We start from the raw sequence: 139,000 nt of genomic DNA on the forward strand, positions 1-139,000 counted from the left end.
TGTTGTTCATATTATTTATGGATCACATGTTGAAAACAATAGAATGGCTGGGTGAGATTAAGAAATGTGAACACAAAGTAAGCAGTCTCGTATATGTGGATGACTTAGTTGTGATGGCAGATTCGATTGAAAGTTTGCAAAATAATATTTCAGAGCTAGATCAGAAATGTAAGGACTATGGTATGAAGATTGGCATTTCCAAAACGAAAGTAATGTCAGTGGGAAAGAGATATAAACGGATTGAGTGCTAAATAGGAGGAACAAAGTTAGAACAGGTGGATGGTTTCAAGTATTTAAGATGCATATTCTCACAGGATGGCAACATAGTGAAAGAACTGGAAGCGAGGTGTAGCAAAGCTAATGCAGTGAGCGCTCAGCTACGATCTACTCTCCTCTGCAAGAAGGAAGCCAGTACCAAGACTAAGTTATCAGTGCACTGTTCAATCTTTCTACCAACTTTGTTGTATGGGAGCGAAAGCTGGGTGGATTCAGGTTACCTTATCAATAAGGTTGAGGTTACAGATATGAAAGTAGCTAGGATGACTGCAGGTACTAGTAGATGGGAACAATGGCAGGTGGGTGTCCACAATGAGGAAATCAAAGAAAAACTGGGAATGAACTCTATAGATGTAGGAGTCAGGGCGAACAGACTTAGATGGTGGGGTCATGTTACATGCATGGTAGTAGCAAGGTTACCCAAGAGACTCATGGGTTCAGCAGTAGAGGGTAGGAGGAGTCGGGGTAGACGAAGGAGAAGGTACCTGGATTCGGTTAAGAATGATTTTGAAGTAATAGGCTTAACATCAGAAGATGTACCAATGTTAGCACTGAATTTTATAAGGCGGACTATGCTCCAGACTGAACGCTGAAAGGCATAATCAGTCTTAAATGATGATGATGATGATATTAAATCTTACTGTTTTTATCCATTGTTTTAGGGTATCTTGCGAGGAAACTGTGAGTTGGAATTTGTATGATCAATGTTTTCAAGATCCGTACAGACTGGCATGGATGAGGTCAGTTGTTTGGGGATACTCATCCCATTAGTACATGAAACCAAGATAAATCTGTAGTAGCACTCCTAGTGACATTCCAGCAGCACATAATATATACAAAACCTGAATTATCTGCAGATAACTCTAAAATATGTTTGCAATAAAATCTCCTTATTCATGGTCGAACTTGGGACATGTGACTATATGGAAGACATAAGTTATACACCATCTAGATACTGAAGTCTGAGGCACTCATTGTCTGCAGCTGATTTTGCTTGGAGCTGCATTCGACACCATGCTTTATACAAAAAATGAGAACAAAAATTCTGCTTTAGCATTCTGCGAAAGTGTGGGCAAGTCTATAACTGTGATTAATAAATGTATCGACCTTTCAATTAATTAATGAATCAATAAATTAATTTGAATTATGTATTCGATTTATGGGCCAAAGTAGAGAATTTTATTTCAATTACTTTAATTACAACCGTAATTGCATCCTTCTGGCTGATGTGTGTGTCCAGCATTGTGAACTATGTGTTGCTGCCTTGTGTTCATAGTTGGCAGTCTGCCTTCTGTCTGAAGTCCAACTTCAGTTCTTTTGACGGTTGTACTTTGATGTCGCAAAATTGACGGGATAACATCAAGAAAACACTCATTTTATTTTTCACATACGCCATCATTCATTCATGACTGTATTAGTGCATCTGGGCGCTCCTTCATCTTTCCTTACTCTAAACCAAATTTATCTGTTGTTCTTATTTAATTGAATGTAACTTGGTTTCTGATAGTCTCAAAGAGTATTGTATTACATGGCCATTATATCGAAGCTTGTTAGCTACTAACTGGCAGTCTCTGGCAGTCCTCTGTTTGAGAACTGAGTCTGTTGACTGTAATCTTCTACTGTCTGTTTTGGCAGAAGGTAAACAAATACCTCTCTATCTTTGCAGCCATATTTTAAATATAATGAGCAGTTTCGGGTTTTACCCCTTGAGAGTGGAGTGGCATTCACGCACTATCTGACATGTTAAATTTTCTGACAGAATTCCCTATACAAATTTCTCATTCAGTTGTACACTTCCTGCAGACCATAGTTGGGCAGACAGATGCCTGAGGCAGTGGAGATGCTTCCGGCAGGGGCGGCTGTCTGGCCAGACTGCTGTGCAGCTGGTAGCAGGGCGGCCCCTGCAGACGCGTTGTAGACGTAGTGACTGACAGAGGAAAATGCACTGAAGATGGGCAGAAGGAAAGTGTGGGAAAAAGGGAAAAATTTCTGTAACTTTCTGTAATTTGATAGTGGAGATCAATGTTACATGATACATGCTAATACATCTCCCAAGCAGAGTATTACTGCTCTGTGTTCTACTTGTGATTATATTTCTACAATTCTTTCTTCATTAAAATAAGCTGTTACACTTTTCAAATGATTAGCACTTAACCTCGTTTGATTATTGCTACAGATGGCACACTGCAGTTATACAGATTAATCACTGAGCTATCTGTTACGCACATACATGAGTCAATTAGTTCCAGTGTAAAGTCAAGTGCCGGGTCGCCAGTCGGGAACTTTAGAGCAGAGAGGGCTGTGAAGAAGACGTCTGCAAATAGCGCGCTGACTGACACCTCTCTAAGACGACAACGCGACAGCAGCGGCCTCTGGGCGAAGAGAACTTAAGGGTAGGTCCCGACTGGTCGCGGCCACAGCGTCAAGATTAGGCACTTCAAGACCAGCGACTTAGGAATTGTATATACTGAAGAGATTTTTTTGTTTGCGAGTCGCCCTTTCCTTGCAATACTTCTGTGTTATTGTCAAAGTTAAGTATTGCCATTGGTTCATTTCGTAGTAAAATACTTTAATACTATTTGCTTGAACTGCTGACTAGCGATCCGAGAAGCAGGTTCCCTAGGCACAATATATTGGGCATCTAGGCATGATACAACATTGGCGATGAGTATTAAGAAGAACTCAGTCCCTGACGGCCACGGATTTCCTTTTCTATTTTACTAGCGCCTTAATTCTGTGTTGGCTTTTCTTTGCAAGGGCGTGTTTACTTGCTTTAACCCTGTGAAGCATAGCGTCCTCTACAGTGGACAGCTGTTAATGGTCGCTTCTTTGGCATTGTCAATCAGTCCTGAGGCTGCTAATGCATCCAGTTCACTGTAGTCGGCAGTCCCTACTGGTGTTGTGCGCTGCATGCATTTGCAGCCGCATGACTGATTGAAAATGCCAGAAAATTGACCATTATAAGTTGTCCACTGCAGTGAAATTCATGCACCACAGGGTTAATAGTTTCTCTCATATTGTTTTCGCTAATCAGAGTTTCCAGGTGGGCATTGCAGAGAATTTCTTTGCTTCTGCACTTATTTTTATTGCCTGCCTTGTCTGTTTATTGCAGTTCTCTCTTTCAAATCGAACAACCCACTTCTCTCACCCCTTGATCCAGCGGCACAGCTGCTAGCGATATCTGCAACGCAGCTGACACAGATGTTTCAGTTTCGGATTCAGCAAATTGCAATTCTACTGAGTACAGTACAGCAGCTATTCACCGCTCAAGCCACTAATGAAGCGCAAAATACCACACCTCTAGCTCCGAGGGCCGTACTGCCTTTCGCCCGCATCTCGTGGTCGTGTGGTAGCGTTCTCGCTTCCCACGCCCGGGTTCGATTCCCGGCGGGGTCAGGGATTTTCTCTGCCTCGTGATGGCTGGGTGTTGTGTGCTGTCCTTAGGTTAGTTAGGTTTAAGTAGTTCTAAGTTCTAGGGGACTGATGACCATAGATGTTAAGTCCCATAGTGCTCAGAGCCATTTGAGCTGTACTGCCTTTCCGCCAGTTTAATTAGCTAGAGGAATGGCTTGAGTGGTTGCAACAGTTTGAAGCCCACATAATTGGTCACAACATACCAGGTACTCTGCAACCTCATTATTTCTTATCAACAGTAGGAAGTGCAGTCTTTTGCCTCATTCAGAGATTATTCCCTACCGCAACTCGAGTGAGCTTTCCCATGGTAAGGTTGTAGATTCGCCAATTAACTCTTATGACCAACAAGTGAATGTGGTAGTAGCTAGGTATCAACTCTTTCATTGCAGGAAACGGTCAGAACAAACTTATCATGAGTGGATAAGGGATTAGCAGGGTGTGACGAGGAAATGCAAATTCAAATGTGTATGTGGTGCTTTATATTCAGATGTTATGTTGCCTGATGCGATTGTGTACAATGTAACTGATGTCATATTTAGAGAACAGATTTTGAAACAGTCTGATCCAACATTTCGCGAAGTAGTGCAAATACTAGATTAGGGAAATTCAGGTGCCATGTCGGCTGATAAATTTAAGCAACCACCAGTCTGTCAGGTAGAGTCCCTTGCTCTCGACAGGCAGCATCCACTTGCGAGCGCCATGCCAAATAAACAGTTCTCTATGCAGCGTAACCAGCTCTCCACAGAAGCAAACAGAGTTAAGTCATGCACAAACGCCAAGACTGCTTGTCTAGACAAGCACAGTGTTATGCTTGTGGACAGAAAGGCCACATACAAAACGTATGTATGCAACAGAAATAACATAAACCAAATTGTAGTCACAAGGCCCATGTGATCAATGCAGTGTACTAAAGCCTGCTGCAGGCATCAGGATAACTAGCAAGCGAAACAGTTTGTGGGCAAATTTATTGTTCATTTGCACATAAGTGGAAAACATGTGAAATTTCAGTTGTACACAGGTGCCTTAGTTACATCGCTGAATCGTAACTTTTAGGTTCCCCAAGCCTGTATATACCTAGCATGTACCTGATGGCTTATAATAGACAAGAGATTCCCGTTCTCAGAAAATGTACTTTGCCTACCATGTATCGCTCACATATGTGAACTTTAACTTTCACTGTGGTACAATCATGCGATTGTGAGAACTTATTTGGCCTTGATTCATTTGATTTGTTTGGCTTTCAAATTCAGTACAATGTGTTGGCAGTCAAAGCACTCAATGCTAAAGACAGTGTAGCTAGTTTGCTAAAAGAATTCCCTTAACTCTTTTCTGAACGTTTAGGCAAGGCTAACAGTTTAGTTCCACATATTGGTCTACTATGAATGACAATGGTAAACCAAAATTTTATCGTGCTAGTACTGTTCCTATTGCATTACTGGACGAAATAGCCGCTGAAAATAAAGAATTGCAAGCTAGTGGAGCTATTCTACCCATTGGTTTTTCTTCCAAACTTTCAGGTCGCATTCGCCTCTGCTTCGACTTCAAGTGCATGGTCAACCCACAAACTGTGATTGATACATACTCCTTAACTCGCTCAGAGGATCTCTTGGATGGATTAGGCGCTGGTCGCTACTCTTCAAAAATTGATTTGTGCGATGTGTGTCTTCAAAAACACTCGATGAAGAATCTCGAAAAGTGTGTATAGTGAATACTCATTAGGGCTTGTTTAAATATTTGCTTCCACACATGATGTTTTCCAATGCTATTAGGAACAGCTGACTGCTCAAGTGCCAAACTGTTCAAACTATTTAGACGATACTGTTGTAGCAGGTCGTACACCTGAAGAACACACTGCAAATTTGCGTGCTTTGTGTGTTACCTGATGCAGGACTGAAGTGTAGACGGGACTAGTGTGATTTTTTTAATATCAGAGTTACAGTATGTTGGTCATGTCATAAACAGTCAAGGTTTACATCCTCTTCAGTAGCATTTGTTAGTCATACGAGACCTGCCAGTTCCTCGAAATTTCACGGAATTGCAGTCAGTTTTAGGGAAAAATGAACTATTATTTTCGGTTAATACCGAATGCTGCAGAAATTGGAGCTCTATTCGACCACTTGCGTAGCAAGAATGTCCCCTTTGTATGAACAGATGAGTGCCAAGTAGCTTTTCGAGAACTTAAAGATGCGTTGCTCAGTGATCGATGCTTAGTTCACTTTGATCCTGACAAATCAACTGTGTTGCCAGTTGACTCTTCCTCTTATGGACTCAGTGCAGTTCTTTCACATAGATTTGGTGATAAAGACAGGCCTGTTGCACTCGCATCAAAAGTGTTTTCCAAAGCTCAGTGTAATTTTTCACAAATAGAGAGAGGGGCACCGGCTATTGTGCATGGTGTCATCAAATTCCACCACTATTTGTATGGCATGAAATTCTACTTAGTAACGTATCACAAGCCTTTGCAGTCGTTGTAACTACTGGTCGAAAATTTCAATGACGGGCTTTGTTGTTGTCTCAATATCAGTACGAGATTGTAAATTTTATGACAGTTCAACATGGTAATGGGGACGCACTTTCACGTCTTCTGATTGACCCTGATACAGACTTTGACGCTTCTGCAGGATCTCTTTGTGACATCGATGGTCAGGATTCTGAATTGCTTCAACCTTTTCCTCTGAACAACAGGAAAATTGCACAGCCCACGGAAGCTGATTCAGATTTGGACATTCTGCTAAACTACATTCGCACAATTTAGCCTCGCTCATAGTATAGCATTAAGAACTTCGTAGTGCGCCAATACTTTGCACGTTGACATACCCTCGCTATAAAGCGAGGGGTGATTCTTGTTCAAACTGACAGTGGACTGACACTGGGTGATTATTACGAAACAGTTAGCGCATCGTGACTGTACTTGGAAGGGTACGGACAGCCAAATAGAACAGCGTCATGCATGTGGGGAAATTCGGTCCGCTCCACCATAAAAATTCTCTTCTTGGCCTAAGTCCCAAACACCATGGCAACGTGTGCACATAGATTTTGTGGGATCTTTTTGGTTGCTTGTGGTATACGCTTATAGCAACGGTTTCTCACCTCCTATCGTTCGCATCCACAAGATGGACCATCGCTGGAGGACACTGCTCCACCTACTACACCCTCCTCAATATCCGGCGTCGAAGTATGGACGCAGACGGTGGGCGCGAGACGAGATCGTTCGTCGACTTGGTGCTTGCGTGTATCTCATTTCAGGCCCAGACGGATTGCAGTGCCGACATCAGGATCAAATTCGCCACTGTAATGTGCACAGTGATACTTGTGTATCTCTTCGCCCAGATTCACAGATCCAGGGGGCGGTGTGGCCACAACAGCTGTCAAAGGGTGTCGTCACGACACCACAGGACGACCCTGTGGAGACGGAGGCGTCGCCTCCTCCTCTCGTCCTACCCAAGGAGCTGGACCCGCCAACGCCGCAGCAGCTTGCGGCTTCTCCACCTGGTTATGGGTCTCAGGAGTTGGATGCGTGCCCTTCTGTGCGTTTTCCGGGGCACCTGAGCGCAGGCCAGATGGCGGGCTACAACTGGAAGCCTGACGTCCGCTGCAGCCACAGTTTCCAGTCCACCGCTGCCTCCACACTCCTGCCTTCCCTCCCGTTGTCGCGCTCCTTATACGACGACGGTCCGTCGTTTTGGGGGGGAGGAATGTTATGGCGTAAAGTCGAGCGCCGGCACCCAGTCGGGAACGATAGAGCAGACAGGGCTGTGAAGAAGACGTCACCCAATAGCACGCTGACCGACCTCTGTCTAGGACGACAACGCGACAGCTGCGGCCTTCAGGGGAAGAGAACATGCGCGCCACTCCCAGCTTGTCGCGGCCACTTCTACATTAGAGATTAGTCACATCAAGACCAGTGACTTAGGAATTGTGTATACTGAAGAGATTTCTTTCTTGCATGTCGCCCTTTGCTTGCAGCACTTCTTTGTTATGTCAGAGTTAAGTAATGTCATTGATTCATTTCGTAATAAAACTCTTTATTACGATTTGCTAGAAGTATTGTCTAGTGATCCGAGAAGGAGGTTTCCTAGGCCGCCGGTATTCGAGAGCTTGACAGTATACAACAAAATTCGGTCTCGAATCGGAACTAATGTGTCGTAAGTACTAGTAATAATACCAATTTTTAACTGCAGACACAAGTTGCTCGACTGTCAGCACATTCGGTACAGAAGTAAATTCAGTGAAAGATCTCAAATAAAGATGTATTTTAAGTACAGAGGTTATGTGTCGGCAATCTACATATAAGGAAATTCATCAGAGTTTTATATAAGTTCCACATAGCACCAAACATGCGTCTAAAAAGTATTTTTCAGTAAGAAAATATTGTAGAAAACTGGTGTTTATTAGTAATAGAGAATTATTCAGTTTGTTTTGAATTTTCAGCAAAAGGAGAGTCCCTCCTTGAACTTATGGTAGTCCATAAACACTCTTGGTGTTATGGTACTTGCGTCGTTGTATGTACTATGTAAATTAGTGTGCAAACCAAGACTGGAGGATAAACTTTTCTGTATTCTTTATTTTATAAGTAACAAAGATCACATAGAAGGCTTTTTTTATTTTACTCCAGAGTCGTTTGCACTATATTTAGCTTGATTCTAGGATGTCTATGAGCCACTCGTGGTTGTTCCACTCGGCTAGGTCCAGCGGCGTGTCCCCATCGTAATTCCTGAGTTCCCTGTCGGCCCCTGCCTCCAGTAGCGCAGTCGCCGCGTCTGCTTGTCCACGCCGTGCCGCATCGTGCAGTGGTGTGTTCCCAGTGTGATCCCTGGCGTTGCAGTCGGCAGAGTATGCCGCCAGCAGCCGCACCACAGTCGCATTGTCATTCCATGCAGCCTGATGCAGAGGCGTGTTCCGCCAGCGGTCCCTGGCGTTGACATCAGCTCCTTCCTCCAGCAGACGCCTCACCACCTCCGTGTGTCCCTCGACTGCTGCCAAGTGCAGTGCGTTCTGCTGGTTCTCGTCCATCGCCTCCACGTCCGCCCCCACTGCCAGTAACGTTCTCACCTTGCTCACTGACCCATCCTTAGCTGCCGCAATCAGCATCTTGCCCTTCTCTTCTCCAGAAAGATCCCTGCAACAAAAGGAGAATACTTACAAATATCTCCAAACACGCACGTCTGAGGATGAAACGCTATGGCAGAAGCAGAACTGTGATGAGTCCCTAAAAGTCAAGAAGGTTACCACAATGCACTGGTGTCCAAAATTAAAGCAGCTAACTGCGATTTCCCGTCCTAATTCACGATGTAATCATGCAAACTGTCAACAGATGTCTGCATAACCGTGTTCTACACGGAAGTTAGCATTCCAGTCAACGGACAACCACGCCCACGACGAAGTCAGTGCAGCTAGCAATGGGGTAGTGTTTGCTGGGTACTTCCACATTCGCAATCGCTGTAGACACAGTCACAGATGGTGCAGTATAGTACAGAGTAGACGCATACCAGGCTCTCCGCAGTGGAGGGCCATTGGAAGAGTGGGAGGAGGACAGTCACAACCTGATGTGGCCCTATGGGTTAATGTGAATCGCACTGTTGTTTATCAGGTGTGGCGACTGTTTGTAGAGACGGAAACTGTATCTCGAAGACGAGGGCAGACCACGTATGATACGAGAAAGGGAGGACCATTATTTGGTTAAAAGGGCATCACAGTACTGCCTTACTACTGCACGGCAACTGGCACCTCACCTCGCAGGTGTATCTAGGCAAACGTTATACAGAAGATCTCACCAGAGTGCCACTTATTGTCAGGGGCCCGTTGTCTATGTACCTCTGACACTTCACAGAAATAAATGTGTAGAGTGAAGTCGTCAACATCCCACCGGATGGCCGAACAGTGTGCCAACGTTATTTTCACACGTGAGTCCCAAAATGGTCTGGAGCGTGTTTCTCGACGGATTTTCACATAGTGCTAACGTGGAACAGGATTTCGTTACCCAAATATCGTGCAAAAGAGACTGATATCAGGGAGTTTCTTTAATGGTGTGCTCAGCGATTACTTGGGCTACCTGAACATCTCTTCATGACATTGTATGGGTGAATTGGCAAGGCTTAACTCCTGTAAGGTATCGTGACGAGATCTTGGAACCTCATATGCCGTCGTTGCGAGGTGCTGTGGCGTACACTTCGTATTGATGGACGATAAAGGTACGCCTCATAGAGATCAGCTGATTGAAGGTTTCTTGGAAATTGAAGATATTGAACGCCTGGGATGGTATGCTTGACCTCCCAATTTGAATCCCATAGAGCAAGTCGCGGATACACACCTCTACCAGAAAACTTCAGTGAGTTTGTTTTTACTCTGCACGCAGAGTATACGAGAGGATGTGGAAAATCGTACATTCAAGGCAACAGCGAAGAGACAAAAGAGAAATACGAAACGTATTGTGGTCTCTATGACGCCAACCCATTCTCCCCATGAACAATGGAGAAGAAGTCATAACAACAATGATTGAAAATAGAAGACAGAAGTGGTAACACACTGTAGAAAGCGTTAACATAACTCACAGTAGTCGGAAAGTGTGGAGACTGCTCAAAAATTAGATGGTATACCTACAGGTACACCAGGCTTTGTTGACAGTACAGCAAACCAAATAGCCTTCCAGTAGCTGAAAAACGGTAAAGCGAAACACAGACTGAAGAAAGGGCATGCGAGTAGACTAGATGCTTTCCATGAAGAAAATAATGACACACTCGATCATACATTTACAATATCAGAAGTGAAAGAAGCAGTCAAAAGTTTAACGACTGGGAAGGCCGCAAGCCTAGATGATATTAAAAATGAACAGATGATACGTCTTGGTGTCGGCTCTAAATTGTGGCTGTGGGAGTTTATGAACTGCTGTTGGGCAACTGGATGAATTCCTGAAATCTGCAGACAGGCAAAAATAACTGCAATTCTTAAGCCTGGTAAGGACCCAGAAGATCCTAAGAGTGATCGGCCAATCTCTCTGTTGTGTACAATATACAAACTGTTTGATACTAAACAGATTCAAAGAGCTGATTGAGGGCACCCTAATAAAAGAGCAAGCAGGATTTTGGCCTGACAAATCTTGTACCAGTCAAACTCTAAGCCTAACCCACTATACTGGAGATGGGTTTGAGAAAAGACGAACTACAGGAATGGTGTTTATAGATTTTATGGAAGCATATGATACCATCAGTCTCAGAAATCTCATTGCAAAAGTGCAAAAAACAACAAAAAACCCTCAATTCACTTCTGTACTCAAATCAGTTCTATTTAACACAAGGTATTTTGTTGAGTTCCAAGGTAACAAGAGCAGTTGGTGACTACAAAAAGATGAGCTACTGCAGGGCAGTGTTCTTGCCCCCAGGTTATTCAATATTTATACAAATGACCAGCATATTAGTTCCTGGTCAAGATCTTTTATTTATGCTGATGATAGGGCAATAGCAGCTCAGGCATAAAACTACATGGATATTGAGGAAATACTAGCTGAGAACCTGGAAAATCTTACCAACTATTACAAAGAAAACCAGTTGAAACCCAATCCAAGTAGGACCAAAACTTGCATATTCCATCTTAACAACAGAGAGACGAAGCAAGAACTGAATGTTTGGTGGAATGACACAAGATTAAACACTGTCCTCTCCCAGTGTACGTGGGAGTTACTCTTGATAGGACACTGTCATTCAAGAGGCACATTGAGAAGAGCAAGGCAGAAATCCAATCGCGGAATAACTTACTTGGCAAGCTAACATCAAAATGTCGAGCTAATCCAAAAGTCTTACGCACCACCGCAATGGCACTCTGTTACTCTGCTGCTTAGTTTTCAAGTACTATTTGGGAGCAATGATGCCACACAAACAAGCAGGACACTGTCCTGAACCAGATGTGTAGACATATTACTGGATGTCTTAAGACAACAAGAGTAGAACACCTACAATCCTTGTCAGGAATTGCTCTGCCAAATGTCCGACGTTCAATACAGAGCAGAACTGAACGAACAAAACAGGTTCAAAATCAACGTCATCCGCTCCATGGGTACCAAATGTTACCTAAATGCCTTACGTCAAGAAGTAGTTTTCTCCACTCAACCCAACCACTCACAGGTTCACCAAACCTTCTAGAAAAAGATTGTGGCAGGAACAACAAGAATATTCACACGATTCTGAGGAAGTGCTGCCATCAGGTGCGGAACTTGAGTGGGAGAGATGGAAAACCGTGAACAGGCTACGTTCAGAAATGGACAGATGTAACAGAAATCTGCACAAGTGGGGAATTAGTGAAAGTGCTTTGTGTCCGTGTGGGAGCATCCAGACGATGTTCGTTAATAAACCACCCAAGAGCTTGCATGGCCCAAGACCTGATGGCGTGCACGAAGTAGCGAGGGCATATGTGGACTTCTGGAAGAATGACATGTGAAACAAAGACTGTAAAAATTTTATTATCTGTATATAGGTTTCCATGAATTTTATTTTATAAATTAGAATTGTAATATTGTAAATTTTATAGAGGACAAATTATTCTATAACGTGTGGATTTATTGTAAATTGTTTATAGTATGCATACAAAATATATGTAGTAGTGAGACGGGTTGCATCACTCAAGCATCCACCAACAATTCCATAAGACTTGCGAGTAGCTCTGCGGGAGAAATGGTGTTATTGCCTCCACATGAGATTGATGACATCATTTACAGCTTGCCTTGTCGATGTCGGGGGTTGTATGAGCCAGAGGTGGTCACAGCCTATGCTGAGCACATTATCCAGTTGTTGGATTGTGTTTGCAAATCTATTAACTTCGAAAAAATGAAGAACATTTTTTTCTACCTTTATGCATATTGTAGTTGTTTATGTTCTTTGTTCTTAACATTTTTCCTACTTCACTATCACCTGTTTGTACTTTTTTATGGCAAAATAAACGCAACCTCGCTAAATTTCCGTTTGTTGCTTTAATTTTGGACACCAGTGTACTTCGAATTTCATGCGCTTTCCGTACCATTCAAATTTCTAGGAAATCTGGATCTAGGCTTCGTGAACACACTAAAGACCTGACAGCATTTATGTACACTGTTGAGGTTCTTACGATCTTCAGTCCAGAGACAGCTTTGATGCAACTCTCCATGCTACTCTAATGTGTGCAAGTTTCTTCGTCTCCAAGTAACCACTGCAAACTACATCCTTCTGAATCTGTTCTGTGTATTCATTTCTTGCTCTCTGACTACGATTTTTAGCCTCCACACTGCAATCCAGTACTATATTGGTTATCCCTTGATTCCTCAGAACATGTCCTAGCAACCGATCCCTGCTTCAAGTTGTGTCACAAATTCCTCTTCTCCCCAATTCTGTTCGGTACTTTCTCATCAGTTATATTATCTACCCACCTAATCCTCTGCAGTGTTCTGTAGCACCACATTTCGAAAGCTTCTATTCCCTTCTTGTGTAGACTATTTATCGCCCAAGTTTCACTTCCATTCATGGCTACACTGCATACAAATACTTTCAGAAACGACCTCCAGACACTTAAATCTGTACTCATCGTTACCAAATTTCTCTTCTTCAGAAACTCTTTCCTTGTGATTGCCATTCTACAGTTTATATCATCTCTGTTTCGTACATCAGTTATTTTGCTCCCCAAATAGCAAAATTAATTTACTACTCTAAGCGTTTCATTTCGTAATGTAATTCCCTCAGCATGAACTAATTTAACTTGGCTCTATTCCATTACCCTCGTTTTGCTTTTGTTGATGTTCATCTTATATCCTCCTTGCAAGACACTGTCCATTTTATTCAGCTGCTCTTCTAGGTCCTTTTCTGTCCCTGACAAAATTACAATGTCATCAGACAACGTCAATCTTTTTATTTCTTTGAATTCCTACTGCAAATATTTCTTTTGTTTCCTTTACCGCTTGCTCAATATACGGATTGAATAACATTGGGGACAAGCTACACAATCGGATCAAAACTATCTAGACACCTTTATCTAATGTGTGACTGACCAACAAATGTAATGAAAGGACGATCCGCCAGTATAAAAGGAGGCAGAGACACATGTGTTGTCAGCAGAGAACCAGAAATAGAAGAATGGGTTCATCAGGGAGGTTCAGTAATTTCGAATGTGCACTAGACACTGGATGTCACCTCAGTAACAAATGTACCAGGAATGTTTCGACCATGGATGAGTGGAAACGAATGGTCCGGACATGTGAATCACCGATGGAAGGTTCTGTTTTTGGTTAATGACTGTTACCTGCCAGTTTGTGTAATGCCAGAAGTGAAGGAGTGAGGAGATGGCGTCACATTATGGGGATATATCCATGGTTATGTTGTCATTCCCCTATTGAGCTTAACACTAAATTCGATAGCATGTAAATCACGTTTTACAGCTTTATGTACTGCATACAATACAGTAACATTGTTTGTATTAGCAAGACATTGCTCCTTGTAATAAATCATTATCTGTTACGCGAGAGTTTGTGGACAACATTCCAAGACTGTACTATTCTGCCCTGAATTCCGAGCTGAATCCAATGTAACTGCTTTGGGATGAGTTAGAAGCTGACTTCGCTGCAGATTAAAGAGTCCAACGTTGAGGACTAATGGGTTCTCATTTCTCCACTGAAGTTCAGACGCATTACTGAAAGTTTCCTCAGCAGAGTCAAAGCCTTCATAGAGATGAAACTTTGACACATCCCTTATTAATGTTCACTAATGGGTGTCCAGATACTGTCGATGTAACTGAATGTCTACTGAGAAACGGGCCATGTTATTTGCGTGTGACAGCAACACCTACATTTTGATGTTACAAACTGTGTGTTGCAGCCTCGGAAATAATATGTAAAACTTTCTTTGTGAACTAAAGGCAATTAAGTACAAATATAATCTATTAATCTGTCAAATGAGATTATTTTAACCAGTACTTTTCTAATTGGTTTGATGTGGCCTGACACGAATTCCTCTCTTGCACCACCCTTCATCTCAAATAGCACTTACACACTACATCCTCAATTAACTCCTCGACGTATTCCAACTGTCTTCCGTCTGAAGAGAAAGACACTCTTCAGTCTTTACACTCTACATCTCCTTCGTCTTGTCAGTATTTCCCCATGTCACTGATTCTGCAGAGTAACCCCCTCATTCCATATCCAACATGTCCACCTAGTTTTCAACACTTTTCTCTAGCACCACATCTCAGACGCTCGTAGTCTCCTTAGTCACGGTGTTTTGCCACTGTCTACGATTCAGTAACATACAAAGTAGTTCTCCAAACATAGATTCTCATAAATTTCTTCCTCAAATTATGACCTATGTTTCATAGCAGTAGAATTATGTTGGCTAGTTGTACCAATTTTGCCTTTGCTAGTATGCTTTTTATGTCCTTCTTGTTATGTATATCATGGGTTATTTTGCTTACAGATTTCCTTAATATTGTCTACTTCATGACCACCAATTTAAGTGCAAATAATTCCGATATCTGCTGCTTATAATTAGAAATTTATTTCCGTGGTTCATTCTCAATTCATATTCCTTACTCATCAGACTCTCCATTCAATTCTACAGATCCCATAATTCTTCACTTTCTCTGAGGACAGCAATGTCATCAACAAAATTTTCATTGGCATTCTTTCACCGTGAATTTGAATCCCATCCTTGAATCTTTATTACATTTCCATCATAGCTTCTTCGATTAATAGATTGAATAGCAGGGGCAAAAGACTGCACCCTGTCTTACACACTTTTAATCTGAGTACTTTATCTTTATTTTCGAGTCTTATTCTTCAATCTTGGTTCTTGTACATGTTGTAACCCACCTGTCTTTCCCTGTAACTTACTTATATTTATGTAAGACTTTCGAAGCTCCTGCAGAATTTTATATTGTCGAACGCTTTTTCTAGGTAAAAAACTTTTGACTGTATTTTGACTTTTCGTCAGACTTGGTTCCATTATCAAGTACAACTTACGAACTGCCTCTCTGGCGCCTTTACCTCTCCTAAAGCCAAACTGACCGTCATCTGACAGTTGTTCAGTTTTCTCTTCCATTCTTATTTACACCATTCTCATCAGCAGCTCGGATGTATGACTTCCAAAGATGATTGTGCTGTTGTTTTCACAGTTATCTGCCCTTGCTTCCTTTGGAAATATGTGGATGATATTTTTTCTGAAAGTGTGACAGTACATTGCCAGTCTCATAGATTCTACACTCGAACTTGGATAGTCGTTGGGGTGCCACTTTCCCCTATGAACTCAGTAGTCATGATGAAATTTTATGTATCCTTTTAGCTTTATTTGTTATAAAATAGACCAGAGCTCTATTAAATATTGCCTCTAATAGTATATCTTCTATATCTTCCACGCCAACACAGATTGCTTCCTCTACCATGTCATCAGAAAAGTTCCTCCATCATAGAGGCTGTCAATGTAATCTTTCCATTTATTTGCTCTCTCTTCTGGCGTTGGGGATGGAATTCCCATGGTAATTATTGTTTTCACTTTTCTATATTCTGTGTCAGTCCTTCCTACGACTGTTTGTTTACAGTTTTGTCTTAAGTTTTCTACAGTTTTCTACAGCCTTGGCTATCTAGAACATCGTACATATGTCATTCCTAAATGATTCACATCGAGGTGACAAGTTGAGCAAAAGTGATGTGCACATACACAGATAGCGGTAGTAATGTGTACACAAGATATAAAAGGGCAGTGCATTGGCGGAGCTATCATATGTAATCAGGTGATTCATGTGAAAAGTTTCCGACACACAGCGAGAATTAACACTTTTCACATCGAACTGTAGTTAGAGCTAGAAGCATGAGACATTACATTTCGGATATCGTTAAGGAATTCAATATTCCAAGAGCCATAGTAGCAAGAGTGTGCCGAGAATACAAAATTTGAGGCATTACCTTTCACCACGGTCAGTGCTGTGGCTGACAGCCTTCACATAACGACCTAAAGCAGTGGCGCCTGCATAAATGGGTCAGTGCTAAGACAGAAGCAAAACTGCGTGAAACAACCGCAGAAATCAATGCAGAATGTACTATCGACGTATCTGTTTGGAAGTGCGGTGAAATTTGCGTCAATGGGCTGCGGGAAAAGATTACCAGTGCAAGTGCATTTACTAACAGTATGTTATCATCAGCAAAAGGCCTCTGAGCACTATGCGACTTAACTTCTGAGGTGATCAGTCGCCTAGAACTCAGTACTAATTAAATCTAACTAACCTAAGGACATCACACACATACATGCCCGAGGCAGGATTCGAACCTGCGACCGTAGCGGTCGCTCGGTTCCAGACAGTAGCGCCTAGAACCGCACGGCCACTCCGGCCGGCTATCACCTGCAGCTTCTGGTCTCATAACCATATTGGTTGAATCCTAGGCGAATGCAAAATGGTGGCCTCGTCAGATAAATCTCGGATTGAGTTAGTGAGAGCTGATGGTAGTGTTCGAGTGTGGTATTGACCGCAAGAAGCTACAGACTCGAATTGCCAACAAGGCTCTGTGCAAAATGGTGTTGGCTCGATCACGGCGTGGGTTTTGTTTACACGGAATGGGCAGGGTCCTCTGGTCCAACTGAGCCTATCATTGAATGCAGACAGTTATCTTTAGCTACTTGGATACCATTTTCAGCCATTTGTGGACTTCATGTTCTCAAATAACGATATCATGTCAATGGGCCAGAACTGTTCATGAGTCGTTTGGTGAACATTGTGGACTACTCGAATAAATGATTTGATCACCCAGATAGCGCAACATAAATCCCATGGAACATTTGTGGGACATAATCGAGAGGTCAGTTCCTGCACAAAATCCTGCACCAGCAACACTTTAGCAGTTGTGGGTGGCTATAGGGGCAGCATGGCATATTATTTGTACAGGGGACTTCCAACAACTTCTTGGGTCCCCACCACCTCGCTTTCGTGCTCTAGGTTGGGCACAAGGAGGTCTGACATGATATCAGCAGGTATCCCACGACTCTGGCCACGTCAGTGAATGTAGCTGTCTTCCTGTCTTTCGCTGAACACTTTTATACTTTCTTCTTTCATCGATCAGTTGTATTTTTTTTTGTTTGTTACCTAAAGTTTCTTTGAAGTTGGCTTCCCTTTATCTGTGTTCGTCTGTCCACCGTCTGTGATTTTACGTTCTAGAGATGTCCTCTCCTCCTGAACTGAACAGTCCACTGTGATATTCCTTACCGCAATATCCATATCGTTGGTAAACTTTAAGTTTCATTTCTCAGTACTGCAGTATGCTACATCCTTCTACACTGATTCTTCTGGTCGACTCTCTTAAACCTCACTCTACTCTTCATAATTACTAAATCTATGTTTACATCTGGGTACACCTTACATTCCAATATCTGATTTCGGAATCTCTGTCTCACTATGATGTAATCCAGCTGGAATCTTCCAGTGTCTCTGGGTCTTTTCCAAGCTTATTTTTTCCTCACATGATTGATGAACAGAGTATTTGTTATTACCATCTCAATTTCAATGCAGAAATCAATTAGACTTTCACCCCTCTCATTCCTATGCCAAGCCCTTATACCCCATGATCCTATCTTATTTTCTTTCCCCTGCAACTGCATTTCAATTGCATACTTCCTCTTTTCTCGTTTTGCTTGTGTCGTTACCATGTGTACCTGAAATATCGTTGTTGGCGTTCGTTTGATTTCGAATCTGGTGAGAGAAACTCTGCCATAGAGCTGTTGACAGTAGCCCACTCTCTCTCCTACTTCCTATACATAATGAATCCTACTCCCATTACAGCATTTTCTGCTGCTGTTGATTTTACCCCAATGTGTCTTATAACAAATCCTTAGCCTTCTTCGGTTTCACTTCAATGACCCCCACCGTATCTAGCCTGGGGCCTCTGCACTTCCGTTTTTAGACTCCCTAGCTTTCTAATTACGATCAAACTTCTGAATTCAAAGCTCCAAGTCGTAGAAGGTTAGCCCTTCCTAAATTATTCCGTCTCTTTTCCATTGTCACTTCGACCTTGGTAGTCCACTCCCAGAGACCCAAAAGGGTAACTTGTCCGGAACCTTTTCTCAGTGCAGATTGCATCAAGACAGTTTCCCTGTTAACGACGTATGTCCTATGGATACACGTGATGTGGTTTTAATTTATTCGATTCCATTGCCTTCTGCATCCTCGCGTCATTGATCATTACTGACTCTTCTCCCTTTTAAGGGCAGTTTCCCACCCCAAGGGAAGGGGAGTGCCATGAAGGTCTGTCGTTCCTCCACCCTATTTGGCAAGGCATTTGTCAGGAAAATGGCGACTTCTTATGCTGGACGTCTTTGCTGACACTGCTGTTAATTTTTGTTCAGAGGTTAAGCAGTGCCTGTGCTGGAACCTGGGACACAGAAAATTTTGACAACTAGACAATGGCGCACTCCCAAGCCATTGGTATATAAAAGCAGACACTGTCCCAACGTTTATTAGAGTAACGTATAAAAATGTGAAGTATGTCGTTCAAGAACTTTTTGAGATTTTGGTAACATTGTTAACAACGTCTTTTACTTTCAAAATAGTACAGCACCAAGAAGAAGCAGTGCGACATAAACGAAAGTTGGTGGGTGTGTTTTTAAATCTGGAATATTATGTTTTTTCAAATTTCTATGCAGTTGCTCAAGAGTGGCGTTTGTAGCACCACTACGAGGAAGCCAATCAGGCTTGCTTTAAAAAGACGCTGTAACGGGCTTGAGCATTAGTTACCTTTGAGTTTGGACGCAGTGAGTTGATGTAGGGCAAAAATGCCTCTGAGACGAGAAAGACGCTCTTAATAACATCTCATAGAGACTAAGCGAAGTCTGTACTAGGGCTACGAGATTCTCGTTGTTCCTTCCGTGATGTAGAAATATTTCACAGTAATGTACCCACTATACATGCCTGTTGGCAGAGGTGATTAGAAGAATATCCGGTCGCAAGAAGACTGGGTTCCAGACGGCCACGTGGCACTACTGAGAGGGAAGACCATCCTGTACGGCGTATTACTCTGGCGGATTGTAATACATCTCCAGCAGCAGTTTGAGCAGCAGTTATCACCAAGTAACACAATGAACTCTTACAAATCGGTTACTTTAAAGACAGCTCCGAACGAGATGCCCTGTAGCATGCGTTTCGCTGATCGCAAACCACCAGCCTCGGTGCCAGTAATGGCCATGTTTTGATTAGGCCAGTTTGGGGCCTACAACCAGCCTTTCTGTGTGTTAACACACTGGACCTACACCTGGAGTTATGCTCTGTGGTGCGATTTCGTATGACAGCAGGAACATTCCCATGGTTATCCCACACACCTTGTCTGTTTCAATCTGGTGATTCGACCCGTTCTGCTGCCTTTAACGAACAGGATTCCAGGGTTGATTTTCAACAGGATAACGCTCGCTCACTTACCGTTCTTGTAACCCAACATGTTCTATAGTGTGTTGACAAGTCTCTTGTCATTCTCAATCATCAGGTCTGTTTCCAGTCGAGCAGATATGGGACATCATCATACAGTAACTCCAGCATCATTCACCAACAGCATTAACAGTCCCTGTACTGACCAACCAGCTGCATCAGGCATCGAACTCCATTTCAAATACTGATATCTGATACTTGAGCAACACAATCCATACATGTTTGCATGCCTGCATTCGACCTTTTGGAAGTGCTCCAGCATCTCACGTGTCCAGTGGCTTATCTCGCACTTACATTAACTTGCGATCCTGCAATGTTAATAAGTTAAATATGTTACCCTGGCAAATCTATTCCCGACGTTTCACTGTTCTATATTAACAAATTTTTGGTTTTGTAATTCTTATAAATCCGTGTATTTATGACTGTAAGCTACACTCCTGGAAATGGAAAAAAGAACACATTGACACCGGTGTGTCAGACCCACCATACTTGCTCCGGACACTGCGAGAGGGCTGTACAAGCAATGATCACACGCACGGCACAGCGGACACACCAGGAACCGCGGTGTTGGCCGTTGAATGGCGCTAGCTGCGCAGCATTTGTGCACCGCCGCCGTCAGTGTCAGCCAGTTTGCCGTGGCATACGGAGCTCCATCGCAGTCTTTAACACTGGTAGCATGCCGCGACAGCGTGGACGTGAACCGTATGTGCAGTTGACGGACTTTGAGCGAGGGCGTATAGTGGGCATGCGGGAGGCCGGGTGGACGTACCGCCGAATTGCTCAACACGTGGGGCGTGAGGTCTCCACAGTACATCGATGTTGTCGCCAGTGGTCGGCGGAAGGTGCACGTGCCCGTCGACCTGGGACCGGACCGCAGCGACGCACGGATGCACGCCAAGACCGTAGGATCCTACGCAGTGCCGTAGGGGACCGCACCGCCACTTCCCAGCAAATTAGGCACACTGTTGCTCCTGGGGTATCGGCGAGGACCATTCGCAACCGTCTCCATGAAGCTGGGCTACGGTCCCGCACACCGTTAGGCAGTCTTCCGCTCACGCCCCAACATCGTGCAGCCCGCCTCCAGTGGTGTCGCGACAGGCGTGAATGGAGGGACGAATGGAGACGTATCGTCTTCAGCGATGAGAGTCGCTTCTGCCTTGGTGCCAATGATGGTCGTATGCGTGTTTGGCGCCGTGCAGGTGAGCGCCACAATCAGGACTGCATACGACCGAGGCACACAGGGCCAACACCCAGCATCATGGTGTGGGGAGCGATCTCCTACACTGGCCGTACACCACTGGTGATCGTCGAGGGGACACTGAATAGTGCACGGTACATCCAAACCGTAATCGAACCCATCGTTCTACCATTCCTAGACCGGCAAGGGAACTTGCTGTTCCAACAGGACAATGCACGTCCGCATGTATCCCGTGCCACCCAACGTGCTCTAGAAGGTGTAAGTCAACTACCCTGGCCAGCAAGATCTCCGGATCTGTCCCCCATTGATCATGTTTGGGACTGGATGAAGCGTCGTCTCACGCGGTCTGCACGTCCAGCACGAACGCTGGTCCAACTGAGGCGCCAGGTGGAAATGACATGGCAAGCCTTTCCACAGGACTACATCCAGCATCTCTACGATCGTCTCCATGGGAGAATTGATGCGAAAGGTGGATGTACACTGTACTAGTGCCGACATTGTGCATGCTCTGTTGCCTGTGTCTATGTGCCTTTGATTCTGTCAGTGTGATCATGTGATGTATCTGACCCCAGGAATGTGTCAATAAAGTTTCCCCTTCCTGGGACAATGACTTCACGGTGTTCTTATTTCAATTTCCAGGAGTGTATTTTTGTTTAAAGCTGTTCTCGCTTTTAGTCTGCCAAAGCCTATATTTATGTAGGACCTCTTACTAGTCACCACAGAAGTCTGATGCCGAAGAAAAAAGGAAGCGTAGGCTCTCTTTCGCTCTGTACATTGTTATTCACAATACTACCATGTTACGCACGATCTGTTCTCCAGGCTGGTTTTCTTAACTCGCTCTCAACAAACTTTTCACTCCATTATCGAGTATTGTCTTAATATGTTTCATTTACTGCTCTTAATAGTTTATTTCCTCATGCTGATGTTTCTCTGTCGCTTTTTAGCCAGCTTTCTCCTCTTTTTGTATTAGTCTTTTTATGCAGAAATATTTTTCCCTTTCCATGTCTTGTCTCTTATTCAAGAACAATAATTTATTTTCTAATTTTTTTCAGCTCCTTTTCTACTGAGATTCTCCTAATTTTATATCTAGTACGTGTAACATAATTTACAGACTTTGCCTGAGATCATATACATTAATTATTTTTGATTATGCTGCATCATCTTACATTGATGAGTTTCTGGTTTATCTACAAAGTATTATTCGTTGTGCTCTCTATCTTTAGTCTTTGCTGTTACACTTACTTCTCGTTGGTTGTCTTCTTATGTCAAATGGCTGATGCTATTTGTATACGACAAATTGGGTAAATACATATCAGGCTCTCTATCTTATAAAATTTCAGCGTACATTCTCTGTAGCTTTCTATATTATCAGACCCGTGGATGAAGATTTGTTGACTGCCTGTGTGCATAAAGCTTTTAGACTGGGAAAAGTATTCTGACAAGTATTTGCTCAATTTGTGGACCACTCGAGTAAATGATTTGGCCACCTGGATCGCCAGACATCGTACATCTGTGGCTGACCATAATAGGTAATTAAAGCCCGAAATCCTTGAATCACTGGGAGAGAATAAGTTTTATTAAGTCCACAGAAACATTACTGATCCCATTGTCATTGTTAAAATACCTGGTGGGGTTCCTTGTTTTCTCTTGAATGGATACAGACTCCTCTATTGCCCAATAACTTGTTGGATTCTGCTCCGATTAATTGTAAAGGCACATTGAATACTCTGAATTGCCACTTTTGGGCCCGTTGAATTCAGGCATCAACTGAACTGTGTCTTGCAACAATATCAGTTCACTATCAGATGAACAATGGACCTTGTCGTTGGTGGGGAGGCTTGCGTGCCTCAGCGATACAGATGGCCGTTCCGTAGGTGCAACCACAACGGAGGGGTATCTGTTGAGAGGCCAGACAAACGTGTGGTTCCTGAAGATGGGCAGCAGCTTTTTCAGTAGTTGCAGGGGCAACAGTCTGGATGATTGACTGATCTGGCCTTGTAACATTAACCAAAATGGCCTTGCTGTGCTGGTACTGCGAACGGCTGAAAGCAAGGGGAAACTACAGCCGTAATTTTTCCCGAGGACATGCAGCTTTTCTGTATGATTAAATGATGATGGCGTCCTCTTGGGTAAAATATTCCGGAGGTAAAACAGTCCCCTATTCGGATCTCCGGGCGGGGATTACTCAAGAGGATGTCGTTATCAGGAGAAAGAAAACTGGCGTTCTACGTATCGGAGCGTGGAATGTCAGATCCCTTAATCGGGCAGGTAGGTTAGAAAATTTAAAAAGGGAAATGGATAGGTCAAAGTTAGATATAGTGGGAATTAGTGAAGTTCGGTGGCAGGAGGAACAAGACTTTTGGTCAGGTGATTACAGGGTTATGAATACAAAATCAAATAGGAGTAATGCAGGAGTAGGTTTAATAATGAATAAAAAATAGGAGTGCGGGTAAGCTACTACAAACAGCATAGTGAACGCATTATTGTGGCCAAGATAGACACAAAGCCCATGCCTACTACAGAAGTACAAGTTTATATGCCAAGTAGCTCTGCAGATGATGAAGAAATTGATGAAATGTATGACGAGATAAAAGAAATTATTCAGGTAGTGAAGAGAGACGAAAATTTAATAGTCATGGGTGACTGGAATTCGTCAATAGGAAAAGGGAGAGAAGGAAACATAGTAGGTGAATATAGATTGGGGGGGAAGAAATGAAAGAGGAAGCCGCCTTGTAGAATTTTGCACAGAGCATAACTTAATCATAGCTAACACTTTGTTCAAGAATCATAAAAGAAGGTTGTATACCTGGAAGAATCCTGGAGATACTAAAAGGTATCAGATAGATTATATAATGGTAAGACAGAGATTTAGGAACCAGGTTTTAAATTGTAAGACATTTCCAGGGGCAGATGTGGATTCTGACCACAATCTATTGGTTATGAACTGCAGTTTGAAACTGAAGAAACTGCAAAAAGGTGGGAATTTAAGAAGATGGGACCTGGATAAACTGAAAGAACCAGAGGTTGTAGAGAGTTTGAGGGAGAGCATAAGGGAACAATTGACAGGAATGGGGGAAAGAAATACAGTAGAAAAAGAATGGGTAGCTCTGAGGGATGAAGTAGTGAATGCAGCAGACGATCAAGTAGGTAAAAAGACGAGGGCTAATAGAAATCCTTGGGTAACAGAAGAAATATTGAATTTAATTGATGAAAGGAGAAAATATAAAAATGCAGTAAATGAAGCAGGCAAAAAGGAATAAAAACGTCTCAAAAATGAGATCGACAGGAAGTGCAAAATGGCTAAGCAGGGATGGCTAGAGGACAAATGTAAGGATGTAGAGGGTTATCTCACTAGGGGTAAGATAGATACTGCCTACAGGAAAATTAAAGAGACCTTTGGAGATAAGAGAACCACTTGTATGAATATCAAGAGCTCAGATGGAAACCCAGTTCTAAGCAAAGAAGGGAAAGCAGAAAGGTGGAAGGAGTATATAGAGGGTTTATACAAGGGCAATGTACTTGAGGACAATATTATGGAAATGGAAGAGGATGTAGATGAAGACGAAATGGGAGATAAGATACTGCGTGAAGAGTTTGACAGAGCACTGAAAGACCTGAGTCAAAACAAGGCCCCGAGAATAGATAACATTCCATTAGAACTACTGATGGCCTTGGGAGAGCCAGTCATGACAAAACTCTACCATCTGGTGAGCAAGATGTATGAGACAGGCGAAATACCCTCAGACTTCAAGAAGAATATAATAATTCCAATCCCAAAGAAAGCAGGTGTTGACAGATGTGAAAATTACCGAACTATCAGTTTAATAAGTCACAGCTGCAAAATACTAACGCGAATTCTTTACAGACGAATGGAAAAACTGGTAGAAGAGGACCTCGGGGAAGATCAGTTTGGATTCCGTAGAAATGTTGGAACACGTGAGGCAATACTAACCTTACGTCTTATCTTAGAAGAAAGAGTAAGAAAAGGCAAACCTACGTTTCTAGCATTTGTAGACTTAGAGAAAGCTTTTGACAATGTTGACTGGAATACTCTCTTTCAAATTCTGAAGGTGGCAGGGGTAAAATACAGGGAGCGAAAGGCTATTTACAATTTGTACAGAAACCAGATGGCAGTTATAAGAGTCGAGGGGCATGAAAGGGAAGCAGTGGTTGGGAAAGGAGTGAGACAGGGTTGTAGCCTGTCCCCGATGTTATTCAATCTGTATATTGAGCAAGCAGAAGGAAACAAAAGAAAAATTCGGAGTAGGTATTAAAATTCATGGAGAAGAAGTAAAAACTTTGAGGTTCGCCGATGACATTGTAATTCTGTCAGAGACAGCAAAGGACTTGCAAGAGCAGTTGAACGGAATGAACAGTGTCTTGAAAGGAGGATATAAGATCAACATCAACACAAGCAAAACAAGGACAATGGAATGTAGTCAAATTAAATCGGGTGATGCTGAGGGAATTAGGTTAGGAAATGAGACACTTAAAGTTGTAAAGGAGTTTTGCTATTTGGGGAGTAAAATAACTGATGATGGTCGAAGTAGAGAGGATATAAAAGGTAGACTGGCAATGGCAAGGAAAGCGTTTCTGAAGAAGAGAAATTTGTTAACATCGAGTATAGATTTAAGTGTCAGGAAGTCGTTTCTGAAAGTATTTGTATGGAGTGTAGCCATGTATGGAAGTGAAACATGGACGGTAACTAGTTTGGACAAGAAGAGAATAGAAGCTTTCGAAATGTGGTGCTACAGAAGAATGCTGAAGATAAGGTGGGTAGATCACGTAACTAATGAGGAGGTATTGAATAGGATTGGGGAGAAGAGAAGTTTGTGGCACAACTTGACTAGAAGAAGGGATCGGTTGGTAGGACACGTTTTGAGGCATCAAGGGATCACAAAATTAGCAGTGGAGGGCAGCGTGGAGGGTAAAAATCGTAGAAGGAGACGAAGAGATGAATACACTAAGCAGATTCAGAAGGATGTAGGTTGCAGTAGGTACTGGGAGATGAAGAAGCTTGCACAGGATAGAGTAGCATGGAGAGCTGCATCAAACCAGTCTCAGGACTGAAGACCACAACAACAACAACATCTGATAGGGTTTCTATTTCACAAAGCGACAGTAAAACATCGGTGACTACCACTATAGATCAATGATTTCAAAGAAGAAATGTGAAGTGATGACGAATTTACGCTGAAACTGGTCTGCGATGAATAAAAAGAACTGTCACTTCGCCTGTAAAACTCCCTGAGCTACAGAAGGTTTTACAACTGTCGATATACGGCTACTGTGTCCATCTCCACTCAACCATGCCCACACAATAGGATTGACCTGATTTTTATTGATCCAAAATGGCCGCCTTTATCACTTGGACACTGACAGGTCCGACTTCCACTTTCGTAGAAGCTCATGTTGCCACGAATGATTTTCAAAAACTGCCAATAGACGTTGTCACATACGTCTCTCGTAGTAGGATAAGCCACGGATCTCAGCTCATTTAACTCCCCCAGCTACGGTGTTACAACACACCCTGTGAGAGAATTTGTCATTATGCCGTTGGGAGAATAATCGTGGAAATGAAAGTGAAGGGTTCTTCCCTACATGGCTAATTCATGAGATAGGAAACCATGTACGTCTACGTCTACGAGATTACTCTGCTATTCACAATAAAGCGCCTGGCGGAGGGTTCAATGAACCACCATCAAGCTGTGTCTCTACCGTTCCGCTCTTAAACGACGCGCGGGAAAAATGAATACTTAAATTTTTCTGTGCAAAATCTCTTATTTTATCGTGATGATTATTTCTCCCTATTTAGGTCGGTGCCAACAGAATGTTTTCGCAATCGGAGGAAGGAAACTGGTAGTTGAATTTAATGATAAGATCCCGTCGCAATGAAAAACGCGTTTGTTTTAATGATTGTCAATCCAATTCACGTATCATGTCCGTGGCACTATCTCCACTACTTCGCGGTAATAAAAAATGAGCTGCGCTTCTTTAAACTTTTTCGATGTCATCCGTCAGTCCCACCTGATACGGATCCGATACCGCACAGCAGTACTCCAAAATAGGATGGAAAAGAGTGGTGTAAGCAGCCTCTTTAGCAGACCTGTTCCACCTTTTAAGTGTTCTGCCGATGATTCGCAATCTTTCGTTTGCTCTAGCCACAACAATATCTACGTGATCGGTCCAGTGTAGGTCATTTGTAATTGTAATCCCTAAGTATTTAATTGAATTTACAGCCTTCAGGTTCGTGACACTTATCACGTAATCGAAATTTTGTGGATTTCTTTTAGTACTCGTGTGAATAACTTCATACTTTTCTTTGTTCAGGGTCAATTGCCACAAATATAGACCAGGAACGATAGAGGGCCTGTAACAATTCCTTGGGGAACGCCGGATATTACATCTGTTTTACTCGATGTCTTTCTGACAGTAAATCACGAATCCAGTCGCACAACTGAGGCAATATTCAATAGGCACGCAGTTTAGCTAGGAGACGCTTTTGAGGAAATGTGTCGAAAGGCTTCTGTAAATCTAAAAATATGTAATCATTTTGACATCCCCTGTCGATAGCACTCATGACTTCACAAGTATAAAGACCTAGTTATGCTCCACATGAACGATATTTTTTAAGCCCTTGATGATAATTGTCAATAAATCGCTTTCTTCGAGGTAATTCATGATGTTCAGACAGAGCATATGTTCCAAAACCCTACTGTAAATTGACGTTAGTGCTATGAACCAGTAATTCAGCGGATTACTCGTATTTCCCTTTTTGGGTATTGGTGTGACAAGAACAATTTTCCAGTCTTTAGGTGCGAATCTTTCTGTGAGCGATCTGATGTATGTAACTGCTAAATATGGAACTTTTGTGACAGCATATTCTGATAGGAATCTGACAGATATACAATCTGGATTGGAGGCCCTGCCTTTATTAAGTGATTTAAGCTACTTTGCTACACCGAGGATATCTGCTTCTATGTGTCTCACTTTGAAGTTATTCTTGATAGGAATTCAGGAATATTTATTTCTTCTTATTTGGTCAAGACGTTTCGGAAAACTATGTATAATAACTCTGCTTTAGTGGCACTGTCACCAGTGACTTCACCATTTTTATCACACAGTGAAGGTTATTCACTGCTTCTTTCCACTAGTGTGCTTAATGTATTACCAGAATATCGTAGGGCTTTCTGAGAGATTACTAGACAGAGTTTTCGCTGAAAACTGAAATTGCTCCCAACACACCAGCACAGTCGTTATTTTTGGGGAATTATTTAGTGTTATCTTACACAAGTCAGCTGTGTTAGGAACTGAAAACGAGTCATGCAACAAACCTGTAGAAGGGTGTATAGATCCCCTTATATCCTTTCCTCGTCGAACGTCACAATTAATGAAAGGAAAAACTTTATACGAGACCTACAACTTCTGCTTCGTCAAAAACGTAAAATAGCCATATTCGATTTCTTGACTTTATCACTTGGCTAACTGCCCAACATGTCGCACTGTGATTGTGGACAGTCTACACGTAAAGTGACTGAACTCACCGCAGGAGAGAGACGGCGACGTCATCAGGCTGTGGAGTCGTCTGGGGAGAGGTGGGGGGCGCAGCTGTGGCTGGCCTCTGGCCGTCGTCGCTGTGGCCACTGTGCGGCTGCGAGGAGGAGCCGGTCCTGCTGTCTTCAGCGCTTGGCGTGCTGCACAGAAGGAACACTGCTTCCAAAAGGGTTTTCACATCGAGTCCAGTTGGAAGATTACCACAGACGGTACAGCTGAGGTACTGTCCACACACAGATAATAGAACACACACTGCCAATGACAGTAGTGGCCCACGTAAGACGAATGACAGCATTCAGGTAATCATACATCTGCCTTCTCCTCATTTTCTCATACCTGTAGCCTAGAATATTACACAATATTTGGTACAAAATAAATATAAGATGTGTACAAAGCTCAGCAACTGTGCTTACAACACCCATTGGTCAACATAATTTCAATAGACAACAGCATAAATCACAAAGAAATTTGAATGAAAGTAACCCTTAAATGCACTTAATGTGGTACTACCGTCATGAGATGGTGTTTGTAGCTCGTATGTTAAGGGGGTTGGACGTCAAACGGACCGACTTGGAGCAGAAGAGGCACCACAAGATACTAAATTCTACTGTCTATATTTTTACAAATAAATTCATAGAATTTTGGTCAGCATGACCAGGATTCACAAGCATAGCAGTGGAAGTTCAAAAACATAACGAAATAAATTTTTTTTACATGTGAAATTTTATAATTTCTTCACTTACTATAGGTACACTTTTCTTCATAAGTAAGAGAGATTCTTCGATGAATTTTGCACAGCATACAATCCATACATAAAGGTGTATGAAATTCTAGAATTTATTTAATTTTCAAGATAATGAATGACCTGTTACATTTTAAACTTCATGTTTAGAAAAAACTCAAATTTTATAGTTAATTATCTCAAACTTTACCACAGTTTTTAGTAGAGATGGAAAATCCTAGAGTTTTGCATTAAGGAGTTTGTGTTTAATAAGGATACCAAGTTGGAAAAGGAATGGCATATTTATTTTGGGTGTTACATGTATCTGAGAATAGAAATTTGTGTTTTGCAGAAAATGGCCATTAAAGTTTCCGGCTGCATTTGGCATCTTTTAGAACTGTCGAGCACCACAAATAGGTTTTTTTTCCATTTTGTAAATCTGTTTTCGTCTTTTCCACATTCCTATGATTCACTCTTTCCGAATTTATCACTTCCAAAACTGATTTATGTGCTTTCACTGCACGCTCTCTGTTTATTGCATATAAAGCTTTGATGCAGTTCACTTTGCTCTTGATTCGCATTTTCTCTAAAATACATATCCGGCTTTACACACTATCATTAAAACATGTAACTGCATCATAAACACCAACAGCAAGTACATCTCTTCCACACAAAAATTGGTTTTTGGCAATCTTTTCCATGCACATTCATTAAAGCTTTCATTGGGGTTAGAGTGCCGCCATCAAGACATTTCTTCTATGTAAATAGTCCCTTATTACACGTATGACCATCTCTGGCGCTAATATAAACATTAGAATTCAACACAGCGAAATACACGTATGTATGACAGCAGATGTCTGTGGTAAGGGGCGTAGCGCTTAATCTTGGTACCTGCAGTACCTAATAGCGTGCCTTATAATCACTGAAATATATATGTTTTATACATCAAACTTTTCAGAAAGATGTACTCTACAAAACAGACATATTTTCGAAAAGTCGATTTTTTTTTAATTTTTGACTTCCTACCCGCTTAGGAGACAGGAATCCGACTATAGGGGGAAGAAATTGGAGATAGGTATCTAAAAATCTCTTTGGGTTCTCTCGTCTCTGTTGTCTGTCAGAATGATGCGAAAATAAACACAGAACACGAAGAAATAGGATATAAATCAAGAAGGGGATGAATTATGTCAGTGATATGATGTTGTGCAAGGTTGTTAGTTTGTGGGATGTCGCTTCAGAACATTATTGATGGCCCCAAAACAACACAGGGACCGCAGCGCTCTCGTGACGTAAAAGCACATGGGGTATGGCTCCAGTTCCGCCCTGGGGCCACGACGACGACAGCCTAAGCCGCCAGCCGCCCCAGGCAACGCGTCGCCCCCTGGGTGAACGGCAGACAGCCTGGCGGCTGCATCGGGGCTCACCACTGGGTGAGGCGAATGCTGCGCCGAAAACTGGGGTCGACCTCAATGTCTGTGTACAGCGAGAGAAACTCGACAGCGCCGAACTGCTCCTTTGCCAAGCAGACTACCCTCACAAGGGGCGTCATTTCCGTCTCGCCGCTCGCTACTCGCCATCAAAGACAACTGAGGCGTAAGGTATTTATGGTATAATGACAAAGTTGATCTATGAGTACTAGAAGTAGACATATAACATGTAGGGATTAATTCTTATCACTTTACTGTTCCATCAAGTCGTTAGACTTCCACGAGTCTTAGACAGAGTGCTCGTACGCCACTGCCGAGTAATAGCTGCACTGCGAGTTTTTTTCTGTATGTTGGTATTTTAATGCCTCGCAAGGAGGTGACAAAATAGCCAAACACAGTATGTCTACAAGGCATAATGTCGTTGATAAATGTTGCATAATATGAAACGAATGAGGTACGATAGAAAACAGTTACTGAATTTTCAGATGTTTAAGTGAATATCGCCCACTCATGGGGAATAGAAAGAAACGCTTGTTGCTTACTTTCACGTTCCTTGCGTGAAATTGCACGATAGATCGTCATGTGGTCGAATGAGTCATTTTAGATGCAAATTGCCAGTTAATTTATACGTCTGATAATATTCTTCTCGGGTATGCAGCCGGATCATGACGTCTTCAAGACACAATATTTCCGCGGTCCAACTGGCTGCCATCATCAGGTGAGAGCGCTGGTGCACAATCTCGCCGGAACTGACTTCCCAGCGCAAGGGGCAGCCCATATATAGGCCGCAGAAGACCCACAACGCGTGCGCGAGAAGGTGCCGTAGCTGCCCTCTAGTGCAGTAAACATGCCGCGCCGCCAGTGGTGGAAAGAGGCGAAATCGAGATATCGCTGTCAAAAATAAAACAAATTTTAAAAAATTCTATTCCGACGAATGAGACGCAGACCGTTTTTTTTAATGTCAGGTAACACCGGGTCCCAAGTCTTACTTAAAAGATAACCCTTGTCTCTATTAATAAGATTGTCAGATAAACGAATCTCTATGGATTCTTTTAAAACACAGTCCCAATAGCGAGATGCAGGGGCAACCATTTGTGTCGCATCATATTGCATTCTGTGTCCCTCGGTGAGACAGTGCTCCGCCACTGCGGATTTCTCGGGTTGAAGCAGCCGTGTGTGCCGCTGATGCTCAACACATCGGTCCTGAATGGTCCGGATCGTCTGACCAATATAAGCCTTCCCACAGTGGCAAGGGATCTTATACACACCGGGCTTCCTCAAACCAAGGTCATCCTTAACAGAGCCAAGAAACGCTCTAAGCTTGGCCGGCGGACGAAAAATACTTTTGATCTGATATCTTTTTAGAATTCTTCCTATCTTCGAGGAAATGCTCCCAGCAAAAGGCAGAAAAGCCACCGATTTGCAGGTATCTTCTGGTGGTTCAGGCGATGGTCCAAACTGTTTATCTGTATCTGTATAGCCATTCTGCTTGAACACAACCTTAAGGTGGTCCAATTCTTGTGTCAAGCTTTCTCCATCTGAAATGGCATAAGCTCTTCTCGCCAACGTTCGCAGGACCCCTGTACGCTGGAACGATGGATGACAGCTGGAAGCATGCAGGTAACGGTCCGTGTGCGTAGGCTTACGATAAACACTGTGTCCCACTGTCCCATCATCCTTTCTGTACACCAGAACATCCAGAAACGGAAGCTTTCCATCACTTTCCACCTCCATGGTAAACTTGATACTAGGATGCAGGGAATTAAAATGATCTAGGAGGCGGTCAAGAGCCTCTCTCCCATGAGGCCACACCATACACGTGTCGTCAACGTACCTCCAGAAACAGGTTGGTTTTAAGGACGCCGTCTTCAGCGCCATGTCCTCCAAATCTTCCATAAAAAGGTTGGCGACTATTGGGGACAGTGGGCTCCCCATAGCCACTCCGTCAGTCTGTTCAAAATATTTGTCATTGAATAAAAAGTACGTCGACGTCAGCACGTGGCGACAAAGCCTGGTTGTGTCCTCATCCAGTTTCTCACCAATTAATTGCAAGGATTCTTCCAGAGGAACCGGGTCGCACGACATCAAAGCTCACAAGCAAATCGCAGGGACTAAGAGACAAGGACTTCAATCTCTGAATAAACACCATAGAATTGGGAATGTGATGTTCGCATTTACCGACGTGAGGGCCAAGAACAGATGCTAAATACTTGGCTAGATTGTAGGTAGGAGCACCCAAGTTACTCACTTTCTTATGAATCTTGGGTAGGCTGTATAGTCTCGGTGGCACGGCAGCACCAGGACGAAGTTTTTTGAGAAGAAGAGTTCTTTACCTGACGACGTTCTCAAAAACTTCGTCCTGGTGCTGCCGTACCACAATTTATACGTCTATTTGTACTCTAAACATCACCATAAAATTACTATTCTTTTTTCCCAAAATGGTAACAAGAAACACAGATTGAGTTATCAGTTCCCACCCATACCTTTTTACACATTACAAACATAGAAAGTCTTCTACAGAGTAGAAGGAGTTCTCAAGCAGAAACTTTTTCAATTTATTTCCAAATTTTACCATACTGTCTGTTAGACATTTTATATCACAGGGTAAGTGGTCAAAAGTTTTTGTTCAAACCTTAATGGTAACCTAAAGAAAACCGTAATGTTCAGTAATGAATGTAATTTTGTCTTCTATTATTGTAATCATGTACCTCATGGTTCCTTTTGAACTGTAGTAGATTGTTTACAACAAGCTTCATGAGGGAATAACTATACTGTGAAACGGTAGTCAGTAGGCCCAACTCCTTAATCAGATGGCTACAAGACGATCGCGCTTGAGCGCCACATATTATTGTTACAACGCGTTTTTGGGCAATGAAGACCTTCTTTCTTAAAGATGAATTACCCCAGAGCATTATTCCATATGACATTGCTGAATAAAAAGAAGCAAAATATGTCAACTTACTGATTTATCTCCTTTCAAAATTTGCTATGATTCTAAGTGCAAATGTAGCGAAACTTAATTATTTTACGAGTTCCCAAATTTATGTTTTTCCAATTAAAATTCTCATCAATATGAACACCTAAGAATTTTAAAAGTTTTCACCTTATGTATTACTTCACCACCATGTGTTACACTTATCACTGATGCTGTACCCCCAGAGGTGCAGAACTGTATATAATGTGTCTTTGTGAAATTCAGGGTGAGACAATTTGCAGAAAACCAAACAATGATACTTTTGAGAACTTTGTTTACCATTTCTTCCAGTTCTGTATTAATACTGTGAGTGATAACAATACTGTTGTCATCTGCAAAAAGAACTAATTCTGCTTGTTGTACATTAGATGGTAGATTATTAACATATATGAGAAACAGAAGAGCCGGCCGCGGTGGTCTAGCGGTTCTAGGCGCTCAGTCCGGAACAGCGCGACTGCTACGGTCGCAGGTTCGAATCCTGCCTCGGGCATGGATGTGTCTGATGTGCTTAGGTTAGTTAGGTTTAAGTAGTTCTAAGTTCTAGGGGACTGATGACCAGAGAAGTTAAGTTCCATAGTGCTCAGAGCCATTTGAACCATTTTTTTGAGAAACAGAAGTAGACCTAAGATTGAGCCTTGGGAAACCCCATATGTGATTTCCACCCTATCATAATTATGTCCCTGAATTCTGTTGGTTGAGTTACTACTAAATACAGCTTTTTGCAACCTTTTGGTTGGATGTGATAAGATGCATTGGTTGACTACACCATCTACCCTACAAAATTTATCTAGCAGTATATTATTATTTTCACCATCAAATGCCTTGGATAGGTCATAGAAAATACCCACTGGTGCTGTTTTGTTATTTAATGCTTGTACTATCTGGTGTGTGAACATTCAAATGGCATTCTCAGTAGAGCACCTCTTCTGAAAGGCAAACTGTGATTTGTTGACAATATTATTGTTGCCAAGGTGTGATACTCTTCTACAATACATCACCTTCTCAAAAATGTAGGTAAATGGTAGAAGCAGTGAAACAGGTCGGTAGTTGCTGATGTCTCTCTTATCTGTGAAATAAAAGGTGTCACATTCAAATTCAGAGCTGAACACTATTCAGTCTGTGAATCCAAAGAAGAGTGAAGAGACCGATTGAAACAAGTGTACTGTTACAAGTCACTGTTTTAGAATTAATAATGCGATGCGTGACAGATAAATTGAAGCATACCGAAAAAGCGGTGAGATGTCATTCTGGCTTCTTACACAAACACGCCATCAGCTGCAGTGTAACTGATCAGGGTTTCAAATCTCCATGACAGGTAGACCGGACACCACAGCACGTTTATATAATGCCCGTGAACAGTGTCAGATGTTGCGTGATACTTTTGAAGGATACAGAGACACTTTCTATGCATACGTTATCTGCAACTGACATAATTTGGAAGCTGCTCCACTCTTGATCTCCAGTTGCATGGCTGGCCTAATTGTGCAGCAATAAGATTTTGGGGCATTTAGATGTTACAATGTAGCAGTGTTGAGATGCACATGACCACGAGGGCAGGCATTATCGTTGTCAAGGTTACAGTCTGTCACGTCTGGTCAAGACAAGGGAAGAATGCCATATTGCATACTGGGCTCACAGTGACCCCTTTACTACTATTCCTACCATCTGAGACCAAATAATGGTTTTTTTATCAGCAATGTGTTATCCTGCACTTTGGTTCAGAGATTCATTTATTAGTTTATGTCATTTTCTCAATACCCTCTCGGGTGGAACAGCGATCATGGCAATTTATAAATAACAGACTCATTAGCCAGAACATTATGATCACCTGCCTATCATCGATTAAACGTGTACTGGCAATAGCAGCGTCACTTCACGAGGAATGACTGCCAGTCAGACGCACTCACAGTCGATGTAGGATCAGCAAATGTGCTGTCCATCTGTAGATGGGGAAGGTATGCTATACGTCTCAGTTTGAAGGAGGGAATTTTATGATGACCTGAACTCTCATCACGAGCATTTCGGAATGCACGATTTGTTGAGTGTTCGAGGAGCGCTGTGGTGAGTGCCTTCGACATGTGGCGAAACCAAGGTGAAACTATGTCCAGACTTCATGGGGTTGGGTGGCCAGCCCTCATTACATTCTCTAATGTTGTAGGCCGGGCAGACTGGTAGACCGCGACAGATGGTGCAGGCTACAAGTGTGTCTGAACACACAGTGCCTTCAAGACTCCTAACAGTGTGCCTCTGCAGCTGACAACCCATACATTTGCCAATGTTAACACCATGACATCAGCAACTATGGCTGAAATGGGCACATTAGCATCTCCTGGGCACCTATGCTGTGTTACAGAGAGAAACTGGCGCTGGTTGCATTGTGCTCTAGGGAAATTCACCTTGACGTTCATAGGTCCAGTAGAGATTGTTCAAGGCACCATGATGGCCAACAAGTAATATACACTTGTTTCAGACCATATACTCCTCTTCATGAGGATCATGTTTCACGATGGCAGTGGCGTTTTTCAACAAGGTAATGCACCATATCACAAGGAATGGAAGTGATGGTGTATTTCGAGGATGAGTGTTTTAGTCCTTAGTAGGAGTTTTCATTTAGTCTACTGGTTACTGGTTTTGGTACACAGTACCACCTCAGGTCATCCTCTGCCATTCTCTCGGGAAACTACTAGGTACCTCAAATATGTCAAGCTTGTTTTTCTCTTATTTCTTTCTTATTTTGAACATTATAATATGGTATGTCTAAAATATAAGATTTTCACTGTCCTTACTTCTGTCTACTAGTATGCTCCAACATTTATACGGATATAGATGTGGTGCTCTACATAGTGGCATTCGTTATTTCAAATCATCTTGCCTAATTTTACTATTTCATTTTACATATTGCTATTAACACTACAATGAGAACTGATACTGTAATTGCAGTAATAAACAATATAACTCTTACAACTATTGAAAGCCTCTATTAATACTACATCACCATGAATTTTCTCTAGAAGCTACAACTACTACTGTTACTACTATGTTATTACTGGCATTTGCTACTAATATTAACACTAATACAAATACTTGTACTGCAGTTACAAAAGATAACATTATATTTACTGACTCAGAGAGAAAGGTTACTAGCTTACCTCCTTGTATAGCTTTGCTCTTTCCATGTACAGTAGTCTAAGGTGGACGCACATACACACGCAATTTGTTAGAAGGTGGGGTCAAATAAAAGCAGCCAGAAATTAGAGTTCTATAGTACAAAGCAATACAACAGAGGAAAGTAAATGCAGCACTAAGATGACTATATCAGCTGTTGAAAATGACCACCATTCATCTCTTGATGCTTTTGGGCCCTGGTCGGTAGGTTGCTGAAGGCGGATCGAAGGTTGGATGCTTGAACTGCTGCAGTCTCATCTGGAGTGTTCTGCTGCAGTTCTTGATGACTGTGAGGGTTGTTGTGATTGTCTCTGCTCTTGATGGCTCTCGTGCAGTGTAATAACACACTGACAGATCAGGTGACAAAGGTGGCCAGGTAGGGCCCCAACCAGGCTGACCTCTGCTAACAACTGTGAATCATGAAATTGTGTATCTGTGATCAAAGGTTCGGCTTGCTGTATGACCAGTTGCTCCATCTTCTTGGAAGTAACTGAACACCTTTCCCTCCTCCAATAATGCTGCCACAAATAGCTCCAAAATGTTGGCAATGTGATGGGCCAAAGTCAGCAGCTGATTGAAGAAGCTGAAACCAGTAATGCTGCGTGCAGACATTGCACACCAAAATCCAACCTGATGATCGTGCAAAGGTGTTTTGTGGAAGTTCTGCTGACTCTCTGCTACCCAGGACCTGTGATTCTGTTAGTTGACGTAACAACTCGGCTGAAATTACTCTCCATCAGACATAAAGAAAAAATCCATGTCCAAGCCATTCATTGTTATCTCAGTGAATGGCCATTCACAATTGTGGAGGTGCTTAGGAACATCTGCTGGTTTTAATGCATGACCAACAGACATGCGATAGGGATATACAGGGTGGTCCATTGATAGTGATCCGGCCAAATATCTCACGAAATAATCATCAAACACTACAAAGAGAGATACTCGTCTAGCTTGAACAGGGGAAACCAGATGGCGCTATGGTTGGCCCGTTAGATGGCGCTGCCATAGGTCAAACGGATATCAACTGCGTATTTTTAAATAGTAATCCACATTTTTTATTACATATTAGTGTAGTACGTAAAGAAATATCAATGTTTTAGGTGGACCACTTTTTTCGTTTTGTGATAGATGGCGCTGTAATAGTCACAAACGTACAAGTACGTGGTATCACGTAACATTCCGTCAGTGCGGACGGTATTTGCTTCATCATGCAGTACCCACCTTAAAATGGACCGTTTTCGAATTGCGGAAATGGTCGATATCTTGTTGATATACGGCTATTGTGATCAAAATGCCAAATGGGCGTGTGCTATGAATGCTGCTCGATATCCTGGACGAAATTATCCAAGTGTCTGGACCGTTCGCCGGATAGTTAGCCTACGTAATTTAAGGAAAATGTTCAGCCACATGTGAAACGTCAACCACGACCTGCAACAAATGATGATGCCCAAGTAGGTGTTTTAGCTGCTGTCGCGGCTAATCCGCAAATCAGTAGCAGACCAATTGCGCGAGAATCGGGAATCTCTAAAACGAGTACCATGCAACGCTACATCAACATCGATTGCACCCGTTTCATATTTCTGTCCACCAGGAATTGCATGGCGACGACTTTGAACGTCTTGTACAGTTCTGCCACTGGGCACAAGAGAAATTACGGGATGGTACTACAAGATGTTTCACTGCATTACAGAATGGCGATGTACTTCCAACATTATGGATGAAAGTTCCTGGCAGATTAAAACTGTGTGCCCGACCGAGACTCGAACTCGGGACCTTTGCCTTTCGCGGGCAAGTGCTCTACCATTATGGAAACATTATGGATGTCTGGCACATAGCTCGCGTACGGTTGAAGCGGTGTTGAATAGCATACTTCATGACAGGTGGATTGATCGTCGAAGCACTATCCCATGGCCCGCACGTTCACCGGATGTGACGTCCCCAGATTTCTTTCTGTGGGGAAAGTTGATGGATATTTGCTATCGTGATCCACCGACAACGCCTAACAACATGCGTCAGCGCATTGTCAATGCATGTGCAAACATTACGGAAGGCGAACTACTCGCTGTTGAGACGAATGTCGTTACACGTATTAGCAAATGCATTGAGGTGGACGGACATCATTTTGAGCATTTATTGCATTAATGTGGTATTTACAAGTAATCATGCTGTAACAGCATGCGTTTTCAGAAATGATAAGTTCACAAAGGTATATGTATCGCATTGGAGCAATTGCAATAAAATGTTTAAACGTACTTACGTTCTGTATTTTAATTTAAAAAAACTACCTGTTGCGAACTGTTCATCTAAAATTGTGAGCCATATGTCTGTGACCATTGTAGCGCTATCTACCACAAAGTGAAAAAAGTGGCCTAACTAAAACGTTCATATTGCTTTGCGTACTACTTGAATATGCAATAGAAAATGGGGGTTCCTATTTAAAAAACAAGCAGTTGATATCCGTTTGACCTAAGGCAGAGCCATCTAGCGGACCAACCGTAGCGCCATCTGGTTTCCCCCTTCAAGCTAGACAAGTTTTTTCATTTGACGCTTATTTCGTGAGATATTTGGCCCAGTCAATCAATGGACCACCCTGATTATGCAGGTCTGCGTAATCAGTGTTTCATCCTGGTCTCTTGTGACAGGTGTTGGTTTGATTTAGTAGGTCTCTGGAACATTTTCTGGCGCACTACAGCCATGTTTTGTGATGTGCAGGGGAGTTAAGGCATTTTTTTTTTTTTTTTTACTGGTTGAAAACAGATCCTGTTTGACATCAATTTCGGATTAAGCGTTGCATGGTACTCGTTGCTCACACTTTAACACCACTAAATTTCGCAGAAAACAACTGACCATACCGTTTCCATGACTTCGTTCTCACATAACTTTTCACAACGAACGCCTGCTGCTCCACTGTGAGTACCATCGCCCCCTCTGCTCTGCTCCACTCACACTGGCACAGCCTGCACTACAATCTGAACTGATGTGGATCACGTGGTGGATCACATGGCTGTATGCATACATTCACGTGCAATCCTATTCATTCCCCAAGGCCAATTTCATTTGCTCCACCCTGTACTAACAGAAGTATTTAATGTCTCTCTAGGTTTGGAGCCAGATTGGCCACGCTATCATGTCCGGCAATATTCTACTGCCTCGAGACAGCATTGCAACGGATCGAAGTGTATCACTTATATTTCACTCATTTTTCTAATCTTCTTAAATGTACTCGTGGTCACCTCCCTTAACACTTTTGTTATTGAACCAGCCAATCGTAGTAATGTATTGTTTTGTTCACAGTCCCTAAGACCATGAGCATGTCTTCCTCGTCCCTGCGTTGGTGTCAGAGGCCACTAGCAGATGGGCTATGGAATTATTCAGCCATGTGTAACTGTCATTACTACCAACACAGAAAAGACTTCTATTGGAGTGGTTCTGTGAATATAATGCATAGACTACTCGCATTACAGCAATGAATCACATTTTGTACTGGCCCAGATGAGCATCGTCAGGCACTATGGCGGCGACCTTGGTCGCATTCCTTCTGTTTTCTGGAGACATGCAGCAGTGTTACTTCTGGGGTCATGGTATGTGGATCCACTGGGTATGACCTCAGCTCAAGACTCATAGTGACTGAGGACGCTGTCGGCACAATGGTATGCCACTGCCATCCCATGTCCCTGTTTGCTACCTCTCATGCAACAGTATGGTGACATCAACAATCAACAGGAAAATGCTCACCCACACATGGGATGTATCTCCATAAATTGTCTGCGTGATGTTGAAATACCCCCATGCCCCGAAAGACATCCAGATCTAACATGTCGGGTGTCAATCCATAGCAGTGCTAGTAACTGCGATATCAACGACGAGTTGCAACGGTTATGGCCCACTTTCCCTCAGGAGAGGGTAAAATGACTTTAAGATTTACTTCCCAACAGAACCAACGCATGTGTCCAGGTAAGTGTGGTTGCAATGCCAAACTATAAATGGGTTCATACCACTAATTTCTGTGTAAATTTGACTCGATTTTTCAATGACTGATATAATGTCACATACTGCATCAACATGTGAAATATCATTTCGTTTCGTCAGCCCTTCCGAATACTTCAGTTCTTGTTGATGCAATGTATATTTAAACATAAACTCTACATCAAGCGATGTCCATAGTCCTACGTGGAGGTTATGTTTCCAGTCTTACATGCTCCACTTTCTCCAGACTCTACCTTTCTCTTTTGCAGTTGATAAAGTCCATAAATTTATGTTCATGTATGATACTCATATAGCAATGCACCAGCAACCTACTTCCACATCCATTCCCTCCAAGATTAATTTGGGAGATATATAATCAACAATGAAACTAGAAACTCAATCCACTACATTAAATTATACAGAAACTTTGGAAAAGAATTTTAGCTTAGGAAACAATTCCCATACTACCACACTGAATGAACATAATACAAAGAAAGATGTTGTCATCGATTCAAACAATAAGTTTAATGTTAACCATTGCCATCTCTGCTTTTTAGAAACTAAAATTCGATTTTTTCACCATAACAATTCGCTAACGCCACCCTCCTCTAATTTGTTTAAAGATATGCTTCTGTAGTGACAGAACTCACGACATGCCACAGACGGGGGTTGAGTTGGGACCTGTGGTCTGCACAGCTGTGACGAGGGTCCGGCCACAGCCGCTGTGCTCACTGTGTGGCTGTATATTGGGGGTTGGTCCTGCTGTGTCCAGTGGCTGGCCCACAGTGCAGAGGTAGAGTGTTCCGATACATGTATTCACACAGGGACCACAGGGCAGCTATTCATCCACAGATAATGGGACCGATACAGCCAAAGGCAACAATGGGTCCACTAATCCACTAAGATAAATGGCTTACCTAGTGGGACAATCAGTTTACACACTGCCTCTCATGAGTTCCTCATACTAGCGGTTAAACATACCAAGTTACAATCACTCAGAAATTAGATTGGCTAAACATTTAAATTTACTTCATTTGCTACTATGTCCATCAGATGGTGTTCGTAGGTCATATGCTACAGACTGGGCGGTAGGGGGAACATACAGTAAATATGGTGACAGATACTTCTGAAATGACTGGGGAAGGAAATTCAGAGAAAAATGGAGCACAGTATTTGTCATATTACGAAGCTACTGCACTAAAAATTTAACTTCCATTAAAACCTTTATCACAGAATTGAAGCTTCGGCCAATAGATTTATTTGATTCACACTGGCCAATGAGCACTCACACGAAACAGGTGAACGTTGAATAGTACCTGACTGGGAGGCTGAACAAGTCTATGAGTATGACCAGCAAAATAAGCACATTAATGATATATATATATATATATATATATATATATATATATATATATATATATACGCCTAAGGGCTGATTACAGGTTATTTCTCACTGACATCAAGAATTTGGTTTTGTTACTGGGTTCAGTGTAATGATTTTATCAGACTGTATTAGTATATGTCATGGATACAAGAATGATTGAATATGATTGAAAACCATGAGAAATAGGTTACGTAAGGCAATGCACCAAATATATCTCAGTAAAGATTCATGAAATCATGCTTTCACATAGAAAGTAGAGAAAGTCCATTGTGCCTTCTTCAAGTTAGAAGAAGATACAGGCAAATATCTGGAGACTGCAAGGTAGTCACTGAAGTGTTTGAGTGTGTGTGTGTGTGTGTGTTTGTGTGTATGTGTGTGTGTGTGTGTGTGTGTGTGTGTTTTATATTAGTGCATAATAATTTAAATATAAGTGCAATGCACATACAAAGGAACTATGCTACATATGCCAGTTGATGGAAATTTGTATATAGTGTGATAACGAGTGCAAAAGTTGTGGCTGGTGTTTGGACGACGTGCAATTTACAAGTGGTGCTTATGAAGCAAGTGTTGTCATGGAAAAAGACAAGCATTTCCAGAGTTCTGCAAACAATGCTACATGTAGCAGCGGTGTTCAATGGCAGTAACTGTTTGGAGATACGTGTATCAAATGAGAACTGTGTTACTGAAGATGTGGCAGTTTCTACTTTTGGCACTTGTAGTTGTGTGTGTGTGTGTGTTGGTTAAAGTTTGTGATTTCTCACAAAGAAACTGGGCGATGAATTTACGATTGACCTAAGAAGAGAGGCTTCTTGTACATGCAGGTAATGTGGATGGATACTTGTGTGTGAACTGGATGTCATAGTAAGCAGATGAATAGGTACAATGCAGTAGTGTACATAGCTTGAGGCAATGAAGAAGTTACTGGTTAGGTCTTGTGACATTCACGCTATTTAAGTTAAGAAGTAGATTTCCCAACTTTATTTGTAAATAATTCGGATAGAATTACATATTTAAGGGGAGCCGGAGGTGCCTATGCTGCCCATATTAAAATCACTAAGTTTGAGGAACATTTATGAATAAACTACCAAATAGAAAAATTTGAATTTTTTTACATATAGAGTGGTTTAGTATTGCAGTTATGACAGAGGGATTTTGGAGTATCTTTTCTAGTTTCCTTCCAATTATTTTTTTATTAATGATCCAAATTTTTTTTACAAATAATTGCTTTATTATTAAAGTGAAATGAAACTACTGCACATATTGCCAAATGACTGTGTTAAAATGTAAGTTTGACCACTAGGAGTGCTGTATAAAAATTTCATCCCTCTAGCTTGTGTGGATTTTGAGCAAATGTTCCTTATATTCGAAAAATTCTAATTTGTGGTAAATGGCTATCAAAGTTTCTCAATACATTCCTGCACTATAGAATGGATTATCAGGGTCTTCTTCTTCATCCTCCAAAAGCTTCCTCTTCTGTCTTCTTTTCTGGCCTGTTATTCCATCCTACTTCATATGCCTTTCTCTTCTTTCTGCACCTCTTATCCTGTCTCTGTCAATATTTCTTAGTGCTCATACAGTGTTCACCCCAGCTGTAAATCCTAATGCCTTCAGAACTTCACACTGTTCCCTTGGTTGTAGGTTGGTATTGCATCACAAATGCCAAAGTGCAGTGTTTTTATGCTTACAAACACCCTTTTAGGAATCGCTTTCCTAATCAAATTGTTTACGCTCTCATTAGGATTCTGCGTCTTTCCGTGTAGACATTTGTGTAACAATTGTGGCTGTGCTAAGTCATTAAAAATTGGTTTTATTGCATTTATCACAGCTGCTGGCAAACCATGTTTGTGATCATAGTCCTTTTTTGCATTATATTTGCACCAGGAATCTTTTGGGCACAGGCTGTGTTGAGGGTATTCATTGGAAGAGGCAGTATGAAGGAAGAATGCCCACACTGCTTTTCGCATGTCACTAACATTACTAGTATTTTGCCTTATACCATACCCGTAGTATCTCTGTAGACGTTCAATCACCTCAGCAGTAAGCCTGCCTCTCCCTCCTATTGTCTTTCCATCACTGAGCTTACTTGAACCCAAAGTTTGTTTGAGCCTTCGAAGCCGTGCACCCATACGCTTAAGCACATGCCCAATGCATTCCAACTTTTCAACTACAAATTCATTTCCATATGGTTTCAGTTCCTCTATAGTCTTGAAACCTTTGGAGTCACCATCCCCAAGGTAGTATTTGTATCTAACGTTGTATCTGGGAACTGAACGTTCAAAAATTTGTTTCACTTCATCCACTTCCATTGCTCCACTTGATCCACTGAAATTTGCTTCACAGGTTCCACTGTGCTCTCCCTTGATTTTATTTTTGCACCTACAATGTTTTGATAATATTGCAACATCTATCACTTTTGCACTAGAACCACAAGTAGCAGTTACAACCCCATTCAGGGATTTATGACCCCTCTTTTGCCAGGAACCATCTAATGCCACTACCAAATCCCTAGACCCACCGTTCATTTCTACAGATTCCTCCACTGCTTCCTTCATGGTTTTCAAAGCCACTTCTTCAACAGAGGATCCTACCAGTTCACAGTAGTACCCAAATTTGCTTGGAGGCGATGGCAAGTTCATAATACCACAAAACAGTTTACCAGCAGCAGACCCTTTTCCAATGGATCGAAGACCATACACAAGTTGAACATTCACATCAAACACTCCAGATCGTCCATTTTCACCAAAGAGACTGGCATGTGAATTATAGAAAGTCACTTGATACTTGCAACATGCACAGATTATCTTCATCTCACCAGCTAAACCAAAGTGCTTTGTCATCTCTAGTCCCACTCCTACACTTGAACACATTTTGCACAGAACACTTTCTTTCAGCACAGAAGATAATAATCCAATATTCAGTACTTCGTTAATATCATCACTGTCACTAACATTTTCACGAAATCTGTCACTTATACCAGTCAGCTTCTTGCTAGAAGATGTCACAGGGCTATGGCCGGCCATGTGTTGCTCAGCAGAACACACTGTTTCAGTAATTGTAGTATCGCAACTTGGTATTAGTGTTAATTTTCTTTTCTCAACGTTCTTCCTCTTCTTATATACACGGTTACTAAAACGTGGCATCGTAACCAGAACAACGCTTTACACAAGAAGTATAATACTACCAACAACAGGAGCAACACTGAACTAATTCGAAACGGTAAACAGCAAAGAGACGATGTTCCGTGCGCTTAGCGCTTCATTTGTCACAGAAAACAATGTAACCAACCCTTGCACACTCGCTGTATGCGTAACATAAGCCGCTGTATGCGTAACAGGCCGAGAAAATCCCAAGCAGTTCGCCAGGAAGCATGAGAGGGTGTTAGATGCCTTCAGCGGCCGCCCATTTCCTCTGCAGGCGTGGGGGAAAATGGTAATAACTCAACTTCTAGGGCGAGTAGAACAATAATTCAAAGTTTACATTAAAGAGGAATGTTCCAATTAATTTTCGGTAGCAAAAAAAAATCGTCATTTTTTAGGATTTGACCACCTCTGGCTCCCCTTTGGGTTAATGTGTAAATAATAGGCATCTTGAAAACATGGCTATGGCGATAAGCATTTTCATTCAAACATTGATTTTCGTTTGTAATCATGGAATACACTTCTGTAACAATAAAAATAAATGAGAAATGAATTATTGAGTGTATTCTAGCCCAAACATTAGCCTTGATGACAGTTCCTACTCTCGCAGACATACGTTGAATCAGGTGCTGGCAGGTTTCTTGGGGAATGCCAGCCCATACTTCATGGAGTGGTGCACTGAGGAGACGTATCTTTGTCAGTCGGCAAGGCCTGGCACGATGTTGGTTTTCCAAAACATCACAAAAAGTTCTGTAGGATTCAGGTCAGCACTGTGCGCAGGCCAGTCCATTACAGGGATGTTACTGAGGTGTAACCACTCTACCCCAGGCCGTGCATTAAGAACAGGTGTTTGATCGGGTTGAAAGATGCAATCACCACGTACGAATTGCTCTTCATCATATCCGCCTCCAAAGTTTACTGTTGGCACTACACACACTGGCAGATGACGTTCACTAAGCATTCGCCACACCCACTCCCTGCCATCGGATGACAACATTGTGTACCGTGGTTCGTCACTCCACAAACGTTTTTCCACGGTTCAGTCGTTCAATGTTTACTCTCCTTAAACCAAGCGAGACATTGTTTGCATTTACTGGCATGATGTGTGGCCTATTAGCAGCCACACGACCATGAAATCCAAGTTCTGTCACCTCCCGCCTAACTGCCATAGTACTTGCAGTGGATCGTGATACAGTTTGGAATTCCTATGTGATCATATGGATAGATGTCTGCCTATCACACATTAAGACCCTCTTCAACTGTCTGCGGTCTCTGTCAGTCAACAGACGAGGTCGGCCTGTATGCTTCTGTGCTGTACGTGTCCCTTCACGTTCCCACTTCACTATCACATCGGAGACAGTGACCTAGGGATGTGTAGGAGTATGGAAATCTCGCGTACCCATGTATGACACAAGTGACACCCAATCACCTGACCACGTTCGAAGTCCATGAGTTCCGCGAAGCGCCCCATTGTGCTCTCTCACGATGTCTAATGACTACTGAGGTCACTGATATGGAGTACCTGGCAGTAGGTGGTAGCGCAATGCACCTAATATGAAAAACGTATGTTTTATGGGGAGTCCGGATACTTTTCACCACATAGTGTAGATGTTTCCCTGGTCCTGGTAAGGAGCGACAGACCTGCTCCGCTTCTTCACCTTCACTATACACAGTATAACGCCATTTATAGGTATCTCATTCCCAGAAGCAGGGGAGACAACAAACGAGAACAGAGGGTACTTTGAAGGAAGAGGTTTAGGGTAGCATGTACAGCACAGAGAACAGAGCGGGCTTTCCCTAGCTGCCAACAGCACATGTCACTGTGGTGTCTGTCTGTGATCTGAGCAGTCCATCATTGTGACCATCACTAGAACGGAACCTGCAGTGGCCACAGCTAATTTTCCTTTTTCTTCAAACATTTCAGGAGCTAACGTAAATAACAGCTTGTTGTACACATGCAATTCAATAGAAATGTTGACTGCAAATAAGACCTAAATAATCCATGTAGCTATGGAAATCTTGGCTATTGCATGATTCTCTTCTTGCTAACTTATCTGCCAACAAAAGATTTGATGAAAATGTTATTAGAATTCAATGAAAGCATTGTGAGCCATCAGAAAGTGCTATTTCTATTTCCAGTGTCTGTGTTTATGGCTCTACTGTGCAATGGCCTTCAGACATCCATGCATGTTTGAAGAAACAAGTACTGCTTGAGCTACAGCTGCGTGAAGTACAAGAAACGTATTCACAATCGTGAATACGATGAGACTCCAACTGTACAGTTTACTGGTGATGTCAAAAGCTTGATCTCAGACCTGGACTGGAATCTGAATTTCCCAATGTGCAAGTACGATCGCCGAACAACTTCGTCTATGCGAGGATGCTTCAGTGACCGACCTACAACTCCACATATCACCGTGAGATTCCATGTCTTGCTGTAGAACAATCACTGTAACTCTCACACAGGAAGAAACACACTTATTGTTGTCACGACCTGTGCCTGGGCATATGAATACTGCTTACAGTGCCTGTGTTTAAAAACCTCCTATGGCATGTCCTTCAGACAAGGATGCATGTCTGAAGGAACAGACCCTGCTGCAGTTCACAGCTGTATTTAGCATAAGAAATGTGTTTGCAGTTAAAATTCGATGAGATTCTCACTCTGCAATTTACTGATGACATTAGAAGATTTGTGCCAGACTGGAACCCGAACCTGGATTTCCCACTTTATGCGAGCAGTGGCCTTAACAACTTTCAGGATCCAGGTTAGAGTGTCAGTATGAAAGAAATTTTACTATTTTGCCAATATATAGGGTAAATCACCTAATGCTTCCTCCAGAAATATTGCAGGTATTGAAAGTGCTATTCATCTGCTGTTTTCATACAGTGGATTGGTAGTCGGGAGCTCGTATTGTTAGCCAATCCATAGATTGTACTAATACCTAGGAAGTGTACTTGTTGTGCCAAGATACACTTTTCTAAATAGACTAACTCCTATTGACATTAACAAACGAAGAGTAGCGTAGTTCAGAATGACAGTGGTGTTTGTTGCAGGATCCAAGTACGAGTCGCTTACGAGATACCGTATTTGAAATGTTCGACATCGGCACTTGTTTGTGGCATTCAACCTGCTTAGTTGCGAAGTACAATGTCTTTATGTTTGCTTACTTCGAGCATACGTGTTCCTTGAGAGCATTTAGACAAGCTATTCAGTTAGTGTGTGACAATCCAATGAAGACAACTCCGGTATTTGTATGACATACATTATGTGACCAAAGGTATCTGGACACCCCCAGAAACATTAATTTTTCATATTAGGTGCATTGTGCTGATACCTACTGCCAGGTACTCCATATTGGTGCCCTCAGTGCACATTACACACAGTGATACAGCAGAATGGGGCACTCCACGGAACTGACGGACTTCGAATGTGGTCAGGTGATTGATGTCTCACTTGTCATACGTCTGTACGCGAGATTTCCACACTCCTAAACATGCGTAGGTCCGATGTGATAGCGAAGTGGAAACATACAGCACAAAAGCGTACAGGCCGACCTCGTCCGTTGAATGACAGAGACTGCCGACAGTTGAAGAGGGTCGTAATCTGTGGTAGGCACACATCTATCCAGAACATCACACGGGAAATCGAAACTGCGTCGGTATCCACTACAAGTACAATGACAGTCAGACGGGAGGTGACAATACTAGGATTTCATGGTCGAGCGGCTGCTCTTAAGCCACACATCACGATGGTAAATGTCAAATGACGCCTCGCCTGGTGTAATAAGCGTAAGCATTGGACGATTGAACTGTGGAAAAACGTTGTGTGGAGTGACTAATCATGGTACACAATGTACCAATCGGATGGAAAGATGTGGGTATGGCGAATGCCCTGTGAACTCTCTCTGCCAGCATGTGTAGTGGCAACAGTAAAACTCGAAGGCGGTGGTTTTATGATAGGGCCGTATTTGTCATGGAAGGTGCTTGCACCCCTTGATGTTTTGCGTGGCACTATCACAGCACAGCCCTACATTCATGTTTTAAGCGCCTTCTTGTTTCCAACTGTTCAAGAGCAGTTCGGGAATGGCGATTACATCTTTCAACATGAAAGAGCATTTTTTCATAATGCATGGGCTGTGGCCGAGTGGTTGCATGACAGCAACGTCTTTGTGAAGGACTGGCCCGCACAGAGCCCTGACCTGAACGCTACAGAACACATCTGGGATATATTGGAAAGCCAGCTTCGTGCCAGGTCTCACCGACCAACATCGATACCTCTCTTCAGTGCAGCACTCCGTGTACAATGAGCTGCCATTCACCAACAAACGATCCAGCACCAGATAGAACGTATGGCTGCGAGGAGGGCTTCATTGAATTTGTAAGTCATATTCAACCAGGTGTCTGGATACATTTGATCACATAGTGTATACAAGAAAATGGATATCAGTAGTAGTGTATTTTACTGCATATGCACATCTAATTAAACTTTGTGGTGGACATTGTAGGACTGGCAGTACACACACTTATCGCTGTGTAACGTAGAATTGTGACTTGTCTCACGCTTACCTGGTGTCTGTCGGTGTCTCTGCAATCAGGTGAGTCAACTCCACAACAGTTTGTGGGTCGTTAACTACAGCCTCAGCCCAGCCCTGCGTCGCCATCACACGGAGCATGTGGGCCTTTATGAAGGCGACAGCGGCCTGCTTCAGCCTGTTGGCGGAATGCCTAATCGCGATAACACCTGCAGCTGCCGCAGTCTCGACAGACAGCTGGGCGACCACCTGTTGCTCACAGTGCGCTTTCAGTACCGACAGGCCGTATACGTCGGCGGCGACCAGCAGCTGTGGGGCCATGCTGGGCAGCTGGGGCACCTGCAGGGTGTAGAGGTATGCCAGCACCTGGCGCAGCACAGGACCCTCTGTGTCCGAGAGTACGAGCTGGCTGCTGCTATTCTCTAAGGTGACGCGACGGAACACTTCCGCAAACACGGGACTCCTGGCGGCCAAGACAGCCCTGTGAGCCACCAGCTGCGTATTGTCCCCGGCCAGTAGAGTCACCACAGCGCCGTCCCCGGCGTCCAGCAGAGCACCCAGATCCATAGCCGTGGCCTCCTCAGCCTCCTGAACTCGTCCCACTGTGAGGGATTCTGGAACACGGTTTCCCAAGGGACAGATGGGAGTGGCTGCCAGTGCAGAGTTAATCATTTTATCAATTTAAAGGCATTTATAAAGCTGCCATCAGGATAAAATTCACACACAACATAGATTAAAGTGTGTAGATGAAGGAAATAATACTTTTGAAAATCAATTACATCTCCCCTTAAAACTTCCCTATTTGCTTGTAAAAAATGCCACGGAAGGAATACAGGCCTCCTATCATTTGTCTCTTTGTACAATTACTTGCTCAAAGTATCAAAATGGAGATCTAGCACAAAACTAAGAGCATATTTTATTCAACACACAGTCCCAATATCTGCACTTATTTAAGAAAACAATGATATTTTATGTCTGAAATCTATACCCCTCTGCCCTTAACCGCTAGCCCAACAGGTTTCTCCCCAGGAACTGATACAGGGGATCAACTAACTGCTGTCACAGTCTGGAATGACTTTCTAGAAACATGATATAGAGATGGCAGGCATAGCTTGATGGCAACTTCTCACATATTCGAACATGACAACACCCAATATTTAGTAGGGTAGTGCCGTAACGGCCCCCTCCCTCCCACCCCCAGTGGATAAAATTAAATTTTATGTGGGGTACAAACAACTGTGTCCAACTGTGTTTCGCTCACAATACTAAATTATTTCTAAAAGATCATGTTTATCATTACTATTTCACAACAATTTAATAGTTATTACATAACTTAACATTAATTAATTTTTGTTTTCAAATAACAGAAGTAATGAATTACACAATGTGGTGCATGCTACAGCTTGTCAAACGAATGTATGAACTTCATATTCCACACATTATCCTCCTGCTGCACGCAATAGTTTTCACTTTGTACCATGATGGAGAAATTGAGACATATAGATCACATATGCTTCAATATCTCATAAAAATTTCTAGCAAATGACCAGAAATTTCGTCATCACTCAGTCCATAATAGTAAATGAAAAAATATTAAACTTCAGCTCAACACTTACTATGTAGTGACAAGCGTTGGCAAGTTAAAATCTTTCGATTTCTGACACTGCAGAAGTAAGGAGTCCAGAAATCAAGTGATTCGGAAACAGTAAGTAGAGTGCACGAATTTTCACTTGATTGATTTTAAGTAAAGGTGCAGGGTGAGGGTGACACAAGTGTCAATAGAGAGAGAAGTGGTGTAGAGGAAACAAGTTTTGTAACAAGTGCATAACTTCACTGCAGACAGTTAGTTAACTTCCACTTTTGAGTAGTCTTAGACGCAATGAGAAAGGCTACATCATTACAAATCAGAAGTACCAATTGTATAATTGACACATTAATCTGAGGTTTAACAAAACATCTACAAAAGCTAAGTATCATTTATCTTACATCACTTTCAAAATAAAAATTTTCGAAGGAAATATTCTTCTTAGTGGAGTTTAGTTAATTGCTAAAGATGATGACTTAGTGTGTGTGTTTGGGTGGGTAGGGTGGGTGGGGTGGGGGAGGTGGAGCTCTAGCTAGTGTCTGTTTGCACTCTGGGATAATGGTCTCAGAAAGGTTGGGGGCCATTACTGTAGGGGGATATGTCAGGGCCAGTCATAGAGAATATGCCATATTTTCAACACACATTTTTTCCATCATTTGATAATTCATGACACCCTACCAAATTGTTGCAGATGGTACTGATAACTGACCTTTGTTGGTGTAAGTTCTTCATTACAAGCTGTTATTAGCGCTGAAAATAGTCACAGTTCCAGTTACTACGTTAGGTGATCAGGTTGATCCTTTAAATGACATTTTAAATTACTATTATTTATTGCACTTATTTTCTATCAGCTAGCTCTGAAAATCCGAGAAACAAGAAAGCCCTGGGAAAGACAACATTCTAGCTGAATATGTCGAACATGGAAGAATTGGAATTAGAAATCTGTTAAATACTCCCTAGCGTAACATATAGAAAAAGGGGAATTTGCCCTCAGATTCTAGAAAAACATTATACGATATTTATCCTTAAAGGAGGAATGTCTTAAAATACGAAAATTACCGAAGCCTTGGCTTAGTTGAGAATGCCTTATCAAATAAAAGCTTCCACTGTCTTCGAACAATTGACACAGGATTATCAGAAAGTCAGTTTGGATTCGGGAAAAAACGAAGAATCCAAGAAGGAGTAATATCATTAAACTTAATTTGAAATTGTAAATACATAGCTTTGGTAGGTATACAGGAAACGTCTCATGATGTAAAATGGCCAAATAAAGTTTGAGGTACAGGAGAGAGTGGGAATATGCATAGAGAGTGATATGTTATGTGGAAGCTGTATAATAAAAGAGAAGACTTCCATTGGACTGCATTCTACACAGGTTCTACTCATGTTCACAAATGAGTCCGGCAGGGTGGTGTACTATAAACAATTATCTTTAATCTATTCAACGAACAGGTACTTAGGAGGGGGAGAAGTGTTGCATGTAGTAATACAGGAGAATAGAGTAGGTATGCATGGCATAGCTGTTTTATCTGAAAGTGAATACAGTCTAGGCCCATGCTAGTGGCCTCTGTGTGCATCAGAACCAGAATGGTCCCAAAAGTGCACCTCCAAGGTGAATTTGGATAATCCATGAGTGGACATTGCACACCACACAGTCTCCCATTGAGGGTAAAGTGACATCTCGATCGCCAAATACTGACTCTCAGCCCCCAACCTTGCCAATTTCACTTACTAACGAATCCATACAAATAAAAGTGGCCGAGAACAACATGGGGTGTTCGATGGGCATTCTATTTCTTATCGTGTCCCGCGGCTGGCGCATTGGACTGGATGAAGAAGACCCATTGAGTTCCCTCCACGGTCGCCAGATCTAACACCTACGGACTTTTACTTGTGTGGAACTGTGAAAGATAACGTCTATCGACGTAAGCCACGCACGCTGTAGGAACTTCGCCAGGAGATTACAGCGACATGTGCAGCGATCTCCACTGTAACACTGACTGACATAGTTGCGACGAGCCGGAAGCTGTGGCCGAGCGGTTCTGGGCGCTTCAGTCCGGAATCGCGCTCATGCTACAGTCCCAGGTTCGAATCCTGCCTCCGGCATGGATGTGTGGGATGTCCTTAGGTTAGTTAGGTTTAAGTAGTTCTAAGGGAGTAATGCCATCAGATGTTAAGTACCATAGTGCTTAGAGACTTTTAACGACCGCTCGTCATTCTGATATGTGTATAGCCGCCGACTGTAAACATTTTAACACTTAAAGGAACCCTGTGCTAAGCTGAAAGTTGTACAACATATGTGATGAATTATTAATTGTAAATAAACACATAACTAATAGTTTTCGTTCCTTATGGTGTGCATACATTTTTCTGGCTGACTGTATATAAATAAGAAAAAAATTGTTAATTAGTTACAAAGTTCGGCGTGTTACAATTTATTCAAAATGTAAACGTCACTACATATATTCGGATTAAGGTTATGACATCTTCGATGTGCCTGCCGTCATTGGCGATGAGGTGGCGCAGATGAATAGCGAAATTCTGCGTGACCCGCTGAAGTGTCGGAAAATCGGTGCTGGCGATGATCTCCTGAATGTCTGTTTTCAGCTCAGCAATAGTCTCTGGGCTATTGCTGCACACCTTGACCTTAATATAGCCCCACCGAAAGAAGTCGATGTATTCAGACCTGGAGAACATGGAGGCCAATCGAGGCCCATGCCCATGCCTCCTGGGTACACCAGAGCCAGAATGCGGTCCCCAGAATGCTCCTCCAGGACATCAAACACTTCCCTGCTTCAAAGGGGTCGAGCACTATCTTGCATGAATCACATCTTATCGAAATGAGGGTAACTTTGGATAATCGTGATGATATCATCTTCCAAAACCTTGATGTACCGTTCGGTAGTCACCAAAAGAATATTGCACTGATTATTCCGTGACTGGAGACTGCACACCACAGAGTCACCCGTTGAGGGTGAAGAGACTTCTCGATCAGCGAATGCACAGTCTCAGTCCACCAAATGCGCCAATTTCGCTTATTGACAAACCTATCCAAATAAATGTGGGTTTAGGGGCGAAACGAAACCATATTCACATCAAAGTCCTGTTCGTCAATTCTGGAGACAAGAGTGTAGGCGAAACAAAACTGCTGTTCCATGGCCCTCGGGCTTAATGGCTGAGGAGTTTGAATTTTATATGGGAAAAGATGCAGGTCTTCAACAGCTATACGTCGCAGTGCCTCCCAGTTGATTCTACATCTACATCTACATCCATACTCCGCAAGCCACATGACGGTGTGTGGCGGAGGGTACCTTGAGTACCTCTATCGGTTCTCCCTTCTATTCCAGTCTCGTATTGTTCGTGGAAAGAAGGATTGTCGGTATGCCTCTGTGTGGGCTCTAATCTCTCTGATTTTATCCTCATGGTCTCTTCGCGAGATATACGTAGGAGGGAGCAATATACTGCTTGACTCTTCGGTGAAGGTATGTTCTCGAAACTTTGACAAAAGCCCGTACCGAGCTGCTGAGCGTCTCTCCTGCACAGTCTTCCACTGGAGTTTATCTATCATCTCCGTAACGCTTTCGCGATTACTGAATGATCCTGTAACGAAGCGCGCTGCTCTCCGTTGGATCTTCTCTATATCTTCTATCAACCCTATCTGGTACGGATCCCACACTGCTGAGCAGTATTCAAGCAGTGGGGGAACAAGCGTACTGTAACCTACTTCCTTTGTTTTCGGATTGTATTTCCTTAGGATTCTTCCAATGAATCTCAGTCTGGCATCTGCTTTACCGACGTTCAACATTATATGATCATTCCATTTTAAATCACTCCTAATGCGTACTCCCAGATAATTTATGGTATTAACTGCTTCCAGTTGCTGACCTGCTATTTTGTAGCTAAATGATAAAGGATCTATCTTTATGTGTATTCGCAGCACATTACACTTGTCTACATTGAGATTCAATTGCCATTCCCTACACCATACGTCAATTCGTTGCAGATCCTCCTGCATTTCAGTACAATTTTCCATTGTTACAACCTCTTGATACACCACAGCATCATCTGCAAAAAGCCTCAGTGAACTTCCGATGTCATCCACCAGGTCATTTATGTATATTGTGAATAGCAACGGTCCTATGACACTCCCCTGCGGCACACCTGAAATCACTCTTACTTCGGAGGACTTCTCTCCATTGAGAATGACATGCTGCGTCCTGTTATCTAAGAACTCCTCAATCCAATCACACAATTGGTCTGATAGTCCGTATGCTCTTACTTTGTTCATTAAACGACTGTGGGGAACTGTATCGAACGCCTTGCGGAAGTCAAGAAACACGGCATCTACCTGTGAACCCGTGTCTATAGCCCTCTGAGTCTCGTGGACGAATAGCGCGAGCTGGGTTTCACATGACCGTCTTTTTCGAAACCCATGCTGATTCCTACAGAGTAGATTTCTAGTCTCCAGAAAAGACATTATACTCGAACACAATACGTGTTCCAAAATTCTACAACTGATCGACGTTAGAGATATAGGTCTATAGTTCTGTACATCTGTTCGACGTCCCTTCTTGAAAACGGGGATGACCTGTGCCCTTTTCCAATCCCAGCTGTTGTGCAGCTCGTCTGATAGATTTCCTGGGGCTGGTTTGAAACACAGCGCTTGTCATCTTGATGTTTTCAGGCGTTTCCATCCGTTTTGGTCCACCGACATTGCGAACACTGTCAGCACGAAAGTTACCCGTTCTCTCAATCTTGCAAATCGTATTCTTGATTATTAGCACACACGGACCGGTTGTCTTCATCTTGATCTCGGTCGCACCACTTCCTTTGAGCCGCATTTGGGCTGTTATTGCTCGTGTAGTAGGCCTTCACAAGTGGTATATGTTCAGGTACGCTGTACCGTGACGTTTTCTCGTGCACATAGCCGACAACAACAAGGTGCACGTGCATACGCAAACTCCCATCATCCCCCGCAGCCAACAGTGCAATTTGAACGTCATAAAGGAAACCGTTCTGAAGCTATGAAGATTTCATTTCATGTAGGTCAATAATTGTCACCCTCAAACTTCCTGGCAGATTAAAACTGTGTGTCGGATCGAGATCCGAACTCAGGACCTTCGCCTTTCGCGGGCAACTGCTCTGTCGACTGGGCTACCCAACCACGACTCACGTCCCGTCCTCTGGGCTTCAGTTCTGCCAGTTACCTCGTCTCCTACCTTCCAAACTTCACTAGCACTCCTGCCAGGAAGTTTCATATCAGCGTACACTCCGCTGCAGAGTGAAAATTTCAGTCTGCAAACATACCCCAGGCTGTGCCTAAGCTATGTCACCGCAATATCCTTTCTTTTTTGGAGTGCTAGCCTTGCAAGATTCGCAGAAGAGCTTATGTGAAGTTTGGAAGGTAGGAGACGAGGTACTGGTAGAACTGAAGCCCATAGGAGGGGACGTGAGTCCTGCTTGGGTAGCTCAGATGGTAGAGCACTTGTCCTCAAAAGGCAAAGGTCTTTAGTTCTTGTCTCGGTACGGCACACCCTTTTAATATGCCAGGAAGTTTCATATCAGCGCACACTCTGCTGCAGTGAGAAAATTTCAATCTCGAAGTGTCAGCCTGTATGAATAACTTTCCTTCCTGATTTCTATCGTAAACATGTTGTTGTTGTTGTTTTGGTCTTCAGTTCAGAGACTGGTTTGATGCTGCTCTATCCTATGTAAGCTCCTTCATCTCAAAGTACCTACGGCTATCTACTTAATGTATTCATATCTTGGTTTCCCTCCACGCTGCTCTCCAATACTGAACTGGTGATACCTTGATGCCTCAAGAAAAGGCAGACCAAGAGATCCCTTCTTCTAATCAATTTGTGCCACAAATTTCTCAATTCTATTCAGTACCTCCAGACTAGTTACGTGGTATACCCATTTAATCTTCAGCATCCTTCTGTAGCACCACATTTCGAAAGATTCTATTCTCTTCTTGTATAAACTATTTATCGTCCATGTTTCACATCCATACATAGCTACACTCCATAAAAATACTTTCAGAAACGACTTCCTGACATTTAAAACTATACTCGATGGTAACAAATTTATCTTCTTCAGAAACGCTTTCCTTGTCATTGGTAGTCTACATTTTACATCCTTTCTACTTCCACCATATCACATAATTTGCTCCCCAAATAGCAAAAGTCATCTACTACTTTAAGTGCCTCGTTTGCTAATATAATCCCCTCAGCAACACCTGATTTAATTCGACTACTTCCCATTATCATCGTTTCGCTTTTGTTTAAGTTCATCTTTTATCCTCCTTTGAAGACACTGTCCGTTCCATTCGACTGCTCTTCCAGGTCCTATGCTCTCTCTGAGAGAATTCCAATGTCATTGGCAAACATCAAAGCTTTTATTTCTTCTTCGGATTTAAATTCCTACTCTGAACTTTTCTTTTGTTTTCTTTACTGCTTGCTCAGTACATAGACTGAATGACGTTGGGGATGGGCTACAACCATGTCTCACTCCATTCTCAACCACTGTTTTCCTTTCATGCCCCTCGGCTGTTATAACTGCCATCTGGTTTCTGTACAAATTGTAAATACCCATTCACTCGCTGTGTTTGACCCCTGTCGCCTTCATAATTTGAAAGAGAGTATTCTAGTCAACATTGTCAGAAGCTTTCTCAAAGTCTACAAATGCTAGAAACGTAGGCTTGCCTTTCCTTAATAAACCAAATAATCGTAAACGTACGCCAGTGTATTGCTCTTACGTCTTTCACCTTAGACAAATACATTTTTTTCAGCTTTGGAAGACAAGAGTCAATTATGAATGAAAAACGAGCGCGGTACTATTATGTCGCCCATCAGTCCCTCCCGATGGGGATCCCACACCGCACAGCAATACTCCACAATAGGACGGACAAGACTGGTGTAAGCAGTCTCTTTAGTAAAGCTGTTGCAGCTTTTAAGCTTTCTGCCAATGAACTGCAGTCTTTGGTTTGCTCTAAGCAAAAAATTATCTATGTGATCGTTCCAATTTAGGTTATTTGTAATTGTAATCCCCAAGTATTTAGTTGGATGTACAGCCTTAATATTAAGTGTGACTTATCGCGTAATCAAAATTTCTTTGGATTTCTTTTAGCACTCATGTGAATAACTTCACTCTTTTCTTTATTCAGCTTCAATCGCCACTTTTCGCACCATACAGATATCTTATCTAAATCATTTTGCTGTTCGTTTTGGTCATCTGATGACTTAACAAGACGGTAAATAACAGCATCATTTGCAAACAATCTGAGAGGGCTACTCAGATTGTCTCCTATGTCGTTAATATTGTTCAGGAACAACAGAGGGAAAAATTTGGAAATTAATGGTAAGGTCTTATGGGACCAAACTGCTAAGGTCATCCGTCCCTAAGCTTACACGCTGTTTAATCTAACATAAGCTAACTTACGCTAAGGACGACACACAGACCCATGCCCGATGGAGGACTCGAACCTCCGACGGGGGGAGTCACACGGAGCGTGACAAGACGCCCCAGACCGCACGGCTATCCCGCTCGGCAACAACAGATGGCCTATAACACTTCCTTGGGGAACGCAGGATATTGCTTCTGTTTTACTCGATGACCTTCCGTCTATTACTACGGACTGTGATCTTACTGTGAGGAAATCACGAAGCCAGTCGCACAACTGAGGCGATTTTCCATTTTCATGCAGTTTGGTCAGAAGACGCATGTGAGGAACGGTGTCGAAAATCTTCTGGAAATCTAAAAATTTGGAACAAGTTTGACATCCCCTGTCGATAGCACTCAGCACTTGATGAGTATAAAGAGGTAGTTGTGTTTTACAACAACGATGTGTTTTGCATCCGTGAGGCAATACTGGACTTACGACTTATCTTAGAAGGAAGATTAAGGAAAGGCCAACCTACGTTTCTAGCATTTGTAGACTTCGAGAAAGCTTTTGACAATGTTGACTGGAATACTCTCTTTCAAATTCTAAAGGTGGCAGGGGTAAAATACAGGGAGCGAAAGGCTATTTACAATTTGTACAGGAACCATATGGCAGTTATAAGAGTCGAGGGGCATGAAAGGGAAGCAGTGGTTGGGAAGGGAGTGAGACAGGGTTGTAGCCTCTCCCCGATGTTATTCAATCTGTATATTGTGCAAGCAGTAAAGGAAACAAAAGAAAAATTTGGAGTAGGTATTAAAATCCATGGAGAAGAAATAAAAACTTTGATGTTTGACGATGACATTGTAATTCTGTCAGAGACAGCAAAGGACTTGGAAGAACAGTTGAACGGAATGGACAGTTTCCTGAAAGGAGGATATAAGCAAAACGAGGATAATGGAATATAGTCGAATTAAGTCGGGTGATGCTGAGGGAATTAGATTAGGAAATGAGACACTTAACGTAGTAAAGGAGTTTTGCTATTTGGGGAGCAAAATAACTGATGATTGTCGAAGTAGAGAGGACATAAAATGTAGACTGGCAATGGCAAGGAAAGCGTTTCGGAAGAAGAGAAATTTGTTAACGTCGAGTATAGATTTAAGTGTCAGGAAGTCGTTTCTGAAAGTATTTGTATGGAGTGTAGCCATGTATGGAAGTGAAACATGGACGATAAACAGTTTGGACAAGAAGAGAATAGAAGCTTTCGAAATGCGGTGCTACAGAAGAATGTTGAAGATTAGGTGGGTAGATCACATAACTAATGAGGAGGTATTGAATAGGATTGGGGAGAAGAGAAGTTTGTGGCACAACTTGACTAGAAGAAGGGACCGGTTGGTAGGACATGTCCTGAGGCAACAAGGGATCAGAAATTTAGCATTGGAGGGCAGTCTGGAGGGTAAAAATCGTAGAGGGAGACCAATAGATGATTACACTAAGCAGATTCAGAAGGATGTAGGTTGCAGTAGGTACTGGGAGATGAAGGAGCTTGCACAGGATAGATTAGCATGGGGAGCTGCATCAAACAAGTCTCAGGACTGAAGACCACACCAACGACAACATGTCTATGTGTCAATAAATCGTTTTCTTCGAGGTAATTCATAATGTTCGAACACAGTATATGTTCCAAAACCCTACTGCAAATCGACGTTAGTGCTGTGGGCCTGTAAGTCAGTGAATTACTCCTACTTTCCTTCTTGGGTATTGGTGAGACTTGAGCAACTTTCCAGTATTTAGGAACGGAACTTTCTGTGAGCAGGCGGTTTTATACACTCCTGGAAATTGAAATAAGAACACCGTGAATTCATTGTCCCAGGAAGGGGAAACTTTATTGACACATTCCTGGGGTCAGATACATCACATGATCACACTGACAGAACCACAGGCACATAGACACAGGCAACAGAGCATGCACAATGTCGGCACTAGTACAGTGTATATCCACCTTTCGCAGCAGTGCAGGCTGCTATTCTCCCACGGAGACGATCGTAGAGATGCTGGATGTAGTCCTGTGGAACGGCTTGCCATGCCATTTCCACCTGGCGCCTCAGCTGGACCAGCGTTCGTGCTGGACGTGCAGACCGCGTGAGACGACGCTTCATCCAGTCCCAAACATGCTCAATGGGGGACAGATCCGGAGATCTTGCTGGCCAGGGTAGTTGACTTACACGTTCTAGAGCACGTTGGGTGGCACGGGATACATGCGGACGTGCATTGTCCTGTTGGAACAGCAAGTTCCCTTGCCGGTCTAGGAATGGTAGAACGATGGGTTCGATGACGGTTTGGATGTACCGTGCACTATTCAGTGTCCCCTCGACGATCACCAGTGGTGTACGGCCAGTGTAGGAGATCGCTCCCCACACCATGATGCCGGGTGTTGGCCCTGTGTGCCTCGGTCGTATGCAGTCCTGATTGTGGCGCTCACCTGCACGGCGCCAAACACGCATACGACCATCATTGGCACCAAGGCAGAAGCGACTCTCATCGCTGAAGACGACATGTCTCCATTCGTCCCTCCATTCACGCCTGTCGCGACACGACTGGAGGCGGGCTGCACGATGTTGGGGCGTGAGCGGAAGACGGCCTAACGGTGTGCGGGACCGTAGCCCAGCTTCATGGAGACGGTTGCGAATGGTCCTCGCCGATACCCCAGGAGCAACAGTGTGCCTAATTTGCTGGGAAGTGGCGGTGCGGTCCCCTACGGCACTGCGTAGGATCCTACGGTCTTGGCGTGCATCCGTGCGTCGCTGCGGTCCGGTCCCAGGTCGACGGGCACGTGCACCTTCCGCCGACCACTGGCGACAACATCGATGTACTGTGGAGACCTCACGCCCCACGTGTTGAGCAATTCGGCGGTACGTCCACCCGGCCTCCCGCATGCCCACTATACGCCCTCGCTCAAAGTCCGTCAACTGCACATACGGTTCACGTCCACGCTGTCGCGGCATCCTACCAGTGTTAAAGACTGCGATGGAGCTCCGTATGCCACGGCAAACTGGCTGACACTGATGGCGGCGGTGCACAAATCCTGCGCAGCTAGCGCCATTCGACGGCCAACACCGCGGTTCCTGGTGTGTCCGCTGTGCCGTGCGTGTGATCATTGCTTGTACAGCCCTCTCGCAGTGTCCGGAGCAAGTATGGTGGGTCTGACACACCGGTGTCAATGTGTTCTTTTTTCCATTTCCAGGAGTGTATAATTCCTATATATGGAGCTGTAGCATCAGCATAATCGGAAGTGAACTTGAGTGGGGTACAATCTGGACCGGAGGCTTTCCCTTTATTAAGTGATTTGAGGTGCTTTGCTACACCATGGATGGCTCTACTTCTATGTTTCTCATCTAGGCAGTTGCTCTTTATCGGAATTCAGAAATATTTACTTCGTCTTCTTTGGTGAATTAGTTTCGGAAAACCTGTTTCATAACTCTGCTTTAGTGGCACTGTCGTCAGTGACTTCGCCGTTGTTATCGTGCGGTGAAGGTGTTGATTGCGTCTCGCCACTGGCGTGCTTTATGCACGGCCTGTCGCTGTCCTCAGTGCCAGTGATTGGCCGCAGACACGCACTGCCGCAGCAGGAACACCTGTTTCTGGAGCTGAGCTGTGCGCCAAGTCTAAGACCATGGAAAGGGGTTGCCTGGATGAAAAAGGCTCCCTCTTCTCCTTCTCGCTAAAGGGTTAATAAAGGTGGCGTTTGGGTATTTAAGCTGCTGACTCACACCAGCTTACACCTCGGCACTTCTGGGGTGAACACGTATACAGAATCACTGCATACCCACACATATGGAACTTTTGTGCATTGTGTGTTCGCTTTTTCATTCACACATTTGCAACCACACAGACAATGTTTATATATTCTCTTTGGCAAGTATTTCGATGGTTGTGTCTCTTTGTACGTATATCCACACACAACTTACAGTGCTTACTCATTAAATGTTGTCGCTGACGCTGCTCCTTGCCGAGCACAGAGAGCTGTACCTCACCGTGGTCGTCGTATTCCATGCCAAAACAACTTGGTCGCCAAGGAATCAGGGTTGGAAAGATGTTTAGCTCTAAATGCAAGTCCGTCTGGAGACTACACACCATGCTCCTCGATTCTCAAAAACTCAGTGATGTTTTCACAATTCTTCTCTTACTTCCCTTTCTGCCCCTGTGTGGTCAACAGAGAACAGACCATTGCTTCAGTATCTTTCTTTCGTCAGTGAACATTATACTGTTGTGTGTATTTTGTTAATTCACTAGGATTTATCTATAATGTATGGTCTCACTTCAGAATAACGAAAGACGTCTCTCCTGTATGCATTTTACATCTGTTTGTTACCAGATTTTTCTGACACAAAATTAAAGATTTCTGAGACACAAATTAGAGATAAATACACTCCTGGAAATGGAAAAAAGAACACATTGACACCGGTGTGTCAGACCCACCATACTTGCTCCGGACACTGCGAGAGGGCTGTACAAGCAATGATTACACGCACGGCACAGCGGACACACCAGGAACCGCGGTGTTGGCCGTCGAATGGCGCTAGCTGCGCAGCATTTGTGCACCGCCGCCGTCAGTGTCAGCCAGTTTGCCGTGGCATACGGAGCTCCATCGCAGTCTTTAACACTGGTAGCATGCCGCGACAGCGTGGACGTGAACCGTATGTGCAGTTGACGGACTTTGAGCGAGGGCGTATAGTGGGCATGCGGGAGGCCGGGTGGACGTACCGCCGAATTGCTCAACACGTGGGGCGTGAGGTCTCCACAGTACATCGATGTTGTCGCCAGTGGTCGGCGGAAGGTGCACGTGCCCGTCGACCTGGGACCGGACCGCAGCGACGCACGGATGCACGCCAAGACCGTAGGATCCTACGCAGTGCCGTAGGGGACCGCACCGCCACTTCCTAGCAAATTAGGCACACTGTTACTCATGGGGTATCGGCGAGGACCATTCGCAACCGTCTCCATGAAGCTGGGCTACGGTCCCGCACACCGTTAGGCCGTCTTCCGCTCACGCCCCAACATCGTGCAGCCCGCCTCCAGTCGTGTCGCGACAGGCGTGAATGGAGGGACGAATGGAGACGTGTCGTCTTCAGCGATGAGAGTCGCTTCTGCCTTGGTGCCAATGATGGTCGTATGCGTGTCTGGCGCCGTGCAGGTGAGCGCCACGATCAGGACTGCATACGACCGAGGCACACAAGGCCAACATCCGGCATCATGGTGTGGGGAGCGATCTCCTACACTGGCCGTACACCACTGGTGATCGTCGAGGGGACACTGAATAGTGCACGGTACATCCAAACCGTCATCGAACCCATCGTTCTACCATTCCTAGACCGGCAAGGGAACTTGCTGTTCCAACAGGACAATGCACGTCCGCATGTATCCCGTGCCACCCAACGTGCTCTAGAACGTGTAAGTCAACTACCCTGGCCAGCAAGATCTCCGGATCTGTCCGCCATTGAGCATGTTTGGGACTGGATGAAGCGTCGTCTCACGCGGTCTGCACGTCCAGCACGAACGCTGGTCCAACTGAGGCGCCAGGTGGAAATGGCATGGCAAGCCGTTCCACAGGACTACATGCAGCATCTCTACAATCGTCTCCATGGGAGAATAGCAGCCTGCATTGCTGCGAAAGGTGGATATACACTGTACTAGTGCCGACATTGTGCATGCTCTATTGTTTGTGTCTATGTGCCTGTGGTTCTGTCAGTGTGATCATGTGATGTATCTGACCCCAGGAATGTGTCAATAAAGTTTCCCCTTCCTGGGACAATGAATTCACGGTGTTCTTATTTCAATTTCCAGGAGTGTATGTCTACATGTAGGAAGGTGAACGATCTGTACGTATAACTAACTACACACACTAAGCATTTGAATGTTATATACACTGAAGAACCAAAGAAATTTCGTGTAGGGTCCCGCGAGCCCGCAGAAGTGCCGCAACGCGACGTGGCATGGACTCGACTAATGTCTGAAGTAGTGCCGGAGGGAACTGACACCATGAATCCTGCAGGGCTGTCCGGCTGTCCATAATTCCGTAGGAGTACGAAGGGCTGGAGATTTCTTCTGAGCAGAACGTTGCAAGGAATCTGACTTATGCTGAATAATGTTCATTTCTGGGGAGTATGGTGACCAGTGCAAGTGTCTAAACTCAGAAGAGTGTTCCTGGAGCCACTCTGTAGCAATTCTGGACGTGTGGGGTGTCGTATTGCCCTTCTGGAATTGCCCAAGTCTGTCGGAATGTACAATGGACACGAATGGACGCAGCTGATCAGACAGGAAGCTTATGTACGTGTCACCTGTCAGAGTCGTGTCGAGTCGTGTCCAACAGCACGCGCCCCACACCATTACAGAGCATCGATCAAGTTGAACAATCTCCTGCTGACATACAGGGTTCATGGATTCCTGAGGTTGTCTCCATACTTCCATTCACTCGATGCAGTTTGAAACTATAGTCGCCCAACCAGGAAAGACGTTTAGAGTCATCTACAGTCCAATGTCGTTGACTGGTCCAGGCGAGGCGTGAAGACTTGGCCTTCAGCTCCGAAGTCCATTATCGATGATTTTTCCTTGTCTAGTTTTGCAGCCTGATTCTTGTTGACGGCCCAGAATTAAAATCTATAGAAATTTGCAGAAGGGTTGAACTTCTGTTAAGTTGAACAAAATGGTGGTACGGGAAACTGTCCACTTCATCAGGACATCGGAGATGCTGTGTCCCATCGCAACTGCGCCGACTACAACACCACGTTGAAACCCACTTACTTACGTCTTGATAACCTGCCATTGTAGCAGCATAACCGATCTAACAACTACCCCAGACACATGTTGTCTTATACAAGCCTTGCCGACCGCAGCGCCGTGTTCTGCCTGTTTACATACCTCCGTATTTGAATACACAGGCCTATACCAGTTTCTTTGGCACTCCAGTGTAGATGACTCATCATAAATCTCACTGTATACACAGACATACACGTTCTGTGCGTATTGCCTGTTGACTTTCCCTTTCATACATTTGTAACAACACGGAAAACATTTCCGTGCTTATTTATGTTTGTACATATATCGAGACGTAACTTACCAGTCTTAATCATTAAATGTTGTCGTATGTCTTCCGTGAACGCACTCGTACTTCTTTAAAAGCACTGTTCACAGTCAATTGTCTTCCTTTCATAATTATTGTTGGATATACGCAGACCAATGCACTACTTTTATTTCAGCCACGTTAAGTACTTAAGGTTCGATTTTCGAGTCGTGTCGAGTACTGTGCCTGCTTTCCATTGCCATTCAAACAAACGAAGTGTCTGTATGTAAGTTCTGTGTAGTGAAATATTTTGGAATACACAGTATTTTTTATTTCTCCATCTGGCGCGGACACGAATAAATCAGAAGGTTTTCCAACTTGTCATCAGGCCACATGCAGCATGTGAGAAGCATGTATTTGCCTAATTTAGTAATCACACTTGCAGCGAAAGTTCCTGTGCTTTGCTGCTGGTTTCTGAAAATGTGGGTCGCAACCGGAAACAGCAAACGTTTCAACTCGAGTGGCATGTCCGCTGGAATCGTTGGGTTGTGAGGCAACAGTATAACTTCTCCTGCAATGTTCCCATTTAAACGCGTGGTATTAATGATATTGTCAAATTTTTTTGCCAAAAAAGTGGTACCATTGGAAAATCGTGGTGGCTTTATGATTCGAAGAAGAATGACATCCAAGCAAATATACATCGTTAAACCGTGCAGCAGAAGGCCTGAAGTGAATTTAGGAATATGGCTGAATTTTTAAGAACTTCATTCTGATTCATTGCAGTGTCAGTGCATAGATATACAATCGCCTCGCCCGATGCTTTGTTTTACATGTAGATGAATAAGTATGTTTAAGGATGTGTAGTTCATGAGCGAATTAGTTGAAATGAACTATTCTGAGAAAGGATCTGTTTGAAGTGGCCTTTCTCTTAGTAAAATGTAGTTAGTTTACTTCTGGTTTCCCCTACATATTGGTAGTTAGAATCCGTGTGAACAAATTTCTCCTCCCTTGATACTGAGTACAGCCGAATCCCAGGAAGTAAATGTCCTTCGTTCTGACCTCCTAGTGGTGGAATGTGCGGACTGCATCTGATTAGAAGACTGAAACTGTTCTGTCAGTTTGTAATCTCACCCCTCCTTCCTACTTCCATCTGTTGTCCACATAAGGCAAAAGATTTTATGATGATTTGAGAGGAGCGAAGATTACAGATAACTTCCTAGATTACTTAGCTTGTCATTTTTAGTTGTCTGCAGTTCTTCTTTTCTAGAGGTCTGATTCTTTGAAGATATAAAGGTCACATCAGCCCCTCGCCCTTGGTTTAAACCAAATACATTGGCAGATTGTGGTTGGAGCAAGTTTTTCACATAAATATATTTTCTCATTTTGTACTATACCAACAGCATTTTCATTTTTCGCATTAGCAAAGCCGAAATTAAAGTGTTCGCACAAAAATACGTCCGATCACAGACATGCTTACGACTCTCTCACTCTGCAGAAGTAGCAATATTCCAAAGGGTTTACAATTTTGGTTAACAAATGAATTCTTACTACATTTGTTTACATAATTAATTTCGATTATTGTGTCACAAATGAATCCAGAAATCAACATAGTAAACAGTATAAGATTGTGTAATTAATTACAGAAATTGTAAGGGTGACAATAACTCGTAATTTCAAATGTTTCTAAAAAAATTATTTTAACTATACATTCAGAACTAGTACTTATCGATTATAACATATGAACTAATATATGTCATAAAGTAATTGCATTTAATAAATTTTAGCTCGTAATATTTTATACCACATACGAAATTATATGAAAGTTTTCATAAAGGCAGCTGAGATAATATTGACCTGTCCAAGATTCGGAAAATAATACTGGTATCGACAAGTACTGTTATGGAAAAGTAGTGCTAGAGGAGGATGTCCCGTTACATGCCCTCTTACTTAAGTTCAGCTTCCAGTTCCGAACTGTGGGAACTGCGTGGGATAGAGGAGAGAAGCCATTCCGTTAGTTGGCTTAGTTCACCTCAGTCTACTGTACCTGTATCTAAATATTTCCTTCTCATGTTAAGACTTAATTTTTGCGAAATAATTAATAAGAGCGAGTTTTTCCTATTTATAGATCTTGTCAGATGGAAAATTAGATAGCAGATAATCGCTTTGGTGACAAGGAGAATAATTTCATCCTTAGTGCTTCCCACTTCCTGGGTTCCCAACTAAATACTTTGGATAAAACTGAAAACGCTCAGCCCATTGTGTCAGAAAGGCTGCATGAAAAAAAAAATCATACAAATATGCAGTCTGATTTGTTTTTAAAGGTCTGAGTCATAGTTCGTCTCGCATAGTATGACGCACCGATGTCTGCTCGCGTTCTGCCCGTCGTGGAGTGCACGAGCTCGATTTCTTTGTTTACTCCTCACCGCGGCTCCGTGCACTGCTCCCTGTTGCGAGCGAGCCGTGGCGCACACTGAACGCCGGGTAGCGATCAGGATCACTTTTCAAGTTGAATGTGCACGGCTACGACCTTCTGAAATTGAGTTGTACGGGATGATCTTCGCCTGGACCCACAGGATGTAACTGGCATTCACATTTCTATTACTGGTAACGTTGAAGGTGTCAGTATGCGCACCGAAGAATTGTGTACCGACACTGAGATCCACCACGTGCCAAACCTCAAGTTTAAGGACCCTGACGCACATGGAGGGGCCTCCATTCGATTAGGGTCTTTGAGCTTCCGATTGAGGTCCCACCAGACATCATCATGTCGTCTTCCAAGCCGTATGGCAATGTATGCAGTCACCAGGCCGACAGAAAACCTTGATGACTATCCTGTTCTCAACAGTGTCCGTCAACTGAAATATGAATTAGTGAAGCATGTGCCATTATACCTGTTTATAGGAGCATGCAGGGCCATCATCACATATGACATGCAGCCCTGTACCTGTAGTTGCTGCAACTAGGAAGGACATTCCGCCAAAACTGCCTCTGGCGCTGGCTTGGAGACACACCGTTCAACGACGCTGCCCCCATTGCGACGTCCATTGTCCATCCTGTCACCTACGCTGTGGGCACTGCACAAACTGCTGGTCTTCAGCACTACTCACGTGATCCATTACAAACGATGACTGCCATCGCAGAGACTGATCTGGCACTTATCACGTCACTGGAACCAGAGCTGTTAACTGGAGGAGACACTCTCCTGCCTAGCACCGATGACAACAACACAGAAATGGCTCCAAATGTTGTACCAACTTCTGCCTTCCTTCTGTCAGCCATTGAACCAATGGGCAATTGCTACCACAACTCTGGATAGCATGTTTGCAAACAAAAGCCTCAATGGAAGCGCCAGAAATGGCACTGTGACCATTGGATGACTACCCTTAACAAATGGTGCCTGATGATGACCAAATGTCTGATGACACCAAGTCCTCTGACACTTTGTCTCATGATTGCTTAATGTCATAGTGATACAGTCGTGCCAACCCTTTTTCGCGTGCATCCCAGGTGGCATAACTCTTTTGGTACCGACTCCACTTGTGCGCACAGCAGACAACACAACATCTATAGTAATGAGCTTCTGGGAATATGAGGTAGGCGATGACACCGCACTACTGCCTTGTGCTACCGAAGGGAGTATGGGGCAGAGCAACAACACAACAACACAGAGACTGACAATGCTACAGATGCCACAGCTGGTATACCATGGAGAGCCACTGACAGAGGGCATGTAACTTTCCAGGTGGGCGTGGGGACTAAATAATACAGACAGGCCATGCTCAATGTCAGTAACATCAATGCGCGCCATAAACTGACGATGTTACAAGGTTCACAGAATACAGCAGGTGCAGGCATAGCCCTCCTCCAGGAGATGTGATGTATTTCGTCAGCTCTTTCAGATACACCACTCGTTTTCCGCGCATCTGCCATTGGCAGTATCATGACGTCCTTCTCTGTGAAGGCTTGATTGCCTGACAGAAGCGGCACGGCGCTCTCTCTCCATGGCATCAGAACTGTAAACATCTACACCATCTGGCAACTACACACCATATGAAGCCCTCTCCATGATTCATTAAAATGTAAATGTCGTGTGACTAGCGCCTCCCGTCAGGTACACCATTCACTGGGTGCAAGTCTTTCGATTTGACGCCACTTCGCGACTTGCGGGTCGATGGGGATGAAATGATGATCATGAGGACAACAGTCCCTGAGAGGAGAAAATCTCTGACCCAGCCGGCAATCGAATCCAGGCATTTAGGATTGGCATTCTATCGCACTGACCACTTAACTACCGGGGACGGACTTTCGACTTGTTGACACATGGGAATAAGTACATGGCGATAGGGAGGGTTTTACACACCATACCAGCAATTCCCATCCACATACACGGCATCTCTCAAGCCTGAATGCCAACAGCTCATGGAGGCAATATGGAAATCCGGCACCGTAATGGCTTCCTTGAAGAGTGGAAACATCAGTGTCTGTTGATCCCTTTTGCTCCAGAACTCTGACATGAAGATCTTCACTTGACTTTCTACACCACAGCTGAGAAGAGTTCCTTGCTTTATGGTCTCCCACAATCAGGCGTCTTTAGGAGGCAGTCACACCATCTGCACTGCCTTATGTCGGTACTGTAACATTACTGTGCTTATGCAGACACTGTGTCTGATGGGAGTCTTGGCCTCCCTTGATTTCAATTAGGCATTCGAAAGGGTTCATCACTCTTATCTGGCAGTAGTGATGCAGAATATGGAATTCCCAGACAGCTCTGCTGCGCAGCATCTTGGATCCTATATAATCGTCGACTTATGCCATCCATGCTGGTAGAAGGATTGGTGTGGCAGATGCTCTTCCAAGGTCCTGTACTTTCTCGCCATGAAACCGTTACTTTGCGGCCTCCGCCAAGTCCTCAGTGAGTCTGTGGGCGACCTGGTCCTTGTCCTGCGCAACAGAAACGACGTTCAAGCAACACTGAAGTGGGTGGGGTACTAGGGAATTGCTTCAGACAGTGTCATTAACATTTGCAAATCTCGCTAATTGCCTATAAGACGTGGACTGCCTGCTGAATGCGTTACTCTGCTGCAGGTCCGTGACGTGATAACATGTCTACGCATTAATTTTTACAGTCAACTTGGGGTGTTTTGTCGCCCTTAACAATAGGCGCTTATTATGCTGGATCCGGGCAGAGCTCCTTTACCACTGAATCTGAACCCTGCACATCTACAATGGACACAGTATGCAAACATTTATGTTGCATCGCAAATCCTGCACATGGCCCAGACTTTTCCCATCGTGCTGTCAATGGATAGACACAAGTTATCCACACTGGCATGTGGTTTAAGGTGAGCTATGAGTCCCCCACCCTTGTGAAGGGCAAAGGACGCCTCAGTCTTTGTCATCTCCAACATCAAGCAATTGTCCTCTTTGAATTCTTGGATGTCAAGACTTTTCACTTGTCTGATCAGCTTATTGACCAGTCGCTATCATTGCCCCAATGCTGCTGACAAATGTCCCAATGTCCATTCCCTGCTGGAGCTATTTCTTTCATGAATACAACTACATCTCGACCCCGCTTCTTCCTCCACATCTACCGATGGCCAAGATTATGCCTCACTTGCAGTCGTAGCTTCTGCTGAATGTGATTGAGGAGAAACAACCCCTTGTTGCGTGGAATGCTGTATTGCGTCAGATGTCCAGTCCACCTGATACATGATGGTTATTGGGAAGCAGGTATTGGAGTCGCTTCTATCCAGGACACACCTTGTAGCATCGCCATTATATACCACGTGTGGCCTACAACGATGGCTGTGAAGGCCAGGCAAGTAATGTTTAGCCTTTGGTCCAGCAGATGTCGGCATTTATTTCACACGACTCGTGACATTATCACAGCCCAAAAGCTTCTCTTCCCAGCTATGGACTGTTTCCTGTGGACTAAGACTCAATCAGAGGCTCGGATTAGCGGACATGCTGCCTACTACCTGTTTGGTGGTGGTCGATTTGTGGCAGTAGCTTAATGACTGTCATTGTGCAGTTGTCAAGAACTCTAAGAACCAACAATATTTATCGGACATTCTCAAGGGTGCTTTCTGTAACCTCCTTCACAGCTGGATCATACATGCCTCCATTTTACAGAATCTATCCCCTGAACAGTTATTCATACACACTTGTGAAAAGCTATGCGTCAGTGATTTGCTAACGCATCCCTACCACCCATATTTTCTCTCGATGATGCTGAAGGCTGTTGTCAGTCTTCATGGGGAAGTGCTGGTGCAGCGGAGATGGCTTAAAAACACAATTAAAAAATAACTTCGCTGTATCCTCCTTTCCCCTCTGGTAAACGTTAATGGTGTAATATTAACTGGGGCTACACATGAAGTTGAGGAGATTTTTTTTCAGGGGTGGGGGGGGCTGCTTCTTATTAAGTTTAGGATAAGAGTGGCGATGGTACTAAATTCTTCTTTTCTTTGTATGCCTATTTATAGTCAAGAATGTGAGAAATATGGTAAAAAATGGTCAATGAGGCATAGCTGACATTTTCTCCACCCAGGGACTGGGTATTGTGTTGACTTCAACATCATTTCACCCAATCGACACGTAGGCGCTGAATTGACTTCACCTGAAAAGCCTTGCAACAAGTTGTTGGACACACACAGGTGACGCTCCTGGCGTACCCACAAGCATCATCATTGTATTCAGTCTTGCAGGCAATGAAATTATTAAATATGACTTTCTAATTATTGCCGTGCGGAGTGGCTGCGCGGTTTAGGCGCCATTCCACGGACTGCACAGACCCTACCGCCGGAGGTTCCAGTCCTCACTCGGGCATGGGTGTGTGTGTTGTTCATAGCATAAGTTAGTTTAAGTAGTGTATAAGTCTTAGAGCCCGATGACCTTAGTTTGGTCCCTTAGGCCTTCACACACATCTGAACACAGTTTTCTAATTATTAGTTTGTGGGTTTTTATTACTGCTCTTGTTTTTTGCTCATTTCAACTGGTTCATCCAACTAATTCAATAAGAAGAAATATCTCTAAAGGAGTAGTTGTGTACAAAGAACTGGATCGCCCATCTCACAATTTTTGTAATTCTGTGGGATATTTTGAAACATTTGAGCATAACTTTGTATCTGATTGCTGTCGCTTTGCGGAAGTTCGTTGCCAATGTGATGCATTGTGTTGATTCATCGGTTGTCACTCTTCCATTCCAAATATAGAACATCTGTGCTACATAACGTTCAGCAAATGCATCATGTAGCTGTTTCTCATTGATATTCGTCTCCAAAGTCAGTTCTGCACATATTTCTATAATACCGATAATTTTAGAAGTGCTTTCACTTCATCAGTGGCTTCTGGATTAGGTACAACTGATAGAGCTTTGTCGAGAAGCAGCAGACAAGAAGACAAATGCGCCACCAAAGTGGCTCAACTCTGAGAGTACGATGAAGTCTTTTTTGGGCTGTAGTGCATTCGTCCCTCATAATGAGCTGACGTGATTGGAGTTCTGTACCCATTACGGTAGTTTTGTGGGTACTGGATGGAGATATCGCACTGATTGAACAGTCGACAGTAATTTTGTTGCTGAAAGCGATGTTTGGCCACTATCGAAAACAGTTGCTGCAGTTCCAGATGACGGAAGGGTACTACTTTATTCCGACCGTATGTTTTTCAAAATAAATGAAACGGACAACGTTCTGATTTTGCCTCCTGGGGCATGTAGGATATACTATCAACGACATTGACTTGTAATTGTACGCATGGTTGTGTCATAGCCTATATGTTGTTCTGGAACCAATCCCAGAAGATTCGTTTGAACAGATGTGCCCAATTAGTCAACGTCATACAGTGTTTCCCGCTGCTTATTGAGAGCGAAAACGTTGTTTGAGGCAGATTCGAGGCAGTCACTCCCAATAGTTTGTTAGGGACTGATAAGCATATGTCGTCCATCGAAACCATTACCTCGTTATAGAGGTCTGGCGTGAATCGAATGTTCGGATTTTGATTACTAGAATGCATCGATGTCAACCCTTAACTGGAAGCGATATTTTAACGAACGTAACTAAAATCGCGGATCCAAATGGAACCTTGAATAAAAATTCAACACAATGCCCATAAAAGATATAATTCATATGTAAATGCGTAATGATTGTATTAAAATAAATTTTATTTCAAATATAAATAAACTTTTATTGACGAAAAATTTTATATCGTGTTATTTGTTTAACTTTAAGTCCTATGTTTTATATTTTATAAGAATTTTTAGCATGTTACTTTGGAATGCTACATGACTGCTTACATAAAAAAAACCAGATATACTGTGGGGGTTCCTCATAACTTCCGCTTAACATAAATAACAACTCTACATGCCATCAGTCAGAAACAAAAATAATGAAAATGAAACAAGGAAGTGTCCAAATGTTATCTGTATCAGTACCTGAACGAAGAACGGCACTTGGCGCACACACTTCTTTTCCTGCATGCCGTTTACAGATGAATTTAAAACAAGTGTCGCATTTTTGTGATTGTTTGCTGTCAGGTTTAGGACCACATAAATAACGTTTTCCTCTTTTTCGTGATCCACATTGATTACAAGGCGAATTTTCTGCTCATTGGTCATTTTGTGGTTTATCAGCTGCCCCCAGAAAGTTATCTATCCTACTCACATGAAGAATCTTTCTTTCTGTGATAAAGGGCCTTATCAAATTTAGTCCAATTTCTTTTCTGTAATTATTACTTTTCATACGTTTTCCACCATTTGATGCCTTCCATAATACAAATCCATTTGCACTCGCAACATTGAATGTTCTTGTAAAGACTGAATAATTGGCGAATTTCTGATGCAATGTATCAACACCAACTTTCGTTCTGTTGTAAAATTCAATTATCTGAGGTTTTCCACTACTTTCATTGACTGAATTGTCATGGTGCATTGATGAGATCACAACTGCGCTTCGATCCTTCTTAGGGACAGAAGATGCCAGTGTTTTATCCTTCATGAAACCAAATAATGTAGATCCTACTACCCCTTGTTTATTGGCTAAAAATTCTGGTGGTATTTCCCTTTTCATTTTGTTCATCGTTCCAATGAAGGTCCAACCATTTTCAATCAGTCTGTCAACGAGCTCCACAGGAGGAAACCCATTATCCGCATTTATATTTCTATCTGTTCCAAATAAAGGTTCTGCAAGCTGCAGTAGATTCTGTGTTGGAACTGAAAGTTGGCTTATTTCATTAGTAAATGCTTTGCCTGTATAGATAAAAGCATTGTATAAACAGTGTGTTTTAGCGTCACAAAGGCACTTAATCTTGATGCCATATTTAGCAAACTTCGAGTTCATATAAACCCTGAAAAAACATTTCCCTCTAAAAGGGCAAAGCAATTCATCAACTGTCAAATATTCTGAGCAGCTATTTTTTTTTTTTTTACAGTTCAGAATGAAATGTCGAAATATTTCTGAGTGAGAGTAGCGCGTCCATTAGTTCTTCTTTCTTCCCTAGAATTCATATATTGAAATCTCAAAGCAGACAACAGGAACATAAATCGCTTCACTGACATCGTTATTCTGAATCATAAACAAAAGCATTCTGCACTGTTTGGGTGACCAGTGTACAAGCGGCCTAACCCGTCGGACGACTACAAACCAGGACGACCTGGAACTGCTCTACGTTGTTGGCGGCGTTGCAACATGTTCGCCGATGTTTTCTGCTACAGCGTAAAGTCAAGCGCCGGTATATCAGTCGTGAACGATAGAGAGGAGATGGCTGTGAGAATCGCACGCTGGCCGACGCTTCTCCAGGATGACAACGCCAGAGGACGACATTAGCGCCGCGCCCGACTGGTCGCGGCCCAACTGAGTGGTAGCTTCAAGGTCAGCGAGTTGTACAGCAGCTTCGAGATTAGGCACTACTATATCAGCGACTTAGGATTGTTTATACTGAAAAAAATGGTTCAGATGGCTCTGAGAACTATGGGACTTAACATCTCAGGTCAGTCCCTCGACTTAGAACTACTTAAAACTAACTAACCTAAGGACATCGCACACATCCATACCCGACGCAGGATTCGAACCTACGACCGTAGCAGCAACGCGGTTCCGGACAGAGGCGCCTAGAACCACTCGGCCACAGCGGCCGGCGTTTATACTGAAGATCATAGCGTATTTTTCATGTCGCCCTTTGCTTGCGACACATCTGTCTAATTGACAAACTTTTGTTATCTTTTCCTTTCGTAATAAAACTCACGAATACGATTTGTCTGAGTGTTGCCTAGCGATCCGAGACTAGGCTGGATTTAACATTTTCCCAAATTGCCAAATTCCACTACTCGCTGTTGGTGTGAGACTTGCACGTTTTCGAGGACGACGGTGAATGTGGTATATCGTAATGGTTAACTACTTCAGTATCATTGTTACATAGATTTAAAGTGATCGATTTTTCGGTATCTTCAGTCAATGGTCGACGACAAAACTGGTATCATTGCCAGGTGTAGTCTCGCCGACAGTCATCTTTTCTTACTTTTCCGGCATTTCCCGACAGGCATGCAGGGATAATCGCTGTTGCAGAAGTCATATGGACTATAAATCATGTTTTTGTTGAAGACTTCCATTAAGTATGGGTCAATGTCGACTTCGGGTATGTGTGATTCTGTTGATCAGTGTGAAGTTGCCTGGATTTTGTGGTCAATAAAATAGAACTGTATGCCTGTGACACTCCTCTACTTTGCCGTTCAACGGAATACATCCAGAAGCGTGTCTCTCCAAAACCATGATGATTGGCAATGAAAATTATTCAGAACTTCTGTGTTTGGTTAATGTCAGGCGCAGAAAATGTTATGACATTCAGGTGATGACCCCCCCCAGTGAACCTAAGTTCCTTTACTTCATCCCATGAATGTCTGTGTGTGAATATGTTAAAATAACCTGAGTGGTCATTTGTGCAAACAAATGTTCGATAGGGTTATGTCACCTGTCACCAACAATGATAATGTTGAGGGTGATGAATGTAATTTCGTCTGTTTCTCTTATCCACCTGCTCAGAGCATTGCTGGTGTTTCATTTTAGATGTCACTACAAGTTACAATTATCAGTTTTTACGATAACCCCATCTGTGTGATGCCTCAAATCATAATTAGCACCACAGTCTAATGCACCAAGATATAGATCGGTATGCAGTGTTCGTCTGAATCGAAAAGCGCGTAGTCGATTGCTTTCCATTCTTACTTCACGTTGCTCGTTGTTTCTGCGGTTCGTGATGCCTTTTTCTTCCGTGCTAGAGGTCTAGATTGACCAATAGCTCTTTGTAAAAATCTGATTTGAAAGGAGGAAGGGAGGAAACTGGGGCTCAAAGTCCCGTCGAGATCTAGGTCATTAGAGGCGGAGCACACGGTCGGAATGTTTCAATGACGGGGAACGAATCCGGCAGTTCCCTTTCAAAGAAACCACTCCAGTATTTGCCAGGAGCGACTTAAGGTAATCACGAAAACCTAAATCTGGATGCTCAGACACAGATTCGAAACCTTCGTCTTCCCTAATAAGGAACCAATTTGGTAACGACTGCACCATCCGGTTCGCTTGATAGTGAAAGTATTGCTTCGCGGAAACTATTACAATTAGTTTGTAAAAAGAAGAGAATATGGAGTCAGTTGTGTTATGCCGAGCAGCAGTTTGAAGTTTATAATTAACACCACTTGTTACGTCAGACACGAACTGAAAAATCTATATCTATGTTTAACTCATTTCACATACGTCATACATAACGGGAATGCAAGAACTGCCACTGAACAATGTGACACACACAAATATGTTGAAAGGACAGCGCACCACACATTCGAAAATAAAATTTTAGTAGACGTCTATGGTAACGCCTCAATGTTGGCGCACCTGCACAGACGGATAGCGTTTTCGCCTGCCGCCACTTGCATTCAGTTGAAAGCTGGCAACTTCCGAGATTCCTCTCAGTTACATTTGCATTGTGTGTTACTGCTGCTAAAATGTTTGCTTCACTTTTATCAATAATTGCTCTCGCTTTTTCTTCTTGACGTGTTCTATTCTCGACACTTACAGTTTCTAGATTTTCCTTAAACAACTTTAATACAATTCAAAAGCCTCCGTTTGTTGACACACAACAGATCAGCAAAGTTTAATTGCAAATAATCGAATGGTATAGAATCGAAGGAGGGACAAATAAAGAAACGTTCATATGTAGAGGTAGGGGTACAAATGTGGAAGCGTGTGGGTAATGTGGAAACGTCTAGTACCTGGCGTGCAGAGTGTTGTACTCTAGTAGGGCAGCCAGAAATTGTGGCAATAGTTCCTGTTTGTCATGGTAGAGGGTTAGCAGTCAGCTGAGCAACAGGCGCTGTGACAGTGATGCAATTTACGTTCGCACATTTTCTAAACCTTTTTCGAGGGAAGCTGTGGTATTATATTTATCTACATACTTTTTAGTTATCTTTCTTTACTGATAGCTTATAAAGGGAGGTGCATAGAAGGTTTTAGCAGTCCTTTGTCAACCTTAAATGGATAGTTGCTTAATGTAATCTACCGAAATTGAAAATGGCCATTGTATAGGTAATGTGGAAGCACACATAGGATGGCATTGTGGAAACGTTTCCTCAATACCAACATCAAATACATTACTTTACGTTTTGCGTCTGTTTGTAGATGCCACGAAAGCTAACTGATGGGAAACCAAGAGTTATTGTGAAGAAGTGGGATGCTGAAAACATGATGAAGACTATAATAGCCTTAAGGGTAATTGGTAAATGCCATCCTTCAGGGTGATTCAAACTGAGCTCTTCTCAGAGTGGTTTGACAACTTCATTTCTGAGGCACAATAAAAAAAAAAATGGTTCAAATGGCTCGCAGCACTTTGGGACTTAACATCTGTGGTCATCAGTCCCCTAGAACTTAGAACTACTTAAACCTAACTAACCTAAGGACATCACACACACACATCCATGCCCGAGGCAGGATTCGAACCTGCGACCGTAGCGGTCACGTGGTTCCAGACTGAAGCGCCTAGAACCGCACGCCCACACCGGCCGGCTCTAAGGCACATCCCTCAAAAGAATCTTCTGTGTTGTTAATTCTTGATGGGCATAACAGTCACGCCAGAAACCTTCAAATTATGAAACGTGCGAGGGAGAACCATGTTACAATCGTAAGCATCCCGCCTCACACCTCTCATAAAATTCAGCCACTTGATAAGGCCTTTATGGGCACTCTAAAAACGTATTACGCTTTGTTCGTCAATGTTTGCGGCACAGTAGCCGGCCCTTAGGACCATATGGCATATCTGTGTTGTTTGGGAAAGCCTACCTAAAGTGCCAGACTGGCTCTACTGCTGCAAAATGATTTTTGGAGACCGGAATTTTCCCACGTGACGGGACTGTTTTTGCATAAATCGACTTTATAGCTGTAACGTCGGCTTTAGATGAGGCCAGAAGTGTGAGATGACCTGATGAGAATCCAGCATCTCCAGGTGGAAGTAATGACCTCAGACAAGAAACCACTCAAAACGAATTCAGACCTGTGACAACTGACAGCCCAAGTGAAGATGGCCAAAGAGAAAGCAGAAGGTCAACATCGTTGTCAAATACCTCATCAAACATGGGTGTGTCTGCACAAGACTTCACGCCAATCCCTCCTCTAAAGAGGAAGGTTACAACAGAGCTATTTTGACATCTTCGCCTTATAAAACACGCCCTGAAGACCCCTCAATGAAGGGTAAACAGAAGCTTCCTAAGGCACCTGCCAAAAGCAAGAAAAAACGTAAAGCTCCTCGTAGAAAACCATGCAGAAAACGGCTTAAGTTATCTGAGGATTCAGTTGAAGAGCCCGATGCACCAAATGTCTCTTCTGGCGTCAGATTTGGATCTCCCAGTTGGGGGAAAAAACCTACTGAAGAAGATGCCATTTGTGTTTTTTGTGGAGGCGCATTTTTCAAAGACGGTCGGGGAGAACTGTAGATTAAATGTGTAGTGTGTGAGGAATGGAGTCACTCTTTGCGTGCCGAAAATGAAGGAGATATTAACATATGCGAATTTTGCAAGTGAACTTCGCATATGAAGCATTTTTCTATTACTGTTTCGTTTAAAAATATTTTTGTCTAATTTAAATTCAATATAAAATAAATATTTTGAATAGTTTTCGTTTGAAGTAGTCAGTTTCCCACAATTTTAAGGCGTTTTCACATTACCCACACATCTTGAAAACTTAATGAGTTGTTGTGCAAGCAGAAAATGTTTTTTTTTTAATTTTTCACGTATTTAGTTTTTGTGTTTCAGAATATTACATTCATTGCTAAAACATTATGAATTAGCTTTGGCTAATTTTTAGAGTTGAAAGAGAAGTATACATTTCTTTTATACAGCAAAAACAAACTGGGTTTTCACATTTACACAGTCCTTGTGTGGCGTTTTCTTGTTTTTGTAAAATGTTCCACCGACACAGTTGACGAAAATGTGCATTAGTCAGGTTGCATAAGGCTGAACCGCCGTTTTCGGGTATGGAACGCTACTTGGATGAACAGCCACACATGCGCACCACCTCTCCTATAATCTCGTCTCTCCAATTGATTGTCAGTTGCCATTCTCTCAGGTTTATGAATGCATCCGCTGCTCATTTTTAAGTTGTTTTCGAGTGATTTCAATGCTGGGTCATTGTTACATTAAAGAGCATGGCATACAGAAGCCGTATTAAGTAGAAACGAGCAAAGAAGTTACATAAGACGCAAGACAAATACAGACAATATCTGTAATAGTGATACAGGTTCGACAGAATGGTCGGTCCCCAAGACAGCAACATGTGAGGGTAGTTTGTGATCGGAAAATTACCACGCAGACTGGAAGCAGTACATTTAATTCCGGATTTAAATGATGTTTGTTGACTTAGCATTTGGTGCTTGCGATATGGTACTGGCTCTGCATTTCGTCGCCTATCTGCTCGTCTGTCGAATTAACACCAACAGGGCAAATAATGCGCTATGTATGAAGCAGGAAGGTGGCGATACATACAGCGAACTTTGAGAACGGAGGACTCTACTGGCAGCCACTGCGGACTTCAGTCATATATTAACACTGTTTCTGCCTGGCAGGCTAATGTTGATAATGTCATGCCTTAAATGAGAGCTACAGGCATGCAACAGCTTGGCCAGTAACACCAGATGGAGTTTAACAATGTTAAATATGACTGTAGTCTTCCGCAGCCATTGTCACAGCCAGTAAAATGTTTCTGGGTTTGTGACTGCATTGTAAAACCACCGATGTTTCTGTCACTGTTGCAAGTGACCTTCTGCAGTGTGTTTTGGTTTAATGTTTTGTAAGCAAAAACACCCTGAAGAAGGACATGTGCAACAGTGATCGAAACGTCAGCAGTTTTATATACCTAGAATGTAGTCACAAAACCAGAAAAATGTTATTAAGTTTACCATTCTTCTTATCTAAGTTCTCTACGAGGAGGAAGTATGGGCATGCATCAGATCGACTGTACCGTTTGTACAGGGAGAGTCACTAACTGATGCCACCTAAAGTAACTCCGGAAGTGTGACAGTAGCTAAACAGTTTGTGGGACAAATGTTCCATGGGACAATGGGGGCTACAATATGACGTTGGTTTTTTGTTACTACATAGGGTCGTGTCAGAGATATGGAGGTCAACTTTGTTTTTTCTTTTAAATGGGATGCTATAGTTTGGTATTTGTTTTCTGATAACGACTGTCGAGACGAATGCAATGATGTGTAACAGTAAGGTCTTTGAAGGTCAACGAATGTCCAAAGGTGGCATGAACGTCCATTTACAGAAGGTGTTCCAAGTGATGACCATCGGTATCAATGCAGTACTGAAATCTTCTTATCACTGATTGATTGGTATTCCTTACCACATCACCACTTAGAGAAGCACATACTCTGACAACTCTCTCTCGTATATCGTGCAAATAGTAAATATTCGCCAAATATAGTATATCCATCTAACGTGCCTTTCACATGTAAACACCATTCGACGGTTTCGCAATACAGCACTAATATTGTCGAATCAAGCGAATGTGTGTGATGTATTCCTTCGAAGAACAAGTCGATATGCTTCTCATTTACGGGGAGTGCCAACGAAATTCAGTGAGAGCTAGAGACTTATATGCTGAAAGATATCCTCAACGGACCCACCCTATACGACGTACATTTAAATATGTGTATGATAAATTGAGAACAACTGGATATTGAACGTGTCGGAAGCATATCAGGCGAAGGAAAGTTACTAACGAGGAAACGGAACTTGGTACTCTTGCCACTGTGGTTCGAGATTCTTGTGTTAGTTCACGTCAAATCACAAGGGAATCTGGTCAGGGTTTCAAGCTGCCCCAGTACAGCTCACATTATACCCAGTACAGAAAGCTGGTGAAAACGCGGAATTGACATCAGTGAAACACTGATAAAACTTTCAACCTGTATCGAAAATATACACTGAGATAGTATGGCATTTGCCACAGGTCACCAACAAATTGTACCAACCAAAACAGAAACATAAATTGCGCGTGAGGCTTTCTGGGAAAGACACAGTATCATGGTGGGCATTAATTTGGAATCAGGTCCCTCTGTCAACTTCTAGACCTACTCCAAATGCAACCAAAAATTATGCAGAAGACTAAAGTACTGTTATATAAGTTTCCAAGTCACTCTCTCATTGATGAAATAGATGTTAATTGGGCCACAATCTACTGGTTAAATGACAGTTCAGTAAGGGGTGGGGGAGACAAGACATCTGGTAAAACATTTCTAAATGAGTTGTCTGATGATTACCTAAAACAGTCTGTTTGGGAGCCCACTCATGATGTTGCACCTGATGGTTTCAAAATGACCATACCTCTTTGAGGAAGCTCACAAAGAAACTAGTATCAATGCCCATGATTTACAACATGCAAATGGCCACTAAAACAAGTAGCAGAATACATATATGTTCAGCAAACAAGATAAAGAAGCAATTGTGACCTATTTGAATACAAAACTCGAAATATTTAGCTCTTGAGAACAACATGTAGAAAAATTGTGGCTGAGGTTTACAGGAACAGTCAGCTGTGCACTTGGTACGTATCTACATAAATATCATCCTTACCATAACCGTTCAAATGGCTCTGAGCACAATGGGACTTAACTTCTAAGGTCATCAGCCACCATAACCGCCTCCACCAAGAATTAACTGCTACCGATTGTATGCGTCGCATTGAATTCTGCCGACGGGCTCAACTTCATATTCAGAGGAATGACAGATATATTAATTTGATTTTATTTACTGATGAGGCTACATTCATGGAAATGTTAATCTGAATAACATTCATTATTGAGCAACTGAAAATCCATGTTGGCAGTGGCAAGTTGCACACCAAAGCCGTGGTTGGTGAATCTATAGTGTGGGATACTGAAGGACAGAATTATAGGCCCCTACTCATCCAAGGAAATCTTAATGGTAGGAAGTACACCACCTTCCTGCAAGGGACATTAGGTCTGTTATTGGAAGAAGTACCTTTAGGAACGAGGAACAGAATGTGGTATCAACACGATGGGTGTCCAGTACCTTTTTCAAAGATGGCTGAAAATGAGCTGCAGGGACAATTCCCAAATTGTTGGATTGGATGCGTAGGAGATGTGTTGTTAGGGGTTCATTCGCCAGACCTGACACCTCCGGATTTTTTTCTTGTGTGGATTCGTAAAAGACATTATTTATAAAGATGTTTCTACTACACCTAATATATTCAAGGGAGAAATGTCAGAGCTGGTGCTTTGATAAGTGCTGATGTGATGACGACTACCACTCAGTCCATGATAAGAAGGTAGGAGCCATTCGAACACCTTCTGTAAATTGACGTTCATGCTACCTTTGTGACCCTGTTGACCTTCAAAGAACTTACACATCATTGGATTCGTCTCGATAGCCGCTTTCATAAAATAAGTACCAAACTGCAGCATGTTATTTAAAAAAAAATTGACCTTCATATCTTTGACACGACTCCACCAAGCAACAAAAAACCAACAGCATGTTAATACCCCATCGTCCCATGCACGCTTTGTCCCACAAACGTTTGAGGTTCTATCACACTTTTCAAGTTATTCTTGGTGACAATGGTTAGTGACTCACACTGTAGACACTCGACCGAGCAAATGTGTCGTGGGGAGGTGGGGGAAGGGGGGGGGGTCGGGGGATGACCGCGAGAGTGCTCTCTGTATTTCATCACTGTGCCAACACAGAAGGGGATCTGAACCCGGTACCTCACAGTCTGGGACAGTATTAGAGAGTCGGCACAGAGCATTTTAGTAATATGGCCTGCTCTTCTGCTGCTAATGGCCTGCTGCACAGGTGTCAAGAATGAACCTGTTAGGGTGGCGGTATCACCAGGACAGTGACAGAAGGTTAACTGACGATGACTACGATCGTGAAGGTGTGGCTAGGTTGAGGTGTATAACTTTGGCGGATCTCACACTATACGCTCTTCCTCTACGATAACGACGCTACAAGTACCAAAAGACTTATAAGAACGTGTAGAGTGCGAATCGTCAAACCCGCAACACAGTCAACGCAAGGGAGCACATCAAAAAGTGATCGCTACGAGAGCTCGCTTGAAACTGTCGTGTGGAGTTCTCAAGTATGCGTGACAGCAAATTTTCTCGTAATCCAGAATAATGGGATCCACAATGGACTGAAAAATCGGCCATTGATTAACGGAGATATTAGAAACTAATAGCTCTTAATTTTAACCCACTCTTCACTGAATTTAGACGCTTAAAAAAAAGGGAAGTTATTTCTCAAACACAAATCTTACATTTTCTGTTCGATAACCCCATCAACTCTGTTCATCTACGTATACATCTGCATCCATACTCTGCAAACCACTTTGAAATGCATGGCAGAGGGTACCTCGTAATGTATCAGTTATCAGGACTTCTTCACATTCCAGTCACATATGGAGCTTGGGCATGGTTGTTTAAATTACCTCTGTGCGTCCTGTAAGTCTGCTAATTTCATCCTCACGACACCTGTGAGAGCGATAAGTGGTGGGTTGTAGTATATTGCTAGATTCGAGGTGTAAAGCAGCTTCTTGAAACTTTCAGAGTGGGCTTTATCTTCAAAGTGTGCCAGTTCAGTTTCTTCATGGATCAAAGAAGCACTGAATGTTGGTGTTGCTCTTCTCTACGTGTTTACAATACCTGCTGCCAGTCCTATTTGATACGGTTCCTACACACTACAGCAATATTCTCGGTATCGTCACATGAGACAATTGTAAAGAATCATCTCTGTGGACTGATTCCAACACCCTAGTATTCTACCAATGAACCGAAGCCTTCCACCCGTCTTATCTCCAACTGAGAGCGCATCATCGTTCCGTTTGATGTCCCAAATTGTAACGCCCAGAGATTTGTATGAATTAACTGGTACCAGATGTACTCTTTCATTGGTGACTATAATTTTTTTTATCAAGATTCTACTAAATATTTGTGCAGAATTCTTCAGATAGTACATCATTATAGATAACTGCATCATCCACGAAAATTCTAAGACTATTAAATTGCTGCAAGACGATTAATATATAACAGAACCTGTGATTCCCAATACACTTACATTGTCCACACCAATTTCTCTTCATTGAAGGTAACACGCTGAGTCCTCCCTAGTAAATAAATCCTCAGTTAAGCCACAAATTTCGCATCATACGCCATATGATCTTTCTTTTGGTAATAAGTGTGGTTATGGTACTGAGTCAAATGATTTTATCGAAAATCCGAAATTACTGCATTTATCCTACTGTCTTGATTATGGCTTTAAGGATGTCATGAAAGAAATGTCACTATTTTCGAAATCCATACTGATTGGCAATGAGGTCCTTCTATTCAAGGAACCTCATTACGTTTGAGCTCAGAATATGTTCAAGAATCCCATAACAAATGGATGGCAAGGATATTTATTATACGGTAGTTTTATGAATGACTCCTGATGCTCCTCTACTTGATGGGTGTCTCCTCGGAATTCTCCCAACTACTGGACATTGTTATTTGTGATAGATATTTACAATTTATTATTGTGTTATTTGTAGAAGGATTTTGGTTAAGAGGGGGGCTAACTTAGTCGCAAATTCGGTGAAGGATCTGATAGAGATTCCATCAGGTTCTGGAGCCTTGTTAAATTTCAGCTGTTTCTCAACACTAGTGACGCTAATTCTACATCTATATCTGTCATTGTCACAAATTGGAGCAATACCCCACAGTACCATCTCTAAACAAACATTTCGGAAAACTAATTCAGTTTCTGATTTTTATTTCCTATTCTTAATTTCTGTCATTACCCAGTCTACGAGTGTCTGAACACTAACTTTGGTACCAGCTTTACATAGAACCGGAATTTCCTTGGTTTTGTGAGAGATCCTTCCTATTCTATTACAATAGTTTTAGTAGGAATCAAACTATGAAACATCCAGGATGGAATGTGACAATATTACGAAAAGGAAACTTGCAACTCACCATAGAGCGGAAATGCTGAGTTGCAGATAGGCACAACAACAAACTCTCAGAATTAAAGCTTATGGCCAATAAGGCCATTGTCAACAATAGACGACAGACATGCATACACGTACACTCCCCTTCCCCCCCCCCCCCCCCACACACACAAGAACGCACGCACGCAACTCACACACACGACTGCAGTCTCAGGCAACTGAAACCACATTGTGACCAGCAGCACAAGTGCATGGTGGGAGTGGCGACTGGGTGTGGGGAGAGGAGGAGCGGCAGGGTGGTGGGGTGGTGGACAGTGAAGTGCTACAGGTTAGACAGGGGGCAGCAGAAGGGTGTGGAGGGAGGGGAAGTAGCAGAAAAGTAGAGAAATAAAAAGACTGAGGTGGTGGTGGCATGATGTCTGGGTAGTGTTGGAATGGGAACAGGGCACCTTGCTGGTTGGGTGACGGCAGTGAGTAACAAAGGAGGACACCAGGCAGGTTGTGGGAACCTTTGTCAGTCACTGTCTTCACTCATCCATCCCTTTCCCTGTTCCCATTCCAGCACTACATAACCGTCATTCCACCACGAAAGACAGTGTTTCTTTAATAATGAGAGTCATTTTGTTGTGCCTAACTGTGACTCAGTAGGCTTAGTAGGTTGGACGGAATTTTCTCTCATCAGCCAAATACATTTAGCATCTTCCTACATGTAGGGCTACGTTTTGCCTAGCATTCATTGACTTTTTCTTTAGATGTTTCTTTCAAATGAATGCAGACCGTGGAGTGTCCCTCTTATCATCAACTGCTTTACATACGTACCAAGTGCACAGCCGACTGTTCTTGTAAGCCTCAACCACAATTTTTGTACATGTTGTTCTCAAGAGCTGAATATTTCGAGTTTTGTATTCAAACAGGTCCCAATTGCTTCTTTATCTTGTTTGCTGAACATATATGTATTTTGCTACTTGTTTTAGTGGCCATTTGCATGTTGTAAATCATGGTCATTGATACTAGTTTCTGTGTGAGCTTCCTCAAAGAGGTATGGTCATTTTGAAACTATCAGGTGCAACATCATGAGTGGGCTCCCAAACAGACTGTTTTAGGTAATCACGAGACAATTCATTTAGAAATGTTTCACCAGAACCCCACCCCTTACTGAACTGTCATTTAATCAATTAACATCTATTTCAAAAATGAGAGAGTGAATTGGAAACTTATATAACAGTGCTTTAGCGTTCTGCATAATGTTTGGTTGCATCTGGAGAAGGTCTAGAAGTTGACAGAGGGACCTGATTCCAAATTAATGCCCACCATGATACTGAGTCTTTCCCAGAAAGCCTCACACGCAATTTATGTTTCTGTTTTGGTTGGTACAATTTGTTTGTGACCTGCGGCAAATGCCACACTATCTCAGTGTATATTTTCGATACAGGTTGAAAGTTTTATCAGTGTCTCACGGCTGTAAGTTCCGCGTTTTCACCAGCTTTCTGTACCGGGTATTATGTGAGCTCTACTGGGGCAGCTTCAAACCCTGGCACGTTGATATCAGTGCTTCGGAAGTTAGCCACTGGAACTCTAATACTCTCGCAAGTATGTGACACTTCTTTGGAAATATTACTGACACTTTCAGGTCCCTATCGTTATCTGGACTGGACGAAGAGTAGTCTAATCTAAAAACCGTTGTGTACACTCCGCACCCAAACAGCTACCTGAGCAGCAGCCTCTGATGTGTACCACACCCCTGACCCATTTAGGGTGTCCATAGAGTACTCAACCCCTTGATGCAAGTCCAAGAATTTTCAGGCTGCTTTGTCACAGAACCTTCGAACTCTGAGTCAGTCGTTCCATTCGATTCAGAACGTGGGATGCACGACCAGTTTTTCACTGCAGCAAATTGTGAGTCTCACTGAAATTAGAAGAGGCCAGCTTTCACAACCTTCACTGCCATTTGAATGATCCAAGTGTGGCCACAGAGCACAGTCAGCCGCTGGTAGCGCCCTGCTCTCTCAGCGGCTGACTGAATGGCCTCTGTAGCGTGCTGAATAAGGCTCCCAGCCATACACACTGACTGCACTTAGTGTTCCCTCACATCGCTTTTTGCATTTCCCTAAGGGATACATTCACTTGCCGTACATTTGAACTTCCTCCTGTTAATAGGTCCTATCCTTTTATGTTTGCCTCTTCTTGACACAGCACATACCATATTACTCAACAACTGACGTCAGTCTCACTGACTCAGTTTCGATTTCAGTGGAAGCCTGGACCTCATACTTGTTGGTTATGGTGATGAGTACCACGTGCTGACTGCTCCCCGGTCCCTGCCTCCACCGTCCATGCAGCCTAGTACTACCACTAGCAGACCGGTCACAGCCAAGCGCATGAGGGGTGACAGATCATGTACCTCGTATAGAAGTGACAGCAGGATATGTTAGTGTGAGGTATCTGTGGTATATCGGATACATGACTGTTGGTAACTCTCCCGAAACACCCACGCACAGCAGCTTGCAGGCGGCTGATCTTAGCTTATGAACGTCGGCTTACTCTTCCCGCGTTCGAGGAGAGTGTTCATAGTAGGGCTGTAGTGTGGCTGGTGTAATGTCTTACAGAATAGTAAACAAGAGTCATTAAATTAAGCCTAGAGATTCATTTTTATGCTCTGGACCAGTTAAGCTCCGAGTATGACTAGTTACCGTTAATATCTGAAGCAGTCCGTACTCAGATCGATTTTTCCTTTACAGCCTCAGTATCACCTTCTACAAACGCTACTAATCTCCTGAATTTTTTTTAGAGGCTGTAGTCGAAAACAAAATCAAGATAATAATTACTTTGCGGGGAATGCAGACAATGGAACACGACATGCAACTTACAACAAGCGCTACAAAAACACTGATTTTCTACGACATACGTAATTCTCATCACTGGTAACTTATTAAAATTCTCAAAAATTTATATTTATTCACGTTGATATACAATGAATGATGGGATAAACGTATCATTGAATGATATTGCTACTCCAGAATTTTTATAGAGGATAAATGCTGCTCGTAACGTATGCTATAGCACAAAATTCGTTTCTCATGGCACACAGCGTACGAAAATACGGAATATAGTGCGACACAAACACGGAGTTTGATACAGTTAACACGAATAACTTGTTTAAAGTTGATATGAAGTGTTAGGACGTGACTTTTAGAGCCGAATTTATCTGACACATCTGGTTTTACTCGGACACGAAGGAAATAGCGGAAGTTGGCTTGTATACGAAATTATGAGTAAGTAGCCAAGGGAACTGCCGGATTCTCCATTTTGCTGGTTTCGTGTCACATTTGGCACTTGCGTGTCAAAGATGAACTCTGCAACATCAGTACGTCTCTAAAAAAAAAAAGACGTACAGTGTGCAGCATAATGCAACTAAAGGCGCGTTGGTAACCCTCTTTGAAAATTTTACTATTACGTTCCGTAGACAGATTGCTTTTATCACTGTAAGGGTCTATGGAAGATACTAGGTGATTTTTTTCTACGATGTACAAACACTAGGGGTTGATCAGTGAGATGACAAGGAACAAAAATGTTCTAATGATGTCCAGAAATGCATGGTTCCCATGACAGAGACCATTTATTCAATCTTACTTTGTTACAGAAGCTGCAGTGCAATACCACGCAGCCATACTTACAGAATGCACTTTTTCCTCCTAGAGGGTCGTACTCATTCTCGCACGTCGTTACCTAACATGCAGGAAATCATGAAGGACGTACCCGAAATGAAGAGACACTAGACATGGAAAAAAATGTGATTAAAACTGTCAGTAACAGGCAATGGACCGGCCTGTACGGGGTAAGCCAGACGACCGTGTGGGACATTCTCCGTGACGATTGTTACTACGCTTATCAGTTAGAGCGTGTGAAGGGGTTACTAGCGACAGACTTTCCACATCGGCAGCAGTTTTGTCGTCGGTTGCTTCACCAGGCAACCATGATTGCAGGAATTGTGTCATCCATCCTATTCACCGATGAGGCCAGCCTTACGTGGAGTGGCATCTTCAACTTTCATAACAGTCATCTGTGGGATAGTATGCAGAACCCCTGTGGTACGATGACAGCGAATCATCAGCATCGGTGCAGCCGGAATGGGTAGGCTGGGATAATTTGCGACCGTATTTTGGGTCCAGCCTTCCTTCCACGTCACCTAACAGAGGGGAACTATCGGCATTTCCTACGGCCGTCTTGCTGTAAGAAGTGCCATTTATGATTCTAATGGTTATGTTATGAAGGTGCTCCAGCCCACTTCGCCATTAACGTCCGGATGCATCTCAAACGTGTCTCCCCAGGTTGAAGGATCGGACGAGAGGCTCCAGTTGCATGGCCTGCTCGTTCACTGCATCTCAACCCGTGCGATTTCTGGTTATGGGGCCACCTCAGAAGTATCGTGTACGCAGAGGACATTCCAGATGTGGAGACACTGGAGCAGTGTATTCATCCTGCCTATGACGCTGTTCGTATGCAGCCTGGCCGATTTGAACGTGAGAGACGGAGCACGCTTCTGCGCGTATACACGCATGCGTTGAGGCACACGGAAACCATTTTCATTACGTACTGTAACTGTCGTTGCGTGGTACAGCGAGTTTTAGACCGCAGTCTTTGTAACAGTGTATGAATAACTTGTGTCTGGTGTGGAAACCACGCGTTTCCAAACATAAATTCATTAGACCTTTTTGTTCCTTATCCTCTCATCGATCAATCCCTAGAGTCTGTATACGGAGGTAAAAACCATCCTGTATACGCTACGTGATGACTAAATGGCATTCGAACTGGAGCTTTCTAGAACACCGAAAGCGATGACACACTGATACCCAATGATGTTGCGAAGTTCCCTCGCAGTATCCTTATGTCTGCAACGTGACCCAAAGCAGATACCCGAGCAAGTTCACTCCGGCGTATACCACGGGTGTTATGCTGCTGCCAAACCAGTAGCGTGGGACGTACGTATTGCTTGTCATCCAGGAGCAATGAACAGTACTGAATACAAGTTCGTGTGACCCTTGGACGAGACAGCATTCTGAACAAATGAGATATCACATTATTAAGATTAAATTAGCGCAGAATTATTTTACATCTATCGCTGTTTTAAAAATAAAAGCTGGATGTATTCAAGTAGCAATCTACTGTGTTTGAATATGGCCGCCGCCCCACGGCGCCGGCGTGGACGTCTCAGACCACCAGATAAGACTGCCATGATTAAATAAAATAACACAAAATGAACCCTGTGGACCATGACGTGTTTTTAGTAGTAACGGATGAAACACTTACCTGAGTTGTCGGTTGTTAAAGTACGCAAGGTGACTCCGGTATAGGATTCTGAAAAAGAAATTCGCAAAAATCTCAGTAAAAAAATTAAACTTATTGTTCATTATTTCACAATAAATTGTTATCCATTATCATAATCAGACTCTTATGAATCGAACAAAGTAATAATTTTACCTGTAACAGGAACTGGGTGACTGTAGCCAGTAAATATGACCACCGCCACAAAAATGCGGGTGAACCAACTGAAGCCTCTGCAGAACATGATGGAAGGTCACAGGTGTCGGGCCAAGTAAGGAACTTTTCTCTCAAAATAACCTCGCCAAACTTGCAGTCTGCTGATCAACCTGAAATTTTACGAACAAGTGTGACCACAAAACACATTTTTTTGCCACTACCTGTCTAGTAAATAAAGTAGAGTAAATTAATTTGGATCCCATCATTTTACAAGGTGGATGCCACTCCGTTGTTTCGAAATACAGTGTGATTCACGAAGAGATGCAAATATTTTAATATGTTATTCTACAAGTAAAACTAAAGAAAAAAGTTCAAGTAAACATAGATCCGCAAATGCTTGGTTACCAAGTTACGGCTAATAAACGATTTGCCTGAACTTTAACAACTTAGCTAATATGAAGCCATCGCAAAACTGACCGAGGTTACAGTAAAGGACGATCTCCATTTATTTTGTGGTTATTGGTCTGGTGAATCTAATAAAACATGCCCCACATGTGTATCTGCAGTAATTTTCCAGGACATCCATAGAAGCAAATAAGTAGTTTCGTAAAATTTTTAATTTATTACAAAATTATTGAGGCTTTCGTGGCCACTTGTTGACAAACTGCCTATTGGCTTCTGTCTCGGGTTCTTCAGCCAACGTTCATCTAATGATTTTTCTGACGTTTCGCCAGCACGAGTGGCTGGCATTGTCAAAGCTTCACCCTCCACTGCCAATGGTGGAGGGTGTAGCTTTGACAATGCCAGCCACTCGTGCTGGTGAAACGCCAGAAAAATCATTAGATGAACGTTGGCCGAAGTACCCGAGACAGAAGCCAATAGGCAGTTTTAATTTATTACTTGCCCCAATATTGATTTTTTTAGCACGACCGCTACGGTCGCAGGTTCGAATCCTGCCTCGGGCATGGATGTGTGTAATGTCCTTAGGTTAGTTAGGTTTAAGTAGTTCTAAGTTCTAGGGGACTTATGACCACAGCAGTTGAGTCCCATAGTGCTCAGAGCCATTTGAACCGTTTTTTGTTTTTTTAAATTCCAGACAACTGCCCAAAGTTTTCAACAGAAGTTGCAGAGAAATTAATTTTGCAAAAATGATGGTAATAACGTTAACTGAATCTGTATGAACGTGTCAGATTATCTGCTTTTTTTAGTGTCATAGCACACGTGAATTCATCTTAAACCAGAAAAACCAAAGCTCAGTGTTAAGGGAATAGTACAGTGTACATACAGTTTCATAATACATTCACAATAAATGTTCAAAAATGTCTCCACTGAATTCAACGCATTTAGCTGCACTTGTATGAACAGATTTCGTTGCTCGTTTCAGTTTCACAGGGTTGTTCTTAATTTCGTCTGTTGCACTCACAACGCGAGCAAGCAATGCCTCACGTCTATTCACTCTGTCCTCATAAACTATGTCTTCACTCAGCCCCATACACAAAAATTCATTGGTGTTAAATCGGTCGATCTGAGTGGCCACAGACGTGTAGCACTTCGACCAAGCTATAACTGGGAAAAATGTGCTTTTAAATGTATAGTGACGGGTTGGTGGAATGTGGAGGCGCGGTCATGTTGGAAATGCATTTGCAGTCGCGTAGCAAGTGGAAGATCTTCGAGCAAGCGGGGCATTTCTCCTTGAAGGAATTGTGAGTACTTCTCTGTAGTCAGACGTGCTGGGAAAATATTTTCTTAGATTCACCACATCAATAACAACAAAATGAATGGAAACAGTGCTTTATTTTAAGCTTGTACAGTTCCGCAATGGCTTCATATTAGCTAAGGAGCAAAATTTCAGGCAAAATCTGTTGTTAGCCGTAACTAAACTTTTGCGTATCTCTGTTTATATGAACTTTTTATTTAGTTTTACTTGTATAATAACATATTAAAATACTTGCATATCCCCGTAAATCAACCTGTATACTGGCTGATCAGCTTAACTGTTTACGTCAAAAACAATTGAAAGCATTTAAGAGATCGTTATGATGTTTGCACCTGATTAAATGAGAGAGACTGCTGTATGAGCCACGTATAGTCCGTTGTCATACTTATATTCTTTGCAGGAGACGGGGATCAACTTCTCTTTTTCAAATGAAACTATAGTACACTACTGGATATTAAAATTGCTACACCAAGAAGAAATGCAAATAATAAACGGGTATTCATTGGACAAATGTATTATACAAGAACTGACATGTGATTACATTTTCACGCAATATTGGTGCATACATCCTGGGAAATCAGTACCCAGAACAACCACCTCTGGCAGTAATAACGGCCTTGATACGCCTGGGCATTGAGTCATACAGAGCTCGGATGGTGTGCACAGGAACAGCTGCCCATGCAGCTTCAACACGATACCACAGTTCATCAAGAGTAGTGACTGGCGTATTGTAACGAGCCAGTTGCTCGGCCACCATTGACCAGACGTTCCCAGTTGGTGAGAGATCTGGAGAATGTGCTGGCCAGGGCAGCAGTCGAACATTTTCTGTATCCAGAAAGGCCCGTACATTACCTCCAACATGCGGGCGTTCATTATCCCGCTGAAATGTAGGGTTTCACAGGGATCGAATGAAGAGTAGAGTCACGAGTCGTAACATACCTGAAATGTAACGTCCACTGTTCAAACTGCCGTCAGTGCGACAAGAGGTGACCAAGACGTGTAACCAATGGCACCCCATACCATCACGCCGGGTGATACTGCAATATGGCGATGACGAACACACTTTTCCAATGTGCGTTCACCGCGATGCCGCCAAACACGGATGAGACCATCATGATGCTGTAAACAGACCTGGATTCGTCAGAAAAAATGACTTTTTGCCATTCGTGCACCCAGGTTCGTCGTTGAGTACACCATCGCAGACGCTCCTGTCTGTTACGCTGCGCCAAGGGTAACCGCAGCCATGGTATCCGAGCTAAGAGCCCATGCTGCTGCTGCAAACGTCGTCGAACTGTTCGTGCAGATGGTTGTTGTCTTGCAAAAGTACCCATCTGTTGACTCAGGGGTCGAGACGTGGCTGCACGATCCGTTTCAGCCGTGCGCATAAGATGCTTCTCATCTCGACTGCTAGTGATACGAGGCCGTTGGGATCCAGCACGGCGTTCCGTATTACCCTCCTGAACCCACCGATTCAATATTCTGCTAGCTGTCATTTGATCTCGACCAACGCGAGCAGCAATGTCGCGATACGATAAACCTCAATCGCGATAGGCTATAATCCGGTCTTTATCAAAGTCGGAAAAGTGATGGTACGCATCTCTCCTCCTTACACGAGGCATCACAACAACGTTTCACCAGGCAACGCCGGTCAACTGCTGTTTGTGTATGAGAAATCGGTTGGAAACTTTCCTCATGTCAGCACGTTGTAGGTGTCGCCACCGGCGCCAACTTTGTGTGAATGCTCTGAAAAGCTAATGATTTGGAGATCGCAGCGTCCTCTTCCAGTCGGACAAATTTCGCGTCTGTAGCTCGTCATCTTCGTTATGTAGCAACTTTAATGGGCAGTAGTGTATATGTCAATACGTGGGGATCTACTGTGCAGAGGGGGAGGGGGGGTTGGGGGGGTTGGGGGGTTGTTGTGAGGGAGGATGCCAGACGTCGAGGTCATCGGTATCATCGAATTACGGAAGGACGGCGAAGACAGTCAGCCGTGTCCTTTCAAAAGAGCCATCCCGGCATTTGCCTGGAGCGATTTAGGGAAATCACGGAAAACCTAAATCAGGATGGCCGGACGCGGGGTTGAAGCGACGTCCTCCTGAATGCGACTCCGGTGTGCTGAACACTGCGCCATCTCGCTCGGTCGAGGATGTGGGCGTGTCTCGCCTACAGCAGTGGCGTCAGCCGGCTAGACGAGTCTTGGGCGGGTAAGGACACGCCAGCGGGTACTTCCGAGTGTGGTGCTGGGGGAAACTGCTCTCTAACAAACGAATTCTGTATGAAAAAGTATAATCCCATTTCAGAAACATCATAACTATTATGCTATTGAAGATATGTGCGTGAACAACATACTGAAGGAAAGAGCAAACTCCCGAGCTTTACGTGGCTCACGCTTGTTTGCAGGAGTGAGCGCCCACCTCAGTTGTAGTAAAAATGGTGTCGGGAGAACCGAAAGCGTTTCGTGTTTTACGTTTTGCGCAGTGCGGTTCAGTAATAACCGTTGAACGTGGCTTTCGTACTAGGTATGGTGTGGATCCTCCTACAGCACAGAGCATTAGGCGGTGGCACGAACAATCCGTAGAAACAGGTTCTTTGTGTAAAGGCAAATCGCCGGGCCATCCCCGAGTGTCTGACACAGACATCGAGCGCATTCGCCATAGTTTCGCAAGAAGTCGTCAGAAATCCGTTCGCCATGTAGCTCGACAGCTCAACATGCCGCCGATATCCATCTGGCGTGCGTTGCTTCGACGTTTACACACGAAACAATACAAAATTCAGCAATTGCAAGCTTTTAGTATAGGTGACAAACATAAACGTTTGGAGTTCTGTAATTTCGTTCTTGGCAAGTGGGAGGATGTCAGTTTTCTTCCACACTTAGTGTTTAGTGACGAGACAAGGTTCCATTTCAAAGGAAAGATGAACCGCCATAATGTGAGAATATGGAGTACGGAAACACCACATGAAGTTATACAAAATGAGAGGGACCCTCCAAAATTGGATGTGTTTTGTGCAGTTTCACGGTAAAAGGTGTACGGCGCATTTTTTCCCTTTTTTGGCCGAGAACACTGTTGCAGGAAGTACATACCACGATATGCTTGAGAACGTTCTTATCCCACAGTTGGAGACTGATTTGAACGACTCCATTTACCAACAGGCTGGGGCACCGCCACACTGGCATCTGCAAGTGTGGGAATTTTTAAATCAAAGTATTATTCAACGATGGATCGGTCACATTGGACCAAATGTTTCAGACTTACATAACTGTCTTCCACGGTCACCAGACCTGAATGCATCTGATTATCTCTTGTGAGGGCCTATCTAAGACTCTGTTAATGTGACTCCATTACCAGCAACAGTGAATGAACTGAGAAATCTCATAACTGCAGCTGTGGAAGCTGTAGCTCGAGACATGCTCACTGTACTATGGAAACAATCTGAATACTGTATTGACATTTGCCGTACTTCTCAAGGCCGGCATATTGAACACCTATGAGAAGGTATGAAAAAAAGCTAAATTTACTTTTCATCAAAAAACAAAATCCATTTTATTTGTTTATTAGTTTCAGAAATATAGATGTGCCGTATAGGATGATTATTTTTGATGCTCCCTGTACACTGTCGGTACACTGACGGTGGCTCAAAACAGGACAATCTCCTAAACACGATATCATGAAACCATGGATATGCGAGAGATATTAGTGAAGAAATGAGCTCACCGCAACATGGATCACAATTTTGTGATATTTATTACAACGTTTAGCAATGCTTTTGATTACGAATATTGTGATAGGACTTTCACAATTAATAACTATCTCGCTCTTCGAGGTGTCGTACCATATAGGGTGTCAAATCAAAGCTAAAGACGTTCATATAGAATAAAACCTCAGATTTCATTTATGTAATTTGCTCTGTCTTCTAGCAGCACGATTGTGTAAATGTGACAATACTCTGAATTAGCCACAGTTGAATGAAATAAGTTGTATAGGTAATAAGTTGTATAGGTAATCATAATCGATGATGAATACCATAGTTAATTTTGAATACCATTTCATACTAGGTTTACTCATAAATGCAAATCGGCGTTAGTAAAATGTGCACTTCAACTGAAGTTTTAAAGAAGAAATGAACAGATGGCAGATTAACACTCCTTTTAAATTAGTCACACATTAATCGTATATATTTAAGTAGCACAATTCTTGAGAGTACTGAACAACGTACCTAAATATGATTTACATTTTTCTTAATATGTTAGGTAATACCACACAGCTGATGTTTTGAGTGTCCACAAAGTGATTGTGATAAATTTGAGATTATTTTGAATTTAATGATTTGGAATTAAATGTAAAGTACGTATGTGGGACAGCCTTAAATATGATTATTTCTCAGTGTTAAACGTCGAGTCAGTGTTGGGCGATGCCACAGAGAACGTGGAAGGTCGTGGATCACTGCGCCTGTCCTCTTTGCGTCTTTCGGTTCATTCGGTATTTGGTGTTTCGTCGTCCGAGTTTCGGCAGCTTTCTGTCTCGGAGTGTCGTTCCGCTGATCTCACGAGAGGTAGATCTGAACAGTGATCTGGTCGGCGAGTCAACGCGAACTGTTTGTGGGTGCAGAGCGCTAGACTTCCCTTAATTTAAATTAGTGACACTTTTTCTTCGTGCAGGATTTGGAATACTCTAAATAAAGTTTCGATGATTTATTTTGGAGAACTTGTTGTAACTTTAGCTTCGTACTAGTGAGAATCAAAGCAGAAATGAAATTACAGGGTGAATATTATTGAAGTGAATGAAATAAAATCGCCATCACGTGTCAACGGTTTGCGTTAGGACGTTAAAACTCCGCGGTTAGCCATGGGGCATGATGGGAATTAATATCCGCATGCGTTTGGTTTGCTTTGGTGACAAAGCCCGGTTTAATTTGCATGGGTTCGTCGATAAGCTAAACAAGCGCATTTGTGGGACTGAGAATCCGTACTCCGCGATCGAGAAATCTCTCCATCCTCAACGGGTCACGTAGTAATCGGTGCGATATTCCTTGATGGCACGGTGACCACCGAAAGCTACGTGAAGGTTTTCGAAAATGATGTCGTCCCCATTATCCAAAATCACCCTGGTATCAACAAGATGTGGTTCACGCGAGACGGAGCTCGACACCATCGTAGCAGGAGAGTGTCTAATGTCCTGAAGAAGCACTTTGGGGACCACATTCTGGATCTTTGGTAGCCAGAGGCCCCCGGTCTCAGCCTTGATTGACTGCCTCCGGATATGAACACATGTGACTCCTCATTGTGCGGCTATATTAAATATAAGGTGTACAGCAACAACCCCAAGACCACTGCTGAACTGAAAACAACCATTCAGGAGATCATCGACAGCATCGAAGTTCCGACACCTCAGCGGGCCGTGCAGAATTTCGCTGTTCGTGGCCACCACATCATCGCCAATGATGGCAGACATAACGAACGTCTCATAACCTAAAGTCGAATATCTGTAATGACATTTACGCCTTAAGTAAAGGGAGTGCACGCCCGGCAGTTTGTGACTAATTTGCGATTTTCCTCATACAGTTGAATAATTGTCACAGTATAGATTACTTTGCTATAGCTGATGTTATTAGTGGCATGTGAGCAGTGAACCATGTTTTGTATCGTGTTTAGTAAAGAATCAAAATTTGTTGAGATGTTTGCACATAGTTTTGATAATTACTGCTTTGAGAAAAAGGAAATCTGCAAGCATAGTATTGCGTTTACGCTGTACTTCTGCTCTTTATTTATGATTGTTTGTTAATGACTTTGCTTTGAATCCACACTGAAGTGAGATCAACATTCACAGATATTTCTGTAATATCAATAAATATTTATGAATATTGAACTACAATCGCATTGTGTTGGTCAACTTCATTAGCTCTACTGTTTTGATTGTTCAGTCCAATACTCAACACTCCGCTAAATAGCCTATAAATTGCTTGAGAAATAAATCATTTCTTATCTGCGTGCCGGCGCATTAAAACGCTGGTGTGCGACCAACCTCTGTGACACGTAAAGGGGAGCCAGCGCCTAGCGACGTCCAGACACCGCTGCCAGAAGAGATGGAGGAGACTCATTTGCAAATAAAATTTACAGTTTAGGATTTAGGATTTATGTCTTTTGAACATCGAACCGAAGCTTTGTTGTAAGTCAATTCGTGAATTCTTTTGGAAGTGCGAAAGTACGAAGTTTCCTGCTCTCAGTACAGAACTTAATAACTGGAAAAATAAATTATTCTATTCTACTTCTTTCCAAATACTGTGGACAAAAGACAATAAGCTTTATGATTCAACAAATTTGAAAGTTAATTCAGTGGAAGTATTGAAGCCATATGCCTCGACACTATGTGACGCAATGGTATCAAAACGAGGGTTGACAGACAGAGGGCATACTAAACTTCGTTTCCAAAATTGTTTCGCTCGGGAAGATCTTACTATAGTGCCTCATTTAATTCATCAAGCGAACGTCTGAACAACAGATATCGAAATAAATATCCATTGGAAAGAAAAACAACTGAAATTATTCTGCAGAGGAATAGGCACTGGATCTGACAGAACATCAATCTGTTCCTATTTGCAGAATGCGATAGAATTTTCTCATCTTCCAGCAGCAATATACCGTACGTCATTTGAGGAACGAAGCGTTCCTAGGTTTGGAATTCTCTCTTTACAATTTCATATTGTATTAGAAATAAAAAAAAGTGTAATGGAACGTTATCTACAACTTGTGCAGAAATAGGACTGCAATTATAAGGACATGAGACAGTAGCTTTCAAGCATATAGCGTACGTAATTGAATGTACACGTTGATCGTCTTGTGAAGAAACCAAGGGCAAATTGAGAAAGGAACTAAACTAAGGGAGAAGAAATGTAAAATTTAAGATTATCTGACGAAACTGTAATTATGTCACAAACTGCAAATGATTTGAAAGATCAGTTGAACATAACGGATACAGTCTTGAAAATAGGGTGTAAAATGTGCGTCAATAAAAGTGTGACAATAGTTCAGAAATGTCGTCGAATTAAATGAAGTGTTGACTAGAGAATTAGGTTAGGAAATGAGTCACTAAAAGCAGTTGCAAAACTTTGTTCTACGGACTGGCAAACAGATGTTGATTCCCAGTGTAGATGGGATATAAGATGCGGACTGGAACATCACGAAAGGAGTTACTGAAAAGGAGGAATCTATTAAGTTCTGATGGCAATTTAAGTGCCAGTTAGTGGTATCTCTTGCGAGTGCAGCCGTGGTTTGAAGTGAGACATGAAGGATGAATTGTTCAGTCAAGGAGATAATGGTACATTTTGAAATTTGCTGCAACAGGAGGACGTTGAAAATTAGATAGGTAGATTGAATATGAAATAAACATGCAATAGACACAAAATAAAATAGAAAAATTTTATCTTGAGTGTAATCGTTCAACTGTACAATATTTTTTGTCACTGAGAATTTGTGTAGAGTCACAGATATAGAACATGCAGTATTTTCGTTGGATGAAAGGATAGACTCTTATTGTATGACTACTTAAAATGGCAGAGGGTCATGTATTTATTTCAGAAAAAGATCACAGTTCGAAGCAAGATATGACCTTAGCACGGTAAGTGCAGAAAAACTCTCTGTTGCATCGGCTATTTAATGGACGGGAACACAAAATGCCAAGAAATTGATCAATATGTGTTTGTCTCGATCTCCTGGTGATAGTGTGGACATTTTTCGCATTAAATTAAGAGATATACTACCTAAGATCTCAAGTACAAAAGTCTACATATTGTTGTGTAAAGACATAAACTTAAACACAGGTACCATAAATGAAATTGGTAGCATCCTCATAAATATCCTTCAGAGTTTTGGATGTCCCAGTTGGTCAATAGTACAACAATGGTTACTACGACGACGGCATCAGTGATTCACCATGTGGCCAAAAGCATGGAGAGAGAAAAGTGTGCAATAGCTGTACAAGATCTTGGATTCTCAGAGCGTTTCTGTCAAATAACAGTAAAATCGGGTATGGAAAATTCCCTAACTGCAAACTTCTGAAATATATTTATCAGAAATCAAAATACAAGATTTTCCAAAAGAACCAGCAAACCAAACCTGGCTTGAATAGTAATGAGAAACGAATGCAAATGTAAAATGTAAAATCGTCTATATTCTCAAATTTATTTAAATTGAATTTTCAAAAGACCTTTTGAAAAGCACCCAAATCACTAAAAAATGTTTCACAAAAATAAATGGATAACAGCAGTTGTTAAGAAGTCCTTCCAAATCCTTCTGTGCCTCAGTTGCATTAAAAACAGTCATAATGAGCCAGAATTATTAAATCTTTATCGCAGGTGCCGAAAGATTTACAAAACGTTGCTAACTGCGGCAAAAAGTCATAAGTACACTTTTGTTACTACAACAACAGAACAAGAAGCTAGTAAAACTATGCAAAACTAAAATATAAAAGGTCTAAAGGATTAGATGAAGTAATAATGTGTGTACTGAAACACTGTATGGAGAGTATACAACCTCCCTTAATAAACACGACAGATGAAATCTTGACATCAGGGAAATTTCCAGAATTTTTAAAACAGGCAAGAGTCGTATCCCTGCTAAAGAGATGTAAGAAGACAGTATAGAAAATTAGTGGAAAATATAAACATTTATGAAAGACAGATTAATGAGTTACTTGAATAAATACAATATTTTAAGTGAATAATTGTTTGGTTTTCGAAGTAGTAGGAGTATAGAATTAGCGATAGTGTAATTCATAACTTGATGCTCTTGACAAAGACGAGTGAGTGACACACAGTTTATAGATGATTCGAATGTTTTTATACTGTCAACGATAACATTCTACTAAATAAGTTAGAAACATTAGTGATAAGAGCAGTAGCTAACGACTGGTTCTGATCATACCTAGCACACAGGGTACAAATTGTACAGATAACACATACCTCAAATAAGTCTAAGGTCTTAGTAAAGCATTTATCAGAGTCGAAACATATTAATACAGAAGTGAAGGAGGGTAGCATGTTGGGAATAATACTCTTCTAGATATACATCTCAGGCTTTTCCACTTGTGACAGTCATGGAGAAATAATATCTTTTCTGATGACAGCAATATTGTAGTCTCTGAGAAAACTATTGAACTCCTTGTATAGGGAGAAAACAAGGCCCTTAAGAAGTTTTACAATCGGACAATATGCAATATAATGACACTGAACATAAAGAGAACGAACGGCATGAATATTAGCTTTAAGAGTGAAAGTGATCCTATTCAGTTAAATGTAGATGGCACCTCTATAGGCAATACAACAAATGGGAAACTTCTAGGGATGAATACTGATTCTCAGTTGAACAGCCAAAGGTACTTGCGAGATATCGTATTCAGCATGCTATGACCTTAGAGACCCACCGTAATTATACACTGAAGCACCGAAGAAATTGGTATAGGCATGCGTATTCAAATACAGAGATACTTAAACAGGCAGAATACAGAGCTGTGGTCGTCAACGCCCACATAAGACAACAAGTGTCTGACGGAGTTTTTACGTCGGTTACTAATGCTACAATGGCACTTCATCAAGATTCAAATGAGTTTGAACGTGGTGTTACAGTTGGCGCACGAGGGATGGGACTAAGCATTTTCGAGGTAGCGATGAAGTGGGGATTTTCCAGTAGGACAATTTCACGAGCTTACCATGAATACCGGGAGACCAGTAAAACATCAAATCTCTGACATCACTACGGCCGGAATAAGATCATGGAAGATAGGACCAATGATGACTGAATAGAATCGTTCATCTTGACAGAAGTGCAACTCTTCCGCAAGTTGCTGCAGATTTCAATGCTGGGCCATCAACAAGTGTCAGTGAGCGAACCATTCAACGAAACGTGATTGATACGGGCTTTTGGAGCCGAAGGTGCGCTTGTGTACCCTTGATGACTGCACAACACAAAGCTTTACGACTCGCCTGGACCTCTCAACACCGAAATTGTATTACGACTAGAAACTTGTAGCCTGGTCGGGTGAGACTCGTTTTAAATTGTATCGAGCGGACGGACGAGTACGAGTATAGAGACAAGCTCATGAATCCATGGACCCCGCATTTCAGCAGGGGACTGTTGTAGCCCGTGCAGGCTCTGTAATAGTGTGGGGCATGTGCAGTTGGAGTGATATGGGACCCCGCATATATCTACATCCGACACTAACAGGTGACATGTGCGTAAGAATCCTGTCTGCTCATCTTCACCGATTGATGTCCATTGTGCATTCCTATGGGCTTGGGCTGTTCCAGCAGGACAATTCCAGATATGAACATCATTGCAACGCGCTGTTCAGAAGAGATCACCACCCTCTAGTACTCTGACGGATTTAAGGAAAGCCCTCCAGGATTCGTGGTATCAATCCTCTCCAGCACTACTTCAGACATTAGTCGAGTCGTGTTGCGGCACTTCTGCGTACTCGCGGCAGCCCTGCATGTTGCCAGGTACGTGTACCAGTTTCTTCGACTCTTCAGTATATTACGGCCAGCATCTCTTAGTTACATACTGTACATGTGTACGCTCAGTTCTTAATTATGATATTCTCTTCTGGAAATCAAATGTACAAAATACGAACACAACTTTCAAACCACAGAAATGAGGCATAACATCAGTAACCAAGCGTAGTACTCGAGGTGATTGCAAAGATCTGTTCAAAACGCTGGGGCTTTAAGTGCACCGTGTGTGTACATTTACAAACCAGTTGTACACATCAAAGATGACATGCGCTTTTACTGCACGAAGAGCTGGAACAGGATAAAGACGGAACTTGCCTTTAGCAACAAAAAATAAACAGAATTTTAAGTCAAGGAATAAACCTGCACACTAGGTTTCCGAAGGAGATTACGTAGATTGCTAAAACAAACCTATTTAAGCAGGAAATTGAAATGTACCTGTTAATCCAAACATTCTATACAGTGAAGGAATACTTACATAACGCATAGAATGGCCTGGTAAGAAAATGTAATACAAAAAGACGATAGTAAAAAACCTAACATTTGACGTAAGTTTTTCACTCTACATTTCCCCTCCCCCCTTTTTCCTTCCATTTTTTCTGGAGGTATTGCGCCTCCAAAATCTGTGCAGTGTATACGAGTGAGACCCTGTCCTCTACCTGAGCTAAGCACCCCACTCGTTATAGAGGGCTGCAGGCTCTGTTTTTCAGGTTAGCAGGTGCGAAGCTGCAGTGCACTAAATGTTCCTGACGTCAGCTGACGATGTGTGCGTGTGTAGTGCTATGAAACAATGTGTGTACAGCGTGTTTGGAGTGTGAAGTGAGTGTTAGTGAGAAATGGATGGACAGTGTAGCATTAGCGTTTGATCACTGTGAAGTGACCCCTTTGTGAGACAGTACTGCGCCTGGCACACACGCAAGTTTCCTGCTCATCCGCCAACAGGGCGCCGTTTCCTGATTCCGGCCTGGGGACCTGCCGCGTTGAGGAGGCCGCGAGGCTGCCGAAAACGCGGCTGCAGAGTTCCGCGCAGCGTGAGCCGAGCTGAGCCGTGTTTACACCTGGAGGACAGTGAGGTATCACGTGGAGCTGAACCGAAGCTGTGTCCAGCAGAGTCAAGTGCGGTCATAAGAATACGTTTTATGCTGTGTTTACCTGCACATAGACTGCGTGATAGTGCAGGACAACAGGTTTAGCCGCACATTAAACTTGGACAGCACTGGCCAGCCATCTGGTCCAACTAAACTGCTGTGATGTGAGCAGTTGCAGTTCAGACATAGAAAGAGATGAGCTTCCAATGTCATCTAATCTTTAAAGAGAATGAAATAACATTCGTCAAAACCCCAGCACTACCGCACGCTTCTTAGCTGTCCAGACGGAAACCGTAAAATGCTCTCGTTCTCACCAGACATAGTGTAAGTAGGCTGTTTAGGTTTTTACGCTGGTAACACCACGTAGTTCTCTGTATGCATATCGCTAACTGTGCTGTGTGCAGTCTGTGGCTGGTTGGACTCATTGTTGCAATATTCGCTAGCGTAGCGCTGGGCAGTTGGACTTGAATAGCGCGTAGCGTTGGGCATTTGAAGGTGAACCGCCAGCAGTGGTGGATGTGGGGAGAGAGGTGCCAGAGTTTCGAGAGGTTACTATGAGCTGACGATCTGAACGTGTGTCCGTCAGAAAAAGGAAATTTGTAAGACAGGATGTCATAAACTGTTTTGAACACTATTCAGGTAAATACATTCTATGTTCTCTATCAGAATCGTTCATTTTCTATCGATGCCTATCAGTAGTTAATGCCTTCAGTAGTTAGAATATTTTATTTAGCTGACAGTATTGGTGCTCGCTGTATTGTAGTAGTTCGAGTAATGAAGATAATTGTGAGATAAGTGATTCATGAAAGGTATCAGTTATTGTTAGTCAGCGCTATTTTTTTGTAGGGATTATTGAATGTCAGACTGCGTTACGCTAAAATATTATATGTCAGTTTAGTAATGATCAGAATAAGTAAAGAGAAAACTGTCTGAGTACGTTGAGTTTTGTTTAGCTGTTTGAAAATCAAATTACGTAAGAGTTTTTCCAGCACTGTCATTCTTTACATACAAATGGGAAATTTCGTATGTCCACCCTTAGCCAAGGATGCCTCATAGGAACCTTCTGATTTTTTCTTGTACTTTGTGTAATTAGTGTAGATATTGTTTATTGCTAGCGCTCAATTATAGAGTGAATCTCCTTTGTAGTTGTAGTTTTTCATTGTTGTACATTAAAATAGTTGTGAAATGCATGTAGATTTGCACCAAGTATTTCGCAGCCGCCCTTGGATATTATTTTCAGTGTTATTTTAATGTGTTTCCTTATTTCGCTCTCCAAATTGGGCTTCTCTGGGTTATTGTGTGAAATATTTTGCCGATTACGGCATGTGAAAAACGTAACACTAGGCTGCAAAGTAAACTCAGAAATGACAGTGAAGACGAGAGTAGTGTTTCAGCGCCACCCTGTAATGAATTAACAAATATTCAGAATAGTAATTTGGTAATTGTGCATAGGGAAACGGACCAGGTAATAAATAAGGGTGAAACAGCTAGTGAACAGGGTAGTATTGTCGATCGATCGGTCGGCAACAGCTCGCCCCAGGAATCCGAAATGACAGGACACAATCTTGCAAATACCGTAGATTCAGGTTTTGCGTCCTCACCTTTTCCTCATTCTTCATTCAAATTGAACAAAATCAGACACCAACACAGGAACAGCTTCAATAGTTAGACACAACGCTTGAACAAACAGGCGAAGATTTAACTGCTGAGTTACTTAACATCGTAACTAAATGTCAAAAAGTCTGTGATGACGTAAAAACATAAATTTGTTATAATTTTCAAACTATTTTTTCACGGGATGAATATGCATTACAGAATCACGCAGCAGCTATAAAACAACTGCAAACTGTTGTTCATGAAAATCACGACACCTTGTGGGCTAAAATTGACTCAGTTGCATGTACCGATTCGGTTACGCAACTTGCAAAAACTTAGGAAAACTTAAAGAACACAGTAGATACTCTAAAACTAAGTTGAGAAAAACACACGGAAGAAATCAGTTAATTATCGGAGAAAGTAGCCGAACTTTCGGATCAGTTCAGTAACTTATCTACAAAGATAGATGATGATCTGAATGACACAAGACCGGTAGCCTTCATTGACACAGAAGTGTATGAACAAATTAAGAAATTTAAACAAAATCAGAATCAAATCAATAAACAGTACGAAAGAGAAATCCGGGAGGTACAAGACCAGTTGACACAGGTAATACATGAATTACATGTTTCAGAGGAGACTCGCTCTCCAACACAGGAAGAGGGACTTAGAAAAACGAAGAGCCACAAAATAACAGCACAGGGCATTTTGGAAATTGTAAAAGTAAGTGGCAAGGTGCACCAAAATTTGAGATGGAACCGCCGACACGACGTAACAATGAGCGATATGCGACTCGCCGTCATAATGATTTTGACTATAAGCTGTTCATTACTACACGTAAATTCAAAAAATATAAGAATTCCGGCAATGACATTGATCTAGCGTGACTTCATAAATTCTGTCATTGTTTTCCTCCCAGCTGGTCATTAGAGCACAGATTGGAATTTATGTGTGGCTATTTGGAAAATGAACCTGCTGTAAGAATGAGTTTGGTCATTCGCGAATGTCACACTGAAGGAGAATTCTATCATGCCTCCCTCTCAGCATATAGGTCTCAAGATACTCAAGACCGAGTAAAACATAGCATCATAATGATGAAACACTTCCAACAATCTGAATTTTCCAGTCTTGTCAAATATTTTGAAGACAAACCCATACAGCCCTCAGAACTCATCCGCATACGCTTCATCAAATTGCCTGAACATTTAAGACATATTAATTTAGCAGGACGTTGCAAAGACAATATCGAAGCTTTTCAATTACTCTTACACGAATTGGAAATTGACAATGACAAAGGCGGGACGCAAAACCAGGAAAACAACAATTACAGGTCACATCCGTCACAACTCCGTGACGACAGAAATATTAACTGGACAGGACAATGGTATTCTCACAACGCAGATCGTGAGCAAAACAGACACCACCCGTATGACAACCGTTCGCAGAGAAATACTAATTTCAGGGAAAGATCAGCTCTCTGCAGTAATGACTATGACGATAATCATAGACAATATGGGAACCAAAATAATTATTATCAAGGGAGACAGAATAACTTCAGATGCCACAGCTCACCCCACAGTTACAATTCAGGGAGAAATTCTCCATCACGTGACAGACAAGAAAGAAATTATAGAAATTACCTACACCATGACAGACGATATAGTCTTAACAACAGACCAGAATTTAACCAAAACTGGGGTGATTCAAACAGGGCAGGGCCCTCTCGACAAGATGAAATTGTAGAGGCTAGATCTCCAAATTCCAATAGCGATGCACGTCAACAAAGAGACAGTAGACAATGACTCACACCGCTGGCAGCCACGAAACGTACTTATGGAGCTGACTATGTAGCTGCCGTGGCTAATAATTACGTAAAACTGGAAGACATTAGGGACATTTTACTCCAGGAACACGACGTAAAACATAACAACTTTGCATATCCTGTGATTCACATTACAGTAAATGACAAATAATCTATAGCAGTGCTTGTCTCTGGCAGTCCCATTTCAGTAATTAGTGAAACAGCTTTTAGCAAATGCAACAAATCGAACGATTGCCCCACACTTCCTTTACGTAAGATTAAATTACAAGGTGCAATTTTTGGAAAAGGTGTAGATGAATGCCAACAAACCAACTTAGAATACTTTTGTCAAAGCCACAGATTCACTATGAACTTTCTTATCGTTCTATTACTGTCGACAGAAATTATATTGGGAGTAGACTTTTTGAATGAATACGAAGCAATCTTAAACTTTCACGATGCTGAAATACGTTTAGAGAAAGAAGGTAAATCAATAGCATTGAAATTTGAAGATTGGCTCTCAAACCATGACAAGGAAATTAAGCGGCATTACCTCTTGATAGACAACAGTTCGGAAATTTCGACGGAACTTGACACTAACAATCACTCTGCAAGTATTGTCAGGGATGATATCGACGACGTATTCGAGACTAATGACTTAATTCAGAACAAAATTAAAACAATTGAGAAATGTAGTGACACTGATAGGCAGGACCTTCTTGACATTTTACAAGCACATTCCACAGCTTTTACTCACAAAACAGGATCCATCAAAGCATTTCAGTATCAGTTTCGTGTTCGTGAACATACTAAATTTTGTGTTAGACCATAAGTAATTTCGGCACATTATAGGGTCTGTGTTAGAACAGAAGTACAATCTATGCTTGACGAGGACATTATTGAGCCTGCAGTAAGCTCATACAACAATCCATTACATGTTGCTGAGAAGAAAAATGGATCGATCTGACTTGTCTTGGATTCGAGACAAATCAACACTATCATCATTCCTGAAACAGACAGGCCGCAGAAGTTGGAAGAACTTCTTCAAAAATTTAATGGTGTAAAAGTGTTGTCTTCTATTGATCTCAGATCCAGCTTTTATCAGATCGAACTTCATCCGGAAAGTCGAAAATACACACATTATCTTTGTTTCGGCGTTTGTTATCAATTTCGTAAACTTACTTTTGGTTTGAAGATTGCTTCGGCAGCATTTATTCGTGGGCTAAATTCCATATTACCTGAGTTCTTAAAACGTCGCATCATCTTATATGTGGACGATATTCTGGTAGCAGAAGCTTCATGGGAACAACAAAATCGCATCCTCAACAGTATGTTAAGTATTTTTGTAGAATCTGGAATTACAGTTTACTTGGAAATGTCTGAATTCGGTAGGACAAAAGTGAAGTTTTTGGGACATATTATTTCTTCTGAAGGCATTCAGCCGGATCCTGAAAAGTTAGAAGCAATCAGAGCCATTCCAGTTCTATCCACAAAAAAACAAGTCCGCAGTTTTCTAGGCCTCGTAAATTTTTACGGTCGTTTTATGAATATGCAAATTCTAGTAACACCAAAACTTTGTTCTCTCTCACTGGAAAAACTACTATTTGGAACTGGGACGAACAGGCACAGTTGGAATTCTATTCTTTGAAAGAAGCGCTACTTAACACCTCAATACTAGCTCATCCAGGTCTGTCACAAGATTTCTGCCTTAGCACAGATCCTTCTAAAGTCTGTCTTGGTGCCCATTTATTTCAAGAAGCCATAGAAAATTACACTACCGTTCAGAAAACCATTGCTTTTGCTAGCCACGTGCTAACAAAATCGGAAAAAAACTATTGCGTCACTGAATTAGAAGCTTTATCTATCGTTTGGGCATTCTACAAATTCCGTTTCTTTCTTTCTGGTAAACACGTAAAAGTATACAGTGATCATCGTGCATTACAATTTATTATGTCTTCAAAATTAAATCTTCATAGGTTAAAACGTTGGGCATTGTTTCTGCAAGAATTGTACTTCACAATAGTCTAGATTCCCGTCAAGGAGAATATTGTTGCGGACGCACTATCACGTGCACCGACTGGGCTTGAGAAACTTAACACGGAAGCCAACCTGGAGAAAAATTTCAGTATTCTTTACATTCAAAAAGTCACCTTTGAGAACTTCATCATCACATCCTTAAAGAATATAGCTCATTAACAAGATAAAGATCCGATTTGGAAAGGCAACAGAAGTAAATGGTATGAAAAGACACACACACAAATTCGCTATTATTATCTGGTTAGAAACAACATACTCTTAAAACGTAGCACTGTTGATGACTAGATTTGCGTACTTTGCATTCCTGACGATTTCGTCAATAACGTCATTTGGTACATTCATTTCAGATACGCACATTTTGGTCCACGATAATGTTATCATATTCTTTGGACGACTTGTTATTTTAACAGTATGGAAAAGTGAATTCCAAGAATCTTGTCTATTTTTAAACTTCGTCAAAAAGTTAACCATATGCCACCTTACAACGTGTTCCGTTGTTTCCTATCATTCCTTCTAAATTAAAAGAATTTGCAGCTGTTGATGTCTTGGGACCCCTTGTCAGAACGTCGAATGCATTTTCGTACGTTTAGTCGCTGTGCAGGTAAGCTACCACAAACAGCATAGTGAAAGCATTATTGTGGCCAAGATAGACATGCAGCCCATGCCTACTACAGTAGTACAAGTTTATATGCCAACTAGCTCTGCAGATGATGAAGAAATTGATGAAATGTATGATGAGATAATAGAAATTATTCAGGTAGTGAAGGGAGACGAAAATTTAATAGTCATGGGTGACTGGAATTCGAGAGTAGGAAAAGGGAGAGAAGGAAACATAGTAGGTGAATATGGATTGGGGGAAAGAAATGAAAGAGGAAGCCGCCTGGTAGAATTTTGCACAGAGCATAACTTAATGATAGCTAACACTTGGTTCAAGAATCATAAAAGAAGGTTGTACACGTGGAAGAATCCTGGAAATACTGGAAGGTATCAGATAGATAATATAATGGTAAGCCAGAGATTTAGGAATCAGGTATTAAATTGTAAGACATTTCTAGAAGCAGATGTGGACTCTCACCACAATCTATTGGTTATGAGCTGTAGATTAAAACTGAAGAAACTGCAAAAAGAAGGGAATTTAAGGAGATGGGATCTGGACAAACTGATTAAACCAGAGGTTGTATATAGTTTCAGGGAGAGAATAAGGGAACAATTGTCACAAATGGGGGAGAGAAATACAGTAGAAGAAGAATGGGTTGCTCTGAGGGATGAAGTAGTGAAGGCAGCAGAGAATCAAGTAGGTAAAAAGACAAGGGCTAGTAGAAATCCTTCGGTAACAGAAGAAATATTGAATTTAATTGATGAAAGGAGAAAATATAAAAATTCAGTAAATGAAGCAGGCAAAAAGAAATACAAACGTCTCAAAAATGAGATCGACAGGAAGTGCAAAATGGCTAAGCAGGGGTGGCTAGAGGACAAATGTAAGGATGTAGAGGCTTATCTCACTAGGAGTAAGACAGATACCGCCTACAGGAAAATTAAAGAGACCTTCGGAGTAAAGAGAACCATTTGTATGAATATCAAGAGCTCAGATGGAAACCCAGTTCTAAGCAAAGAAGGGAAAGCAGAATGGTGGAAGGAGTATATAGAGGGTCTATACAAGGGCGACGTACTTGAGGACAATATTCTGCAAATGGAAGAGAATGTATATGAAGATGAAATTGGAGATACAATACTGTGTGAAGAGTTTGACAGAGCACTGAAAGACCTGAGTCGAAACAAGGCCCCCGGAGTAGACAACATTCCAGTAGAACTACTGACGGCCTTGGGAGAGCCGGTCCTGACAAAACTCTACCATCTGGTGAGCAAGATATATGAGACAGGCGAAATATCCTCAGACATCAAGAAGAATATAATAATCCCAATCCCAAAGAAAGCAGGTGTTGACAGATATGAAAATTACAGAACAATCAGTTTAATAAGCCACAGCTGCAAAATACTAACGCGAATTCTTTACAGATGAATGGAAAAACTAGTAGAAGCCAAGATGGGGAAGATCAGTTTGGATTCCGTAGAAATGTTGGAACACGTGAGGCAATTCTGGCCCTGCAACTTAACTTACAAAATAGATTAAGGAAAGGCAAACCCACGTTTCTAGCATTTGGAGACTTAGAGAAAGTTTTTGACAATGTGGACTGGAATACTCTTTTTCAATTTCTGAAGGTGGCAGGGGTAAAATACAGGGAGCGAAAGGCTATTTACAATTTATGCAGAAACCAGATGGCAGTTATAAGAGTCGAGGGACATGAAAGGGAAGCAGCGGTTGGAAAGGGAGTGAGACAGGGTTGTAGCCTCTCCTCGATGTTATTCAATCTGTATATTGAGCAAGCAGTAAAGGAAACAAAAGAAAAATTCGGAGTAGGTATTAAAATCTATGGAGAAGAAATAAAAACTTTGAGGTTTGCCGATGACATTGTAATTCTGTCAGAGACAGCAAAGGACTTGGAAGAGCAGTTGAATGGAATGGACAGTGTCTTGAAATTAGGATATAAGATGAACATCAACAAAAGCAAAACTAGCATAATGGAATGTAGTCGAATTAAGTCGGGTGATGCTGAGGGAATTAGATTAGGAAATGAGACACTTAAAGTAGTAAAGGAGTTTTGCTTTATGGGGAGCAAAATATCTGATGATATTCGAGGTGGAGAGCATATAAAATGTTGACCGGCAATGGCAAGAAAAGCATTTCTGAAGAAGAGAAATTTGTTAACATCGAGTATAGATTTAAGTGTCAGGAAGTCGTTTCTGAAAGTATTTGTATGGAGTGTAGCCATGTATGGAAGCGAAACAAGGACGATAAATAGTTGGACAAGAGGAGAATAGAAGCTTTCGAAATGTGGTGCTACAGAGGAATGCTGAAGATTAGATGGGTAGATGACATAACTAATGGGGAGGTATTGAATAGAACTGTGGAGAAGAGGAGTTTGTGGCACAGCTTGACAGGAAGAAGGGACCGGTTGGTAGGACACGTTCTGAGGCATCAAGGGATCACAAATTTAGCATTGGAGGGCAGTGTGGAGGGTAAAAATCAAGGAGGGAAGCCAAGAGATGAATACACTAAGTAGATTCAGAAGGACATAGGTTGCAGTAACTACTGGGAGATGAAGAAGCTTGCACAGGATAGAGTAGCATGGAGAGCTGCATCAAACCAGTCTGAAGACCACAACAACAACAACAACAACGTGAAGTTGGACACGTTGCTAAAGTCATTTCAGATAACAGACCGCAATTCAGATGTGCGGTTTGGTAACGCATGCTTCGGAATCGTAAAATCAAACCCATTTTTATTTCATTATACTCACCACATTGTAACCTTTCTGAACGGATTATGAAAGATATCAATAAGCTCTGCAGACTTTATTGTTACAGAAGGCATCAGTGTTGGGACAGACATTTACACTTGTTTCAAAACGTGCTCGATAAAATGCCTCATGACTCCATTGCTGTACCACCTATTCTTGTACCGAAGAATGAAGAACCACTGAACAGAATCAGAGAGCTTGTACCTTTTTCGAATACATGTTAACTTCGACACAAAGACATAATTGATTTGGGTATTAAAAATATAAATTCTGCTGCAGGCAAAGAGAGAAAACTACATGGTAAAGCAAATGCAAGGAAACTCTATATTGGTCAGAAAGTTCTCATTGAAGCTCATTCACTGTCACATAAGAAGAAACACTTGAGCCAAAATTCTTTCTGATTTACAATTGACCTTACAGGATCCGACATATACCACATGATTATTGCATTGAAGTTGAAACTCTGCGTATTAGGAAAGGTAAAGGACTATATCACATTTCACAAGTAAAACCGTTTATTGAGAGATAATTTGCATTCTGAATTAGTCATTGCTATAAGATTTCTACTTCATGTTCGTAGTATGCTTTGCTACACATAGAAAGTCTTAACATGTAAAAATGTTTTGAAGTTAGTTATCCAGTCAAGAACCTAGGTAACATATTTAGACAGTAGTTACAAATGCATTTTTGTAGTGAACAGGCGACACAGTGTTACTGTGTGTACATTCTTGCTTGTTCGTTGCACGATTATGTAACGACTGTAAGGCTTACATAATTAGAGCATGTATAGATTTTAATGCAACATTTTGATTTACTTGAAAAGACATTCAGGATTTAAAGTACTTCCTGAGAGATAAGAGATGACACAGTTGTTAGTTTATTTGACAGCTACACGATTATATGACGTCGCTATTAATGAGTAATACAATTTACATTATTGCTTCTGCGCCTTATCTGTTTTGTATCAGCACAGTTTTTCTACATTCTTCTGGAAAGTAAAATATGTTCTAATAGTAACCTTTGTGGTATAGCTAAAAGGAGACAGCTTTTTCCATAGCACAACAATACATTACAGTACAATACTTTCTTGGTCATGGTAATGTATGTAATAACTACAGCATTATATGCATAGCATTTCGCTTTTGTTTATAATGAGATAAGTACATTGACTTTCGTCGAACTTTTTTATGGACGACGATAACTAAGACACTTGGGACATTTTTTACCGTTAAGTAATGACAGAAATTATCCTACAGCAAGATGCACAGCTTAGAGCTATAGGACACACATTTGAGTGATTAATTTTTGTATTAAATCATTTTTTTTCAAAGGTTCTTGAATTACAAAGATACAAGGAAGGTTTTTGGTGATACATTTCATTCCATTGCTGTAACCTGTAACACCTGAGGTTATAATTACACTAGCCCTCAGGGGGTACACGTTTACTTTGTGTACTAAGCGTGTGGCAAGCGCTTGGAGCCCTAGCTAATATGGTATTTGCTTATTCAGTTTTACACATCAGTACCATAATTCTCTAACACAGAATTACACAGCTATCTGATGATTTAACTGAGAGAGACAAAAATTCTTTATCCTACATCAGCGACTCATGTTTATGTAATTACACAGCTAGATAACTTGACACTTATGAAATTGGATTTTGCCTATATTTTTGTGAACTGTTCATATTTGCTTTAGAAACCACTTTGATACTATGACAGCATGTTTTTAGAGATTTTGAAATTATTGAAGAAATCTACGACGTTTTTGAGATTTAACTGAGGTGTTACGATATTATTATTGCGACGACAATATGTAATGTGATATCGAGGTGTGGTTGTGGTTATTATGAGGGGTGCATGACTGTGACTACCACCATGCTAACTGAAATGTTTGGACACTTTTATATTTACGGGATTTAGTTTCTACACATTAGTAACATAAATTTTCAACCTGTGAAATTTTTTATATGAGATTGCCACTGTACTAGAAACCACTGTTGCAAGTGTTTCTGTAAGAAAGTAAGTGACCTTGACATAATGCGCTGTGAGCGCCCAGCTGCGCGAAAGTCGCCTGGAAAAAAACCATTAGTGTGTGCCTTTCAGAGGCACAGGTGTAGTAATAAGTCATGAAGTAATAAGTGCTATCGACAGGGGATGTCAAATTGATTCCATATTTTTAGATTTCCACAAGGCTTTCGACACCGTTCCTCACAAGCGTCTTCTAACCAAACTGCGTGCCTACGGAGTATCGCCACAGTTGTGCGACTGGATTCGTGATTTCCTGTCAGAAAGTTCACAGTTCGTAGTAATAGACAGAATGTCATCGAGTTAAACAGAAGTAATATCCGGCGTTCCCCAAGGAAGTGTTATAGGTTCTCTATTGTTCCTGACCTATATTGACGACATAGGAGACAACCTGAGTAGCCGTCTTAGATTGTTTGCAAATGATGCTGTCATTTATCGTCTTGTAACGTCGTCAGATGATCAAAACGACTTGCAAAATGATTTATATATCTGTATGGTGCGAAAAGTGGCAATTGGCCCTGAATAAAGAAAAGTGTGAAGTTATTCACATGAGTACTGAAAGAAATCAGCTAAATTTCGGTCATGCGATAAGTCACACAAATCTGAGGGCTGTAAATTCAACTAAATACTTAGGGATTACAATTACAAATAACCTAAATTGGAACGATCACATAGATAATATTGTGGGTAGAGCAAACTAAAGACTGCGATTCATTGGCAGAACACTTAGGTGCAACAGGTCTACCAAAGAGACTGCTTACAATACGCTTGTCCACCCTATTCTGGAGTATTTCTGTGCGGTGTGAGATCCGCATCAGGTGGGACTGATGGATGACATCGAAATAGTACAAACAAGGGCAGTTCGTTTTGTATTATCGCGAAACAGGGGAGGTAGTGTCACAGACATGATACGTGAACTGGAGTAGCAATCATTAAAACAAAGGCGTTTTTCGCTGCGACAGGATCTTCTCAAGAAATTTCTGTCATCAGTTTTCTCCTCTCATTGCGGAAACATTCTGTTGGCACCCACCTACATGGGGAGAAATGATCATCACGATAAAATAAGAGAAACCAGGGCTCACACAGAAAAGTTTAGGTGCTCGTTTTACCCGCGTGCCGTTCGAGAGTGGAACAGTAGAGAGACAGCTTGAAGGTGATTCATTGAACCCACTGCCAGGCACTTTATTTTGAATAGCAGAGGAATCACATAGATGTAGATGCAGATGTAGAAATTTTGTTAAGACGATAGCGAGTTAGCTGAACCAGGGATGTGGTTGTGTACAGGTGGGCCGAAGGGAAGTCTTGTTTTAATAGTAGGAAAAGTAATGATTTTACTGAAAAGTATATAGTATTAGTCGGACTGTGCTTTACGTGGAAACGAATTATTGCACGCCAGCAGTGGAAGTAGTCTGAGCACGCAGATACTAAGGAAAAGATAAAGTAGCCGGCAAAGTAACACAGCAGCACTGTCGCATTAAAATACAAAAATGTGTGGAGATACCACTATTCGTTTCGAAATTATCGACAGAGAAGTCAGAATACAGAACGAAAGAGAAAAGGTCCAAGAACTCAAATTTCAGCTGTGTATCGATGGAAACGATATGAGATTACTAAGAATAAGTGTGGAGACAAGGGAAGTACGAGAAGGAACCAATAGTTATTACAGAACACGGGTATACGTTACACTAAGAGAGATTGTGTACGAAATAAAAGAGATATTTCGTCTGAGAAATAGAGTGAACTACAGCAATGGTGCAGACTTTGAAATAAAACTTGAGTGTGTACTGATTTGGTGCTTGAGCGAATGGGAAGTAATAAACTGATTAAGTATTGCACAAATTATTTAATGTCAGGACCAAAACACACGTTCTCAAAAGTGTGACATCACATAAAGTGACGCCATCCAACTTGAGTGACGGACTGTAAATTTTACGGCAACATGGGTTAACGAAACTGAACTTTTACAGACACCGTGTCATGTAGACGATGTTGCTGATATGATAAGAGATGAAAAACATTAAGAGGCGTCCGATGAGGGGAATGCAGGAGACATGCAAATTGGTTTGCCCATTCTATCCAGTGACTGGGATATGTAGCATCGTGTATGTCAGGTACTTGCACAGATAAGGCTGCAGGCGTTCCAATTAGTCGTCGTTTCGAACACCTGCTGTTGTTCACAACGTTGCTGAGTAAACTTTTGGAATCAGCCTGAACATAAATTGAACATTCAACTTTCCTCCACGTTGTTACTTAGTTTAGTAAATACATTTATGCACCCAGAGCATCTGAATTTCTTCCTGCTGGAAAACAGATGTTAGGTACATTACCACTCTGTAGAAGTCTTCCAGCAACTGTCGCCTGAAACGTCCTGGCAGATCAGAACCGTGTGCCGGACCGAGACTCGAACTCGGGACAGTTGCCTTTCTCTGGGAAGTGCACTGTCAGGAAGTTTCATATTAGGCACACACTGGTCCAGAGTGAAAACTTTATTGCGGAAGCCTTTCCTGCTTCAGTTGTCATTTAGGTCCGACAAGTATACATCAAAAGCAACATTCGTTCTGGAACTTGTTTGAAAACTATGGAATTCGTGACAATAATAACTATGCAAGTAGCACCATTATTTACATTGTGCTGTAAGAAGCTGTATTTACTATAAATCATAGCTGACGTGAGACAATACAGGTGCTCATCACAAGAGCTGTTGTGGTACAAGTAGAGGAAAAAATGGTTCAAATGCCTCTGAGCACTAGGGGACTTAACATCTGTGGTCATCAGTCCCCTAGAACTTAGAAGTACTTAAACGTAACTAACCTAAGGACATCACACAACACCCAGTGATCACGAGGCAGAGAAAATCCCTGACCCCGCCGGGAATCGAACCGGGGAACCTGGGAGGTAGACGAAAATAGTTGGGAAAAGAGAAAAACATCTCGGCCTCCGTGTTCATTGCCTCCGCTTTTAAGTGTGGATAACACTGAGAACACGGGAATGTCAAATAGAGGGAAGTTAGACGCACAGTATACACCTACCGTACGTTGACGGAGGGAGTACGTGGAGACTCACCAGACACGTCGGGCGGCGCGGCAGCCAGTGCAGTGGTGGTCGGCAGCGAGACTCGCCTCCTGTGCTGGACTGGGCTGCCGCCTCCCACCCACTCTGTCCGCAGTTTTCCTCGAGACCCCCTCCCTCCCCCACTCCTTCCCCCTCCCCCCTCCGCACCGACAACGATAACCCTTGCATAGGTCTGACGTTCGAAGTATTTCTGCCATGTGATCTTAGCCGAAACACTAAGAATTCTTGCTGTTACGCAAAGGCTGTAAGTGAATTCATATCGCGTATTCTGTCGCCCAGTGGCCATTCTGGCACCGTAATGGAAAGTGATGCGTTCGGTATTTCTAAAATGTTTCACCGCGAAATGCGGTCCCTCCTTTCAACCATCGCACGAAGCCCCAAATGGCAGAGACTGAGATAAGCGATCGCGGAACAGAGTGGCTGCAACCTCTGACTAGCAGAAAGCCACGTGGGCCACATCAGACGCTGTTCGTTCCCAGTCTCTGCCCACTCCATTCCCCGACATCGACGTACTTGCCCACCACGTTCATTTCAGTGGCCTTCCTCTCTCCTTCTGCGAGATACGCACCCCGGACAGACCATTATTCGCCCTCTGGAGGCGCCTCGCACTTGCCGTCAGCACTACGTCCAGCCACGACAGTGGTCCCAGTCCAGCGATGCGCCCAACAATTGATGACCAGATTTGGAGAGCTACAAAATTGAGAAGATCTTGACTGCTACATTTCTCTCGCTGTTCCAAACAGTCCTTGGCCTTTTCTATATTCTTCCTGTTGGACGAGAAGGCGTTCGCGCCTGAAAGTATATAAAGATGTCGATAATCTTTGAGGGGGGAAACCACATGAGGAAGCTGTTTGACACCGAATTTTCGAGATTCTTTTGGGGTGGGAAGATTTAATCAGAATTTTAAGCAATTTTTATATCAGTTAATTCATATTTCGAACAGTTATTTTAAATTTTTTGAATAATTTCAGCCAAAATTAACAAAGTTAGGCTGTGATGTCCGCTGGAGGTTGTGAGTATAGTTCTCCAATTGCGTGCAATGCAGCCATTCCGATTTTCATCTGATATCAAAAAGACTTTGATTTTACATTAATAGCTTATTTTCTAAGAATATGAAGCTCCGTGCTTGGTGAAAATAATGAATATTAAAATGTCTGCAGGCGTCGGAACAATTTACTTCGATTTTCTGGATTGTTTTTCTCTAATTAAACAAAGAAAAATACCCTTGAAACCATGATATCATCTCACACGGTGGTTCAAATATGTCATAATTTTATAAAGAATCATTCTACCAAATTTCATAATGATCGGTTCCGTACTTTTTGAGTTAGATTGCACGCAGATGTCAAAAAGGTCATTTCGAGATGAACGCCTTTGAAAAATAAATTCTCGGAAACCAGAAATTCAAGGAAGTTAACAATAATGTAAAATGCTTTCCGAGCAATCTGCGATTCCAGCAACAAATAGTAAACCTTACTCTTCCTCACATGCTTCGTTTTGCTGTAGCAGCTCTTCTTTCCGAGTTTTCTGACTTCTTTCGATTCCAATCAACTAAGTGTAAAATACGATGACCCGATAAAAATGCACCTATTCCGTTACTTGAGATATGTGCGTGAAAATGTACTGATGGAAAGAGCAATGCGGGACGGTAGTAACTTTTCAGCGTGACTTTCGTACTGGATATGGTGTGGATTCCTACAGCACAGAGCATTGGACGATGGAACGAACAATTGCGAGAAACAGGTTGTTTCCGTAAAGGCAAATCGCCGGGACATCTGCGAGTGTCTGACACAAACGTCGAACGCATCCGCCATAGTTTCACAAGGAGGCCGCAGAAATCCGTTCGCCGTGCAGGCCGACAGCTCAACATGCCTCCGATGTCCGTCTGGCGCGTGTTGCGTAGACGTCTACACGTGAAACCGTACAAAATTCAGCCACTGCAAGCTCTTCGTGAAGGTGACAAACAACAACGTGTGTTCTGTAATTTCGTTGTCAGCAAGATGGAGGGTGACAGTTTTCTTCCACCCCTAGTGTTAAGTGACGACGCTACATTCCATTTAAAGGAAAGGTGGACCGTAATGCTGCGAGAGTATGGGGTACGGAACAACGACATGAAGTTGTACAACATGAGAGGGATTCTCGAAATTTTAATGTGTTTTGTGCAGATAGACGGTAAAAAATGTACGGTCCATTTCGCTTTGCCGAGAACACTGTTACAGGAAGCATAAGCCTCGATATGTTTGTGAGCGATCCTACCCCACAGTTGGAGACTGGATTCGAACGACTTCATTTACCAACAGGATTGGGCACCACCACACTGTCATCTGGAAGTGCGGGAATTTTTAAATCAAAGGATTACTGAACGATGGATCGATCGCAATGGACCAAATCATTCACCCTTACATTATTGGCATCCAGGTCTACGGTCCTGGCCGTATGTGATTATTTCTTATGGGGGTTTATAAAAGACTGTGTTTATTTGCCTCCATTACCAACAAAAATGAGTGAATAGAGACATCGCATGACAGCAGCTGTGGAGGCTGTAACTGAAGACATGCTCGCTGCAGTGAGGAACAGTTTGAATACCGGATTGGCATTTGCCATTCATGTCAAGGAAAGCATATTGAACACCTACGAGAAGGTATGAAAAAGAAAATTTTTCAGTTTCCCGTTAATGAAAAAAGAATATTCATTGTACGAGGGTCACTGAGTAAGTAATGTTCCACTTTTTTTTTTTTGAAAATCCGTTAATGTACAAAGACAAATGTCCTTCTTGATGCTTCACATTTTATGTTTGTTCTGTGCCCGGTGAAGTTTCCAACCGTTCTGGCAGCTGGCAGAGCCGTAGTACAGCGTCAACGTGGCGTCTACATATGACTAACGTTACAAGCAGCGTGCTGTTATTGAATTCTTGTGTGCGGAAAAACGAACTGGGGTGAACATCCATAAAATTTTGCGTACAGTCTATGGCGATGTTGCAGTTGATAGGAGTACAGTTGGTCGATGGGTAAAGAAAGTTAAGAAACTGAACCGTTTCTTCAGGAAATTCAGAAACAGAACTCCATGATTAGCCATGCTCGGTACGTCTGGTCACAGCCACTGCTCCAGACATGCTGAGTCGTGCGGAAGCCATTATTCGTGCCGACCGGCGCATCACAACTCAACAATTGCCTCAACAGTTGTCGGCCAGCATTGGAAATGCGTCTGCAGTGATCGAGACTCACGGATATACAAAGAGGTGCTGACGATTGGTTGCACGAATGCTCTCAGCAGACCACAAGTTTCAAAGAAAAGCCATTTCATCTGAAGTTTTGAGACCGACCGAGGGACCTTTCTGTCACGGATCGTTGCCAATGACGAAAGCAGGGTTCGCCACTTGGCGCCGGAAACAAAAAGCCTGTCGATGGAGTGGCATCATCCTCATTCACTACAAAAGAAGAAATTCAAGACAACCCCCTCTGCCGGAAAAGTCCTGATGCCAGTATTCTGGGATAGTGATGGCGTCATTCTGGTAGATGTGATGCCAAGGGAGTCAACCATCAATTCATTGACATACCGGAAGACTCTGAATAAAGAACCGTTTCCGACATGTCCGATCGGACAAGAATCCAGATCTAGATCCTACACGATAATGCATGCCCGCACGTAAGTGTGAGTACCCGGGAACACATCGCCAAACTGGGTTGTACATCATTGCGGCATCCATCCTACCGTCCAGACCTCCCTCCTCCCCCCCCCCCCACTTCCATCTCTTTGCGCCGCTTGAAGATTCTCTACGGGGAACACTGATGATAACGAGAGGTCCAGTTATGCAGTGAAAACATGGCTACGCCCGCAGGACAAGAGCTTTTACCAGCAGGGAATAAATGCTCTTCCACAACATTGAGGTACAGCCAAAGATAGTCATGGAGACTACGTAGAAAAATAGGACATGAACGAGACATGTTGATGTATATTGTCACAAAATTCTGAGTCTTAACAATATATACGTTCTGAGGAAAAAATGTGGGGCATTACTTAATGGACCAGCCTCCTATATCTTTGTTAGTTTCAAAACTGTAGACGTGCCAAATCGGATGATTCTTTTTCATACACCGTGTATAATGAAAACGGTGATATAATCTGACGTGAACCTGTATATTAAACATATCATAAAATGTGCAGACAGAGAGTGCCTTTACGTCTTTTTCCTCATGTGAAGCCCCCTTTTTCGCAGTTTGTTTGTTGCTCAGCTGCACTGGTGAGTAATTACTACTCAGAAAAGAAAAAATAAACCTTGATAGCGACTGCTGGCGGTCGAGGTCACAGGTTCACAAGCGATATGCGGCGCCTGGCCTTCGCTAAGTCGGCGGCTCCCTACGTCACACCGACAGAGCGCGGTGCACTCGAGAGGCTGTTTCAGCCGCAGAGCTGCAACATGGCGGGCGAGGCAGGGACGTAGCAGCTCGTTCATCTTGTACTGAACTCATTTCTTCTTTAACTTTTCCAGCCCCGGATCTATGATTTTTGCGAACTGGAGCCAGAACTTGATAGTGGAGCCCATCCTCCCCCCACCACCTAGACTGTTTGTGATATGTCGTCAAAAATTAAAAAAAAACTCAATTATTCAAACATATGTTCATTTTGTACTGCACATCTTCCTGAGGAGTTTGATGTAGAAAATATATATGTCCCAGGATATGTAAAACAAGTTATTCGGTCTTAAGTCTCCCAAACTGGAGTGCCACGCCTCTTCACACAGCATTCTTCTATCACACGTCGCTGTATTTTGCTCTGTGGAATTCGATCGTGTATATTTTGCAGTGGAAGCCATCAAACGTATATTCAGGGCAGTGGAATTTAAATTGTCCTGTAGTGTCTTTCCTGCTCCTAGTCATTCGGTTTCATATCCTGCCTCCTCCTAAGGAAGAAAAAAAAAAGACAGTAAGAAACAAGAGACCATCAAAACAATACACATTTGTTCAATCCTTAGGTCCCAGAATTTTTTTGTCTCTAATCTTACTACAGATTTCCATGGTGTGCCTTCCTTCCTGTGAATTAATCTACTACCTCATCAAAGTCCGTCAAACGGTCTGCTATATGCAAAATCAGGATGTCGTCCTCTAATACTGTAAAAACTGTTAATACGCGTAGTACTCAAGACTTGTGTGGTTTTTCGACTTGATTATGTCTATTTTTCCACTGTCTGCTAGATAAAATGAACTGGCCTTCCTAATATTGCTGCAATTGTAACACGCACCAAATAAGTGAGACTGTTTCCGCACAAATGATCATTTTTATTTACCTCGCTTACGTAAGTAACATGACAGCATAATTCACGAAGTATCAATAGCAAATGCCTATTAGGCCTACTACAAGCAGAAAGTTTTATATTAAGAAATAGTATCACGTTTCGTTCATGAGATCGAAAAATAGTAGTACCAAATCTTTTATATATATATATATATTTGCAGTCGTCATATTCTACCACATAATTTGTGTGGTGTCGCCGTTTCCACTCCTTCCTCGTTCTAACAAGAATCTTTTCATCAAAAATTCTGTAAGTATTCCTTCCATTGTGAAAGCTTATTCTCTGGTTAATTTCAGTAACCCTGCCAGTCCCACAGGTTCAATTATCGCGCGTTTGTTCCCCGTTCAGGCGTCATTACGTATTCGTACGACTCGTTTTCCGCTCTCTACCGAGAGCAGAACTTAATGCGACTGCTAACCGGGGAGTGTGCAACTGGTAATGTAGCGATCTGGCAAAAATTTTCTGTCTAAATTTCCTTTTATTGGATAAGCGCAGAAATATAATATGTAATCCGTCTTACCAGTTATTTCCACTCTGACAGTCTGAATTTATGGATTTAACTAATAAAATAACGCTGATAATTCGCACTGCCAATCAACCACATAAACAAAATGCAAATAGCATTCACCCATTCGGGTTTATTCGGCTCAGCTCGTATAGCACCGTTCTCTGTGTTTATTTCTAGACGCGAGGGAATTCCCTGGTAGAGATATCACTTACACTATGTATACATGCGAAAACAACTTATCATTCTTTCAGATACCAACTTAAAATAGACAACATGCAATGGATGCTCAGGCGACATGTGAAACAAGGTTTCTTTCTTCAAGAATATGAACTTGGCGCCCTGTGAAATTGCCGCTCTGGGCAGGTACTCCTGTCTGCCCCCCCCCCCCCCCCCAAATCCGGGCCTGAACTATTCTCGTCGAGCCGTCCTCAGGTGCGTGCAGTGTATGTTGATATTTTTCACGTTAGGTTCAAATAGTTCAAATGGCTTTGAACACTATGGGACTTAATATCTGAGGTCATCAGTCCCCTAGAACTTAGAACTACTTAAACCTAACTAACCGAAGGACATCACACACATCCATGCCCGAGGCAGGATTCGAACCTGCGACCGTAGTGGTCGTGCGGCTGCAGCTGTAGCACCTAGAACCACTCGGCCACCCCGACCGGCTCTCACGTTAGGTCGTTCATAGTCATGTGAATTAACGAGTTTTATGAGGCTATTAGCCTTGATTTTTTTCAAACGGCGTTTTCATTGGTAGGGTGTGTGAATCATATTCTGGTTTTTGTTCTATTCTTGTCCTTCCTTTTGTTCGATGGATCAGAGCTGGCAATCTGAAGGTTATGTCACCTCACGTTATCTTTTGAAGATAAGACGGAGAAAACGAGTGTTCTTACTGTCAGTGACGTGCTGTTGAATATTCCAATGGCAGGAAGATGAAGAACAGCGCTGAATCCTGAACAAGAAGGACCTGTTTATCGTAGGTCGCATGGAGCAACCAAGCGTAGCTAACGACTGAAAAGAAGCGCAAGTCATTTTCATTTCGAAGAAGGTTCATAAGACCGAGGTAAATAATAATATATATATAATACGCCAGTATCGTTGACATCAACCAAGAATTACAGAATATGAACTACGCTCACGGAAGCCTACTGTATAAAAATCAACATGGATTCCATGTATAGAGATCTTGGGACACTCTGCTCGCTGTGTTCATCCATGAGGCCCACTACGGTGTATACACCGGTGGCCATGTTTGTGACGTTTTCCTTGACTTCAGGGAAGCATCCGACACAGCTTTACACTGCCGTTAGTGATAAAGCAAAATCGACGCTGTTATTGTGGGAGACCAAACACTTCCTATCTCAGACTGCACGAGCGGCTTTATAGCATCTGAAGTGAGCTGCTGAGCATTGTCATGAAGAGGGTCACTGCCCAATGGCAGGGTTCCTCTTCGCTTGTTCTGGACTACCCCTTAAGGCTGATTTTCTCGAATCGCCTTATCCAACCAGTGAACAAGGACATGGACTGTCATTCGCTTCCTTCCCTGACCGCCTGAATCATGGACATCCTGCCTCAAAGATCTTGCAGGACTGCCACTCCTTGCTATCACACGTGAGGGTTGTGTTACATGGGCCGCATGAGATCAGGCGGAATCCCTCAGCATAAAGAAATCGAACTGCAGCACACACTTCTCACCTGGAGCGTGTCTCTATTGCTTACGCCACCAGCAGCTGCTCATTTTGTGCTCAGAGCTGGAAAGTGCGACGAGACGCGACCAGAGACACTGCACAGCACAGCAAAGTTGCCTGGAGTCCATTTGACAGTGAAATCCAACAAATAACCAGAATTTCTCCGGAAATATGCGCAACCACCGTTGTGATCCTAAACAGCAGCGAACGAAAAAAAGGAAAAATAAAACCAAGTGCAGAAAAATCGTCCAAAGAAATCTTAAAGCGATTTTGTACAAGCTTCAGTTATTACTGCTTACATTGATCAAAATTATGTTTGCTTCTAGATTTACGGCAGTATCAGGCCTAGGATGTATAGTTGCTGTTTCGTCCGTACGTTGGCCGTGAAATGCACTCTCCAACATTTGGTTTTCAACACAGCTTGTAACGCACAAATTGGTGTTACACTTTTGCCAGTGTGATAAACTCGGCCTTACAATATATCAGGTACGGTTTTACTGAGACTGAAAATATCTGCGAAAGTATGTCGAATGAGGGAAACTAATATCTTCAGTCGTGATTTCAAATCCATGAGCAGAATTACAGGCTTCATCGTTCTACTTATCTAGAGCTATATTGTCGTTGAAAAGTGAACTAACTGTCTGCAATATGAGGATTTCACCAAACGATATGCTGTACTGCACCACACGGCTCATGCTCAAGGCATTCGTTTGTTTAATTTCTCCTATAGAGCTCAAGTGAATTAGGTTCAGGTGGAATGGAAGGAACTAGACCATTTAAAGTGAGGAAACTATTACTGCACTTACCTCTGACAAGACTAGCAACAGCACTGGATTCAGATGATGAGCGAAACGGTGACTCAACATTGCATTAGAAAACGTGTCCACACAAATAACCGATAATAACTGCAGCTCCGTCGTAGATCTGAGAATGTTCATTACCTTTAAAAAAAATCTTTGTTCGACTTCAGCTACAGCTGTGACCTAGCGAAGTATTGGGAAGACTACAAGAAAAACTAAGGCAAAATTCGATTCACATATCCCTTTCTGTATTTTATGCGTGAGCGTCTCTGAAACAGAAGTATTCGGTTCATTCTGTGTTAGATTTTACACTCCTGCAAGCACACCAAAAAGCTTCCAAATTTTGCTTAAGCTGTTTATTTGTTGTATTCACAGAAAAGAAATTCAGCAGTCCAGCATTAAACCAGCTTCATTATAGTAGAACATCTTGAAAGCCTCTTGCGATGTGTGATTCAGGTGTAGGTTACTCAGTGTTATGTTCCTCTCCTGTTGCGAACTGCGGGCACAAAAACTGTGCCGCAGAGTCCCGCGCACACACTAGTGCAGGCCTGCTTGAGGTTCCAAGGTTTCACCGCCTAGTTGTGGCTGCGCGGGGTAGCTGCGCGGTCAACGGGGGCGCGTTTCTACGGTTCGGGCGGTTACCCCCGTCGGAGGTTCGAGCCCTCTCATGGGCGTGGGTGTGTTTTTCTTAGCGTAACTTACTTTAAGTTAGGTTAAGTAGTGCGTAAGCCTAGGGACCATTGACCTCAGCAGTTTGGTCCCATAGGAACCTACCATCACCACCGCTTGCCTGTCCTCCTGTGAATCGGTGCTTAGTTACTATTTTTTCTAAGAATCATAAAGAAAACAGCATTTATCGAAATCTATTGTGTAACATCGAATGTGATTTTACCGAATATTATGCCTGCCCCCTGTAGCTCAGTGATCAGCGCGGGAAAAGGGCAATACGAAGGGCCCGGGTTCGATTCCCGGTGGAGTCGGAGATTTTTCTCCGCTCGGGGACTGGGTTTTGTGTTGCCCTAATCATCCCTATTTCATCCCCATCGACTCGCAGGTCGCCGAAGTGGCGTCAGCTCGAAAGACCAGCATCCGGCGAACGGTCTACCCGACGGGAGGCCCTAGCCACACGACATTTATATGGAATATTATGTTATTCAGTATGTATAGCGAGCAAGCAGTAAAGCAAACGAAAGAAAAATTCGGAGTAGTAATTAAAATCCATGGAGAAGAAATAAAGACATTGAGGTTCGCCGATGACATTGTAGTTCTGTCAGAGACAGCACAGTAACAGGAAGAGCAGCTGAACGGAATGGACAGTGTCTTGAAAGGAGGATATAAACTGAGCATCAACAATAGCAAAACGAAGGTAATGGAATATAGTCGAATTAAATCAGGTGATGCTGAGGGAATTATATTAGGAAATGAGACACTTAAAGTAGTCCGCCGGCCGGTGTGGCCGTGCGGTTCTAGGCGCTTCATTCTGGAATGACCGCTAGAGTCGCAGGTTCGAATCCTCCCTCGGGCATGTATGTGTGTGATGTCCTTAGGTTAGTTAGGTTTAAGTAGTTCTACGTTCTAGGGGACTGATTATCACAGAAGATAAGTCCTATAGTGCTCAGAGCCATTTGAACCATTTAAAGTAGTCCATGAGTTTTTCTATTATGGAGGCAAAACAACTGATGATGGCCCAAGCAAAGAGGATATAAAATCTAGACTTTCAATAGCAAGGAAAGCGTTTCTGAAGAGGAGAAATTTGTTAACATCGAGTATAGAATTAGTCTCGTGAAGACTTTTCTGAAAGTAGTTGTATGGAGTGTAGCTATGTATGGAAGTGAAACATGGACGAAAAATAGTTTGGACAAGCAGAGAATAGAAGCTTTCAAAATATGGTGCTACAGAAGAACGCTGAAGATTAGATGGATAGATCGCGTAACTAATGAGGAGATACTGAATAGAATTGGGGAGAAGAGTAATTTGTTCCATAAGTTGACTAGCAGAAGTGATCGGTTGGTAGGCCATGTTCTGAGCCATGAAGGGATCATGAATTTAGTATTTGAAGGCAGCGTGGAGGGTAATAATCGTAGAGGGAAACCATGAGGTAAATACACTAAGCTGATTCAGAAGGCTGTGGGTTGCTGTAGGTACTAGGAGATGAAGAAGCTTGTACAGGAGAGAGTAGCATGGAGAGCCACATCAACCCATTCACTGGACTGAAGATCACAACAATACCGAATTTCTTAAACTATCTAAGGAGTGATATTAAATTCTAATTATCGTTTTGGCTTCACCTTTGTTCAGAGTTTTAAGGTGATGGGGTGGTGGTAAGTTCCTTTGGAATCAAACTGCTGATGTCATCGGTCCCTAATTTTACACACTACTTAACCTAACTTAAACTGACTTACGCTATGGACAACACACCCACCCATGCCCGAGGGAGGACTCGAACCTCCGACGGGGTGAGCCGCGCGGACCGTGACTAGACGCCTGAGACCGCGCGGTGTAGCAGCCTCTCCAAGGTCCATACCTTATGTCACTTACAGAGTTAATCATGTGTGTTCCTTGTCATATTGCATACCGTCAACAAATATTTTGTTAATTGCTGTTCTTCCTGGAGTAGCGATTCTAGAGGACGGCAGTCAATATACCGAAGCAGAAGTTGCCTTGCCATCTGGGCAAGCGAGAACATGGCTAGTAAGCATTGCCAAAACTGGGGTTTAATGTCTCTTGCATCAGGGAGAGAGGGCCGTATCTAATTCAGTGGGCAGGCTGTAGAGCTGAACTTAACAACGACCTGCAATAAACCCCAGTGCCAACGGCCTCGCCGCAGTGGTAACACCGGTTCCCGTCAGATCACTGAAGTTGAGCACTGCCGGGCTGGGCTCGCACTTGGATGGGTGACCATACGGTCGGCTGATTCGTGTTGCCAAGGGGGCTGCACTCAGGCCTTGTGAGGCAAACTGAGGAGCTACTTGACTGAGAAGTAGCAGCTCCAGTCTCGTAAACTGACATACGGTCGGCAGAGCTGTGTTCTGACCACATGACCCTCCATGTCCGTATTCAGTGACGCATGTAGGCTTACGGTGACACGGCGGCCGGTCGTTACAGTTGGACCTTCATGGCCTGTTCGGACGGAGTACAGTTTTAGTTTATAAGAATCCCTATTGTGTGTCGAGGGAACATAGATGTGTGGAGAATACATACATACTTCATTAAATATTTTGTCGTCTTTTGACGCTGCAGGATCAGGAAGAAAAGCTATTAACAAAATATTACTAGTTGTCTTCACTTTTCTGAGCGCCTGCAGCTTTGTTGAAATGTGTGTGAAATCTTATGGGACTTAACTGCTAAAGTCATCAGTCCCTAAGCTTGCACACTATGTAACCTAAATTATCCTAAGGACAAATACACACACACACATACACACACGCACCCATGCCCGAGGGAGGACTCGAACCTCAACCGGGACCAGCCGCACAGTTCATGACTGCAGCGCCTGAGACCGATCGGCTAATCCCGCGCGGCGCCTGCAGCTTTGCTGTTTAGTTAAATAATGAGGGCACACTGTCGGGTAAAATGTTATGGAGGTGTGGTAGTCCTCCATGGGGATCTCTGGGCGGGGGAAACTCGGGAGGATGTCAACAACAGAAAAAAAAAAAAAAACCAAACCGGCGTTCTAGAGGTCACACATGGGAATACGTTAGCCGTTTAGGTTGGTTAGAGAATTTAAAAAGAAAGTGAACAGGTTCAATTTAGATGCAGTGGGAGTAGTGAAGTGTGGCAGGACGAAGGACAGGACTTCTGGCGAAGTCAATATAGGTTTACCAATAAAAAGTCAAATGGGGTAATGTAGATGCAGGTCTAACAATGAAGAAGAAAACAGAAACGTGGCTAACGCACTGTAAACAGCGCAGAGAATGCATTATCACAGCGAAGATAAACAGGAATCCAAAACCAACCAAAGCAGTACCAGTTTTATACGTCAACCAACTTCGCAAATGATACATAAAATGAAACAATTTAATATGAAATAAAAGAAATTATTCATAAGTTAACGGAGAGCAAAATTTAATTTTGGTAGAGGACTGGTATTCGAGTGTAGGAAAAGAAAGAGAAAAAAAATTCACAATGTGATCAAAAGTACCCGGACACCAGCAAAGACATACGTTTTTGGTATTTGGTGTATTGTGCTGCAACGTACTACCAGGCCCTCCATATCAGCGACGATAGTAGTCATTAACCATCGTGAGACAGCAGAATGGGGCGCTCTGCAGAACTCACAGACTACAAATGTGGTCAGGTGATTGGGGTGTCACTTGTGTCACACGTCTGTACCCTAGATTTCCCCATACATAAACATCCCTAGGTCCACTGTTACGGATTTGATAGTGAAGTGGAAACGAGGAGAGAGACGTACAGCACAAGAGCGTACAGGCCGACCTCGTCTGTTGACTGACAGAGAGCGCCAACAGTTGAAGAGGGTCGTAATGTGTAATAGGTAGACATTTATCCAGATCATCACACAGAAATTCCAAACTGCATCAAGATCGACTGAAAGTACTACGACAGGTATGTGAGAGGTGAGTGAAACTTGGATTTCGTGGTCGAGCGGCTGCTCATAAGCCACACATCACGCCGGTAAATACCAAACGACGCCTCGCTTCCTGTAAGGAGCGTAAACACTCGACGATTGAACAATGGAAAAACGCTGTGTGGAGTGACGAATCACAGTACAGTTTGGCAATCCGATGGCAGGTTGTGGTATGTCGAATGCGAAGTGAACGTCTTTTGCCAGTGTGTGTCGTACCAACAGTAAAATTCAGAGGGCCAACAGTAAACTTCTACACGTGTTAGCTGTAAATAAGCTGGAAAACAGTAACACTAGACAGAGCGGTGGACGAGTATACTCCCATATCTTGTTAAGCTGATTTCTCAGACCCCAGGTTCCATACCTCAAATTGTTCAGTGGAGCAATCTGTATATCCTGTTGAATTTTTGTTCGATCTTACGGAAACACCCGGTATGTAATGTTAACAGTATCGGTCCTTTGACACGTCCTTCTGATGCGAATGAAATCACCTTTCCACCTGACGATGTAGTTCCTGTAAGAGCAGCGTGCTGAATTCCGGCCGCAGGGAAGGCTTGAGCCTGGTCCCCTGACCGGCGACGTCTTGTTTCCTCAGCAAACGGAGAGCCGGCACTGTCCCAAGTGACTTCCTGAAGTCAGTAAACTAGGAGGAATCAAGCTGGCCGCCGATGTCTACAGCGCTCTGACACTCAAGGAGAGTATGTGATACGTGAGCATAAAACTTGTTCCATAACTCAACAGCAGCTTGACGTCAGCAATGATTGCTTCTAATTTCCTTCTTGGAAAATGTCATGAATTGTGCTTTTTTCATTTACTTCGTTGCTCCACTTGTTCTTGTTTTAAAGCTGTTCTTTTGGTTTTTGCCATTCGAATTTTCATTAGAACGGCAACAAGAAATGATCTCTCCTTTACTTCGTGTTATCTGGTCGCAAAACTGCACGCTCTGGTGAAGGCGAGGCCCGCGCTATCGCTGGCGACCCCTACGCTGTTGACCCGCGACGAGTCCAGGGAGCGCCTGAGTGTTTTCCTGGTGGACAGTCACTCATCAGTGCAGCTGGCCAGTGGTTTCCAGCAAGCTGCGAAACCACAACTAAATAATTGGACTGTCATTCCACGACGAAAGGAGCTCCACAAAATCTTCAAAAATAATTGTATCTTAATGTCTGATGATGTGTTCATTGCACTGGTATGATTTCACGTTGTTACATTTCATTTCTCTCATTCTATTAAGTCCATTCATTTCAGATAATTTATTTTACTCAAATATGATATATTATATTTATTTTTCTCATATTAATTGCTAATATAAATGGGTTTTGGGAAGATCAGCTACTAACATTACCATATCTACAGCATTTATTGCAAAATTACAAAAAGTCTTAATTGCATCATATATACTGAAGGAGCTGAAGATACTGGTACTCCTGCCTATTTTCATAGAGGGCCCCAGCGAACACGCAGAAGTGCCACAACTCGACGTGTCATGGACTCCACTATTGTCTGAAGTAGTGCTATAGGGAACTGACTCCATGAATCCTGTAGAGCTGTCCATAACTCCGTAAGGGTATGAACGGGTGGAAAGTTTTTCTGAACAGCACACTGCAAGGCATCCCACATATGCTCAGTAATGTTCATGTCTGGGGAGTTTTGTGGCCAGCGAAAGTGTTTAAACTCAGAAGAGTGTTCCTGCAGCCACTCTGTAGCAATTCTGGACGTGTGGTGGTGTCGCATTGTCCTGATAGAAATGCCCAAGTGCGTCGGAATGCACAATGGACAGAAATGAATGCAGGTGATCATACAAGATGCTTACATACGTGTCACCTGTCAGAGTCATTTCTATACGTATCAGGAGTCCCATATCACTCCAACAGCACACGCCCCACACCATTATAGAACAGTGAACAGACCTCTGCTGACATGTAGGGCCCATGGCCGTGAGGCGGCGTCTAGACGCTAGATACAATTTCAAACGTGACTCGTCCGACCAGTCAACATGTTTCCAGTCATCAACAGTCAATATCAGTGTTGACAGGCCCGGGCGAAATATCCTCAGACCACTGGAAGAATGTGAGAGTTCCTATTTCACATAATGCAGATAATCACAAGTGAAAATTCTACAGAACCACAAATTTAGTGAGGTACAGTCGCCATATGTTCAGACGAATTATTTATGGAAGAATGGAAAAAGTGACAAAAAACCCATGTCAGGGGAGATAAGCATATGCTCCAAGGAAATGCAGGCATACACCAGGCTGCACTTACCCTGCAACTTTCTCTAGAACAGAAAGGCAAACATTTTGTTATAGCGTTTGTAGATTTAGGGAAATTTTTTGACAATGTTGATTGAAATACCTCTTCGAGTTCTCAAAGACACTGAGATGAAATATACACTCTGTGATCCAACATATCTGGACGTCCCCAAAAAAGTGCGTTTTTCATATTAGGTGCTTGGTGCTGTCACCTACTGCCACGTACTCCATACTTTCGACCTCAATAGTCATTAGACATCGTGAGAGAGCAGACTGGGGAGCTCTGCGGAACTTCCGAACTTCGAATGTGGTCAGGTGATATCGTGTCACTTGCGTCACACGTCTGTACTCGAGATTTCCACACACCTAAACATTCCTAGGTCCACTGTTTCCCATGTGATACAGAAGTGGAAACGTGAAGGGACTCGTAAAGCACAAAAGCATACAGGCCGACCTCGTCTGTTGAGTTACAAAGACTGACGACAGTTTAAGAGGGTCGTAATGTGTAATAGGCAGACATCTATCCTGACCATCACACAGGGATTCCAAACTGCATCAGGATCCACTTCAAGTACTACGACAGTTAGCCGGGAGGTGAGAAAACTTGGATTTCAGGGTCGAGCGGCTGCTCATAAGACACACATCACGCCGGTAAATGACTAACGACGCCTCACTTGGTTTAAGGAGCGTAAACATTGAATAGTGGGAAAACGCTGTGTGGAGTGACGAATCACCGTACACAATGTGAAGATCCGATGGCAGGGTGTGGGAATGGCAAATTCCCAGTGAACGACATCTGCCAGCATGTGTAGTGCGGTGGTGTTGCGGTGTGGTGGTATTTTTCTTGGAGGGGGCTTGCACCCCTAGTTGTTTTGCGTGGCACTATCACAGCACAGGACTAAATTGATGTTTTAAGCACCGTCTTGCTTCCCACTGTTGAAGACCAATTCGGGATGGTGATTGCATCCTTGAACAAGATCGAGTACCCGTTCATAATGGACGGCCTGTGGCGGAGTGGTTACACGGCAATAACCGGGATGAACTGGCTTGCACACAGCCCTGTCCTGAATCCTATAGAACACCGTCGACATGTTTTGGAACGCTGACTTCGTACGAGGCCTCAGCGATCGACATCGACCCCTCTCCTCGGTGCAGCACTCTGTGAAGGATGAACTGCTGTTCCCCAAGAAATCTTCTAGCACCTAATTGAAGGTAGGCCCGCGAAAGTGTAAGCTGTCATCAGGGCTATGGGGGGGCCAACACCAAAAGGAATTCCAACATTACCGATAGAGGGCGCCGCGAACTTGTAAGTCATTATGAACCGGGTGTCTGGATAGTTTTGCTCAGATACTGTACGTAGTGAAAGGTTATTCACATTAAGTACAGAAACAAGAAGGTGGTTATAAGTGTCGAGAATGGAGAGAGACGGGATTGTAAACAATCGCCGCTTCTATTGAGTCTGTATGTAGAGCAAGCTCTGAAGTAAAATCAGGAGATATTTTGGAAGGTAATTAAAGTTCAGGGTAAAAAAATAAAAACATTTAAGTATGGTTACGACATCTTAATGTTATAAGGCTTGCGAAGGACTTGGAAGAGCACTTGGAATAAATGGATAGCGACTGGATGATATATTATAAGATGAACATCGAGATTAGTAATCAACGACAATTAAGTGTGGCATAATTACATGAGGCAGTGCCATGGTAATTCGATTAGGAAATGAGACACTAAAAGTAGTAGATGACTTTTACTGTTTGGATAGCAAAATAATTGATGAAGACTGTAGTGCCGAGGATATAGAGTGTAGAGTGACAATAGCAAGGAAAGCTATACTGAAGAAGTGTTTGTTAAGGTGTAATATCAGTTTAAGTGTTAGGGAGTATGACATGTAGGTATTTGTTTGGCAGTAAATCGTGGATGATTAGCAGATCAGACAAGAAGTGAATATAAGCTTTTACAGCATGGTTCTATTTTTAAAAAATGTTGAAGGTACGATGAACTGAATAACAAATGAAGAAGGTAGAAGAGACAGACAAAAATTTGTACCCAGGCAGGGGTTTGAAATGAGGATCCTGCACACTTCGGAGAAGCAGTAACCACTGCGCCACGCTGGCACAATGGCTTTGCACAACTCCACAGACTATCCTAGAGCACCTCCCTCCCCAAACCAAATTCATATTCACACCTGACGCCGTTTGGTAGGAATGGGAACTTTAATTGAACATTGAGGCATGCAAGGGTAGTGCACACTGTTCTGCAAACCCACTGTAGCAGGGTGCCGTACTAACCAGCACATCTGCCTAGTGTGCAGGCCACACAGGTTCAGATCCCGGCCTTGGTATGAATTTTCATTTCTCGCTCCAGTCTACACACACACACACACACACACACACACACACACACATATATATATATATATATATATATATATATATATATATATATATATATTTTACGCAGATGTTTCAGACTTAAAGAGATCTCTGGAACCATACACTTTCATTTGATTAGGTGACGAAGTACTTATCGGAATTGAGGGAAAGGAAATTTATGACACAACTTGAGTAAAGGAAGAAGCTGGTTGATAGGAGACGTCTTGATACAATAATGAATTGTCGATTTCATTGTGGAAAGATACGTGGTCAATGGTGATAAGAGTTGTGGAAGGAGACAGAGGCTTCAATAAAGTAAGTACGTTGAAATGGATATAGATTGCTGTAGTTATACAGAAATTAAAAGACTGACGACCTCATCAGAAACAATCAAGGGAAGTATGAGGTAGGACTACAACTTGAATAAAGGTGGCTGATTTGAGTGAATACCAAAGCGGAGTGCCCATCGTGTCTTAAGGTTCACCTCTATGTAATGCGACGTGGGGACAGTGATCGTAAGAAGCGAGACTAGTGTCACACCTCGTTAACGACAGCATGCGTCAAACCTATTATTAATTGCTACTGTCACTGTGTGTCTGGCCATTTCGACAAGTTTGCGAGTGAACTTTGCTGAGAGAACCGTATACACTGGACATTTAGCGTTGGTAGCCAGCAGCACACGGGACTGCTGGTCTTCAGCTGTGCCAGACAGCACAGGAACTGGGCGGTGGCCGGCTGCAGGTGTGTCGTTTGGCCCGACGTATCACAGGTCTGCTCCCTCGTCAAGTGACGCGAGGCCCTGAGTGCACCGAAGAAGCAACGAGGCGTTCTGCCCGGTACGTGTGGAGGCTGCAGGTCACGCTGGAAGCGGCTCAGCGAGCTTTTGCGGTGTTTCGTGTACCGTCACTCAGGCCCGTTCATTCAGGTTACCGTGAACGTGGACCACCGTGTGTACTTTCGTACATTCTCGGTGTCCAGGTGTTGCCTTTACTGAGCCCTGATTTCCTGCCATGCTCTTGGCAGGGTAGTTTCTCTGTCGAAGCTACGCACTTTGCGGCGTCCAGGTTGGCCAGCGCCCTCTAATTAGGACGGCCGCGGCTCTGGAGGAGAGGCGGCAGTGAGAGGGGGAAGGAGGCGCCGCGAGCAGTCGGTCGGCGCTGCGTGTACTGCGGGGACGCACCGTGCTGACACTCAGGCGCCTGGGCCTGGCGGAAGCAGTCACCGGCCAACACGGGCTCTGTTTGAGAGCCGGGTCCGACTGGAATCCTGAGGAGAGCGCCGGAGTTTGCCCTGGCATGCAAGTTAACGGCGAGCTCCTGGACTAACTTTAAATGGTGAGCCATTTGTCGTACAACTAGTCATGGCTCCGTGTAGCCTCTTTGATTTTCGCTAGTCATTCCTTAAACCACTTGGATGTGGGTCCGGGATACTTGGTATTGCAAGTCCATCTAACTGCACTGTGCCCTGGTTCTGTTGCTTTACAAGTGTGGCCGATATTCGGCGATTGCTTTTATTACTATTATTGTTAATACGTTAAGTGGTCAATTTTATGAGTCAAAGCTTATTCTCTGTATAATACTTGAGCCGCCAATTTAAACTGGAATTGGCAACTTCATTGTCGCTGGCAACTGTAATAGTAACGACTTTGCATCGTCAAACGGTGCTTTGCTTTTTAAGGATGTGTGCGGATTGTCTGATCGTTATCACCTTGAACTAGTTGTGCTTTATAAATTTATCAAGTAAAATTTGACGTCATTGGAGATTTTGTAATGAACTATTACTTTAACAGTAACTGCGTTTGACACACTATAATGTTTAACATCTCTTCCTGCATTTGTCACTACCCAGTACTTGGCTGTTGGTTTTATATTTTAGTGAACTGTGTATTCTAGAAGCCATTATTGGTCTGCGCAGGCCCTCCTGCGTGTTGGTGTCACTTGAGCTCTCGAGCACGGAATTGAGACGCGCGGCCGATGTGAACGCCAAACGTCGAGAGGGTGCTGACTGGTGTATAGATCTTTCAGGCTATCGTAACATCATATTGCCCAATGTTTTCCATAATAGTTAATTCACGTATTTATGAGACCTTGCTATTTGACTATTTGTTTAGAAACGAAATAGCTTTTACAAATTGTAATTTTTGATATTCACAAGTGATTAGTGAGCTCAGATCTGTAGTTA

General features: G+C 42.7%; 1 protein-coding gene across 2 annotated transcripts; it reads right to left on the minus strand.

Moving 5' to 3' along the window:
* Nucleotides 1–8,067: 8,067 nt before the first annotated feature.
* LOC126159827 (ankyrin-3-like) lies at nucleotides 8,068–119,403 on the minus strand. Of its 2 annotated transcripts, none has more exons than XM_049916637.1 (6): nucleotides 119,282–119,377; nucleotides 92,128–92,297; nucleotides 91,957–92,004; nucleotides 50,190–50,769; nucleotides 28,840–28,989; nucleotides 8,068–8,809 (listed from the first exon to the last, which is right to left on the minus strand). In XM_049916637.1, the coding sequence occupies exons 2-6, from the start codon at nucleotides 92,213–92,215 to the stop codon at nucleotides 8,323–8,325; spliced, it is 1,353 nt and encodes a 450-aa protein (XP_049772594.1). In that variant the 5' UTR covers nucleotides 92,216–92,297; nucleotides 119,282–119,377; the 3' UTR covers nucleotides 8,068–8,322. The 2 variants fall into 2 exon arrangements, with proteins under 2 accessions (XP_049772594.1, XP_049772593.1); XM_049916636.1 differs by having other exon boundaries at nucleotides 8,070–8,809; nucleotides 119,316–119,403.
* Between the last annotated feature and the right edge of the window lie 19,597 nt (nucleotides 119,404–139,000).

Source organism: Schistocerca cancellata, unplaced genomic scaffold (assembly GCF_023864275.1).
Source record: "Schistocerca cancellata isolate TAMUIC-IGC-003103 unplaced genomic scaffold, iqSchCanc2.1 HiC_scaffold_1148, whole genome shotgun sequence".
NCBI classification, from domain to species: domain Eukaryota; kingdom Metazoa; phylum Arthropoda; class Insecta; order Orthoptera; family Acrididae; genus Schistocerca; species Schistocerca cancellata.

What these genes read in the sequence shown, in the direction of transcription:
- LOC126159827 (XM_049916637.1), bottom strand. Translation starts at nt 92,215, where the DNA reads ATGTTCTGCAGAGGCTTCAGTTGGTTCACCCGCATTTTTGTGGCGGTG. An exon ending in TTTAACAACCGACAACTCAG is followed by an intron (nt 50,770 to 91,956) that starts GTAAGTGTTTCA and finishes ACCGTGTTCCAG; the next exon opens with AATCCCTCACAGTGGGACGA. An exon ending in GAGACACCGACAGACACCAG is followed by an intron (nt 28,990 to 50,189) that starts GTAAGCGTGAGA and finishes CCTTCTGTGCAG; the next exon opens with CACGCCAAGCGCTGAAGACA.